At 59.5% G+C, this 130967-nt stretch overlaps 7 protein-coding genes across 34 annotated transcripts; 4 read left to right on the forward strand and 3 right to left on the reverse strand.

Moving 5' to 3' along the window:
* Positions 1 to 12644: 12644 nt before the first annotated feature.
* IL12RB1 (interleukin 12 receptor subunit beta 1) lies at positions 12645 to 29871 on the reverse strand. Its single transcript, XM_058563734.1, has 16 exons — positions 29714 to 29871; positions 28627 to 28689; positions 27602 to 27716; positions 26939 to 27108; positions 25563 to 25702; positions 23266 to 23299; positions 22668 to 22793; positions 21882 to 21964; positions 20558 to 20795; positions 18626 to 18793; positions 17800 to 17937; positions 17336 to 17491; positions 15958 to 16092; positions 14958 to 15063; positions 14572 to 14653; positions 12645 to 13829 (listed from the first exon to the last, which is right to left on the reverse strand). Exons 1-16 carry the CDS (start codon positions 29772 to 29774, stop codon positions 13479 to 13481), a joined length of 2166 nt encoding a protein of 721 aa, XP_058419717.1. The 5' UTR covers positions 29775 to 29871; the 3' UTR covers positions 12645 to 13478.
* Positions 29872 to 35678: 5807 nt separating this feature from the next.
* MAST3 (microtubule associated serine/threonine kinase 3) lies at positions 35679 to 71192 on the forward strand. 18 transcript variants are annotated; one of them, XR_009223132.1, is made up of 29 exons: positions 48591 to 48724; positions 49056 to 49115; positions 51212 to 51300; positions 51379 to 51451; positions 51623 to 51643; positions 52163 to 52241; positions 52651 to 52811; positions 52993 to 53068; positions 53355 to 53564; positions 53649 to 53750; positions 54036 to 54168; positions 55614 to 55675; positions 56080 to 56165; positions 56908 to 57116; positions 57740 to 57878; positions 60985 to 61117; positions 61279 to 61444; positions 61918 to 62019; positions 62703 to 62825; positions 63657 to 63766; positions 64591 to 64727; positions 65262 to 65506; positions 66034 to 66240; positions 66520 to 66746; positions 67129 to 67251; positions 67722 to 67858; positions 67960 to 68141; positions 69137 to 70588; positions 70701 to 71192. XR_009223132.1 is itself a non-coding variant. In XM_058563750.1 (29 exons), the coding sequence occupies exons 1-29, from the start codon at positions 48636 to 48638 to the stop codon at positions 70519 to 70521; spliced, it is 3909 nt and encodes a 1302-aa protein (XP_058419733.1). In that variant the 5' UTR covers positions 48591 to 48635; the 3' UTR covers positions 70522 to 71192. The 18 variants fall into 18 exon arrangements, 17 of the variants coding, with proteins under 17 accessions (XP_058419726.1, XP_058419728.1, XP_058419731.1 ...); XM_058563750.1 differs by having other exon boundaries at positions 69137 to 69552; positions 70510 to 71192; XM_058563751.1 differs by having other exon boundaries at positions 69137 to 69552.
* Positions 71193 to 72309: 1117 nt separating this feature from the next.
* PIK3R2 (phosphoinositide-3-kinase regulatory subunit 2) lies at positions 72310 to 84103 on the forward strand. Its single transcript, XM_058563753.1, has 17 exons — positions 72310 to 72388; positions 73553 to 73719; positions 74075 to 74818; positions 77868 to 77960; positions 78279 to 78329; positions 78400 to 78531; positions 78617 to 78824; positions 79297 to 79382; positions 79513 to 79621; positions 79709 to 79807; positions 79911 to 80091; positions 80185 to 80310; positions 81221 to 81363; positions 81586 to 81762; positions 82311 to 82382; positions 82551 to 82721; positions 83041 to 84103. The coding sequence occupies exons 3-17, from the start codon at positions 74497 to 74499 to the stop codon at positions 83624 to 83626; spliced, it is 2556 nt and encodes an 851-aa protein (XP_058419736.1). The 5' UTR covers positions 72310 to 72388; positions 73553 to 73719; positions 74075 to 74496; the 3' UTR covers positions 83627 to 84103.
* Positions 84104 to 86622: 2519 nt separating this feature from the next.
* Positions 86623 to 89843, forward strand: IFI30 (IFI30 lysosomal thiol reductase). 2 transcript variants are annotated; one of them, XM_058563755.1, is made up of 7 exons: positions 86623 to 86775; positions 87724 to 87906; positions 87983 to 88057; positions 88230 to 88322; positions 89125 to 89268; positions 89432 to 89485; positions 89562 to 89843. In XM_058563755.1, the coding sequence occupies exons 1-7, from the start codon at positions 86659 to 86661 to the stop codon at positions 89622 to 89624; spliced, it is 729 nt and encodes a 242-aa protein (XP_058419738.1). In that variant the 5' UTR covers positions 86623 to 86658; the 3' UTR covers positions 89625 to 89843. The 2 variants fall into 2 exon arrangements, with proteins under 2 accessions (XP_058419738.1, XP_058419737.1); XM_058563754.1 differs by having other exon boundaries at positions 86625 to 86775; positions 89116 to 89268.
* A 6393-nt stretch (positions 89844 to 96236) lies between these two features.
* Positions 96237 to 99648, forward strand: MPV17L2 (MPV17 mitochondrial inner membrane protein like 2). Of its 4 annotated transcripts, none has more exons than XM_058563757.1 (5): positions 96237 to 96861; positions 97543 to 97713; positions 98430 to 98506; positions 98620 to 98748; positions 99344 to 99648. In XM_058563757.1, exons 1-5 carry the CDS (start codon positions 96630 to 96632, stop codon positions 99521 to 99523), a joined length of 789 nt encoding a protein of 262 aa, XP_058419740.1. In that variant the 5' UTR covers positions 96237 to 96629; the 3' UTR covers positions 99524 to 99648. The 4 variants fall into 4 exon arrangements, with proteins under 4 accessions (XP_058419740.1, XP_058419741.1, XP_058419742.1 ...); XM_058563758.1 differs by lacking the exon at positions 99344 to 99648 and adding an exon at positions 99057 to 99247; XM_058563759.1 differs by lacking the exon at positions 99344 to 99648 and adding an exon at positions 99053 to 99207.
* A 5-nt stretch (positions 99649 to 99653) lies between these two features.
* Positions 99654 to 104974, reverse strand: RAB3A (RAB3A, member RAS oncogene family). Of its 2 annotated transcripts, XM_058563762.1 has the most exons (5): positions 104860 to 104974; positions 103501 to 103728; positions 102322 to 102440; positions 101325 to 101449; positions 99654 to 100467 (listed from the first exon to the last, which is right to left on the reverse strand). In XM_058563762.1, exons 2-5 carry the CDS (start codon positions 103726 to 103728, stop codon positions 100277 to 100279), a joined length of 663 nt encoding a protein of 220 aa, XP_058419745.1. In that variant the 5' UTR covers positions 104860 to 104974; the 3' UTR covers positions 99654 to 100276. The 2 variants fall into 2 exon arrangements, with proteins under 2 accessions (XP_058419745.1, XP_058419744.1); XM_058563761.1 differs by lacking the exon at positions 104860 to 104974 and having other exon boundaries at positions 103501 to 104590.
* Positions 104975 to 108303: 3329 nt separating this feature from the next.
* Positions 108304 to 119156, reverse strand: PDE4C (phosphodiesterase 4C). Of its 6 annotated transcripts, XM_058563764.1 has the most exons (15): positions 118983 to 119156; positions 116035 to 116226; positions 115438 to 115474; positions 115273 to 115346; positions 114979 to 115031; positions 114513 to 114625; positions 114341 to 114434; positions 113625 to 113788; positions 113328 to 113426; positions 112723 to 112887; positions 112535 to 112634; positions 111752 to 111906; positions 111129 to 111251; positions 110695 to 110877; positions 108304 to 110250 (listed from the first exon to the last, which is right to left on the reverse strand). In XM_058563764.1, the coding sequence occupies exons 1-15, from the start codon at positions 119126 to 119128 to the stop codon at positions 109885 to 109887; spliced, it is 2064 nt and encodes a 687-aa protein (XP_058419747.1). In that variant the 5' UTR covers positions 119129 to 119156; the 3' UTR covers positions 108304 to 109884. The 6 variants fall into 6 exon arrangements, with proteins under 6 accessions (XP_058419747.1, XP_058419746.1, XP_058419748.1 ...); XM_058563763.1 differs by having other exon boundaries at positions 114341 to 114625; XM_058563765.1 differs by lacking the exons at positions 114513 to 114625; positions 114979 to 115031 and having other exon boundaries at positions 114341 to 114468.
* Positions 119157 to 130967: the final 11811 nt, after the last annotated feature.

The raw sequence follows: 130967 nt of genomic DNA on the forward strand, positions 1-130967 counted from the left end.
GACCCCAAGCGGGAGGAGAAGGACAGGGCCACAGGCTGCTGTGTGGGGTCGGGAGGCAGCGAGAAGAGCTTCAGGACGCCCAGCGGGGAACTCCCGGGACTGAGAACCAGGGCTGGGCTGGGGGCAACAGCAACCACAGTAACAAACGCCGCTGGTGCCTACGCGGGCCCAGCCGGGCCTTGCCGGGAGAGACCCTTTCACAGCCACAGAGCCTCACCAGCCGCTTCCACAGGTATCCCCATCTTACAGAGAGGGAAACTGAGGCTCAGGAGGACGAAGCTGCCGGCTGAGAACTTGTGCTGAGCCCGGGATGCGGCGGGTTGTGGTCACCCCGGGCTGCTGCAACAAAATGCCACAGACTGGGCGGCTTCAACATCGGACGTGTGTTTCCCACAGTCCTGGGGGCTGCCGGCCGAGATCACGGCGCCGACGGACCCGCGTCCCATGAGGGGCCCCCGCCTGCTCTGCAGACGGCCGCCCTCCCGCTCTCTCCTCGGGCGGAGAGCAGAGCTGATGCCAGCTCTCAGCGTCTCTTCTTGTCAGGGCACCGACCCCCCATGGGGCTCCACCCTCACGACCTCATCGCCTCCCAAAGGCCCGCCGCCTAACACCGCACACCGGGGCTCAGGGCTTCCCATTTACGAATTTTGGGAGGACACAAGCATTTAGTATTGCGATACCCATCCTCACTTCTGAGGTGAGAGGATGGAGGCCAGCGCCCAGGGCCAGAACCCGGGCCAGTGGACCTGCGGGGCCGTTCGTCCCTGGTCTCAGTGGCACCGGCTGTGAAATGGGACTGTGGCCACTGCAGCGGCCGTGGGCAGACCCCAAAAGACTGTGGCGGCACGGGCTGAGTCTGTGACTCTCTAACTCACCGTATGCAGTCGGCAAAGACAGGCGTGCTCCTCCAGTCTTCACTCCTACTGTTTACCTGGGGTGGGGAGGGACTGGCTCAAAGGGCCCCATGGGCCTTTTTGGGTGATGGAAATAGTATCTCCAGATGGATGGTTCCAGAACTCTACGCATTTGTCAAACTCTTCCAACTGCACTCTGTCGTCTGCGAGCCGTACCTTCACCAGCTCAACCTTTAAAACAGTCACCAGATGTTTTATTTCAAGACTTGAAAAAAGGCAACGTAAGAGAAAAACCCAAACGTTTTATACAAAGTCTTCTGTTCGGGAAACTCCTGCAACTAGTGGCCGTTCCGGAAGGACGGGAAGTGACCCGTACCTTACTACAGAGTCTAGCTGTCCAGACAAGCCTGGGAACATTCTCGTTCTCACTTTAAAACGTTAACACATCTGTATCGTAAACGGGTGTCAATGTTAACACACTAAATACGAAGTGTTCGTGAAATATAGGTGAGCACACCATTATACAAACACAGAAAAAAGGGGAAAAGGCAGTCAATTTAGAAATGGAGCCGCCACAGCTGTCGCGGCGATGCATGCTGAGATGCTGCCTCAGTTTCCCCATCTGTGCAGTGGAGACGGGTGGGTGGGGGTGGTGCAGAAGGTGTCACCGGGTGGGATAAGCAAATCCTGGGGTGGACTGCATATCTTTTGTCTCCCAGCCGCCATTACCTGTTTGGCTGATGGAAGTCGCTGGACAGGACGGATGGCACATCTCGCCATGGTCTGAATGCCCTCAGGTTGCTGACCTCCAGGCCGGGAGGCGTCCCTGCATGGCCGGGGCCACCCCAACGAGGTGGCAGCACCATTCTGGCCACACCCCAGCGCACGGCTGCCCCTTGACAAGGTCTAGTCGTGGGGCTGCTTCTATTCTAGAACCATCTGGGGGGTGGTGAAGAGCCCAGGCCAGTGTCTTGAGATCCTGGAGTCACAGGGAAGTTGGACTCAGGGTGACCAGTGGGGGAGCTCGTGGCCTCAGAAGGATGCCTGGGGGGCCGCTTTGGGGACTCAGCAATGTGGCCCTGGGAGAGGAGGTTCACCGGATCAAGGCAGGGCCCAGCGTCTGCAACTTCGGCCTCATCTAAAAGTCCAGCCTGTCAACCATTCACTGGAGGTTCAACAGCTCATCCTCCTCAGACTGGAGGCCCTGGGGTAGATGCAGGGGTCGCACAGGGGACCAATCCACCCGTGAGAGGCTCAGACAGATGGCAGGAGACAGAGAGAGACAGGAGAAAGAGGGGGGAGAGACAGGGAGGGACACAGGGAGATACAGAGACACAGGGAGAGACAGAGAGACAGACACAGAGAGGGAAAGAGACAGAGAGAGAGACAGGACGAGAGACAGGAGGAGACAGAGAGAGCTCCTGGGCCGCTAATCTTACCCCCCAGGTCTGGCCCGTGGCCCTCGAACAGATGGGTGCCCCTCCTACATACACATGGGGAAACTGAGGCCCAGAGTTGCCAAGGCCCTGAGGCTGGGGAGGTGCAGGGACGACCCCGAAGCCTGGGGGTGAGGAATGAAAGGGACCCTAGTTCCCCATGGGTTTCAGGGGCAATTCTGGCTTTGGCACTGGGCTTGTCCTGTGAGAATCCCGTGACCCTGGGGTCAGCAGGATCCTAGCAAGGTCGAGGGGGGTGGGTGTGGTGGGAACGGAGTCAGGGCCGCCTGGGTCGTGTGAATCTGGGGCAGCCTGTGGGACACGGTGGGTTCTTGACTGCAGGGCATGTTTGAAATTTTCCATGACACAAAGCCTCTTAAAATGACCTCTGGGCTCCGGCCGGTCCCAGGCCTGATGTCCTGATGGAGGGAAATCTCAGCTCTTTCTGGAGATGCCGGAAGCGCCAGGGTGGGGGTGGCCCAAAAACTCCGGAGAAGGCCCCTGGCCTGAGACACAGGCGCCAGCGGTCTCGAGGGGTGGCTGGGAATTCTGCTCTTGGCATCCCCCTGCATTTGCGGGCACACGAGGGCACACCCCACACCTGCCGGCACCGAGGCCAGAATGACGGGCAGTGACCCCCGGGGGGCACTGGCAATACACCGAGGGCCCCCCTGTGGAGATGCTGGGGAAAGTGAGGGGGAGTGAGAGGTGACGGCCTGAGGTTTTAGGAGACTTGGGCTCATCCCAGTCCCTGAGACTGGGGCTCTGGGGCTGGCCTTATTACTGATATCCCTGTGCAAATGGCTGGAATCCAAATGACCAGATCTGGAGAAACCCATCATTGCACCAGGAGAAATCTCTGAAGGGTGGCCTCCACCAGGAGTGGGAACAGGAGGACAGACGGACTAGGAGCTTACAGTACACTTGCCCCACGTCCCAGAACAAGCAGGGATATCCAAAATCCTCAGCAAACAACCGTGTAGTGGAATCAGGAAGGCAGCGGGGAAGGAACGGCCTGGTGACACGGCAGATCAGCCGCACTGGGAGAGAGGACTGAATGAAGCAGACGGTGCTCTCAACCTTCAGGGAAACAGACACGGCTTGTGAAGAGATACTAAGGAAGCAGTGGGGACGGTGGATGTACTATATTCATGGACAGAGAGGCTGAGGCTCAAAAGACACTGATGCTCCCCTCTGAGGTTTTAGCACAATCCCAATCAAAGTCACCACAGAGTTTTTGTTCCCCGGCACTTGAGACGATAGTTAAAGTTTTACCTGGAGGAGCAGAGGGTTGCAAATAGCCAGGATCTTCTGCAGGAGAGCAGGGCGGTGCTTCCCGTCCCCCAGAGAGGCCCGTTACGAGCCTGTGATTGAGTCAGAGGCAGACGGACACAGGGAGAGACAGGTTGACCAATAGATTGGAATTAAATGCCCACAGACACCTGATGCAGCTCAGGAATTTTGCTCCAAGATGGAGAGAGTCTGTCCCAGGAACGAGAAAGAGAGACTATTCAATAAAGGATCTGGGAAGTGAGAGGCCATGTTGAAAACAATTAACTGGATCCCTACACCACACCATACACAAAACTCAACCACATGTGGGTGAAGGAGGTGTGTGCAGAAATAAAATAATGCCTGCAAGCCTTAGCAGAAGCTGTAGGAGACCTGGGGTAAGGAGAGACTTCTGGAACAAGAGCTAGCAGGCAAGTCCACGTAAGAAAAGATCCATCAGTCTGCACACATGAGGGTTAGGACACGGCATTCATCAGCAGGCACCGTGAAGAAAGCGAATGCACAAGCCACGGGCTGCGGAGGTGTCTGCGGTGCGCTCCACGGCAGGACTAGTACCGCACACACACAGAGAGCTCCAGCTCCTCACCGAGGGCAGGAGGAACTCAGGGGAGGCGATGTGAGGGCCGCAGACGTTCAGCATCAATCGGAGATCAGGAAGCTGCAGATCAAAACACCAACGAGGTGCCATTTGATTGGCCAAAGCTACATAGTCCAACAAGACCAAGGGTTTCCCAATGGAAGATTCATGAGAGACTCACACATGGCTGGGGAGGGTGAATGGTTCCAACACTTTGGAAAAACATCTGGAATTTCTGAGCAAGTCAGAGTCCACATCTCCCTGAAACGCCCAGAAGAGAAAGGCATGCTCCCGACTCCAGGCCACAGGGCCCGGGTGTGGGCGTTGCCCCCTCAGAGCTGGGGTACCTTTGGGGGGGGGGTCACGATCTGGGATACGAGGAAGAGGAGGAGTGTCCTGGGGCTGCTGTGAACCAGGGCACTTAAAACAACAGAAACTTCTCTCACAGTCAGGAGGCCAGGAGTCTGAGATCAGGGGTGGGCGGGGCTGGCTCCTCTGGAGGCTCTGAGGAGGAACCCGCCCCAGGCCTCTCCCAGCTTCTGCGGGACGCCGGCACCCCTTAGCATTCCTTGACTTACAGCAGCATCCCTCCAGCCTCTGCTTCCATGGTCACACGGTCTTCTCCTCTGTCTCAGATCTTCTTCTCCTTTCTCTCCTCTTATAAGGACGCCATCATTGGATTCAGGGCCCATCCTAATCCAGGAGGATCTCATCTCGAGAGCCTGACCTTAATTACATCTGCAAAGACCCTATTTCCTGGGGCCAGCCCCGTGGCACAGCGGTTAAGTTCGAGCGCTCCACTTGGGCAGCCCGGGGTTTGACGGTTTGGATCTGGGGCGCGGACCTACGCACCGCTCATCAAGCCACGCTGAGGCGGCATCCCACATAGAAGAGCTAGAAAGACCTACAACTAGGATACACAACTATGCACTGGGGCTTTGGGGTAAAAAAAGACCCTATTTCTAAATAAGGCCGAAGTCACAGGCTCCGAGTGGACACGCTGTCTGGAGGACACTGTTTAGCCCACCTCAGGAGACCCTCGGTCCTGAGATCATAAGGCCTGACACACGGAACAGCCGTCAGCCCGAGAGTCAAGGCCACATCCCTGATGCTGCAATTCCTGATCCCCCGTGTCCCCAGCTCCTGGCGAGGACCTGGCCCACCGGCAGACAGTGAGGCGTGAAAAATGGGCTCCAGACAGATCTCTCTGCCCCTGTTTCCTGGCCTGTAAAGCAGCGCTGATAATACCTGCCTGGGGGAGCTGAATCCTGGCCCCCAAAAGATATGTCAACCCAGAACCTTAGAATGTGACCTTAAGGGGTGACTGCAGATGTAATTAGTTACCATCTTGAGAAGATCATCGTGGGTGAGGGAAACCCCAAACCCAACAACAGGCGTTCTTACGAGAGACAGAAAGCAGAAGACGGCTGTGTGACGACAGAGGCAGAGCCCAGGGTGATGCTGTCACCAGCCAAGTGACAGCATCAACAGGCTAGCAGCCTTCTGGCAGCCCCCAGACGCCGGGAGAGAAGCCTGGGCTGGATCCTCCCTCAGAGCCTCCGGAAGGAGCCAAGCTGTCACCACTTTGATTTCCGACTTCTGCCCCCTGAACTGGGAGAGAAGAAATTTGCACTGTTTTAAGCACGAGGTCTGTGGTCATTTGTTACAGCAGCCCTGTGACACTCACACATTGCCTTATAGGACTGTTGGGATGAGTAATGAGCTGGTACACAGCCTGGTACACAGTAAGCACTCCATATATGCTCACGGGGAAAATAAAATATGCTAATCCAGCAAAGCGTGGAGTTGATTGAATGAGTGATGACAACTAAGTGGGATGAAGGCTCGGTGCAGCCCCTCCCCAGGACCTTGGCCACCCTCGGGCCCGGGCGCCCCCTCCTCCATGCTGGCAGGTCATCTGTTTCCTCTTACGCACGGATACCCGTCCCCAAGGCGGCAGCGAGCAAACCGGGGCTGCAGCAGGCGGCTGGAGCCGGACGCTATTTGCAAACAGAAACCCTGGCCTGTGGCTTTGGCCACCCGCTTGAGAAACCAGCCGCTGTTTCCTCCCAGTGAACGAGTCCCCAGGGAGGCCCCAGGGGGGAGCGCAGGGGGCCTGGAGGACACTGACGCCATTCCCAGGGGACCTGGGGGAGTGAGAGCACCTCTCTGTGCCTCAGTTTCCACATCTGCACCTGGTGGGGGAGGCAACTGCAGGGTCCCCGCTGCAGAGATTGGGTTCCGGGCTGCTGGGTGAGTGACTTCACCTCTCTGAGCCTCAGTTTCTCCATCTGTGAACCAGTGATGGGGTCCCATCTCTCCTTTGAGAGACATGAATCACATCCTAACACCCGCCTTGAGACCCTCCCAGGATGCCCCGTCGCTCTTAAGTGAAAACCAGCGCCCCTCTCTCTGGGGCCCCGAAGGCGCCAGGAGGCCCAGCTCTGCTGCCCACCCCACATCATCTCCCCACACCGCCTCCTCGCAAACAAACAAGCCCATCCCCAGCTCAGGGCCTCAGCCCCAGCCACCTCCTCCAGGATGCCCTCCATGGCTGCCTGATCTGGAAAGACCCTCCCTCTGCCACGACTGGCCCTGTGTCCCACTTTATTCATACTGTCCACCTCCCCCCCGCCCCTAGACCACGAGTCCCACAAGAGCAAGGATATGTCTCAACTGTCCCCAACCCCAGCCCAGGGCCTGGCACATAGCAGGCGCCTGGTGAGTGACTCTGACTATGACTGTGATTATCTGTGAGCACACTGATTCGACACTGCTGAGAACAAAATACAGACTCCGATGGCAGGAGAGGAAGAAGTGGCATGTGTGAGGGGAAGACAGTCCGAGACGGAGGCACAGCCTGTGCAAAGGCCCTGAGGCAGGAGAATGCCTGACTTGGAGAAGCTCTGAGGAGGCTGTTGTGGCCTGAACAGAGTAATGCGGGGAAGGAATTGGGAGCAGCAAGACCAGCAGGGCCTTGTGGCCAGAGGAGGACTTGGACTTTTACCCTGAGGGAAATGGGAGCCATAGAGGGTTCTGGAGAGAGGGAGGGAAGAGTCTACAGGAGATGAGAGCAGAAGCGAGGAGACCAGGAAGGCAGGGCCTGTGCTGGTCCCAGGGATCGAGGACGGGGCTGGACCAGTTGGTGAGAAGGGGGCGGATTCGGGAGCAATTTCGCTGGTGGACGTGGCAGGGGATGGATGAAGACAGTCAAGGATGCCTTTGATCCCATATCACAGGGGGAGAAACTGAGGCTCTGGGGGCAGAGAGATCTGCATAAAGGAGAGGCTGAAAGGGATGGGAGGGAAGTTAAGAGGTGGCCAGGGCGGTGGGCTTCCTCCTGACGCGCCCCCCATCCTCTGTCGCCCTCTTTGACTTTCTCTCTACAACTCCAGTGCTTGTCCGAGCTGGGCAGACACTCATCACTCACAGCCGACGGCGGCCTGAGCCGCTGCACACAGTCACCTCCTCCCCAGCAACCTGAGACGCGGCACCAGCCCTGTTTTACACACAGGGGAACTGAGGCTCAGAGAGGGCAAGCAGCCGTTCAGGTCGATGAGGGGCAGAGGTGGGATTCGACCCAGGACGTCAGGCTCCAGACCCTGTTCCGGAGACCGCACTCTGCCGGGGGACGCGTGTCACGAGACGTCCCACCCTGGATGGATTATTCGGTTCCCGGCTTCAGACGGGGCTGTGGCGGGAGCCCTGGCTGTGCTAGTTTGGGTTTGGATTTTCGGGCTTTCGTTTCTGCGGTTCTGGGACGCGTCTCACGCATCTGCTCGCTCATTCCCGGCCACCGTCAGGCGGAGCTGTGCCTCGGCCCCAGCTTGGGAGGGTCCAGGCCCAACAGATACGCCCAGTTCTGTAGTGGTGCGGCCGCGCCAGAGGGAGGCGCCCAGAGCTGGGGGTCCCCAGGCGTCTGGGAGGTGGGGGGCTTCCTGAGGAAGGGACCCTCAGCCTGAGAAGGCCAGTGGCTCCCTCCCTGCCCCTACCCACGATGCAGGCCAGAGAGGATGGAGACGCTGGGGGCTTCCTGACCCCGCCTCAGACCCCATCCTCCGGTCCCCATTCCTGGCTGGCTCCAGACAGCTGCCGATGCCGCTAGGACACGGGCCAGGCCACCCGCCAGACGGGCCACGGGGAAACCAGCTCCAGGAGGTGGGAGTGTCACCACCCAGCCCGTCTGGGTGGAACGGGCTGTGCTGGCTGTTTATGGGGCAGGCCCAGGCCCAGACTGGAGGGAAGCCTGAGGGCCCCAGAGCCCCCGTGGCTGGACCAGGGTGACCAGTGAAGCCACTGTGGCTGAAGGCTGTGGACGAGCCTCTTCACGATACAGGCCTCGGTCTCCCCACCTAAAACAGGCAGAGTGGGGGGGCCTGGAGTCTCTAGAGTGTGGGCGCTGAGCTGCTGGGCTTCAGGGTCAGAGAGGGCTTCTTAGGGGGTCTGCTCTTCAGGCAGCAGGTGAGGGCCCGGGGCAGCCTGGAGCCCGCTGAGGCCACAGCGGGGGCGGTGGGGGGAGATTAGATGGGGGGCTTGTGGGAGGCCCTGACAGAGACACTGGCCACACCTGGGCTGATCGGGCTGGTGCAGGGCAGGTCTGGGAGGTCCGGAGCGGAGTTGAGGGAGAGACAGGGACAGCCAGAGACAGAGACAGAGAGAGAGGGAGGAGGGCAGTGGGGGCAGACACAGTCCCCCACCTAGCACATCGTGGGATGCTGGGGTGCAAGACCAGCCCCCAGTCAGCTGGGCACGAGCCCTTCCCGCCACCCCCCAGAAGAGATCTCTGTATTCTTGAGCAAACCGTGACTCATCCTCGTGGAGGACGCTGTCAGCAGCGGCTCCTCCCCAGCCCCCTCCCTCCACCTGCCACAACCGCGAGGAGGGTTAACTACCCCCATTTCACCGGCAGGGAGGTCGAGGCTAGGAAACTGCACGGCTACCTGGAGACAGAGCCAGGACTTGGCCCGGGTCTGTGAGACGCTTGTCCACCGACTGTGTGACCCACGGCCCCCAACCCGAAACCGAGTGACCTCCCCAACCCCCCAGCCCGAAAGCACCTTGGAGACCTGCCCCTCCCCCCAGCCGGCCCCGAGGGTGTTTTTCTTCCCTTCTCCGGGGCGCAGGGTCTGGCAGAAACCGGCACGGAGAGCAGGCGGTGGCGGCCGGGCAGGGTCGGCCCGGGCGGGCGGGACGCGAGCCAGGAGGCGCTCCAGGCCGGGCGGGGAGAGGCCGGGCGCGACCTCCGCCGTGGCCCCAACACGGGGACCAGGCGGGTCCGGGACGCGCCCCCGAGTCTCGGTCACCCCGCCTGTGCGGCCGGGGGGCCGGCAACTCGGTGCGCTCGGCCCGGGGCCTCCGGTGGGGCAGAGCGGGCTGCACAGGCCCCACCCCCAAGCGGGGGCGGGGGTCCGGGGGGCCAGAGGGAGAGGCTGGGGGGCGGGAGGATGCGGAGCGGGGCTGCAGAGGGGGCCCCCAAGACGAGGAGAATTCTAAGACCTGACATAATGCACAGCAACCAAAAGAAAATACAGAAACAGGACTCCATCAAATTTAAAACTTCTTCCACAAAGGACACACAACTGAAAAGACAGCCCACAGAATGGGAGAAAATATTTGCAAATCCTGTATCTGACAAGGGACTCACAGGCAGCACAGATAAAGAACTCTTACAACCCTATAATGAAAAGATAAATAACCCAATGAGAAATGAGCAAAGGGCCGGATGGACAGTTCTCCAAGGAAGATACACACATGGCCGACACGCCCCTGCAAAGGTGCTCCGCGGCGGCATCAGTCATCAGGGAGACGCCCGTCGGCGCGCAGGCAGACCCCCTCTCAGCCCGGGACAGGGGGCTCGGGGAGGGGGAGACGGGCACCCTCGCCCCGGGCCGACGGCGCGCACAGCGCAGCCGCCGTGGAAACAGTCCGGCGGCTCCTCAGGAAGGTAAACAAAGAATGACCCCGTGACCAGCAACGCCACTCCTGGGGGAGACTGGAGATTTGAAAACAGGCGTTGACACCACAGCTTGAACACAATGTCCACAGCAGCACTGTTCACAGCGGCCAAAAGGCGGAAACAACCCACATGTACATCAGTGGATGAAGGATACACAAATAGGAATGCATCCACACAGCAGACAGCACTCAGCTCTGAACAGGAATGAAGCTCTGGTACACGCCACAACGTGGACGAACCTCGAAAATGTTATCCTGAGTTTCCCTCACAAAAGAACAGACACAAAAGGCCAAAGAGTGTATGATCCCATTTATATGACCCGTCCAGAAGAGGCAAATCCACAGAGACAGAAGCAGATTAGCGGGTGCCAGGGGCTGGGGGAGGCGGGGGGCCGGGGATGACGGAAATGTTCCAGAACTAGATAGAGGTGGTGGTTGCACAACATTGTGGATGTGCTAAAGGCCACTGAATTGTGCACTTTAAAAAGGTGAATTGTGTGGTATGTGAATATATCAAAAACAAAAAGAAGAGGAGGAGGGACAAAGGCGCACAGGTGGGAAGGGCCTCCCTGCCAGGGCTGGGCGTCCGCAGGGCGTGGAGAAGCCAGGCCAGGGCTGCTCTGCGTCTTTCCTGCAGCCCACGTCCCGGGAGGCCCCTGATACCCCAGCCCCATCCTGGCTCAAGGGCAGAGGCAGAGATAACATCTTTTTCTGACCAAACCCAGAGGCCACTGGACAGAGGGGGAGGTATCTGGGGAGGTAAACTGAGGCAGCCTCTCTACCTGACGGAGAGATGCTTCCCGACTCTTGCAGGAGCCATGGTGAAGAGGGGTCAGACCAGGAGAGGCCACCGTACCCATTTTACAGACCGGAACCCGAACGCCAGCAGGGCTGAGCCAAAGCAGGAAGGAGGAGCAAACAACTCATAGGTCAGGTCTCCACTCTCCTGCTCCAGGACACCCCCCTCCCCGCAGACTAAGAACAAAACCCAGAGGCCCCCAGATCCCCAGGCTTGACTCTACCCCCCTCACCCACTCCCCACCAACCACACCTGCCTCAGGGCCTTTGCTCTGCGGTTCTCGCCTCTCTTCAGTCTTGGCCCCAGCACCACCTCTTGAAGCCCTCCCTCACCCAGTTCTTCACACTTTCACCTGTCACTCTCCCAGGTTTATTATAACTCTCCGTGTGACGGTTAGATTAGCGTCTGCCGTCCCCACCCGACCAGGTGCCCCTTATGATGGGACTGATCCTGACCTGTGTGGGACAGGGCTTGGTATACAGTAGGCGCTCAACACTGACTTTCCAAATCAACAAAATGAACAAAGCTATGAAATGGAGTCTACCACAGTCCTGACTCCTGGAGCTGCTGGGAGGAGCTGAGGGAGCTACACTCAGAGGAGCCCCAGCATAGTGAGTACACAGCAGGTGCTCAATATCACTGGACCAGGGCTCTGCTAAGCAGGTTGCTCAATCCACTGAGGTAGGGACCCCACACCAGTGCTCTGAACTCCTTTCTATTTTACAGATGGGCTAGCAAAGGCCCTGAGAGGAACCCCTCTGGGTCGTTTCCTAGCAGCAGAAACAGAACTCATAGGGGCTTCAACAAAAACGGAACCTGATTTTTAAATAAATAAATAAAAATCCCCAGGGTGGTGGGCTTCAGGCATGGCTGGATCCAGGGACTAGGGATCCATTTCTCTGTGCTGCTGTCCTCCCTGCAGGCTTCTCCCCAGGCAGGCTCAGTCTTCCGCGAGTGGAAGCAGGGTGTCCATTTTCCCCATTCACTTCAGCAGGAGCTCCAGGCGGAGCTCAGGGAAGGTCTAACTCTTACTTGATCCAGATGGCTGTGCCTGGGGGTGAGTTTTCGGCCAACTCCAGGGGTCACCAGACTGAGTCCTGTGCTTCTGGGTGGGCCCAAGACAGCCTGCCTGCAAGCATTTCGCTCCGTGGAGGCTCCACTGTGACGGTGGGGGCAGAATCTGGAATTGAGGCGGGTAGCTCTGAGCCCCAGCGGGTCTGGTCATTCTGGTCTTTCCCGTGAGGCCGCTGGCCCAGCACCCCCTCCTGTCTGTCCCCCTGGCCCTGCCGTCGTCCAGGCCTCCTCCCCAGGCTGGAGCCCGGCCGGAAGGAACGAGGTGACCCGTCTCCAAGGGAGGGCAGGTCTGGTGGCGGCGAGGCGTGAGCACACGAGAGCAGCGGCGCACTCGGCCCTCCAGACGCACGCAGGGAAGCCGAGCCCCGAGGCCGGGGCGGGCCGCTCGCGCCCGGGGCCTCGCCTGCGCCGCCCGCGCCTAGAACCGGAAACGTCTGCGGGGCAAACTCGGTGGGAGGGGGAGGCGCCGCCGCCACCTGGCGGCCACGGGCGGGCCGGCGACGCGCCGCGGGCAGGGGGGGAGCGGACTCGGCGCGCACGCGGGGCACGGGTCCGGCTGCGCAGCGCCAGGCGGAGGACTGGGGGCGCAGCGACCCCGGGACCGCCCCCGCCGTCGGGCCAGCGCCGCTGCCCAGTCTCGCCTCCGCAGCCCCGAGGGGCCCACCCGTTCTGTCCCTCGCACCGCTGCTCCTGGCGGCGCCCCGAGGCGAGACGGATCAATGCGTGCAATGAAGGAATGGCCGCTCAGGCTCCGGCCAGGGGAAGGCCCCCACGGGAGGCTCGCTTAGTAAGCCTTAGACCCCCAACAGCTCGGCGAGGTCAACTTTATCACACCCCCCCTTTACAGGGGAGAAGCCTCCCCCCAAGTGCTCAGAGCACCCTCTCCTTTCCCGGCCTAGATCCGGGCCTAGACCCTGCGGTGCAGCCTGCAGCTCGGCGCCCAGACTCCCCCCACAGTGCTCCTGGGCCCGGAGCTCCAGTCCAGGGCCCTAGGGTCAGCCTGAGCCCCCTTTGGGCCCCCTCTAGTCTATTCCACCCCCAAACAGGCCAATGACAGCGCTTGTCCTTGCCCCATGGATGTTAGGCCTGGGCCTGGGCCCGGGTGTAGCAGCTTCCGTTTCATGGCGGTTTCTAGAGTTCCCACCACACGACATGTCACTATAGGTGCAGGACAGAATAGGTGGGGGGAGGAGGGGCAGTGGCACCAGAGCCTGGGGGTGAAAATGGGGTCCAGGTCCCTTGGCCCGGGTTTGACTCCTGTCCATGCTGTGTGGCTACAGGCTAGCCACTTGCCCTCTCTGAGCCTCCGTGGTCACATCTGTAAGACAGAACAGCTGTGACCTCTCAAAGTGGTTGTGGGGACTCAGGATGTCATGCGAGTGTCTGGATGGAACAGCTGGGTATCCAATAAGCACTCAATAACCAGCCGTCTGGATTGCAGTCAGAGGTCTTCCTGTCCGTAAGCTGAGGTGGAAGTTCCCGTTCCTCCCTCAGGCCTCCAGGCCCCCGTGCCCAGGGTCACGGAACCTGGGGCTCTGCATCAGATCCCCCAGGAGCAGCGGGAGTCCAGCCGCCAGGGCAGGGCTGCCCTCCAGGCCGTCCTCCCCTCCAGGCCCCAGGGCCCTGGCCTCCAGGTGTTCTGGCGCCTGTCTGCTGTCCTCCGAGGGCAGCGCTGTGTCCAGGGCCGGCTCAGGAACACTCCGAGGCAGCGTCATCTTCTCGAGGGGCTCGGGTATGTCCAGGTCAGTCCCCTCACCTTTGTCCCACGACACGTTCACCACCAGGACCTCTTTCGGGGACTCTTCCTCCGGAAAGTCTGCCAGGCTGATCCACTGCCAGGCCTGGAAAAGGAGAACGGGGCCGAGGCTGTGAGCAGGGCCCCAGTTCCCATCCACACAGGATGGGGTGGGCCAGGTCCTTGCTGGCTAAATTCTCTTAAGTCCTGAGAACAATTCGAGGATCAATTGGAAGGGTCCCCCATTTGTCTTTGGGAAATTGCCCCTCATCTTCTCATAGTTGATGTGAATGGGCAGGGCACTAGCCCCATCCCAGCTCTAGGATGGGAATGTGATCCTGGCCCCGCCAATCAGAGCACTCCAGCCCCCTGGTTCCAGGGACAGGCTTAGGGATGGGCATGTGACCCAAGCGGGGCCCATCAGTGATATCCTTGAGACTTTTGCTCCAGTTAATCGGGAAAATGGACACCCTGCTTCCACTGGGGGAAGGCTGAAACTGCCTGGAGAGAAGCCTGCAGGGAGGACAGCAGCACAGAGATGGATCCCTAGTCCCTGGATCCAGCCATGCGTGAAGCCCACCACCCTGGGATTTTTTTTTTTTTTAATCAGGTTCCCTTTTTGTTGAAGGCACTTTGAATTCTGTTTTCACTGCCAGGAAATGACCCATAGGAGTTCCTCTTGGGGCCTCTGCTTGCCCATCTGTAAAATAGGACAGGTGTATGGAGTCCCTGCCTCAGTGGGCTAGGGGAGAATAAAATGAGCTAATGCATGGCCATTACCCAGCAAAGCCCTGGCCCAGAGTATGGACCCAATAAACAGAACCTGGAATTAGAAAAGGAGCCCTTACCTGCTTCCCCTGGCTGCCAGGGAACTCAACAGCAGTGCTGGCACCAGGTGTGGGCAGGGGTGGGCACAGGTGCCGTACGGCCCTGGGGAAGAGGGAGGCTGGTCAGAGGGGCAGTGCTTCTGTGTGTTCTTACTTTTCAATTGTTCTGACTTATATTTTCATCTCTATTAGGTTATAAAGGGAGCGAGGATACAAATTGGGGGAAGGGGGTGCAGAAATTTGACAGACCCGAGTTCAACTGCCAGCTCTGCCCCACCGCTGGATGCCCTGAGCCTGACCACCTGGGCACAGTTTTACCGTCTGTGAAGTGGGCACGAACATCTAATTGGCGTGAGCGGTTACTGCGATCGGTATCATGGGTCCCGTTGGTGAGCGGTGGGAGTTACCTGTTCAGGCCGAGGTACCCCAGGACACCCAGGAGGAGGATGCTCACGAAGCTCCCCAGAGACGCCAGGAGGACAGACAGATCAGCCAGCTCAGAAACCTGAACTTCTGTGGGGGAGAGAAGCTTGGGTTGGGGGAGGGGCACCTGCCTCTCGCTGGAGGGGGAGCTGGGGGCCAGGCCCTCCGTCAGCTCGCTGCTGACCCTGGGCCCCTCTGTGTCTCCATTTCCTCGTCTGTGAAGTGGGAGACCTGGGACCCCCCTGCCCAGTGGCTGTGGGACAAAGGCCTGGCGCCAGGAGTGCTCGAGACACTGCAGCTCAGGCACCTGCGTGTTGGCCCTGGGCTTGTTCCTCTCCCACCCCGGCCAGGGCTGACCCATTAGTTCTCTTGGGATCAGACTTCACTGCAAGGACGACAGGCAGGGACGTTGACAGGGACAAGGGTCAGTTGGTCTTCAAATCTCTCACAGCTACACATCTCAAGACAACAGGGCCTGCATCCTCACCTTTGTGATGGGAGACACATTCGTTCATTCATTCACTCAAACAGTCTTCCTGCTCCTTCCCCCTCTGCAGGAGGGGGGCTGGGGGAGGCAGAGCGGGACAGACATCCCCACCCACTCCCAAGGCGTCAGGCTTGGGAGGCAAGTCAGTCAAAACTGGGGTGAGGGGTAGTGCCCAGAGGAAAGCACACGAGGCTTCCTGGAGGAGGAGGCTTCTGAGCCGAGTTTTGAAGGATGAACAGGAGTTTGACAAAGGGGAGAAGAAACAGTACAGGCATGGGGCCTGCATGGGCAAGGCCTCGGGAGTGTGAGAGAAGGTTCATGAAGGAAAGCTGCAGGAGACGAGGCTGGTGAAGGAGGTGGGAGCAGGTCGGGCTAGGACTTTCTCAATGGCTATGATGGGGAGCCACGAAGGAAGGAACAAGGGCAGGACGGGGCTGCTCGCAGATGCACATGGATGGGGCAGTGCATGCTGGGTAACTACCTTCTGCCCCACTCACCCATGCTGAAGTGCTGGGGTGCGCTCCAGGCCCCGCGCAGCGTCCCGGTGTCCGCCCGCACCTGCACGGTGTAGGCTGCACCAGCTCGCAGGCCGCCGACGGTGGCCTGGGTCTCCGTGGGCTTCACGGGCAGCTCTGCGGAGGGAGGCAGCGTGGGTCCCGGGACCCTCTTATTCCCCGCAGGCCGTGCTGGCCGCCCGGGGGTGGGGCGGAGCTCGGACATTTTGCTGAAGGCTCTTCCCTCAATGCAGCAGCTCTCCTCCGGCTTATTTGGGGGAATATTCTTCATCACCACATTCAGTGAATGGTGCTCGTTTTCTCAGTTCTGACCCCTCCTCCTCCCGTCCAGCCACTTCTGCCTTCTCTTCTCTGTGCTCACTCCAGGCGCCAGGCTCAGTGCCACCTCAGGGCCTTTGCACTGCTGGTCCCCCCCCCCCCCGGCTTGGTTCACCCCTTCCCCAGATCCCCGCAGGGTTTCCTCCCTTGCCTCCTCCCGTCTTCAGGGTTCAAGTCAGTGTGAACTGTGTCTGTGTTGCTCCCCGGGATCCTCAGCACACAGGAAGACCTCAGTGAGTGTGTGTGGAACTGGGTAACTTTCACAATAAAGCCCTCCATAAAAATCCTCTCAGATAAGAATACAGTTGTTGGCTGTCATCAAAAAGAAAAAATTCCTAGAACCCTAAACCCATACTCTTCGTCTCTATTCAAGAGGAATATTCCTTGAAAGAAATTTGGGGGAAACTGATAAATTTGGCTGAATGGTCATTTGGTGCTTTACTCTTCAGCAATTTGACTTTTGGCAAATGGGCTGCTTGCAGCTCTGCCTCCGCGGACGAGGCAGCGACCCCGCTGGGCATCCACGCAGGCTTGTGCGAGGCGCCGGGGTCTCCCCGCCTGGCTGGCAGCTGCAAGGCCGCTGACCGCAGCAGTGAAGCCCGGGTGTGGAATGGCAGCGGGCTCCAGCCCTGGCGAGACCCACCCAGTCCATTCTCGCCTCTTCCTCCCGGGGGCAGAAGGGGGCACAGTCTGAGCTCAGACCCAGGCTCGCCCAACCTTTGGGCAAGTGACTCTCTCTCCAGGCCTCAGTTTCCCCATCTTGGAATAGAGACCGTAGTCCCCACTCCACGGGGGTCTAGTTGTTGGTTCGCCTGAGGGGCTGCCATCCATGCGCCCGGCACATCGGGAGCCCAGGCCGATGCCCACCAGGCCCTCGTTGGGAGTCTGGAAGGAACAGTCAAGACCCTTGAGTCCAACTCTCTTGTCTTATGGGTGGGAAACCCAAGGCCCCGAGAGGGCAGTGAGGTGCCCAGGCTCACGCAGCATGGTGGCCCGCAGGCCTGGAGCCCTCCCTCCCCAGGGGCCCGCGCGCCCCACCTACCGGAGAGCCGGGTGCCGTCCTCGCCGCGGCAGCGCACAACGTACTCCTTCAGGACGCCTGGGCAGCTGCTCAGCAGCGACGGCGTCCAGGCCACAGCCACCGAGTCCCGGCTGAGCTGCGTCACCGACACGTGCTGCGGGCTCCCGGCGCCTGAGGCTGCAACCACAGCGCGGCCTCGGTCACTTCCTGCTCGCCCAGCCCGTGCCGCCCGGGGCCCAGGGAGCTCAGCTGCTCCGCTCCGGCGCCCTCACTGCCCCTCTCGGAGCCTCAGTCTCTCATCTATAAAGTGGGGCAGTGCCGCCCGCGGCGTCTCAGGAGCCCGCTGAGCTGACATGCGCATGTCCACTCTCTGACCAGGGCCTGATGCACAGTGGGTGCCTCTAAATGCTCTTTCCCTCCTCCTGACCCCCAAGGCAACTGCCCAGTCCTCTGGGGAGACCACCCTGCGGGTGTGGGCCGCTCACCATTGCCCCCAAAGTGGTAGGTGGACAAGACCGTGGACCACGAGGTGGGCTTCTCCGGGCGCACAGAGGCAAAGATGGTGATGCGGTAACACACCTTCTGCCCCATCGCCCCAGATGCTCGGCTCCAGCTGTGGGTTGCTGGAAGGATTATCAAGGTCATAAATTGATTGTGTTCCCACCTTTGCAGTGGCTGTGCTATCTGCCAGGAACTCTTAGAGCACTCCTACTCATGCTTCAAAGCCCTTGCACCCATGTCCCCTCCTCCAGGATCCCTTCCCTATGCCTCCCTCCAACCCGTCCCCATCCCCTCCAGCCCAGCCCTCACTCCATGGGGCCAGGGACGTCTGTATCCAGTTCTGTCTTCCTGGGCTGGGAGCTCCTCGAGGGCCAAGATGACGTGAGGCTTACTGGGGCCCCAGCGGGGCTCAGCGTAGGGACTGGGGGAGTGCGAGGCTCCCTGGGCCATATGCCCCCCTTCCCTCCAGAGGCCTCATTAATTTGCCACCAGCATCTTCTAGCTGCCACCTTCTCGGGTGTGGGAGAGTGTTTAACACACACCCTGGAACGTGAGACTCATAACCTGCCGGGGCGCAACCTGCCCAGGGCTGAGCCCTGATGCCCTAGGATCCCGGCAGGAGGCTCTAGGCCCGTGTGGGTGGGAGGGCCCGAGTCTTGGCCTGTCTCCACTTCTGTGTGACCTCGAACAAGTGGCAAGCCCTCTCTGGGCCTCAGATACCCCAGGTGTGTGGTCCCTGCAGGTCTGAACCGACCAGGAGCTCTAACGGAGGACGAAAAGGCAGAGGTGGGGCAAGCGACATGACAGTACCCATGCCAGCAGGGTCCCGGTCCTGGGGTCCAGTCAGGGTGCAGGTGGCGAGGCTCCCGTCCTGGCCCTGGGGCTGCCACTCGATGCAGTAGGTCGTGCCCTGGGCCCGCGCTGGCCAGTGCATGGTGGTCCCATTGGCTCCGGCGCTGATGCTCAGGGCCCCTGGTTCTGGGAGGAGACGGAGAGGCGCGTGAGGCCCCTGTCCTGCCCTCCCGCCAGGCTCTAACCGCACGGGGCGGGAGTGTCAGCGTCTGGCCCTGTCTCCTGACATGTTGGGGGGCTGCCGGGTTGGGAGCCACCGCAGAGGGGACAGCAGAGGCTGTAGGAATGAGCTGAGTCCTCCTCAGCCTGGCTGCAGGTCCCCTGCCAGGACGCCCACCATCAGTGCTCCTCGCACAGCCACTACTGCTCCCGCCAGCCTGGTGGGCGGCTCCTGCTCCAGGAGGTACCCCCCCTCCCCACCCAGCAGCGGGTGCAGGCGGCCCCGGCCTGACCAGAGCTCAGAGACCTCAAAACACACCCACTCAGCCGCCTGGGCTCCTCTCGCCCACTCCCTACAGCGAGGGCACCTGCAATAACCTCAGAGGGGTGGGTACTGCTTCCAGTTCTGGGGACAACCACTACCATTTATTGAGCACCGACTGTATGCGCCAGGCCAGTGCCAAGTGCTTGGCAGGCGCCACTTTGCTATGATCACCCCAATGATACAGAAACTGAGGCTGAGAGAGGGAGCGTCACTGCCCCAAGGTCACACAGCGAGGCCATGGCCCAGACCAGACCAGGGGCTGGCAGACTCGCTGCTCTGCCACCCTGGCAAGTGGCTTCACCTGTCTGAGCCTTGCTTGTCTCATCTCTGAAATGGGCATCATCGTAGCAGCCCTGCCCTCACAAGGATGCTGGGTGCTCAGCAGGGCTGGGACCAGGGTGAGGCGAGCGAGGCCCTCGTTAGGCATGAAGTTTAAGGAGGCTCCAAAGAACTCGGTCATCAAGATAAACACTGTTTCAAGGCAATATTTTAAAAAAATCAAAATGAATGCAAAAATATATGATGAGCACTATGTACAATCACCAAAAGGCGGAAACAGCCCAAGTGTCCATCAACGGATAAAGAGATAAACACAATGTGGTCCCTCCACACAGTGGACTATTACTCAGTCACAGCAAGGACTGAAGCCCTGACACGCTACAACACGGATGGACCTCGGAGACCTCACGCTGAGAGAGAGAAGCCAGACACAGGACAAATAGTGTGTGAGTCCATGTATATGAAACGTCCAGAACAGGCAAATCCACAGAGACAGAAAGTGGATTAGTGGTTGTTGAGTGCTGGGGGAGTGGGGATGGGGAGTGACTGCTCACGGAGAGGCGGTCTCCTTTTAGGGTGATGGAATGTTCTGGAACTAGACAGAGGTGATGGTTGCACAACATTGTGAATGCACTAAATGCCTTTGAATTGTACATTTTAAAATGGTTAATTTTACTATGTGAATTTCACTTCAATAAAATATATACATACGTATATATACATACATATATACATAAATATAAATCTTGATTTTTCCATTATATATAAAAAATGTATATATTTAATATATGAATATGTACATATAATGAACAAAATATCAAGGTTTGATGAGACTGACGCACTGTCTACTGCGCTAAGAAGGCACTTCAAGGTTTTAAATGAAGACAGGATCAAGCCTCTACTTGCACGACACTACCTCGCTCGCCACACCCTGATCCCGGCCCTGGTCCCAATAAAACTTTATTTACAAAAACAGGCGCTTCTGGGCTACAGTTTGCCAGTTAGAATTTGTTACAAGGTGGCGTTATAACGTTTGCGTCTCGGTCACCGCTCGGCCACACCCCTAACCTAGACGCGCCCTCGCTGCGGGTCCGGCTGCGGCCAGGGGAGGGGGGACGCGCAGGCACCTGTGCGGGCGTCGGCGGGGATGTGCCACGTCTGGTTGGGGCCGGGGCCGAAGCGGTTCCGGGAGACGACAGCCAGGTCGTAGGCGGCGCCCGAGAGCACGAGGGTGTCGCGCAGGCGGAGGGTCCTCGCGGCCTCGGCCTTGCAGGGGCAGGACAGCATGCGCAGGCGCACGCGGTAGCTCACGTCCGCGCCGGCGCCCGGCCGGCCGCAGCCCTCCGGGAGCGCGAGCGGGGGCGGCTGCGGGAGCGAGGGGCGGCGCGTGGGGACCTGAGCGCGCCCGCGAGCACGCGCCGCCGCCCCGCCCGCCGGAAGTCGACGGCGACCATAGACCTCAGGCCGGCGAGGCTGCTGGGAAGCCAGCGTGCACAGCCAGGGCACCTTGGTGTGAGGAAGGAAGCGTTTGGCAAAACCCAGTGAGAGCCAGGGAAAAAAAGGTTTTCACCTTTGCACCCAGTCACTCGAAGCCTGGAAACTTTTCCTAAGAAAAGGAATTCAGGGCCGGCCCCTGGCTTAGCGGTTGGGTGCGCGCTCCGCTGCTGGCGGCCCGTGTTCGGATCCCGGGCGCGCACTGACGCACCGCTTCTCCGGGGTGCTGAGCCCGCGTCCCACATACAGCAACTAGAAGGATGTGCAACTATGACATACAACTATCTACTGGGGCTTTGGGGTAAAAAAGGAGGAGGATTGGCAATAGATGTCAGCTCAGAGCTGGTCTTCCTCAGCAAAGAGAGGAGGATTAGCACGGATGTTAGCTCAGGGCTGATCTTCCTCACAAAAAAAAAAAAGAAAAGGAATTCAAACGAGAGGAAGGCCAGGAAGCGGAGGAGTGTCCCTGGAGCCTGCTGTGCCAGCCCACTGGGGGCCTGGCTGAGCCAAGGACGGTGAAGCCAGTGGGGGAAATATGTGGTGGTTTTGCCCCTGACTCAGGCAAGAGGCTTTTCCCACTGTGCCTCAGTTTCCTTCTCTGTAAAATGGGGGTTAGACAGCACTGAATTGGTTGTTTGGGGACTTCAAAGAAATCATCTCCCATCTAGACCAACACTGTTGCCTCCTTCCTGGCCTCCCAGCTTCCACCTGATCTCCCCACCATCTCTTCCCGGAAAGCGGCCAGAGGGAGCCTGTGAACGCCTGAGTCCAACCATATCCCTCCTCTGCTCACACACCCTCCATGGCTCCCCATTACCTTCAGAGTTACAGTCCGCCCAGTCCTTGCCACCTCCACATCTCATCTCCCTCAGTTTCCCATTTGCACATCCCCCTCCAGCCTCTTGTCTCCTTCTGCCTGTACTCAGGCCACCCCACAGCCCTGTGACACCCCATTACCTGCCCCTCCAGGGTCACCTGCCTCCTCCCATCACGGCCAAGCCTCTTCACCGAGAACCTCACCTCAGGCTGGGGAGTGGTTTCTGCAATGAGACATCAAGACAGTGACGCTGGGGGTGGTGCCCGGCCTCACAAGCTCCTGCAGGGCCCGACGGGGACCTGGCTGGGCCCTTCCCTTCTCTCCCAGGAGACACAGCATTACCCTGGGTTGTTACATAGTTTTCAAAATCTGAAAACTTGGAGATCCTCTCCTCAATGATGTGAATATACTTGATGCTATTGACCTGGACACTTAAAAATGGTTAAAATGGTACATAGTATGTTATGTGTTTTTTTGCCACAATTAAAAAAAATCTAAAAACATCTCTTGGAGTTGTTTCCCGGCAAATATGCACTTGGGAAGGGAGCCAGTCGCCTGTCCCTCCCTCCCTTCCTGCGGGGCCACGTCTGCACTCTGGAGCTGCCCAGGCTCCAGCCCCTGGGTCATTTGGGAAATACGTCTGCATGACACGGCCACTTCCACCTGTCGACACCTGGTGCAGCTCTAAGAGAACAAAGCCAACCACGAAAGCTGGAAGGAGACAGAGAGACTGAGACATGTTTTCTCTTTAGATTACGGATTGGCCACATTTTACAAACTGAAACTCACGCACTGCCCTGCCACCTTTCACTAATTTTCCCTAATGTCTTCCACTGCCTTATTTGTAACACTCGCCACCTGATTTCTATACCCACTGCCATATTGCTAATGCTGGCCCCTGTTTCTGTGGCTCCAGTTGCTCTCACCAGGGGGAACACACACAGGGCTGCTCCAGCTGCTCCAGGGACTTCCCGGGGCCTCTGGCCCGAGGCGCCGCCGCCGAAGCTGGAACTCCTGGGCTGCATCTTTCTCCAGGGGGCAGAGGCACGATTCTGGGGAGAAACAGGTCAAACATGAGGCTGAGGGGCTGTCCCACACCCGGGGGTGCCCAGGGCTTGGCACTGGTCACTTAGCCACTATGTACTTATTGAGTGCCAACTGTATACATGCATTTATTGAGTGCCAGCTGTGTACGTGCACTTATTGAGAGCCAACTGTGTGCCGGGCCCTGGGGACACAGCAGGAACAGGCCAGGCCTTGTCCTCTTGGGGCCCTGAGGATCACCCACTTCTTCACCTGTCAAGGGTTCAAGTCCCAGCAAGGCCACCTCTTGGGATGTGACCTTGGCCAACGGCTTCTCACCCCCAAGCCTTTGTTTCCTCACCTGTGAAATGGGCATAATCCAATACCGAACTACAGGGCGGAGCCACAAACATACAAAGAATTTAGTACTGGGCCTGGCACACAGTAGGTGCTCAATTAATGCTAACTTGCTGCAGCTGTTGTTACTATTCTTATTCTCACCGAAGCCAGCATCATCCTGAAGTCCGCAGTCGCCCTAGGATGAGACCACATTTATATATTGTTTACATTTTGGTGTTGAAAAATCTTAGCTCTTTTGAAATTTTAAATAATGATTCTACCAAATGCAATGTGGGACCTCAGATGAGATCCAGGAACAGAAAGAGGACATTCTTGAAAAACTGGTGGCAGCCACATAACCTCTGGGGTTCAGTTCATAGCAGTGTCCCCATGTTCACCTCAGCCGTGACAATCACACGGGGGCTGGTAAGGCGTGAACAGGAGGGAAGCTTCTACGGGAGTTCTCTGTACTTCTTTGTAACTTTCCTGAAAATCTAAGATTATTCCAAAATTAAATGCTTATTTAAAAATTATTTTTGGAAGCAAAATTATTATTTTATAATTTCCTAAAAAATTATTTTAGGGGGCAAAACCTGTCTGTTGTGTTCAGGTCAAGAGAGCCGGGACCCAGCCTGCCCCAGGCTCCCGGGCGACCCTGAGAGGTCCTCCGACACCCCAAGCCTCAGTTTCCTCATCTGAGAAGGGGGCTGAGAGGGTCTGCTGCAGAGGGTGCTTAGGGGGCTGGAATAAAACGTAGATGCCCTTTCCGTCACGGGCCCCAGGCACCTGCCTCTTACTCATCTGCACCCATTCACCTGATGGGGAAACCGGCTCAGGGAGGAGCACGCTTGCAGGGAAGACGGGGCAGCTCCCTGCCCTCCCCAGTCTGGGGAGGAGGAGACTAGCCACAATTCAGAGGCTGGGGGCCTCCGGCTCCCTCAGACGGGGGCTTCCTGAGGACTAGGTCGGGCCGAGGTTTCTTGCAGGCCCCGGATTGCCCTGCCTGCGGGAACAGTAGGGGGACAGAGAGAGCTGAAGAATGAATGAAGGTACAAAGAAGACACACAGATGGCCAGCAGGTCATGAAAAGGTGCTCAGCATCCCTCCTCATCAGGGGAATGCAACTCACAACCACGATGAGGCACCACCTCACACCTGTCGGGCTGGCTGTCATCAAAAAGACAAGAGAGAACAGGTGTTGGTGAGGACGTGGAGAAGAGGGACACGTGTGCACTGTTGGCGGGAATGGAAATTGGTGCAGCCCTATGGAGAGCAGTATGGAGTTTCCTCAAAAAATTAAAAATAGAACACCCATATGATCCAGCAATTCTACTTCTGGGTATTTATCTGAAGGAAATGAAAACACTAACTCCAAAAGACATCTGCAGCCCCACGTTCACTGCAGCATTAGTCATAATACCCAAGACGCGGACACAGCCTCTGTCCACTGACATAAGTACGTGGAAAGAAATGTGAGAGAGAGATACAATGCGACATTCTCTGGCTATTAAAAAGAGGGGGATCTTGCCATCTGCAGCACCATGGATGGACCTGGAGGGCTGTGTGAAATAAGCCAGACAGAGAGGTATACTGGATGATCTCACTTTTAGGTGGAATCTCAAAAACAAAACAAAATTGAACTCGTAGATACAGAGAATAGACTGTTGGTCGCCTGAGGCGGAGGGTGGGGGTGGGGGATGGGTGAAGGGGGTCAAAAGGTACAAACTTCCACTTACAAATAAGTCGTGGGAATGTGAGGTACAGCACGGTGACTACGGTTAATAACACTGTATTGCATATTTGACAGTTGCTGAGAGAGTAGACCTTAAAAGTTCCCATCACAAGAAAAAAAAATCTGTAACTGTGTGTGGTGGCAGATGTTAACTAGACTTACTGTGGTGCGCATGTCACAATCTACACAAATATCACATCCCTATGTTGTCCACTTGAAACTAACATAATGTTATATGTCAGTTATACCTCAACAAACAGAAGGAAGGGCTGCAGGAAGAAAGGAAGGAGCGGGGGGAAGGACAGCGTCCTGGAAGAGGTGGCCCTTGAGCTGGACCCTGAAGGTGAGCCAGACTGGCATGTGCCCAGAGGGAGAGGGGGGCGCGCAGGTGGTGGTCACTGCGTGTGCAAAGGCAGGGAGGCTGGAAATCCAGGGCATGGCAGAGGAGGGCGGCCGTTCAGGAGGGGCAGAGGCATCACGAGGCAGGTGATGGGGTCTGGGGCCAGCTGAGGATGAGGCTGCCCTCCCGAGGGTGATGGGGAGCCGTGGCGGGCGTGTGGGCCAGCGCGGTCACGTGGTCAGATCTGAGTGTCGGAGACCCCCAAGGTTGCACATGGGCGAGAGTGGAGGCCGGGTGGGGGTGGCAGATGCAGAGATGGGGAGGGGGCGCTGGGTGTGCAGACGCCCAGGGAGAGGCCTGTGCGCCCCTGGCCGGGCGCGGACTCACCAGCTTCCACGGGCTGCCAGGCGCCCGCCGCCGGAACTGCACCTGGGCCCCCTCCTGGCGGGCTGGGGTCTCCCACTCCATGCGCAGCCAGCCGGCTGCCCCAGACACCCTGATGTCTCCTGGCGGAGGGTCGTATTTAACTGGAAGCAGAGGTGGGGTTGGAGAGGGAAGCTGGCATGTGTATGAATTGTTAGTCCCGAAAATTCCAGAAAATCCACCCCCCACCCCCCGCCCAGCCCAGGGTAACCAACTGAGTACCCCAAATGTGAATCAGGGACACCCTTGCAGGTCCCATTTAAGCCCGGGATTCTATGGGTCAAAGAGTCAACATTTATACACAGGATCCTCTTAGCGAAGATATCTTTAAAATATTAATACCCGCTGCTGGCGAGGTCGGGGTAAGACAGGCACTTTTGACAATTGCTGACGAGAGGGTAATTAATTGATTCTATTTTTCTGGAGGACTTTTAGGAAAATCTCACTAATTTTTCGACCCGCTTCAAGGAGCCTGACCCAAGAAGAGACAGCTCTCTCTCTCTGCATCTTGGGCATTTCACGCCGCAGAGGGAAGGGAGGTTCTACCTCAGGGCCTTTGCGCTTGCTGTGCTCTCTGCCCGGGACACCATCCCACCTTTCTCCCTGCTGGATCCTTCTCATCCTTCAGGGCTCGTGTTGAGCTGGGGGCCACCTTGGCCCCCCCGCAGGATCTCACTCTGTGTAACCATCGCACCCCATCCGTCACCCCACTGAGTCTGGGCTCCGTGAAGGCGGGGACAGGGCAGGTGTCAGGCTGAGGTGAGTGAGTCAAGGCTATACAAATCCAGGGTGGGATCTTGTCTGTCTTTAAAATGTTGATCTTTTGTTTCTCATGGAGTATTCTTTGCATTAATTTTGATTTTTCAAAATATTCCATTACAGTATTGTTTATATTGACTCCTGAGTTTCTAGCAGCCCCTTAAAATTTTATGCTCAAGTGAGTGCCTCGCTCACCTCACCCTAGTCCCAGCCCTGGGCTGCAACCTCCATTGGCCTCGCCACGTCCCCTGTGACTCAACATGGCACACAGTAGCCGCTCAACAACCATATGCTAGATGAATGTTTCGAGTCATGAAAAAATATATTAAAGACCCAACAGGATCCCTGCAGCATTATGGCCTTGGGAGAAACCAGAAGCAACCTATGTGTCCAGCAGTTGGGGATTTGTAAGGGGATCCTGAAAGACTGCCAAGTCACACAACAGTGTTTGGTGTGAAAACGGCTGGCATTACCAAGCCCCTTGCCAGGGCCCAGACTCCCCCCAGGTCTAGGCTTGAGGACCAGAGGCCTCTTGGGTGAGGAAGGGACAGCAGGGAGGAGGAGGAGGGCAGGGTGCTGACCTGAACTGTAAAGCTTCAGGGTAACCTCAGGCGACTTCTCCGTCCGGTTCGCGACCCGGGATTCCACCCAGAGTGTGACAGCGTAGAGCACAGATATGCCATCCTGCTCGGAGAACTGCAGCTTGGTGGCTGAGCCAGTGGCGAAGTAGCAGCAGCGCCCAGGCCTGAGGCTGCAGGCAGGATGGTGTTGGTGCTGAGTCTAGGGTCCTAGTGGACCCCAGAGTGTCTCAGTGGCCACAGCCGACAACACACATCACATCTCAGCATTCTTTTCTGCCCCTTTTATTCCCCCTCCCCAGCCTGGGAGTTCCTTGGGGATCAGCCTGGGACTGTGGGGTTTGGAGGAGCCCAGAATCTCCCAATATGGGGTGCCACAGAGGGAAGGAAGAAATGAATGGCTGGATGAATGGATGCACAGATGGATGAGTGAGTGAGAGGGGGAGGGTGGAGAGAGGACTAGAGGGACCCTAATCGCTGCCTATCTGGATGCCCACTCACACTGCCCCCTCCAACACAGAGCCCCAACCCTCCCTTCCCACACTAGAAACTGAGGCCCAGGAAGGAGCAAGGACGCTGCCAAGGTCCCACATCTGAGCACAGGCGCAGGGTCAGGAGCAGGGTGACAAGGCGGCTGCGGGCCTGGGCCTGGGGCGGGGTCCTCACCAGCACCTCAGGAAGTGGCTGACCCCGGCCGCGGGGCCCTCATACTGCCAGGAGCATTCGTAACCGGCGCTGGATATCCGGTAGCAGTTCAGGGCTCTGGGGCCCGAAGCCGAGCCTGGAGGAGATCCCAGAGGTTTGAGAACAGACCAGTGTGTGGGAGTCTCCATGCTGAAGCCCCCCCCCCCCCAGGATGAATCTTTGTGCCACCTATGTAATCCGGTGTCACCTCAGCCTAAATCTGCCGTGGCTCCCAGGCCCCACTGTGCCCTCCCCACCCATCTCCTGCCATCTCCCCTGCTCGCCCTGCTCCCGCCACACCAGCCTCCTCACCAGTCCTCAAACCTGGCTCACTCCAACCTCAGGACCTTTGCACGTGCTGTGCCCTCTGCCTGGAATGCACTTCCCCCAGATCTTGACATCCCAGTTTCTCCTTCAGCGTGACCTCCTCTACCACCAGCCAACCTGAAGCAGCCCCTCCGTCTCTGGCTCCCGCCCTGCTCTGGTTCCTCACAGTCACCATAGGCGGTATATGCACTTGTTTTCTCTTGTCTACCTGTTGGTCTACGCTGTGACCCCAGGAGGACAGCTGGGCTCACAGATGACTCCTTCATGCCCAGAACTGCCTGCATATAGTAGGTGCTCAGCAATTACTTATCGAGCAGAGGAGTAGATGAGGCACCTGCTCAGGGCAGACCCTCAGTGGGGTGCACGACAGCGTAAATGTTCCGGCAACACTTGCCTCAGGAGAGCTTCAGAATCTTTAACAGCTGCTTAGCCCTCATGCTGACCAATCTGAGCAGCCGTGGACACCAGCCCTGCGACCCCGCTAGGGAGGAGACAGGCACAGAGAGGTGGGGACTGCTCCAGGCCACCCCAGCTCGGTGAGGACAGGCTGCTCAGGCCGCCAGGCTGTCGGGTCGGGTCAGGGCTCTCAAGACCCCAGGTGGGGCTGAGGGAGGGGCTGCTAGGGATGAGCAGTCAGAGCCCAACACAACCCCCCCCCCACCATGAGGAACGCCCCAGACCTGAGTCTGCATCCGGATATGGCGGGTCCTGGAAACAGCACCCACTGCTACTGCAGGCTCCAGCTGCAAAGACAACAAGGAGAGAGTGACATTCTGGGCCCTCCCTGCGTGGAGGAGAGACTCGGCCTGGGGGCTGGCCAAGTGACCACCCACCTGCCCACCCACTTTCTCATCTATCCATCCACCCATCCACCCATCCACTCACCCACCCATCCAACCATCCATCCACCCATTCATCCATCCATCCATCCACCCACCCACCTGCCTACCACCTCTCCATCCATCATCCGTCTAACTATCCATCCAACTATCCACTCATCTACCTACCCACCCACCATTCATTCACTACCCATCATTCCATCCATCCATCCATCCATCTATCACCCATCCACCCACCTACCATCCCATCCATTCATCCACCCTTATCTACCTCTCAGGCTACTCCTCCAAAGCAATCCGGGGTCCCCTGCCCCCTCTGTCACTGGTCTCCAGCCCTGCCTGATCCAGTGAAGCCTTACAGTGTGGCCAGCCTGCTCTGAGCCCTCTTCCTGCATTCAGGGCATCAAGCTATCTGAAGAGTCAGCACCCTGCTCATCCCCAGTTTACAGAGAGGGAAACTGAAGCACAGAGAGACAAAGAAGTTGCCTGAGGTCACACAGCAGCAACAGCAAACCTGAGATTAGAGTCAAACCCAGCCATCCCAGGGGGCTGAGCCCCTTCCCATCTGATTCCACAGATGGAGAGAGAGTATATAGATATATATTATATATACTATATACATAATATACTGTTTTATATATATATCGATTATATATATACTTGCTCTTTATCCCTTCCTTAGCTATTTCTCATTGAACTCTGGGAGCTGGGAAGGAGTCAAAGATCCAGCGCATTCCACAGAAGACAAATCAAGACCGGAGAGGAGATGCCCAAGTCTGACCCCAGAAGCCTTCATCAGAGATCTTCCATTTGACAGAGGGAAAGACTGAGGCACAGAGATGCAGAACCAGTGCCGGGACAGGGGTCCACGGCCCTCCACACACACGTCCCCAGCAAGAAGAGCCGAGCACCAGGGTGGGGGACTCACCGCCTTGCCCGGGGAGCAGAAGGAGGAGGAGGGGGACCAGCCTGGCCACTGGCCGGCCCATTGGGTCCACTCGAAGGCCGGCGGCCACGGATGAGCTTCTGCGCCGCCACTGAGGCCCCAGCCGCCCTGTCCTCACCCCGGAACACGTTAAAGCTGAGCAAGAAAGAAGACTAAAAAGATCAAAAAAAGAAAAAAGTTAGGTGTCATGGCCCCTCCCAGCCCAAGTCAAAGTGAAAGAGAAACCCAGGAAGTCAGCTCGGTGGTGGCCTCATCCTGGCCGCAAACTCACCCACGGGGTAAGTCGGACCTGGGCCCCAGGTCTGGAGGTCTGCTCTGCTGGCCTCAGACCCCAGCTGGCCACCGGGTGCCAGCCCCATGGGTGGCCTGTGGCTCTGTGCCCTGGGCCGGACGTCGGCCCCGTCTGGCCGACTTCTGAGCCTCAGGAGCTGAGTGGTCGCCCGTGCCCTTGGACGGCTGTGTTCTCTCTCCCGACACGTCGTTCTGCGGCGCTCTTGTACGCTGGGCCCTCAAAGTGCCTGCCTCCCCGGTTCCCACACTCCAGCCTCAGGACACCCTGGGTCTCGGCTCATGAAGTCTCCTCACCTCCTGTGGACTCAGCCGAGTCTCTTCCCTGTGTCTGCTTCGCGGCCCCGGGGACTCTCATGTCTGACCCTATCTCCCCGCCGTCAACAAAGGCCCCAAGTGTCCATGGAGGGGAGCTGACTCACGCTACAAAGTGGACGCACCTCAAAACCTCACGCTGAGCGAGAGAAGCCAGACACAGGAGCCCACGTGTTGTGTGAATCAATGTATGTGAAATGGCCACAAGAGGCAAATCCACGGAGACAGAAAGGAGATTAGTGGTCCCCAGGGGCTGAGGGAGGGGGTGAGGAGTGACCACTCATGGGGACAGGGTCTCCTTTTGGGGTGATGGGAATGTTCTGGAACTATTTAGAGGTGGTGGTTGCACAACATTATGAATGTGCTAGATGCCACTGAATTGTACATTAAAATGGTTGATTTTACGTTATGTGATGTTTACCTAAAAAAATGTTCACGGAGCCCAGGGGAACTGAGGAGCAGGATGAAGGTCAGGGGAGAGCATCTGGGTAAACTGAGGCCCAGGGGCGCAGGGAGGAGGCCCCTCCTCCGAGGACCCTGGTTCCGAGGGGCAGCTGGCTGGCCAGTGTCAGGCGCACAGCAGGCCATGAGGTCAGAGCCACGGGAACAAAGAGGCAGTGTCCCAGGCCTGGCACAGTGGAGACAGGGCCCCCGTGACCCCACACAGAACAGCCTTCACCGGCGCCAAGGCCCAGGCCAGGGGGTGGAGTGAGTTTCGGGACTGATGGGTGAGGCCTGGGGGAGGGGCAGAGACAGAGATTGAGTGAAACATAAAGAAGGACGGAAGAGCTAGTTGGGCAAACTCATGGCCCCACTCCACAATCTTGAGACCCCCTACCCCAGGAGACACCATCACGTGCCCCATTTCACAGACGGAGAAACTGAGCCCAGAGGCGCCCAGACCACTCAAGGCCCCGGCTGAAGGCGAAGAGGTAGATTCAAACCCTGAGACAGAGCCCCCAGCAGGGCTGAGCTCTGCACTCTGGGGAGTGGGGCCCGTGCCCCAGGGCTGCCTCCAACCTCCAATCCCCACCAAGGTTGGCCCTCCCGGCCTCGGCTACCCCATCCGCAAAATGGGCTGTGGCGAGGATAAAGGAGGGCTCCTAGGATTAGCTCTTGTTTCTGGGACCCCCAGTGGCTTCTGCTCTTGTCACACCTCTTTCCCATCCTGCCAGCACCAGACCAGCCACTGGAGAAACATCGAGGGAGGGAGGGAGGTAAGGTGACACAGATGCCCCCAGCACCTCAGGGTCGGGGCTGGGTGTAGGGAGGGGCAGATGCAGGGGCTGTTCTGAGGGGGAGCAGGGGGCTGGCCAGAGAAGGGGGCTCTCGAGCCGGGTTTATAGATTTCAAGGGTGTTCCTGGCAGAGGGCACAGTGGAGGCAAAAGTTCGCCGGACACGCTTTAGGGACACCGAGAGAAGCATGGCGAGTCTGGGGCTCCATGGGAGAGAGGACCGTGCTGAGGCAGCCGGGGCCTCGAGTGCTGGGCTGTAGGGGCAGCCAGGGCGGTGGTAGGAGCAGGACCCCAGCCACACGCGAGGTGGCGTTGCTACCCTTATTGAGGTCACGGTCTAAGGCTCACACCAAGGTTCACCACAGCCCACCTTCCCCGTGCTGAGTCCTCGAACACCCACCTTTCTTGGCCTGCCTGCTGCCTACTCCACGAAGCCCTAGGGGCCCTTATTGGCCCCTCCCAGCTGCCCCAGAAGCACAGCTGGGAGATGCCCCCGGGGCTGCCCCACTTTCAGCCGCCCCAAAACCTGGAGGGAGGGGGAAGCAGGAAGGATTGGGAACCACAAGGGGAACCACATAACTTCCTCACCCCCTTGGCTTCTGCCTTTTTGGGGTCGGGGGGGAGAGTGACCTTCAGCCCAAGGAGGGCTGAACTTCCCTCCATGTGGTCAAGAGACCCGATGCCCCTGAGGGGCATCTAAGGAGGATATTGAAGGATGAATAGGAGTTTGCAAGGGGGCCAGCCGGGGGCGTAGTGGTTAAGTTCGTATGTTCTGCTTCGGCAGCCCGGGGTTCGCAGGTTTGGATCCTGGGTGAGGACCTACACACTGCTCATCAAGCCATGCTGTGGCAGCATCCCACATACAAAGTAGAGGAAGATGGGCACAGATGTCAGCTCAGTGACAATCTTCCTCAGCAAAAAGAGGAAGATTGGCAACAGATGTTAGCTCAGGGCCCATCATCCTCACAAAAAAAAAAAAAAAAGAAAGAAAAAGAAACAATGCAAATCTATTGGTTCATTTAATGAACACATTATAGGCATCATTCACCAATAAGAACATTTTTTATTAACTCAAGCAGGACTTTCTGATACCTCAGAGGGTCATCTGAGGCTGTTTTAAAGGATATGTGGGTTACCAAGAAAAAAACTCATTCCTGCATTCAACCATCACACTCCCTGATGCCCCTCACTGAGACATTGGAGGAGGGTTTTGATGAATGTATAGGAGTTCACAAGAAAAAAACTATTTGTTCATTCAATAAATGTTCTCCGATGCCTCTCAAAGAGAATTTGAAGTGGATTTTGAAGGACAGGTGTTCACCATGGAAAAATTGCATTCATTCAGTCTGTCAGTCAGTTAGTCAATAATTGCTCCCTGTTGCCTATTGAAGAGGACATTTGGGAAGGAGTTCTGTGCAGGAGTTCCCCAAATGGAGCACAGACATTTAGACCTCTCTGTGGCTCCCCTGCAGCAGCTCCCCGTTTGCCCAGCCCAACCCCCTCTGGTACAGGGAACCGCTCTTTCCCCAGGATTCCAGACAAAGTCCCAGGGAAGACACTGATTAGTTGAGCTTGAGTCCACCTTGAACCAATCACAGTGGCTGAGGTGGAGGAAAGAGTCTAGGTCACACGTCCATCCCAGCCTGAACTACAGGAGAACTTTTAGGCAGAACTAGCCAGAGACAGAACAGTTGGCCATTATAGGGCATGAGCTTCCCATCACCTGGGGTATGCAAGCTACAACCTGAAGTCCATTTCATGTAGGGTTGCCAGACAAAACACAGGATGTCCAGTTAAATTAGAATCCCAGATAAACAACATATAACTTTTTAGCACAATTATGTCCCAAGTATTATGTGGGACATATTCTAAAAAAATTATTCATTGTTCATCTGAAATTAAATTTAACTGGATCGCTGTCTTAGTTTGGTAGGGCTGTCTTAATTAAGTAGGGTAGACTAAGTGGCTTCAACAACAGAAATCTCTTCCTTACAGTTCTGGAAGCCAGAAGTCCAAGATCAAGGAGTCAGCAGGTTTGGGTTCTTCTGGGGTCTCTCTCCTTGGCTCGTGGCTGGCATCTTCCCTCTGTCTTCACCGGGTCTTCTCTTGTGCATGTCTGTGTCCTAATCACCTCTTCCTGGAAAGACACCAGTCCGACTGGATTAGGATCCACCCATATGGCCTCATTTTACTTTACTTCTTTAAGGCCCTATCTCCAAATACAGTCCCATTCTGAGGTACTGGGGGTGAGGATTTCCACATATGAATTTTGGGAGAACACAATTCAGCCCATAACAGCGGCTGCTTTGAAAAACAGTCTGATCGTTTTTGAAAAAGTTAAAACACAAAGTTACCATAAGACCAAGGAATTCCACTCCTAGGCATGTACCCAAGAGAAGTGAAAGCGTGTGTCCGTGCAAAAACTTACACACGAATGTTCACAGCAGCACTACTCACAATAGCCAAAAAACGGAAAACTCAAATGTCCATCTACAGATGAATGAGAAAACAAAACGTGGTCTATCCATGCAATGGCATATTAGTCAGCCGTAAAAAGGAAGCTCTGACACACGCTACCACAAGAACGAACCTTGAAAACCTCATGCTGAGTGAGAGAAGCCAGACACAAAGGGCCACATGCTGTATGATTCCATCTATGTGAAACGTCCAGAACAGGCAGACCCACAGAGACAGAAAGCACACTGGAGGTTGCCAGGGGCCCAGGGAGGGAGAATGAAAAGTGACTGCTCATCGGTACAGGGTTTCTTTTGGAGGTGATGAAAATGTCCTGGAGCCAGCCTTGATGGCCTAGTGGTTCAAGTTCGGCGTGCTCCGCTTCGGTGGCCCAGGTCCCGTTCCCTGTCTCGGAACCACACCACTCGTCTGTCAGTAGCCACGCTGTGGCAGCGGCTCACATAGAAGAACTAGAAGGACTTACAACTAAAAAACATAGAACTATGGACTGGGGCTTTGGGAAGAAAAAAAAAGAGAAGAAGATTGGCAACAGATGTTAGCTCAGGGTGAATCTTTCCCAGCAAAAAAAAAAAAAAAAGTGTTCTGGAATTAGATAGTGGTGATGATTGCACAACTCTGTGAATATGCTTAAAACCCACTGAACTGTACACTTTAAAAAGGTGAATTTTATGGTATGTGAATTATATGTCAATTTAAAAACGTGTATGAGGAAAACAAGCTTTGCTGGGGAGTTCTGTATTTTTATGGGCTCAGTCTGGCCACTGTCACCTGATGGGATCCTACAGCACCTCACAGGCAACCGGCCAGCGACCCTCCCGAGGGGCCCCTCCAGCCTAATGACATACTCTAATGCCCAGGTCGAACAGTGGAGTAGCAGAGGGACCCTGCAGCTGCAGAGACAGTGGGAGGCCCAGGGAAAGAGAGAACATGGGTGCCATCTTGGGACTTTGGGCTTTTCCCAGCCTCAGTTTCCCTTCTGCAAAGTGGGGCTGAACAATTATCATCAGATCGCTGTGAAAGGTGGTCCTGATGAGGCACTTAGCCAGGCACCCAGTTGGCACTCAGCAAAGGCAGCCATCCTCAAAACCGAAACTGGCAACTACAGTGGCCACCTATTCTTGTAAATAAAGCTTTATTGGGACTAGGGCCAGGATTAGGGTGAGGCAGGGTCATGCAACAGCAGAGTCTGAGCTTGTCTTTATTTAAAATTTTGATGTCTAGTTCATCATGCATTTTTGCATTATTTTTGATTTTTTAAACTATTGTATTAAAATATTGTATATCTTGATCACTGATTTTTTTGTGGGCCCTCTTAAATTTTGCTCCGAAGTGAGTGCCCTGTTGTGTGCCCTGGGCACGTTGATTAACTCCTCTGAGCCTCAGTTTCCTCATCTGCAAAATGGGGATGATAATACTCCCTTCCTTCTAGGAGGATTCCTTGAAAATTGTTTACTTCTAGGCTGGAGGGCGGGGCCTGGAAGGGCGGGGCTGGCTCTCCCGATGGGGGCGGGCTCTTCCCAGCCGGCTCCCCATGAGGGGCGGGGTCAGGCCGCGTCAGCTGACCGGATTAGCCAATGGCATGGGGGGCGGAGCCTGGCAGGCTGGGGCGGGGCCTGGGGCGGGCCGGCGGCACGGACCAACGGGCCATGGACGAGCCGAGCCTCCTGCGGCGCCGCGGGCTTCAGGTGAGGCCCCTGTGGGGGCGTGCGAAGGGCATGGCCGGCTGGGCCCGGGCCGGGGCCGGGGCTTCGGCGGGCGGGGGGAAACTGAGGCCGGGGGCGGGGCGCGCCCTGGCTGCTCCCTCTGTCCACCCGCTTCTCAAAGTGCTTTTTGCCTGGTGGGAACGGCGTATGCCCTATTCGACACACGGGGAAACTGAGGCTTCAAGCGCTAGCACGGGAGGAAGGGGCTGGGGGTTTCGCCGTTCCCCACCGGCTGCTCTAATAATAATATGAGCAACGGCAACCTTTGAGCGCTCACCATATGTTCCTCGTTGTGTTAATCCTATTACTAGTGGTAGATTGATATTATTGTGTTAATACCTGCCGCATGCCTTCGCTGAGCCACGCGCCCCTGCATCAGTTCCCCCCGAAGGCGAGCGGGGGAGGTCGGGGCTGTCCAGGCGTCCATTTGTCAGATAAGGAAACTGAGGCTCCAGGCTGGGAAAGTCACAAACCCGAGATCGCCCCACAGGGATTCGATCTGGCGCCCTTAACCAGCTCTCTGGCGCACAAGCCAGTGCCAAGGGGCTGTGTGGCCTGGGCGCGGGGGGCAACGGGAGGCACACTTGCTTCTCTGGACCTCAGTTTCCCCATGTGCCATGACCTGGGTTTGTGTTCGGGAGGCTGCGTCACCAGGAGGTGAGAACATGGGTGTCAGGGCTAGCAGAGGACGACGTTCGAACCCACGCGGAGGCCCTGTCACCTCCTTTGACCTCTCTGGGCCTCAGTTTCCCCATCTGTAAAATGGGAATTCACAAGATCTAGCGTTCCCTCTGGGGCTTAGACCACACTCCTAAGAAGCCAGCAGGTTGCAAGTGGGGAACCTGGGATTCATCATTTACCCAACAAACATTTACTGAGTTCCTGCTGTGTGCCTTGCTCTGGAGAGGCAGCGGGGGTTCACCCTCTGGAGCCGTCCTCCTGGATCTACCAGCCTGCTGGGGGAGACGACGCCTGAGCAGCCGTGATCCTGCGGAGTGGTCGGCTGCGATGAGGGACGCTCGGGCACACCCAAAGAGGGCACAGCTGGAGAGGGCGCACCTGGAGAGGGCGCCAGAACCAGGCGTTGCTGGGTGGCCTTAGGGCAGAGGAGGCAGCCGCGGGTGGCGATGCAGGGGGTGGGTATGGGGAAATGAAAGAAGCTGAGGGAAGCTAAAACCTAGAAGGGACGGGCAAGCGGTGGGGGGCGGCGCTGGGACTGGCGAGGGAGTGGGAGGGCGCGCCTTGAACCGGGGTTGCGGTACTGCGAACTCACCGAAGGGGATGGGGAGTTCCGTGGGGGGGGGGGGTCGGGAAAGGTGCGGGCAGCGTTGCAGAGCAGAAGGGGAGGGAATGAGGCCAGAGGCGGGGGTGCTGGGCGTAGAGGAGGGGGTGGGGCAGGACTGGTGAGCAGAGGGGTGTTGTGGGGGACAGGCCCCGCCTCGAGCCCCAGTTAGCCTCGAGCCCCGCCCGCGGCCTCTTAAAATAGAGAAACCGCCTTCGGGTAGGTAAATGGGGGCGCTGCTGACGTCAGTAAGTGGGGGCCTGTTCCATGGGCAGGAGGCGCCCATTCCCTGATGAGAGGTCCCACGTTACAAAGGGGGAAACTGAGGCTCAGAGAAGTGTAGCCACTGTCCAGGTGTTCACAGCATGTAGGTGACAGAGTAGGTATTTGAACCCAGGCAGATCCGGCTCCCCCTCCAGACCAACCCTGCACTAGCAGGCCTCCATCCAGGAAGGCTGACGGACGAGGAGGGATCGCTCAGATGGGTGAGGGCATTCTGGGCGGAGGGCGCAGCACGCGCAGAGGCCCAGAGGCGTGCAACCATATGTGCTGCATGGGGAAACTAGAAGCCACTTCTTAGCGCTAGAGCCGGGGGTGTGAGAGGGGACCATCTGCTTCCAGAGCTTCCAGCGCTGATTTTGAAGAGGTTAGATTTTCTCCCTAGGATAACTGGGAGCTATGGAAGGTGTGGGAGCAGGGGAGGACATGCCCAGATCTGAGGGCTTTGAAAGACTCCTCGAGAGCCAAAGGGGAGGGGGCTCAGAAAGGGAGGCCAGAAGCCAGGAGGCACCTGGAGTAAAGGACCAAGTAGGAGATAATGAGAATGATAAAAAATAAATAACCATAGACGTATAAATAATGGCTCACAGTAACGGACACCTACAAATATAAGCACTGTACATGCATTTAATTCTAACAGCTCGAGAGGTCAGGGCATTTATTAGCCTCATTTTTCAGAGGGGGAAATTGAGGCTCAGAGAGGGAAGGTAACAGCCAGGAAGTCAGAGAGCTGGAATTCTAACCAGTCTGGCGCCTGAGGTCGCCGAGATGTTGAGGGCCTCGGTTTGGGGCATCAGCCGCACACTCCCTTAACTGGAGCCAGGTTGATGGGCCTGGAGCGCGCTGAGCCAATCAGGTGGCAGCCTGCTGGGCAGAGCCAATCAGATATCCTGGAGGCTGATCCTTCCCAAGAGGCAAAGAGTCAATTCATAATAGCTTGAAGAAGCTAGGGGACTCAAGTCAGGTGCTCATTGGCCAGTCCAGACAAAAGCGGGGGTATCCTGGCCAATCTGATCGTGGCAATGTTGGGCCTGGCACTGGCTGCGTGCTGGGAGGTCGTACACAGGACCTGGCCTGGCCCACGGGCCACCAGTTTGTGCTGGCTGTAGGTCAGGAGAGGAGGAGGTGGCTGGTCCTTCCTGGTTTGGGTTAAGCTCAGTCTTCTGTGTAGTATTTGCAGGCGCCACTTAATGTGAGCAGTTATTACTATGGCTACTATTATTATTATTTTATCATTATTTTCATCATCTCCCACTTTCATCATTCCCACAAACGACAGAATTTTAAAACACCGGATCCCAAACAGAGCATCCGGAGGCAGAGAAGGTGGCCAGAGCCTGTGTCTGGACTTTGCCTCCACTGCTGCTCTGGAAGCTCCCTGGAAGGTCCATTCCGCATCCTCGTGGCCCAGTTCCATTTATTCTCCTCCTCCAGGAAGCCCTCCGGCTGGCGTGAGGTGGACCCTGCTGACTTCTCTCTCCCTTCGCTCCAGGGGCCAACTTCCCATGGGGCTTAGTGCCCAACGGGGCGAGTCCCACCTCCAACCTACTGTTTCCCATGAGCCTGCTGGCCCAGCCTGACGCCCCTCTCCAGGAAGCCTCTTGGCTCCCACCCACTCCAGCCCCTACTCTCCCTTTGGGTCACCCCTAATGTCTCCGGTATGGGGGTGTCCATCGTCCTGCTCTGTCTCTTCCAGACTGGGGGTTCCTCTGGTGGAGCTGAGGCTTCTGGCCGGGGGGCAGCGTCGCCCAGCCAGCCCAGCACACAGGAGGATGGCGTAAATATTATCTTTAAAGGGCGGCTCCAGGGGCTCGGGGCCCGCACCTGCCTTCGTCGAGCGCGGAGCTCCTTCCTGGGGAGCAGCCGGCGGAGGGGGCCTGAGGGCGGCAGCAGATGGCGCAGGGCCCGGAGCGTCCGGGGGCGGCACCGGGCGAGTTCCGCGGAGTCTTGGCCGGGGCTGCCGGCCTTCCCTCAGCCCTCACGCCGCTTCATATCTTCTTGGATTTTGGAAGTGAATTCACAGCTGCGGTTAAATGGGCGGTTCTTACTAACTTCACAAGGCGTTCTCGTGGCTGCGGTTTACCGCAGCCTCCCGCAGCGCCAGGCCGTGAGCTCGGTGCTTGATTCCCTCCAGGACGCTATGTAACTGGGCTGTTTTCCAAATGAGGAGACTGAGGCACAGAGGGATGAAGTCGCTTGGCGGGGTTCACCCAGCCCAGATGGGAGGGAGCCGCTCCGGGAACCCAGGGCTGTCGGGGCTGTGGAAGAGAATGGCCGGGCTGGGGGAAGAGGGGTGTGTGCAGCTGGCACCCTGGGCTCAGACCGCGGCTCCTCACTGTTTCACGGGTAGTGGGGGTGGGGGAAGCTGGCATAAGGCCTCATAACAATTGCAGGAGGCAGGAGACCCTTCTAAGCGGTCTATGACCACTTGCTCTGAATGGTAGTGAGCTCTCCGTCCCCAGCGGTATTCAAGCAGACAGGGAGATCTCAGGGTGGCAGGTCAGCCTTCTCCCACCTTGAATGGCTCGGTTTTCTGAGCTCAGGGTATCTGGGGTCAGGCCTCGGGGCGACGCGCTACCCCCGCACACCCTCCTCTTCCCCTACTGGGAGACCCTGCCAACCTCTTCCAGCCGCGTCGTCCTGCGCCCAGCAGCTTCCAATTGGCTCCACTTGGCTGCGTGGGCCGATGGCGTCACTGGTTGCCATAGCGAACGCCCAGCTTTGGATGTGGGCAGCACGGAGCCCACCGAGGTAAAAATAGTCGTGTGTCCTAGACGCGACCGCCTCGGTGCGTGAGTGCGTGTGTGTGGGGGGCGGGGCAGAGACCGGGATTCCTGGCCCTACCTCCGCCAAAAGATGTGGGCCTCCCTCAGTTTCCCCGCCTGTAAACCGGCCCCTGCTCCCGGTGCGTAGTAGACGGCTCAGTAAACGTGAATAAAATTTACCAGGTATTATGATCGTCTGTGTAGGCGCTTGCTGAGTTCAACAGTAATACAAAAACAACACACAACAATAACAATATTAACGGCTGCTCGTTATTACCCCGGAACCCTCCTTATGTTATCTCCAAGTTACGGATGGGGAAACCGAGGCACAGGGAGTCCCAGTCACTTGCTCAAGTTTCCACGGCCAGGAAGGGACAGATAATAGATCTGGACTGGGGTCTGAGTGTCCCCAGATTCTAAACTTGTGCTACACAGCCTTTTGAGAATTTAGAAACCCTCTTGAGCAAGCCACATTTGAGAGTGGACTCTGGGGTCACAGTGGACCCCAAGCACAGGGCTTTCTGCCCTGTTTATAGTGAGGCACCCAGAGTTCGTGCAGCAGCTTGCTGAGTTCTAGAAGAGCCTTCAATAGGGAGTTGCCAGTCAGGGCCCCCATACCCCACCTGTGCCCAGGATGCAGACTTGCATGGGTTCTGCAGAGGGTGAGAGGGGAATGGTTTTCAGATCTGGGAGGGAGCAGGGTAAGGATGACTCAGGAATCTCCCTTTCCTCAACAGATTATTAGTATTTAACCCCATTGACACTTCTTCACAAATATAACTAATTTGTTATTTTAAATAATGAAGTTATTTTTAATGCAATTCGAGTATGAGCTGGGCAGGGAGATAGCTTGGGAGTCCAGGGGAACTTCCAGGAGGAAGGGATGCTTGAGCTGAGACTGGAGGGATGAGCTGCAATTAACTAGCACTAGAGATGAGGGAAGGTGGTCCTGGCAGAGGACACAGCTGGTGCAAAGGCCCTGAGGCAGGGCTGAGCCCAGTGTGTGGGGCAAGCAGAAAGGAGGCATGGACTTGGAACAGGGTGAGCAAGAGGCCCACTAGGGGGCAGGGCAGGTGGGTGGAGGGCTAGGGATGTGAAGGGCTTGTCTCCTTGGGAATGACCTCTGTTTTCCTCTCATTTCAGAAGGAGCTGAGCCTGCCACGCCGGGGACGTGGGTGAGTTCACCTGGGGCTGGTGGGCGTGGTGGGGCCCAGTGGTCCTGGTGATAGGTGTTCCAGCAGCAGCCTCCTAATTGTGATTCATTTAAGAATTACAACAAAGCTTCTCACCTCGATGCTGCCCCTGGCCTTTGCAAAGCGTTTCCCAGGTGCCTCCCTTGGCCCTCACTGCAGGCTGGGCGGCCCGTGCCAGCTTGCAAATAAGGATGTTGAGGTGCCGAGCAGTTGCATCACAGGGCACCCAGCCCGGAAGGGGCACTTGTCTGGAACCCAGAGTCCAGACTCTAGAATTCCAGCCAAGTGTCCTGGAACCAGCTTGCATGCCTCCCATGATGGGGAGCTCACTCTCTTTCAGGGACCGTGGGTAGAAAATCATATCCTTCAGTGTCACATTAGCATTCCTGTAGGTTGACATTTTTGTATCCCAAAAGCTCAAAGAACATTTTGTTCAAAGCCTTCATCACTTACAGATGGGGCAAGCAAAGCCCCAGAGGGGAGGGTTCAGCTCTCGCTGGCAGTCTGGAGGCATGTGAGTGCTGACACCCCCTCTTTGGGGGCTGTGGTTGCCTGAGTTGGGGTGGGAATTCTCTTGTCCCTCAGTGAAATCGCTCACTCACTTTTTTTTTGAGCGCCTACTGTGTGCCAGGCTCTCTTCCTGGCACAGAGGACATGGAGAAAAGCCTGTCAGTGCAGGCCCTTGCCCATGGAGCTCACCGCTCTCTTGGGGGCAGTGATGGTGAAGTGATGCTCTGCAGGGGAGAAGTTAGAAAGACAGACAGAGGGGGCTAGGAGGCGTTTTTAGCCCTGGAGATGTGGGGCCTCATGGAGGAGGTGACATTTGAGATCTGGAAGAGGAGGAAGAGGCCAGGGGAAAGCGCGCGGCGCGGGGTGGGGGGGGGGGGGGCACGGGACGACACAACACGACATACGGCATTTTAGGCAGAGGGAACAGCATGGGCAAAGGTCTTGAGGTGCAAACCTGCTTGGCCTTGGAAGAACAGCATGGAGACGGGTAACTGGAGTGAAACGAGCACAGGGGAGTGGAGGGAGAGAAGGGGGAGGTCCTGGGGGTTGGATGCGAGTTTGAAATCCGATGGTGGGGGTGGGTCAGAGTGGCCCCCAAGCCCAGACCATCGGCTCTAGTTGGACTGGGGATAGTGCAGCTGGTGGGCAGAAGCCTGAGGGCCCCGGTAGGGGCGGGGGGCTCGGACACTGCCTAGAGGGCCGGCGCTGTCTGCGGCCTTTGCCCAGGCTGGGGCGGGGTGGTGGACGGAGAATCAAATCAGTCCAACCGGGGAGGGCAAAGTCCCAGGCGGGAAGGAGACAAACACTCCCTGAGGGTTGTCTGCTTACTGTCCCCTGCGGTGTGCCTGCCTGGGTCCACCCAGGGTTTCAAGGAAGCCATCGCCAGACACAGGCAGCCCCGGGCCTTGTGGGGGGCGGGGCTCGGGACGCCCCGGGTCGAGGCGCAGGAACGGCATCGTGGAGGAGGCGCTGGGGGGGCTGAGCGGCTGGGAGGGAGGGGCGGCCTTCCTGGCAGAGGAGCCGGTGCAGCAAAGGCCTGGAGGCGTGGCCGGGGTACCAAGGCCCGGGGTGCCGCGACCCGCCGCGGGCGGTGATGGGGCGGGGCGCGCTCGGATCCGGGGTCCCAGAGACCCCCCCGGGGCGGGGCCGGGCCATGGCGCAAGGACTCTGGCTGGCCGGGGGACAGGGTCCGCCCTTCCTTTCCGCGGCGCAGCGTGGGGCTCGCGACCCAGCGACCCAGGAGCGTGGGCGTCCCTCCCCGCGGGGGGATGGCACCCCATCTCCCGCCTCCGGCCACCCGACCCCTCCTGCGGGCTGGGCCTGCGCGCAGGTGCGGGGCTCTGAGCCCCGCCCCGAGGCGGAGAGAGCCCGCCCCCCGCGCCCCCGGCGGCCGAGACCCCGCGCCGCGCCCGCCAGGCGTGCTGGCCCGTGTCGGCGTTTGTGCGTCGGCCCGATCGCGCCACGATCGGGGCTTGGGGGCCTGAGAGGAGGCGTCAGTACTCGGCCGCATAGACGCGGCCCCGGCCGCGGCATGAAGTCCCGCAGGGACAAGCTGCACATCCCGGCGCTGACCCTCGAGTGAGTGCTTGGCCACGGATGGGGGCGTGGGGAGGAAGAGGGGCAGGCCCACTGCCACCCTACTCCCGCGTCTCTGTTGCAGCCGCCCAGAGTCGCACCGCCGCCTCCAGGGAGCCTTCTCGGGTCGTCGATCAGGCCCCGCCCTCGATGCGTGCGCGAGACCCAGAATCCTGGGCCCTGGGCCTTCTTCCTGAGGGAGCCGCAGCCCTGGTTGGGTCTCCGGACTCGGCCACGCGCAGGGGCCGCTGCCGGGTTCACCGTCCTCCGCCTCTTTCTTTGCAGTCTGTCCCCGAGCAGCCAGAGCCCGTCCTTGCTGAGCCCCAGCAGCCCCGGCAGCCCCGGCAGCCCCTCGCTGGGCCTGCACCCTTGGAGGTGAGTGACAGCGCCCTGGCACCCCAGAGCTTCGGGAGGCCGCGCAGACCCAGCTCCCTCCCCAAGGTACTGTGTGGACTGGTGAGGTTGCCTCTCCGTGCCTCAGTTTACCCCTCCGTAAAATGGCGCTGCTATCCACAGTAGGGCCATAATAGGAAAATTCCACTTTCAGCCATAACAGCAGATCACCCATCTGATGGCTCGCCAAGGCGGGGCCAGAACTTGAGCGGTAGCCCAAGGACTTCCCGAGCCAGGTGCTGGGTTCCCAGCCTGCTCAGGGCTCCCCTGCTGATGGCCTGCCCTCCCTACACCCAGCTCAGCTAGCCGGAAGGCTCCTCCCTCTGACTCAGCACCCCCCCACACAAGGCTGAGTCTGCCCTGGGAGCCCCATGACCAGGCACACTGCAGGGAGAAAAGACCCAGCTAGACTGAGTGCCAGCTGTGTACCCAGTGCCTTCTCTTCCCTCTGAAACACTGGAGGGGGTGCACTCCCTGACCCCAGTTCCCAGCTGAGGAAACTAAGGCTCAGAGAGGAGATGCCCTTTGTGGTTCAGTACGTCTGGAGGCCAAGCATCAGGGCCAGCTTGGCCGCCAGAGTCTGTTGAGGGTTTGAGCCACCCTCTGTGACTGGCAGGTCACTGGAGGGAATATTCTGGGCTCCTTGCACAGCTTGAGCAAAAGTTCAGGGAGGAGACAGATGCACGTGTCAGTGATGTCTAGAATTTGATGGCCCATCAGTCATTTACACCTTAGTATGAATGAGCTGCTCAGACTCTTCCCACAGGCCTTTAATGGGGAAAAGAGAGAACAATTTGAAGCCCACACTGGGTGCTGGGCAACAGGCAGTTACCTTCATCAGGTAGGCACCTACTATGTGCCAGGTGCTAGGGGCATAGCAATAACAAGATGAACATGGGCTCTCAGTCAGCTCTCGGGAAGTGGGCAATGAACCGGTGAGTGGACAAACGAGGAACATTCAACAGGGATCTCTTTGGGGAGGTGATGTTTGAGCCAAGGCCTGGGCAGAGCTAGGGGAAGAGGCACCGGGCAGTGGGAACTGCATGTGCAAAGGTCCTGAGGCAGGACTGAGATTTTTAAAGTCTCTGTGGCTGCCTTGGGGGAAGAAAGGTCTTCTAGGGACAGGGGACAGGAGTGGAGGTGGCAGAGGCAGGAAGATGAGTAGGGCGACATCGGGGTAGGAGATGGTGGGTCCTGGACCAGGTTGTGGTGTCCAATAGGAGGCAGGGCCTGCTGTTGCCCCCATTTAGCAGAGGAGGAAACTGAGGCTTAAGACCACAGTGTGTTGTCTAGGGGCACCTGGGAAAGAGTGTCAGGCCAGATCTGATTCTAGGTCCTTGGCTTCAACCCCAAGAGAGAACAGGCTGAGGGGAGGGACCTGTGGAGAGCAGCTGAGCCAGTTCTACCAGTAAGAAATGGAGGCCGAGTGTTCAGGGCTCTAGCAGAGGCCAGTGGGCTGCCTCACTTGCCACCAGGGGGCAGCAGATCCACATCACCTTGGGCCAGGCAAGGAAAGGGGCCCCTGCCTCCTCTGGTCCAAGCCCCCGAGGAATAAGCCTACATTTGTCCCCCAGCCTCCAAAGCCCCATGGGTCTGGCCCCCTGGGTCCGGCCCTTGAAACCCCCCTACCTCCTCCCCATCCGTGTCCCTATTGCTCACCTTGTTCTAGCCATGTTCTTCCTGGGCTGCCGGAATGCAAGCTGATCCAGCCTCAGGGCCTTTGCACTTGCTGTCCCCTCTGCCCGGAGCTCCACTGCCTCCTTTCTTCGTTTGTCAAGTCTCCATCAAGCCCTCAGATGGGCAGCCTTCCCTGACCACCACGCCCCAGACCCCAGTGACATCCATTACACCCGTCCAGTTCCCTCATCTGGACCCTGTCCAGGGTGTGAGTTCCATGTTTTCTTGTGTGATTATTGGGTTGTTTTTCTCGCCCAGAGGTTTCTCACCCCTTGATGGCCAGACCTGGATCTGTCCCAGTCATCCTGTATCCGCATGTGGGGCCTGGTGTGCAGCAGGTGCCCAGTTAATGCTTGTGGCATGGAGAAATGGGCAGCAGCTGGGAGGGCTCCGCCAGTGGTGGTGGGAGTTGAAGAAGGCCCTGAGCTGGGCCCCCGTGGACAGGGGAGCGACCAAGAGGCTGTTCCTGGTGGGAACAGCATTGTCGGAGGAGTGTTGCCTCTGGGGCCTTGCACGCCAGGGATAGGAAGGATTTGGATTTTCTGCCGAGGGCACTGGGAGCCATACAGGGTATGGGGCTGGGAGGGGCATGGGCAGCGCTTGGGCAGGTGGGAAGGGCCAGGGTGGTCAAAGACGGGGTCGGGGGTGGGGGTCTGTATGCCCCCTTGGGGCTCCGCTGTTGACGCAGTCACCAGCACAAGCAGAGCGAGGCAAAGTCCGAGTCACAGACAGCGTGAGGACCCGAATCTGGGCAAGGGGTCACCCGGCACTGCGGCTTTGCTGTGAAAGCGGTGAGGAACCGTGGAGGGTGCGAGCAGGGGAGGGGCGTGGCCTGGTGGGCAGGGGGCTGGGCTCAGCTGGCCTGTCCCGGGAGGCCTTTGCTGTGGCCACAGGCCCTCTGGATTGTCAGCTGCGGCCCTGTTGTGCAGAGGAGGAGCTGAAGCCAGCGGGGCGTGGGAGAAGCTGCCGCTGGGCGTGCCAGCACAGCGGGCGTAGTGGGGGGCGTGTGGGCGGTGCAGGGGCAGCCACGGTGGGATGCGGGGCAGCTCCTTTGCCAACTGTGTGAAGGAGTGTCCCCCGCACACCTGGAGGGGGGCTCGTGGGCACAGCCTGCAAGCAAATGGTGACACAAGATGTGGTGTCATCCCCACTTGGGTCCCCAGACCTGTAGGACCTCGAATTCCCCTCCTCCACAGTAGGCTCTGTCCCCTGCATGTGGCTCAGGCTGAACACCTGAGGGTGGTAGGTGACCATTCCCATCCTCATGTCCACATCTGACCCCCCAGCAGGGCCTGTCCCTTGGCCTCAAAACAGGTCCAGAATCCACCCACTTTTCTCCACAGCCACACCCTGGTCCAGGCCTCAGTGTCTCCCTCCCAGACCCTGTTACAGCCTCTCACTAGCCTCCCGCCACCTCCACTCCTGCCCCTGACAGCTCTTGTTCCCCATGGCAGACATGGGGGTGGTTTACAGACATAGGTCACACAGACCAGGTCACACCCCTCCCCTGCTCCCATGTCCTCCATGGCTCCCCATTGCTCCTACAGGAACACTGCACTTCTCCCGCAACCCACGGGGCCTGCATGCGTAGCCCTCCTGGCATCTGCCCTTCAGTCCTGCCTCAGGGCCTTTGCACGAGCTATGCCTGGGACACTCCTCCGTGGCTGGCTCCTTTTCCTTCTCAGTGTCTTGGCTGGCTGCAGTGTCACCTCCTCAGAGAGGCCTCTGGGCTGAAGTTGTCCTCTGCCAGTGTTACCGTGTTCTTTTCCTCCCTCAACTTCAGTGTTTGAAATTAACTTGTTCATTTACTTGTTTTCTGTTTACTCTCTGCCTCCCCCACCATACCGGGGGCCCTGAGGGCAGGGATTATTGGTGACCTGGTTCCCGCTGTGTCCCCAGGGTTCAGCACAAGGGCAGGCACACAGTAGGGGCTCAATCAGCATTTATTGAGTGAATGAATGGCCAGATGTGGGTGTTTGAGCCCCGGTCTGGGGGACCTGGAGAGCATTCCTGGGGAGATACCCAGTAGGTGTCTGGGCCACAGGGCGTGGCACCTGAGAGTGACACTGGGCATGGAGGGGACAGGGTGGGGAATCTGAGAGAGGCTTAAGAAGCAAAATCGGTGGCAAGAGGGACGGGGGCAGGGGCAGGGCTACACAGTGGGCAGCAGCACCCACTCGGTGCCTCAGTCGCCTCTTCTCAGATGCGGGGCCGGGGTCCAGCATCAGTCCTGGGCCTGTTCCCAAAGTGTCACGGGGCTTGTGAAGGGGCTGGGGCTGTCGTGAGACGAGGAAGCATTAATTCACTGCCCACCGTGTGAGACTTTGCTCCTTCGCAGTGAACACTACCGTGCCCCAGCCCTGTCCCAGGTGCTTTCTGTGCCTCTGTTCTATTCCATTTTCATGAAGGGTCACGTGTACGTAGAGAAACAGAGGCCCGGAGTTCAGCCTGATGCGAACACTCACTCACCGTTTACAGGCACTGTTGGAGGCGCCGGTCAGCCCCGTTCTCTTCCCATTTACAGTTAAGAAGACTGAGGCTTGAGAAGTGAAATCAGGCGTCTGCTTCCTGACTGTAGCCAGGCTGATGGCCTTCTCCATCACACAGACAGGCGTGCCAGTCCAGTGCTGGGAGATGCTGGGACCCCGAGGACCCCCAGCCGAGGGAAGACAGAACCGGACAGACACTAGAGAGAGCTTCCTGGAGGAGGGGACGCTGGATTTTGCCAGGCAGGAAGGGCATTCTAAGGAGTGGAGCCAGCGTGGGTGCGGTAGCGGGAGCCAGGCCGGGCCGCTGCGTGGGTCTCGAGTGCCGCACTCAGGAGGGGTCAGCCCCGGGGAGAGAGGGGCGTCATCGGATTTACATTTGGAGGGATGGGACCCAAGTCCCGACATCCTGGTGCCGCCGACGCCCCGCCCCTCCGCCGCGGCCCTGACGACGCCCCGCCCCTCCGCCCGCGGCCCTGACGACGCCCCGCCCACTGGCCGCCACGCGGGTAGGCGGCCTCGCTTCCGCGTTGCTCGCCAGGCCCCGCCCCCGCCAGGCCCCGCCCCCGTGCTCGCCTGGGCGGGGTTCCCGGCTGCGCTCCGGGGCGCGCGCTTCTTCCTGGCCCCCCACCCCGGCCCCGCGGCGCGCCCCCCGGCCCGCTCCGCCGCGCAGGTTCCCCGCGCTTCCCGGGCCTCGGGCGGCGGCGGTGGCACAAAGAGAAGCAGCATGTCCGACCCCAGCTACTGGACGGCGGTGGCGGCGCCCGGCCACCGGAGCCGCCTGGCCAAGGGCGCGCTGCTGCAGCGCTCCAAGAGGTAGGGGGCCCGCGCGGGCAAAGGCGCGGCGCCCGGCCGAGCAGACACGAGTTGCCAGAAGTGCGTCCCGGCGGCGTGGCAAGGGCTACTGTGTGCGGCGTAGGAGGAAGGGGGAGCACGCTTTGGGGATCGGGGGATCCCCTGGGGTCTCAGGCACCCTCCTTTTGCCTCTCCTTACCCGGACTGGGGTGTCTGTCCGCCGGGGTCGCAGCTGCGGTGGTGACAGAGGCAGGGGGAGTTGGGACTGAGTCAGGATTCGAACCCGGGTCTCTGGGGCTAGACAGACCTGGGGAGGAGCTTCGTGGAAAAACTGAGGCTGTTCTGTCCCTAGGGCCCAGTCAGCGGAAACGTTGGTTCAGAAGCAAATATTTGCTGCAGGAGGCTGTTGCAGGTGGGGTGTCAGGAGTGCACATCATGGTGTTTCCCAGTCCCGGAGCAAAGACTCTTGGAGTCTCAGTTTCCCCTTTTGAAAAGCAGAGAGGCTAAGTGAGGGCTGTGGGCTCTACTGGACCTGGGTTCAGATTCTAGCTCAGCCACTGCCCGGCTGTGTCACCTCAGGCAGTTCCTTAACCTCTCTGTGCTTGGGTATCTCATCCGTGCTGGACTGGCGCATTCTGAGAGGGGAGCACAGGCAAAGGCTGGTCGTGGGACCAGCCGCGGAAGAACCTTGAATGCCAAGTCCAGGGCTTAGACTCTTCTCCCAGATCCTGGGGAGCCACAGAGGCCTTATGGGCACCTCAGGGATTGGGTGCAGGCAGCTGGCCTCAGGACTCTGTTTTGTGTCATATTCTCATTCTCTGTTGTACCACACTGGTGGTTATTGAATGGGTAGGCAGCTTCTCAGGATCCTGGGCCTTCTCCAGGGAGGGCTGAGCAAATAGTCAGCGCTCATGAGATACTTAGGAAGTGAACAGATGATGCCCAGTCTCATTTCAGACCGCAGATTTGGCTGTTTTCAAGAAAGCCCCTCCTGAAAGCAGGAGAGAGGTGGCCAAATGTTTTTCCCAGATTCGGTTGGAAGTGAAAACTGATGTAGTGGGTGCGGCCTGGGCGAGAGGAGCCAGGTGAGGGCTGGGAGAGGATGTAGGACTGAGGACTGGTGGGTGGGGGTGGGGGGTGGAGTTGGCAGGAAGTTTTGCAGGAACCTGTGGGTTTCACTTTTGCTTCTGCGCCTCAGACTAGAGGACAGTGCCTGTGGCTGGTGACATCTGTGGCCTCAGTTTCCCAGGCTGGGAAGTGGGTGCAGCTGGTCTCCTACCTCCTGGCTTGTTGGGATGGGCAAATGGTGGTGGTTTAATTCTCTGAGGAGGCACTGCCTGCGCTCCCGCCGTGCACGCCAGGGCCCGTGAGCGTGGTTGGGAGAAAAATGATGATATCTGTACCTGCGGTAATCGCCCAGGCCTGAGGCTGAGCACTGTGTGTGGGCTTCATCGGTTCTTCCCAGCACTTTGCAACAGCCAGACTGTTGGAGAGGCAGCCACGCATGGAACCATGGACAGGTCCTCCCTGCCCGCCTTCCTTGTTGCCCTGGTCATTTGCTGACTGTGCTCTCCCCTGCCGTGGCCTGCACTGTGCCTTCTGCCTGGGACACTGTTCCTGGCCCTTCGAGGCCCGAGGTGTCATCCCGCATGCCCTGTGCAGGCAGCTCGCCCGCGGCTGAGCTGCGTTGGTGGCTGGGGCATGTGGGCTGCTGCACTTGTCGAGCACACAGAGCGGTTGCTGGGCGACTGCTGGGGGGGCGGGTGGAGGGGGGATTGTGTCGCTCCTGACTTCCTCTGCCAGGGCAGGGGCTGGGGCTAGGGTGCGGGTGGGAGAGGCTGGGCAAGGGTGGGAGTGGCCTGGGCCGGGGGTCTGGCAGCCAGAAGAGCTGGGATGGAGGGAGGAAAATGTGTGGGCAGGAGTTTGGAACAGGAAGGACAGGACTCAACTGTGAAGGATGTTGACTTTAGAGCTTTTAAGGGTGAGACTGGCATTTTAGGGGGATCTTGGGGAGGTAGGTTGCCGAGAGATTCGGTCAGTGGCCCTGGGAGAGAGGGCATGGAATGGAGTGGGGGCCTGCCCCACCCCCGCAGTGGGCTCGAGGGTCCTCTCCATCCTCTGCATCACTTGCCAGTGCTCCGGGCAGCGGCCCTGAGTGGGCAGAGGTGTGAGGGTGGAACGGAGAACACAGCAGCCTGAGAAGGTGGGCGGGGGCTGCTGGCTGAGTGCAGTGTCCACCAGGAGGCCGAAGCACTTCGTGCCACCACTGATGGTCACAACGAGAGCAGTAGTCTTAATGATAGATAACATTTGTCAAATTTGACACCCCGCTGGGCCTTGAAGCCTGGGCTGAGGGCTGTGGGGGAGTCCAGTGGGGAGCAGAGTGGGAGGAGTCGTAGCCCACCGCCCGTCTGCCCCAAAGCCGTGCATGTGCTGCGGCCTGGGCACGCGGTCCTCTGCGCCCGGGGCCTGGGCCGGCGCCTGACCTTGTCCCCCCCTCGCCCACAGCTGCCGCAGCGGGAACCGCAAGAGCCTGGTGGTGGGAACGCCTTCACCGACCCTTTCCCGGCCCCTGTCACCTCTGTCGGTCCCCACTGGTGAGCGCCAAGGCAGGCGGGTGGGCACGGCGTCCTGTCTCCACTCCCGCTGACCCGGCTTCCCTGCCTCTTCCTCAGCAGGCAGCAGCCCCCTGGATAGTCCCCGGACCTTCTCAGCTGCGTCTGCCGTCAGCTTCCCCTTTGCCCGGAGGTGAGTGGGCCCTGGCTGTGGGAGATGGCATCGGCAGCACTGGTGAGGGGCCAGGCATGTGCTTGGTGGCTGGACCTGCCTCCTCATTCGCCTTCTCCCCTCCCCGGCCCCTGCCCTGCGGTGGTCTCTCCCTCTGGCTTCCGCCTCTGGCACACGCATGGCCTTCCGCAGCCACGTCCCGCACACGGACAGGTAATTTCTACGAGTCCCTGGGAGGAGGAGGGCGGCGCGGCTGGTCCAAGAATCTTTAATTCACTAAAAATCATTAATTCACTTAAGAGCTGGTGGAGGACCTGTTGTGTGCCAGGCATTTAAATGTCACTTATTCATTCAACAACATCTTTTGAGCGCTTGCTGTGTGCCGTGCCCTATGCTGGGGGCCTAGGAATGGGAGGCTGGACTTTGGCCCTCAGGGAGTCCTCTCTGGTGGGGGCAGCCAGCATGTACTTTAGCAGCTGCAGCTCAGAGAGATCACAGCTTTGATGGGGGATGCCCTGCAGCTGGACTCAGGGAGGACTTCCCGGAGGAGGCGTCTGAAGGATGAGGAGAAAACATGTAGTGGACTTGCTCACCCAGAATCCCTGTCCTTGGCTTTATAGAAGGTCTTTCGTCCAACGGGGCCACAATCAGCCCACCCCAGTGTCCACCCTCGGTCCTCACACACCGCAGGGGCTATGCCTTCTTTCCAACCCTTCTGGTTCTTCTCTCTAGGGCTGACGGCAGAAGATGGTCCCTCGCATCCCTCCCGTCTTCTGGCTATGGAACCAACACGCCCAGCTCCACCGTCTCGGTACCCACAGTCCCAAGTTGGCGGGCAGAAAGGCGGGTGCGAGGTGGTGGGGGGGGGTGTCTGGTTTTTTTCAAGGTGTCTGATAGTCGTCCAGTTAACAAACATCCCCATTCTGGGCAATGTGGGGTCCCTGAGAGGACCTAGCCTAGTCCCCAAGGAGCCCCTAGTCTGGGGTATACAGATATCTCCAGCCTGTGGGATCAGGGCCTGACGAGAGGGGGTCTGCCAAGGGAGCAGGCAGGGAGGGCTTCCTGGAGGAGGGGGCATCAGAGCTGGGGTTTTGAGGGCTGCATAGGAGCCAGGCAGGAGAGTGCTACTGTCTGATGACCAGCAGGCAGCCTGGGCCTTGAAGGGTAATGCTGGAGTCCTGGCTATGGCGCTGACCATGGCCCTGATACCCTCCTGCTAGTCGAGCTCATCCTCCCGGGAACGCCTCCACCAGCTTCCTTTCCAACCGACACCAGACGAACTGTGTTTCCTGTCCAAGCATTTCCGCAGCTCAGAGAGCATGGCTGACGAGGAGGGCGGCCACCGCTCACCCCGCCTTCGCCCCCGCTCCCGCAGCCTCAGGTGGGCCTCGACTTCTGGCCCCAGCCCCAGCCCCTCCCTGGGTTGTCTTTGGGACCTCCACCTCTGTCCCTGACCCGGCCCGAGGCTGGCCTCTGGCCCTTGGTCCTCAGCCCTGGCCCAGCCCCCTCCGCTGGGCTGGGTTTCAGGTCCCATGTCACAAGATGACCACCCCCACCCCCAGCCCGGGACGCACGACGGGGACCTTCGACAACGAGATCGTCATGATGAATCACGTGTACCGGGAGAGATTCCCCAAGGTGGGCGGCGCCCGGCGCTGGGCTGGCCCAACTCCCCTCCACGTTGCTGTCGCTCTCTGTCCTCTTGGCTGTGTCCCTCCTCCGTCGTTCTGTCCACTTCTGTCTGTCTCTGTCTCAAGCCCCCTGGTCTGCGCATGTTGCTCTCCCCCCGGATTGTCCAACCCCACGGGCCCCATCATCATCTCCCCTCTCCCTCCCCAGCTGTCTCTCCCGTCCTCCTCTGCGCATGTCGCTCCCCAGCCCTGTCCAGTGACCAGGTCGTCGCATCCTCTCTCACCCCGCCCAGGCCACGGCGCAGATGGAGGGCCGCCTGCGGGACTTCCTTGCTGCCTTCTCGCCCGGCGCCCGGCTGGCACTGGCTGACGGCGTCCTGGGCTTCATCCACCACCAGATCATCGAGCTGGCCCGCGACTGCCTGGCCAAGTCAGGCGAGGCGCTTGTCACCTCTCGCTACTTCCTGGAGATGCAGGAGAAGCTGGAGAGGCTGCTGCAGGATGTGCGTGGGTACTCGGGCGGGGCCCCGGGCGGGACCGGGCAGGACCACAGGCCTGCGGGTGACACGCCACCCACCTGCCCCCAGGCCCACGAGCGCTCGGACAGCGAGGAGGTCGGCTTCATCGTCCAGCTGGTCCGGAAGCTGCTGATCATCATCTCGCGGCCAGCCAGGCTCCTGGAGTGCCTGGTGCGTGTTTTCACGTGTGGCCGGGTGCAGGGTCCTGGCAGAGCTGAGGTTGGGTCCCAGATGGTCCTCCTGGGATAGAAGAGACAGTTCCCATTGCGTAGGATTTTGAGAGGGACACGGCGTGTCGCCAGGCTGGGGTGGGCTTTCTGGAGAGGGGGCCAAGAGCTGAGACCTAGGGGACAAGTTGAAGCCCCTGGTGAGGGTGCTCCAGGCAGAGGGAATGGCATGTGCAAAGGCCCTGAGGTGGGACCAAGGCCTGACTGACCAACCCCTCTGCAACCCCAGGAGTTTGATCCTGAGGAGTTTTACCACCTGCTGGAGGCTGCTGAAGGCCAGGCCCGCGAGGACCAGGGCATCAAGACCGACCTGCCGCGGTACATCATTGGGCAGCTGGGCCTGGCAAAGGACCCCCTCGAGGGTAAGCTGGGGTAGGGCGGGAGGTGAAAAGAGGAAACCGAAGAGGGGCTGGGGTGGAGCCGGGATCCCAACCCAGGCCCATGCCACTCCAGAGCCACCATACTGTCCTTCGTTTCTCTGCGGCCCTGCTCTCAGCCACCTGGGGGCCCGCTGTGGGGCGAGTGCCAGGGATTCTGGGGTCAGGTGGCCGTGAGTCAGACGCCCTGACCTGCCAGGGCCTTGGAGCCTCGTGTCCTCAAATACCAAGTCGAGGTGGGCCAGGACACCAAGGGCCCGCCGTTAGCACTGGCCTCCATGTGGTCCTGCACGTTCGCAGAGCACTGTCCCCATTTCACGTGACCGTGGCCCAGGGGGGACTCGGAGTGGGCCAGGGCAGCCCGTGGGCGCGGCCAGTCTGGTCAGGAGCTTGCCACACAGCCGGGACAGGGGCACTGAGCTGGAGCTTGAGGGCACTGGGCCGGTCCGGGGAAGCTCTGGGAGGAGGTGGTGTGCACACTGGGGCCTGGAGGATGGGGGGACAAGGTGCAGATCTGGGGGACGGGGACAGCAGAGGCCTGAGGCAAGGCCGCAGGCGGGGGTGTGGCTAGAGCTGGCAGGGAGGGCTCCAGGGCCCAGCCACGCTGCCAGTGTCCGTCGGGCGTCATTGCTGTGTTGACCCGGGGACCGGGCTGCAGCTGCCCCCATTTAAAGCTGGAGGGACTGAGGCTCTGGGTGGATGAGGTTGAGCAGGGTTCAGACCCAGCCATGCTGAGACCGGACCACTTGTGGACTAGCCATGTGGCCGCCACCATCCTCCTGTCTGTTCAGTGAAGATAGTGCAGGTGGCACTGTGGGTGGCCCGGGTATTAGTGGAGGCGGGAGGTGGCCAGACAGGTGGCAGCTGAGACCGTGGGGGCAGACCCTCTGCCTGGCACCCTGGGGGCCACTGAGGGTGGAGGGGACCCTCAGTCCTGAGACTCCACCCCTCCACTCCAGCCCTGCTCTGTGACCACAAGACACTGTCTTCATTGCCACCATCACGGCTTATGTTCACTGGCCACTCACTTGGGGCCACCCCTCTGTCAAGCTCTGGGGCCGGAAAATAAGGGGGCTTCTCCGGGCTGTGCCCTGAGCTGAGGAGGATGTTAGGAGCCGAGACCCAGAGGGCCTGCGTCACAGCCCATGTTCACAGGCCCAGGGCTCAGAGCCAGGATGACGGCTGAGCATTCTGGAGCCTGGGCTTCCCACTAGCCCTACTAGAATGTTCCTCAGTTGTTGCTCGGTCCAGCCTCCTGGGTTTGGCAGAGACCTGGACACAATAGGGACTCAATGACAGTGTCATGGGAGCTGGTCAAGGGAGCACTGCGTCCCCAGCCCAGGATGGGCCCTGGAGGCCTCTGGAAATCTCTGGGTGATGGCGGGGCAGGGCATGGAGGTTCCATTCAAGGCTCCTCCCACATCTTGCAGAAATGGTGCCTCTGAGTCACCTCGATGATGGAGGACAGCCACCAGCCCCCGAGTGCCCGGAGGTAAGTCGCCGAGCTTTGGTGCCTCCACCTGTCTTGTTCTTTTCAGTGTAGACCAGGTGGCCATGGGAGGGGCTGGGTTTGCTGAGGTTTTGCATATAGTAGGTGCTTAACAAATGCCTGTGACTTTGGGGAGAAGGTGGGGGCAAGTGAGACTGCCCTGCTGTGGAGGTTGGGCAGGGCAGGGCTGGAGGGGGCGCTGGAAAGGGGAGTTTTGGAGGATGTGTAGGAGTTTTGTGGAAGGAAGATGCAGCTTGCGCAAAAACTCAGAAACTCAGAAGATGAGTTTGAGAAGTTTAGAGGGAGGAAGAAGCATCGGGCGCCAGGAGCAGTGGTTGGGACTAGGGGTCAGGAGGAGCCGGACCCGCTCTTGGTGGCGCAGGCTCCCGAGCCTCCTTGCCGTGCAGAGCCGTGCCCTGGTCGGCGCCTCACGGAGGAAGCCGTGCGAGAGCGACTTCGAGACCATCAAACTCATTAGCAACGGGGCCTATGGGTGAGTCCTGGGGTCCCCACAGACCCATTTCTCAGGTGCCCATGGGGATGGCTGAGTCCCCGGCAGCCCCTGAGTGTGCAGACAGGGAAAATGAGGCCTGCAGAGGGAAGTGGGCTTCTCTGGGATCCAGGCCCTTACCTGCTGCAGGCAGAGGGGGCTCTCGGGATGTGTAGGCTGAAGATGACCACACGGTGGCAGTAGTGGGCAGCGAGCAGTATTTGAGCTCCACTTTGACAGGTTTGCGTGGGGGTGGGAGAGAGGAGTCCCTCAGGGCATAAGACCAGCCAGAGGGGCCTGGAGAGGGGGCTCATGAGTTCCAGGCACTCAGCGGCGGGGGCGAGGCTGTGGGTCAGGGGGTCTGGGGCCCAGGACTTACCTTGTCTATGGCTGGGAGATGTTCGGCGCAGTCTCACCGGCTGTGCAGAGGCGGCAGGCTCCAAAGGGCTGAGAATCTGCTTATTTGGGCTGTCTTTAAAGCAATTTGAGTTTGGTGCCAGTGGGCTTTGAGCTAACTGGTCCCAGTCTGCAGTGAGGAACTAAACAACTTAGGGGCCATCTTTGGCTCATTTGATTGACACCAGGGAGGGCGGCTTAAACCCGTGGCGGGCTGCTTTGGGAGAAGGTGTCCCAGGTGTGGGGTGCAGCACAGGCAAAGACCAGGCGGGGCGGGTTCTGGGCCCAGGTTAGGTCCCAGTGCCTGCTGGGGCCTGGATCTCAGGCCTCAGCAAACCCGGCCCCCCAGGGCTGTCTACCTGGTGCGGCACCGGGAGACCCGGCAGCGCTTCGCCATCAAGAAGATCAACAAGCAAAACCTGATGCTGCGCAACCAGATCCAGCAGGTCTTCGTGGAGCGCGACATCCTCACCTTCGCTGAGAACCCCTTTGTGGTCAGCATGTTCTGCTCCTTCGAGACCCGGCGCCACCTGTGCATGGTCATGGAGTATGTGGAAGGTGCGGTCACGGGGGCTCACGTGCCTCCAGCGACGGGAGCTCACCCCCGACTGGGGAGAAAGTCCCTCCTTTGACCAAGCTGGGGACTGCTCTGTCCTCCATGGGGCCCCAGCTTGCCGTGGGGGACCCACAGTCTGTGGTGGGGGGCCCAGCCTTGGGAGGTTGGGGCTTGGGGAGCCCAAAGAGGAGGGTAAGGGTGGTACCCTGGGGGGTAGGGGAAGGGTGGCCATCCTAGATAGGGGGACTGGTGGGCAGAGGCTGGAAGCTGGAAGTCAGAGCAGGGACGGGAGGGAGATTGGGCCGGGGAGGCCAGGGTGGTTGGTGGCCCGGTAAGGAGTCACAGGATGGGGTTTGCAGCTCAGGAGAGAGCCCAGCCTTCGGGTCAGGGCAGAGAGGTGCCGTTACAGAGGTGCTGCCAGGCAAGGAGAGGGAGCGTGCACTTAGAATGCACCAGCTGTGTACAGGGGAAGGGCTGCATTTACAGAGCTGCTGCCTTGCCCGGTTCCCCACCCCAACTCAGGACAGACTGGGGACACTTTGCAGCAGGTGGGGGAGGGTGCGAAGGCATTGGGCACGGCTGCAGAGCGCGCCCGCGGCCTCTCTGAGCGTCTTCGCCTCTGCAGGCGGCGACTGTGCCACGCTCCTGAAGAACATGGGCCCGCTGCCCGTGGACATGGCCCGCATGTACTTCGCCGAGACAGTGCTGGCGCTCGAGTACCTGCACAACTATGGCATCGTGCACCGGGACCTCAAGCCTGATAAGTGAGCCCGCGTGAGGCTTCCGCGGGGAGGTGGGGGGTGGGCCTAGAGGGGAGGTGGGGCCAGGGTGCTGCAGGGGCGGGGCTTGGACAGCGCAGGGGCGGGCCCAGGGGTGGGGGCGGGGCCGGGCTGCGCAGGAGCCCCGCCTGTCTGCATTCAGCTGACGTGGGTGGGGCCGCTGCTGGCAGGAAGGCAGGGAACATGCGCGTGTTGAGCACTTGGTGTGTACAGAGGAGTGTGGGTACTTAATACGCATCTCCTGTGTGCAGGGGAAGGACAGTGCACTTCTGAAGGTGGTGCCAGGCAAAGAGAAAGAATGTGCGCTTACGATGCACAAACTGCTCGGGGAAGGGGACTGCACCCTCACAGAGCTGCTGCCACCCGAGGGCAGAGAGCATGCTCTTCTGAGGCCCCAGCTGTATGCGGGACCTTGTATGTGAAGAAAGGGATTGCATGTCTTGAACATCTGCTGTGTATTAGTGTGGGCAAGAAAGAGAGAGAACGTGTTTATTGAAAGCCTTGGGATGTTTATTTTATTCTAGCATCTGGTAAGCACCTACTGCATGCCAAATCCTCTGTGGGTGACTGGGAGACACAAGTGTAACTGTGAATAATTTCTTAATGGTTTGTAACCCCTACATAATAGTCAAAGCACTGTATCCTGCATTTATTGAGCACCCTGCTGTGTACAGAGGAAAGGGCTGCCCGTATATTGAGTGTCCCCTGGATACGAGGCAAGAACCACACGTTTCTCAGATACTTGCAGTGTGGAAGTGTAAACATAGGCATTAAGAGCTCTGCATGTTTTCAGGGCATCTTGTAGTTTGGGAGTAGCTTAAAAAAACAAAGCAAATGTGTATTTGGCACCTGCTGTATACCTGAGCCTGTGCTGGCACTCTGAGGAGCCCACATGAGATTATGACTAACTCTTGGCACACTGATGATTCTCTGGGGTTTAGAAAGCATATTTTTTAGCTGGCATGTATTTATTAGGCACCAGCTGTGTATAAGGTGATCAGAGCAACAGTTACGAGGCAATGACTGTGTGCCAGACCCAGAACACATCAGCAGTCTTTTGATAAAGTTTTTATTTTGAGGTCAGCATGCACTGAGCTCCTACTGTGTGCCAGGTGCAGGGCAGGTATCTCCCCCCTTCCTCAGATGGAGATACTTGCCATGTGGAGGTATAAACATGAGCATTGATAGCCCTGCAGGTTTCCAGAGCACCTTGTAGTTTGCAAGGGGTTTAGAAAACAAGCAAGTGTGTATTTGGTGCCTGCTGTATACCTGGGCCTGTGCTTGACACTCTAAGGATTGTGCCCATCAAGCCTCTGTGGGATCATCCTGGGGTGGGGTGGGTCCTCCCAGTGTCTTGGGTCAAACCCCAAGGCAAGACCTGCCTCTCCCAAGCTCAGGACCCTCATCTGCAAGACGGGGCAGGAAGCTGGCCAGCCCCGAAGGTGAGGGAGGGAGAGGCGCACACAGTAGGTGCTCGAGAAAAGTAGTTTTTCCTTTTCACTTTGGAAAATTTCAAATACACCAGAAGTTGAGAGAAGGTGCGTTAGTTTGCTAGGGCAGCATAACCCAGTACCGTAGACCAGGTGGCTTATATGGCTCTGGAGGCCAGAGGGCCAAGGTCAAGGTGTCAGCAGGGCTGCGCTCCCTCAGGGTGCCCGGGAAGGGCCTCCTCCAGGCCCCTCGTGGCTTCTGGTCGTTCCTTGGCTGTGGCCGTGTCATCTGATCCTTGCACGGCCTTCCCCCTGTGCACATCTGTGTCCAGATCTCCCCTTTCTATGAGGACACCAGCCACGTTGGCTCAGGGCCCCCACCCCGTCTGACCTCAGCTAATTACACGGGCAGTGACCCTGTCTCCAGTAAGGTCACATTCGTAGTTCCTGGGGTTTAGGACTACAGCGTGTGAATTTGGGGTACACAGTTCAGCCCTGAACAGAAGAGTGCAGTGCCCCACGCCCATGCTCGGATTCCACAGCCGCCAATGTGGCTGAGCCACAGCTCGGCCAGTCCTGTTTCCTCCGTGTCCCCTTGGTCCCCCCCCACCCCAAATTGATGATTTGAAGTAAATCCCAGGCATTGTATCATTTCATTTGTAAGAAGGAAAACATTTTTGGATAGCAGATATAGTCATTGTTCAAGAAATGACCGTTTTTTATGTGGGGGCATGCCGTAGGAACTCAAAACCCTTGGCTGTCTTGACATCCGAGGCCCCAGGCCTGCCGCAGAGCCCAGATGTTCAAGGTTCTGGCCGCATCTGGGAGCTGCACCGAAGGTTTCTGTCTGCAGCTGGTGTACACAGCGGTTGTTGAAGAAATACCCCTTATTTTTAAAAAACAGTAAATGCACATAACAGGTGCACAGAATTATTTCTTTATAGAGTCGAGGTACACAGTAGGTGCCAAATAAATGGCTCGTCAGACAACTTGGATGTACACAGTGAGTTCTCTAGAACTTTATTTTTCAGTGGCAGATGTACCCATCCATCAGGTGCCTGAAAACGTGACTTGATAAAGACGGTGTGGATGATTCTGTCGCTTAACAAGACGTTTATATGCTGGAGCTCGTGGGAGACGGAACAGCGGCGTCCATGGTGGGCGTGCAAGTTTAAAAACGGCGCACTCCTGAGGGGCATAGGACTATTTCTGTACACAGCAGGTGTTCGAGACATGTTTATTTTTCAACAAGGGAGGTAAACAGTAGGTGTTTGCAAAGTGTTTAGTTTGTCAAAACAATGGACGTGTGTGTAAAAATCTACTGTAGATCCCCCAGCAGGTGTTCAGGAGATGTTTTAACACACAATAGGGAGATGCTGTGATTCCAGGAAATTTATTTTTGCACAGCGGAGTATACAATAGGTGCTCACTAGCAACACCAGACGCACCCAGTAGGCGCACCGAGATGTTTGCCAAATTCGCAGTACTGCCCAAGACCGGCTGGTCGTTTCTGGGACGCGGCTGTGCACAGGAGGCGCTCTCTGATGCGCTTGGCGTCCGCCCTGGCGGGGCCTGCGGCCTCGGGTGGAGCCAGGCTCTGGGGCGGTGGGAGTGGCCGGCGCTGCGGGCCGGCGCTGAGCGCACCACCCGCCTGCCCGCAGCCTGCTCATTACCTCGCTCGGCCACATCAAGCTGACTGACTTCGGCTTGTCCAAGATCGGGCTCATGAGCATGGCCACCAACCTTTACGAGGGCCACATCGAGAAGGACACTCGGGAGTTTGTGGACAAGCAGGTGTGTGGACGGGCGGGGTGCGGGCCGCCCCCCTCTGTCTGCAGCCCGAGCCCCGGGACACGGGGAGACTGCAGCAGAGGGGGAGGATGGACTGCCCCCGCCGCTCGCGCCCCTCGTCCTGGCTGGGAGCTGGCCTCAGTTTCCCTCTTCCACCTGCCCAGGTGTGCGGGACGCCTGAGTACATCGCCCCCGAGGTAATCTTCCGCCAGGGCTACGGGAAGCCGGTGGACTGGTGGGCCATGGGCGTCGTCCTCTACGAGTTCCTGGTGGGCTGCGTGCCTTTCTTCGGAGATACCCCCGAGGAACTCTTTGGCCAGGTGGCCAGTGGTGCGTTCCCCCTCCTAGCCCCAGGTCCGAGTCTCGACCCCACTGGGCTCTGGGCAGCCATCCCCCTATCTGTGTGGATTGGGCACCTGCGATGTGCCGGGCCCCGGCTGGGCACCAGGGACACGGGCAAGGGCAGGACAGACAGCAGGGAACATAAGTAAGCAAATTATAGAAGAATCAGAGGCCAGAAATGCCAGGGAGGAACAGGAGCAGGAAGTGGGCAGGGGCCGGGCAGGGGTGTATTGAACAGTGAGTCACGGAGGCCTCGCTGAAGCCACGTGTGACCAAAGACCTGAGGGAGCGAGAGGGAGCCATGGAGATAGAAGAGGGGAAGGTGCTCCGGGCAGAGCGAAGGCTGTGAGGTAGGACCAGGCCTGGTGTGTTGATGGCTTGGAGCACAGTGAGTGAGCGGAGGTGGCGGGAGGTGCTATGAAGGGCTGTCCCCAACCCGTCACTCCCTCCCCTTGTTTTAGATGAGATCATGTGGCCAGAGGGGGATGAGGCCCTTCCAGCTGATGCCCAGGACCTTATCACCAGGCTGCTCCGACAGAGCCCACTGGACCGTCTGGGCACTGGTATGTAGGTGTAGGTGTGGGTGGGGCCCAGGTTGGGGGGATGGGGGCTGAGGTAAACTAAAGTTCTACCTGGGAGGCTGCTTGGAGGAGGGGGACTTGGAGCTGGGGTTTTGAAGGATGCATAGGAGTTCACCAGGAACTAGCACAAGATCTTGAAGACATAGCAGGTAGCTGAGTCTGGTACAGACAGGGGCCACTGAGGCTGAGTGAGTATATGAGCCTGCAAGGATAGTAGGGGCTGTGTCCTAACATCCTCAAAGGCCCAACCCAGTAGATCCTACTGTCCCAGTTTTCCTAGCCACCTAGAGAGTGGTTAAGGGACCGTTTGAAACTCACACAGCCACCTGTCATTCAGCCACTGTGGGTCTTGTTCATAATGAAGCTTCACCACAGGAGGGGACTGTGCAGGCTGAGGTTGGGGACCAGGACCCCCTCACACTGTCGCCTCTGCTCCCTGGAGTCGAGACACGTGGGAAAGACGGGAAGGAAGCCCTCCCGAGGCTCTGGTTTTCTCGGGGTGGTGGGGCCGCAGGATCCAGCAGGGGCAGAGCAGGGCCGGGGTCGAGCCCCAGCGCAGCTCCTCTCCAGGCCCCTAAAGGGCATTGGCCGGGTGTTGGCTCACATTGGCCGGGGGGGGGACAGGGGCAGCAGGGGGGCCATGTGCTCAGCGGGCATGTCCGCAGGTGGCACCCACGAGGTGAAGCAGCACCCCTTCTTCTGGACGCTCGACTGGGCGGGGCTTCTGCGACACAAGGCCGAGTTCGTGCCGCAGCTCGAAGCCGAGGACGACACCAGCTACTTTGACAGTGCGTGGGGGTCCAGGGCGGGCTCTGCTGTCTCACAGCGCCCTGGGGCGGGGAGGGGCTCTGCCGGCGCCTCCTGCCAAGCCTTGCGCCGCGCCTGGGCCTGGAGCTTCCGCCTGCCCGAGCTTCCTGCGCACCTGGGGCGTGTCTGCGGCAGCCCCCTCAGGCCTGTCGGGATTTCCCGTGTGTCTGGGTTCATGAGGCCACAGCACTCCCTTGGGTTATCCAAGGGGAAAACCAAGGCACTGAGTGTGGCAGGCCCTTGCCTGGGGTCCCCCGGCAGCTGCAGCCTTCTGAGTGTCTGTCCCCGACCAGGCATGGAGCCCTGTCTGTCACACAGGACAAGGGGCCTGGCACTGTGGGTGGGCTCAGACAAGTCTCCCTCTCCCATTTTGGGGCTCCAGCCAAACATAGAATAAATGCCTTTGGTTTCCAGCACCACCTCCAGAATTTGTTATATGATCTTGGGCATGTCAGAGGTCCTCTCTGAGCATCTGTTTCCTCTTCTGTAAATTGAGAAACAAACTTTATATTCGAGGTGCACAGTTTTACCTAATTCTGAGTGACCTATCTCAAGGGTAAGGAAGCTGAGGCTCAGAGATGAGAATTCCCACCCATGGTGCCACAGCTTTTGGGGACACAGCTTGGATTTGTTTGCCGATACTCTGCTATCCAAGCCTCCTGTGGTCCCTAAACACACCAGGCATGGTTTCACCTCAATGCCTTTGCCCTGACAGTGTCTCCCCGCCTGGGACGCCCTCCCCACGTCACCCCACAGCCCTCGTGGCTACCTCCTGGCATCAGGTGGGCTGTACACGCCCTTCCCTCCCACAGCGCGCTCGGAGCGTTACTGCCACCTGGGCTCGGAGGACGACGAGACCAACGACGAGGAGTCGTCTGCAGAGATCCCTCAGTTCTCGTCCTGCTCCCACCGGTTCAGCAAGGTGGGCCTGGCCCTAGACGTGGCTAGCGCTCAGGAAACACTGCGAGGTGTTTGGGTTTTGGCCATTTTAAAATGTGTGATTCAGTGGCATGTAGCACATTCACAATGTGCAACCGTTACCTCCATCTAGTTCTGGAACATTCCATCACCCCAAAAGGAGACCCCAGCCCCATGAGCAGTCACTTCCCCTCCCCCTCCCCCAGCCCCTGACGACATTCATCTGCTCCCTGTATCTGGGTTTGCCTGTTTTGGGCATTTCATATAAGTGGGATCACACACCGTGTGGCCCTTTGTGCCTGGCTTCTCTCGCTCAGCACAATGTTTCCGAGGTTCGTCCACGTTGTGGCGTGAGAGCTTCCTCCCTTTCTATGGCCGAATGCTATTCTGTCGTGTGGCTGGACCACGTTGTGTTTATCCTTCATCAGTTGACGGGCGTCTGGGCTGTGTCCACTTGTGGGTGGGTGTGGCCAGTGCTGCTGTGCTGGGTGTCATTCCATAGCCTCATAGGCTTAATTTAAGTTTCTTCCTTTGTTTATAATTTGATTAAAACCCTGCGGCACTGCTTGTGGGCCTGGGCCCCAGGCAGGATGTCCTGGTCGTTGGCTGTGGCCCTCTTGGTGGCCGGGCCCCTCTGAGCCTCAGTGTCTTCCTCTGCGCGGTGGGCTCACCGTCTGCCGTCTTTCGGGCTGTGCTGAGCAGAGATGTGAGGAAGCATCTCCCAGGGAAGCATCAGGCACGAAGGAATCGCTTAGCTAAGCCGGCTCCTCCCCATGAGCATGGCTGCCTGCTCCGTTGTTGTTACTGTTATTTTGTACTGCTTCCCAGGTCTACAGCAGTTCTGAGTTCCTAGCCGCCCAGCCCACCCCAACCTTCACCGAACGGAGCTTCAGTGAGGACCGGGAGGAAGGCTGGGAGCGCAGCAGTGAGGGGGAGTACGGCCGCCGGCTAAGCACCGATGTCCGGTAGGTGGGCTGGAGAGTATAAGCAGATCCAGCTTCCAAGCCTGCTGGGAGATGGAGCCACAAAATCTGACATTGGAAGGAGCTTCCCAGTGGCCCAGTGGAAAAGGGTCAAACATATTGGCCAGCTTGTCAGACCCCTGCCAGCCTGGCCCTATCATCACTCGCTTTGACTTTGCGTTCTTAAGCATGCCGAATGTAAAGCAGCTGTGCACCGTCTCACTGCTAGGCTTTTGCATGCACTGTTCCCAATGCCCAGAATACCCTTTGCTAACAAACTCCTGTTTATCCTTCAAAGTCCAGACCGAACAGAAATAATCAATGTCTGCTAGAGGATGGGCATTGGAAACTAGGTTTTAAAAGATGAATAGTTCTCCAGGCAGACGCAGAGGACGGAGCAGGCAGGGAGAACTCACCCTGTATTCACAAATTGCCTCTGACTGTAGGCTGAGAGTGAAGACGTGGCCACTAGGAGTGACTGGGTATCCTGGGGTGAGGGCGCCTGGGAGGTGTGACTCCTCCTCTTCCCTGCTGCAGGCTGAGGTCCTGGACGTCCTCCGGGTCCTCCTGCCACTCATCCCTGTCCCAGCATGAGCGGGGCCCCAGCCCGTCTCTCCTGAGCACCATCAGCCTGGACACTATGCCCAAGTTTGCCTTCTCGTCAGAGGATGAGGGGGCCGGCCCAGCCTCTGTGGGCCCCAAGAAGCCCATCTTCGTTCTGGGGGAGCCTGACCCGCCCCTGGCAGCCACCCCGGTGACACCCAAGCCCTCAAGCCTTTCTGGTAGGTGGGGTCCAGGGTGGGAGGGCTAGTGTTGTGGAAAGTTTCCTAGGGGAGGGACTATTTGAGATGGGTTTTGAAGGATGAGCAGGAGTTCTCCAGAGAGAACACTCACTTGTCTAACAAAGGCTTTAAGATAGGAGAGGCCAGGGCTCCAGTGAGGCTTCAGGCCTTAGGTTGGTCCCCAAGGAGCTGTCAGTCTAGGGGTGATACCACCAGCTTCATTGGGTTGGGATGGGACTGGAGAGAGAGATGGGCTGGGGAGCTCCAGGAGAGGGAGCTAGGGGTCTGAGTAGGGTGGGGGGAAGGCTTCCTGGGGGAGGGGCCTTGAAGAGTGGAGCTTTCCAGGGCAAGCAGTCAGGAAGGGTGTGCAGGAAGGGGAAACTGCCTGAGCGATGGCCAGGAGGCTGGACTGTGTGCCTGCCGATCAGGGAGGAGGGGGCTTTGCCCCCTGAGGGCAGAGGAGCCCCGTGATGCGATGGGGGGCAGGCTGGCCCCTAACCTGTGAGGGGTCCCTCACCCCCCCCCAGCTGACACAGCTGCCCTCAGCCACGCGCGCCTACGAAGCAACAGCACTGGCGCCCGGCACTCCACACCGCGGGCCCTGGATGCCGCCCGGGGCCGCCGCCTGGGGGGCCCGAGAGACCCAGCCCCAGAGAAGAGCAGGGCTGCCCCCGGTGGGGGCCGCGTGCCCAAGTCGGCCTCGGTGTCTGCCCTGTCGCTCATCATCACGGCAGGTAGCGCCCCGGCCCAGCCTGGTCTTTGCTGGTCTTCCACGTCCCTTTAACCGGGGCGGGGGGGCTGGAGGGGCTCCTTCCGGGTGATGTCGGGCTGAGCCCTGGAGAGGGGAAGGAGCTGGACACAGGCCGGGCTGTGGCTGGCATCCCGGGTAGAGGGCACTGTGTGTGCAAAGGCCGGCGGGGGTGCGGGCTTGGGGCGTCGGAGCGCAGCGGCCAGAGCGTCAGTGTGGCGGGTGGGAAGGCGCCCTGACTGCTCCCCGATCCTCGTCCCTGCAGATGACGGCAGCGGCGGCCCCCTCAGGAGCCCCCTGTCCCCACGCTCGCTCTCCTCGAACCCCTCGTCCCGAGACTCCTCTCCAAGCCGAGACCCGTCCCCCGTGTGTGGCAGCCTGCGGCCCCCCGTCGTCATCCACAGCTCGGGCAAGAAGTACGGCTTCAGCCTGCGGGCCATCCGCGTCTACATGGGCGACAGCGACGTCTACACGGTGCACCACGTCGTCTGGGTGAGTGGCCTCGGGGTGGTTGGCACCGCCAGAACTGGTGTGAGGCCGGCTCCGCCTTGGCAGGGCGCTGGCTTCTCTTCTGGAGCCGAATTTCCTGGTCTTGGGAGGCGAGTGCGCGCTCCCGCGCGTGAGGCTTTGGGGCCCGGGGGGCGCCGGTGCCCTTGGGTCTTTGCATCCCTGTCAGTTATAGGAGGGGGTGGGGCGAGAGGGACAGGGACCCTGGTGGGCACACGGTGGCTGTGTTGCCTCCTCTCCCCTGCCCAGGGACCGTCCCCTCCCCACTGGTCAGTCTCTGAATAGCCCCCAAGGTCAGGGAAACTGAGGCAGCGTGGGAGGCAGCAGCTGGCTGGGAGCCCACCGCTGACCCCCCCCACCCCCCCAGAGCGTGGAGGAGGGCAGCCCGGCCCAGGAGGCAGGCCTGCGAGCTGGAGACCTCATCACCCACATCAACGGGGAGTCGGTCCTGGGGCTGGTGCACATGGACGTTGTCGAGCTGCTACTGAAGGTCAGACCCCGGGGCCCCCACCGTCCATCCTCGGGGCTCCTGCGGAGGGCGTGCATCCTTCTTCAGCCCCTACACCATTCTCAGAGCCCCTCCTCCAGGAAGCCTTCCCTGCCCACTGGGGACCCCCACTCCTGTCCTCCCCCTGCCTCCGACCCTGTGGGCTCGGGGTATCTGAGCCATCTGTGCCTCCTTCAGACCTGGGGTGCTTGAGGGCTGAGGCCTGGGGATGGGACAGTGGGCACAGGCCGGGAGGAGGCCCTGGTTGGGCAGCTCCGGGGACTGGTGGGTGGGAGGGTGGGCGGGTGGCTCGCTGGCTGGACGGACAGCCGGTGGATGTGTGTCTTTGGCCCAGTGAGTGACGGACCCTTAGGGGACAAGTGGGCAGATGGGGTCTGGGCGCTGACGGGCGGGTGGGCGGGGTCTCAGTGGATGGGAGGCCCACAGGCAGCCCCTCGCCCTCCCTCCTGCAGAGCAGCCACAAGGTCTCCCTCCGCACCACGGCCCTGGAGGACACCTCCATCCAGGTGGGCCCCGCCCGGAAGGGCGTGGCCAAGGCCCGCATGGCGCGCAGGAGCAAGCGGAGCCGCCGGCGGGAGACCCAGGACCGGTGAGCCGCGAGCGGCACGGGGGCTCTGAGGGGGTCCGCAGCACGCCCCAGTGCCCAGGCGCTGCAGCCGGTTCTGAGGCATCCGGGTTTCTCGCCGCCAGGCGGAAGTCGCTCTTCAAGAAGATCTCAAAACAGTCGTCTGTGCTGCACACCAGCCGCAGCTTCTCCTCCGGTCTCCACCACTCCCTGTCGTCCAGCGAGAGCCTCCCGGGCTCGCCCACCCACAGCCTCTCCCCCAGCCCGACCACACCCTGCCGCAGCCCAGCTCCCGAGCCCCCGGCAGGTGGGTGCACCAGGGGCCACCCTGGGAGGAAGGGCCCTCGGGGACATGGTGGTTCTGTGAGCCAGCGAGCAGAGTGTAGATGATGGAATGACATGAGATAGGACACCTGGAGTCTAAGAGGTGGCCTGCAGTGCCAGGTGTGGAGGTAGGGAAAGGTGTGCCCGGTGGAGGGAACATCATGAGCTAAGGAGTCTAGACAGGAGGAGTGTGGAAGCAGCGGGGAGGGCTGGGGCCGGGGCCTTGGGCAATGGGTCAGGCTGAAGAGCTGGGCTTAAGTTGGGGGCAGTGGGGAGCCATGGAGGATATGTGAGCAGAGCAAGGAAGGACTCTCTGGAGCAGGAGAGGATGGTGACTTGGCCCAGCCCCGAGGGCTTCCAGTCTGAGACACAGCCAGACAGATAGCCCCAGCCCTACTGAATTAGCGTCAGGCTAGAGGGAGGGACAGGCTGGGGCAATCCAGAGGGGAGGCCGGGAAGGCCTCCTGGAGAAGGGCCGCAGAGCCACTCCTCCAGGAAGCCCACTCTGCCCCTGGGGACTCCTAGCTCCCTCTGGCCCACTCTGACCTCATGGGGCTGGGGTATCTGTGCCATCTTTGCCTTCCTCGGACCAGGTATCCTCTGGGGCTGAGGCCTAGGGGTGGGGAGGTAGGCACAGGCAAGGAGGCAGGACCCTTGTTGGACAGCTCCTAGGACCAGTGGGTGGACTGCTCATTGGATGGACGGACCGTGGACAGGTGTCTTTGGCCCAGTGAGTGGTGGGTCATCAGGTGAGAAGTGGGTGAATGGAAGCTAGGACCTTGATGGATGAGTAGGAGTTCACCAGATCTAAGCCAAGGCAATACCCTGTGCAAACAGCGGATGCAGAAGAACCAGGCACGGTGGGTGGCCGCAGGGAACAACGCAGGCTTTGGCAGGTGGGCTCGGTCCCAGCGCCTATCTCTAGTCAGGGCATGTTGAGGCCAGTGGCCCTGACCCTCACCTGTCTGTCACCCACAGACACCGCCTCCCCGCCCAGTGCATCCCCAAGCTCCAGCAGCCCTGCCTCTCCGGCTGCCACTGGCCACACCCGCCCCAGCTCCCTGCATGGCCTGGCCGCCAAGCTCGGGCCACCCCGCCCCAAGACTGGCCGCCGCAAGTCCACCAGCAGTATCCCACCCTCCCCGCTGGCCTGCCCACCTGGACCCGCGCCCCCGCCCCGCTCACCCTCGCCACTGCCGGGTCACCCTTCTGCGCCCACCCGGTCTCCACGGTTGCGCCGCGGCCAGTCTGCTGACAAGCTGAGTGCGGGCGAGCGGCTGGAAGGGGAGCCAGGGCGCCGCAGCCGCGGGCCGGACTCGGAGCTGGTGGTCATGCGGCGGCTGCACCTGTCCGAGCGCCGAGACTCCTTCAAGAAGCAAGAGGCCGTGCAGGAGGTGAGCTTCGACGAGCCACCAGAGGAGACCGCTGGGCCAGCCGCCTCGGTGCCGCAGATCGCTGTAGAGGGCGCCGAGGCCGTGCTGGGAGCCCTTGGACCCACCGGGGAGGACTAAGCCCTCCCACCTGGCCCCCCCCCCAGCCTGGCAGTCGTGCGTTTTTTGTGCAATGTCTTTTCTGTAAAGTGACACCAGGTTGAGCCACCAGCCTCTGACACCTGGCCGGTGAGAGGCCATCTCTGTCCCCACTGGAGGGGACAGCGCCTCCCTTTGTTCTGGTGCCAACCGGGCGGTTGGTGAAGGAGTGGGGGACGGGGTTGTCCTTGTAAATAGCAGCAAATCCCTGCGACTAATTTATTACTTTTTATAAGCGAGAGCCAGACAGAGCTGCTGCGTGAAGGCGGCCGCCTGGGTCCTGCCCCTGCACCTGGGACCCCGTGTGCAGACCCTGCCCCCTGGGCTGAGAAGGAAGCACTTTGAACAAGTCATGTGTATTCGTGTGTTCTGGTTTTTCTGTACTTTTTACAGTTGTTTGTGTTACTTGATCCCATCCCTGACCCAAGACCCACTGATTTGAGTGGATGTAGCCCAGCTCACTTGTCCTGGCTCAGTTTGGATATGACTTGGAGCATCTGTAAACAGTTCCCCTCCACCGTAAAATAGTAATCCCGATGATGGGCTGGATTCTGAAGGCTACTTCCCACCGTCATAGCCTCCATCCCTAGGCCAGTCTTGCTAGAGTCTGCCTCAAGTCCTGCAGGCTTCAGCCTGGAGGAGGCGGTGTGGGAACTAGGGCTTTGATGGATGAGTAGGAGTTCACCAGATGTAGGCAGAGGGGTCACCCACTCCACAGGGGAACACTGATGCCCCAGGAGGCACAGGCCTTGAAGGACACTAGCAGGGCCGGGGAAGAAGGTGCACCTTGGACAAGATTTCGTGTGTCCGATGCACACCCAGGTGAGCCCTTGACCATGATGTGTCCGAAACGCCCCCAGGAGTTTCCGTCGTTTTGGAGCCTCCCTGGGATGAAATTCGAGTAAGAAAACCCAGCTGGGGGCAGGGGGGCCCGAGCTTGAATCCTGGCTTCACTGTGTGGCTCTGGGGAAATAGCGTCCCCACTTTGTGCCTCAGTTTCCTTGTGTTTCCAGAACTAATCCCAGTGAGTGCTTGTGAAGAGCTCCTGTGTGCCAAGCGCTTCTGCTCACGGCTGCTGCCCCACCAGCCTGGAGACAGCAGGAGCTGTCTCCATCCCCGCCTACAGACAGACAACAGAGGCCTGGCAAGGGCAGAGACATGTCCCACGGTCACCTGGCAAGAGTCGTGCAGCCAGGCCCGTCATGGGCATTGTCGTCAGGGGAGCGGGATGGAGAGTCTGCTGTCAGGCGGAGCTGACTCCAGCCCCAGCTATCTCCCCGTGATGCTGGGTGGCCACTGGGCATCTCAGAGCCTCCACCTCTCCATTTGGAGGTGGCTGGCAAGATCGCCGTGCCCCACGTGGGAGGGCACCTTCCAGGCACTGCAGACCTCCTGGAGACCCGTGCCCAGCACTGCCCGGTGTTGGAGCTAGACCAAGGCTGTGCATGACTTGCTCCCTCCTTCCACCCTAGAGCTGACAGTGAATAAAAGCCCACATTTACAAAGAGGAGGTGCATGTCTGGATTTGTGAAGGGCTAAGAGAGGGATAAAGGAAGAGTGTGGTGGGGGCAGGGTGACAACAGACACTTGGCTCAAAGTCTTTTGAGGTGGGTTTTGAAGGCTGCATAGGAGTTCACCATCGTTATTCTTCCTGCTGCCCTCTCCCTGTGAGTACCCGTCACGGACTCTGCCATCAAAGCCTCATCCAGACACCCGCCTGGGGCCCTGAGCTGTGTTAATAACATAAATAAACCATCTTTGTGTCGCTTCTATACTGGTCTTTGCTTGGGCTGTGCCCTGAAACGCCCTCCACTCGATCCCACCAGAACCCAGCCCAGCCCGAGCGCGTTCGGTAACGTCCGGAGCTCTCGGCAGTGTCACAAAGCTTTGGCCATGCCCCCCGGCTTCCGAGTGTCTCCGGCTATTTCCGGAACTAATCGCCTGCATCTGGGCTCCCGTTTGGGGTGTTTTCTCGTGTTCGTTCAGCTGTTTCCGGACGCTCTGGGCTGCCATGGAAACGCTGTCAACCCCAAGCTCGTTCTCGGACTTCAGCTTATTCGGCTGTTCCCTGAAAAGCTCAGCTTTCTGTGGCGAGCCCTTTCCCCACTCCGCCGCCTCCTGTTCCCTAAGCTCGGGGTCGCCTCACCCACCCTCTGGACCTGTCCATGCTTCGGCAATTTCCCGAAGCTGGTGGTTACCTCTGGGTCTAAATTCCCAGGGCCTCATTTGAGATCGAGCACACTCGGTTCTTTCCAGAAGCCCTTCGCGGTCTCGGGGCTCAGCCTCTGTTCTGCCAGTCCTGCCGGAGCACGCTCGGCCATTTCAGAAATCACTCCGGTGTCTCCTAGACCAGCCGAGCCCAGCCTCGGATCGCTCGTCTGACCCGATTGCGCTCGGCTATTTCCGGAAATCATCGGCTATCTCGGGGCACCCTCTACCCTCCAGTCCCGCGGGAGTACGTTCGGCTCTTTCCGGAATCAGTCGGGCGTCCCCCAGGCTCCGCCTCTGCCTCGCTTCCCCGCGCGGCCCGAATACGCTCGACCTTTTCCGCCGGGGGCGGGCCCGGCCGTTCGGAACCGCGGCGGCGGCGGCGGCGGAGGCGGGGATCCCGCGGCTGCGGCGACGGCGGCCGCGGTGGAGCCACGGGTCGTGCTCCGCTCGGCGTGACGGCGGCCGCGGCGGCGGTAGCGGCCGCGACCAGGTGAGTCCAGGCCGGCCAGGGTGGCCGGCGGGGCTGGGGTGTGCTCCAGCGGGGGGCGCCCGGGCAGAGTGGGGCCCGGGTGGAAGCCAGAACGCGAGCGCGGGGCGGTAGGGGGCCCGCGGGGACTGGGGCCGCGGGAGCGGGAGGCCTCTGGCTCGACCTGCAGCGGTGCAGCCTGCCCCGGACGGTGGGCGCGGATCGGGGGCCCCGGGCAGAGATGGGGGGCTGGAGCCGCGGCCCCGAGTGGAGGGAGGCCCTGCCGGGAGCGGGGTGTCAAGCACTGAGGGGCGCCCAGGCATTGTGTGGAGGAGAGTGGGGTGCAGGAGGGTCGGGGGTCGACTCCACTTCCGGGCCCCGGGCCGGGCTGCCGGGTCCACGCAGGCCTGCGTGCGAGTCCCAGCACGCGTGAGCGCGCAGGCCCTGCGTCCCCGCGCCGAGCCCCCAGCCAGGCCTGGCCCCTCCGCCCGCCTCTTGGATTCGGCGAGCGCTGGTGCCCCGGCGCGCACACCAGGGCATGTGCAAACGTGTGCAGATGCCGGGGCGCGGAGGCGGGCAGGCAAGCGGATCCGGGCGTTTTCCTGGACGTCCCCTCTCTGGGCCTCCGTTTCCCCACCTGTAGAATGGGGTACGGGGGCCAGGGAGCGGGTAAGTTGGGGCGCCCCGGAATGTGGAGCCTTTGCTCCCTACTCGGGGCTCCCTGCGGTCGGGGGATAGCCCCGACCCTCTCCCTGGCACTCGAGGCCGGCTTTTTTAAAGCCACCCTGAGCTCTTGCAAGCAGCCTTCCGCTGTCAAGCCTTTGCGTGTGCGGTTACCTCTGGCCAGTGCCCCCTCCTGTCCCCTGTGAGGACCCGCCCTCTGGGAAAGCACCTCCCCCACCCCCGACCTCTCAGGAGAGCTGAGCCTGCAGGGCCCAGGCTGGGAACGCGTCCGTGCGGGCTCCGTCTCCCCAGCTGGGGGCTCCCTGAGAGTGATCGTTGCCCCGCATCCAGCGGCCGCCCCCTTGGCAGCCGAAGTGCCCTCCTCCCATCCACCCTCTCCTGGCTCCGTGTCTACCCTGGAGCTAAGGCCTCCTCGGCCTCCCACCGACCCCCTCATGTTTTGAACACCTACTGTGGGCCCTGCGCTGAGCCGGCCGTGACCCCCTGTCCACTCCTCCCCTGCAGAGACCAGAGAGCCGTTTGCTTGGACGGGCCTCTGGGCGTTTGGCTGTGCAGGAACCACTGCTGGACCTCCTTTGTGCCCCTGCTGCCTCCTCCTGTGCTCTGCTGGCGCGCCCTCATCGGCGCTCCCACAGCACCCTGAGTGTCCCTGTCGCGCCTGCCCGCTCTGGGTATGACTCTCTGGCCATGTGGCCGCTGCCTCCTCTCATCCGTCCTGGGCCCTGAGGTTAGGATCTGGGTTTTTGAGGCCTGGCTTCCTAGCCCACTGAGTGGTCCAACAAAGACCTCCCTGCTCGGAGCCTCAGTCTCCCCATGGCTGACGCGGGCAGTGAGCAGCTCTGCCCCCACACCCTGAGCGAGGGCTCTTTTCGAACCCCTTGGCAGTTGGGGGGAGGCCAGAGAGGGGCAGGGACTGGCCGAGGTTACCCGGTGAGTCAGGGGATGCCCGCCCGGGGTTGGGCCCATCTCTGAGTTGGGGGTGGGAGGAGCCCAACCTTGCTGAGGCTGCCCTTTGGTCTCCCCTAGGTCGGCGTCCCGGCAGAGCATGGTGACAGCCTGTGTCCTCGGCCCCCTCGTCTGGCGCAGCCGGAAGAGCCGCCAGCCTCGGGAGCCGATGGCCCCTCATGGGAGGGAGTGAGCAGCCTGGCCCGGCCCTACAGACTGAGGGGGGACGCAGCAGCTGAGTGACCTGAGACCGCGCTGCCGACCCCCTCCCACCAGTTGACGAATGGTGGGCGGAGCAACGAGTGACCCTTGTCAGGGTCGTGGAATAATGGTGGGAAGCAAGGCGTGAGTGTCCCCCATGGTCACCTGTTAACTTCTTGGTGGAAATAGAGGTCTGAGCACCCCAAGCCAGCCCAGTGGACCCTCCCGGCCCCTGCCCTGCTGATGGGGCCACTGGGGCCCTGAGCAGCCGCCTGACCATCCCCACCACACCCTGCCCAGCCATGGCTGGCGCTGAAGGCTTCCAATACCGTGCACTCTACCGGTTCCGCCGGGAGCGGCCGGAGGACCTAGAGCTGCTGCCGGGCGACGTCCTGGTGGTGAGCCGGGCAGCCTTGCAGGCACTGGGCGTGGCTGAGGGCAGCGAGCGCTGCCCGCAGAGTGTGGGCTGGATGCCTGGCCTCAACGAGCGCACGCGGCAGCGTGGTGACTTCCCCGGCACCTACGTCGAGTTCCTGGGACCCGTGGCCCTGGCCCGACCTGGCCCTCGCCCCCGAGGCCCCCGGCCACTGCCCGCCAGGCCCCGAGATTGGCCCCCTGAGCCAGGTGAGCAGGAGGTAGGGGCCCTGGTGGGGGTGCGGGTGGAGGGGTCCCCTCGGACCCTCAATTTCCTCTTCTTTCCAGTGAGGCAGTGGTGCCTCTTCCAGGGGAAGAGGAATAACGACATTTGGTCGGTCGACAAGTGTTGACTGCACTGCTGTCAAGGGCTGGGCACAGGTCACAGGGACACTGGGAACACAGCAGTGGACACAAAGCCTGGCCCTGCCCTCATGGGGTTTCTGGGTCAAGAAGTGACAAGAATGTGACTAGGTGACAACAAATGCTGTGAGGAAGAAGCCTCTCGTGGGGAGAGCTGGAAGTGAAGGGCTCCAGGCAGCGGGCACAGCAAGGGCAAAGGCCAGGAGGTGGGAATGTCATGGCAGGGTCCAGGAACAGCCAGCAGGCAGAGCGAGCAAGAAGGGGCTGCCAACAGGGACGGAGCCTCAGAGACTTCATGCGAGTCGCTTTGAAGACAATACTCCTCCCTGGTAGGATTCAGAGGCTCAATTTAGCTTCATCCTGTGGTTTGCCGACAGGGTCCCTTGAGGAACCCCCTTTGTTGCCCCGATTTTACCCGGTTTCCAAACTGAAGGGAGCCACAAGGCCGAAAGAGGGTGGGATGCTCAGTCGAGGCCACGCAGCACAGTGGGGGGTGAGGACCCCACATCCCGCCCCACAGATGCTCGGCCAGCCCCACTGCCGGGGTGTGCAGGGAGTGGAGAACGGAGGACACCAAGCACGTGCTGAAGCCGCTGGGCAGGGAAACCGAGGCGCAGGGTGTGGGGAGGGGCTGCTGAGTGCTGAGCACCCTGTGTGGTCTGCTCCAGCCCCCCAGCAGCCCGTGAGGCCCCATGTACAGACGGGAGGCCACAGTGCACAGTGCCACTCACGTGGGTCACTCACCCATTAAGGCCAAGGACCTGGAGGCACCGTGGCCACGACCGATGGCCTGCCTGGTTTTGTGCTAGAGGGACACTGATGCCCAAGGGTCAGGCCCGAGTCCCACGGCCTGGGGTGGACGGGGGTGCTGAGGCGGCGTGGCACTGGCTTGGGCCTTCCTTGCAGCATCTGGCGTCTCCAGGGCCCGGCCTGCGTCCTGCCTCGGCCTGGAGGAGGCCCCATCCGGGCTCCCAGCCAGAATCTGCCTCTCCCCCTGGTAACAGCCGCCTCCCTCCTCTGCCTGGCCTGGGTCCAGCCACCACACGTCCCCACTCAGGGCAGCCGCCCGGCCCTGCTCTCCAAATCTTCCAGAGCTCTGTGCCGTCGGTTGGGGCCGGCCGTCTCCAGGCCTCAGTTTCCTCATCTGGAAACGGGGAGGACAGGTCTTGCGCCTTCAGGCCCGGCCCCTCTGGGACGCTGAGACCACCGGACACGCTGGGCTGCCCGCGACGCCTCCATTCAGCCCCTCGCAGGGAGCTGGTGCAGACGCAGTGTGGCCCGGGCCTCCTCGTGGCTGTGCACCCTGGGGGCGGTCGCCCCCTCTCTGAGCTTTAGTTCCTCGTCTGTAAAACGGGGGCCGCCTGTTCTGATGCGACCGCCCTCCCTGTTTTGCAAACTGGTCACAGGCAATCTCAGAGTTGAGTTCCAGAACCACGGCCACCGCCCCCCCCACCCCGCCAGGCCTTCACCCACCTCCTCTCCCCTTGTTCTTTGACTTCTTTTTTTGGCGTTTTCGACGCAGCTGGGCCTTTTTCCAGCTTACCGTGCCACCTGGCCCATCACTCAGGGAGGCCCCGCAGGCCCCGGCTTGCCCCTGCCATGTGCCAGGGCGTCCCTGCCGAGGGCCAGAGCGCATCAGATGGTGGCCACACCGGCAGAGCCTGAACACAAAGGGCCTGTGGAGGGAGACAAAGGGCCAGGGGCTGGGCCCCCGGAGGTCCTGGCGCCCGCCGGGAGCAGTTTCTGCTTTTTAAAAACGCGGAAAATAATTTTTTGTGTGTGTGAGGAAGATCAGCCCTGAGCTTACATCCATGCTAATCCTCTTTTTTTTTTTGCTGAGGAAGACCAGCTCTGAGCTAACATCTATTGCCAATCCTCCTCCTTTTTTTCCCCCAAAGCCCCAGTAGATAGTTGTATGTCATAGTTGCACATCCTTCTAGTTGCTGTATGTGGGACGCGGCCTCAGCATGGCCGGAGAAGCGGTGCGTCGGTGCGCGCCTGTGATCCGAACCCGGGCTGCCAGTAGCGGAGTGCGCGCACTTAACCGCTAAGCCACTGGGCCGGCCTGGGAAAATAATTTTTTAAAAGCAAAATGACTTAGAAAATGGAGAAAGGACCTTGGAATAAGGTGTTCTGACCCAGACAGGGATATTTTCTATTTGTTCTTTGAACCACTTGGTTGTTCCCACTAAGAGGGGAGAAATGACACCATCAGCCATTTTCTCAGATAAGGAAACTGAGGCATCAAGAGGGCGAGTCCTGTGCCCGAGGTTGCATGCGAGCAGTGGCGGAGCCGGAAACCTGCCGTGTGGTGTCCCGGGGCTGCTGTGAGAACCCCCACAAACCGGCGCTTCACAAGACAGGAGCTGCTGCTCTCGTGCTCCCGAGGCTCGAGGGAGGAGCCTGCCTGGCTTCTTCCAGTGTCTGGGGCCCCAGGTGTTCCTTGGCTTGTGGCCGCGTCACCCCAGTCCCTGCCTCTGTTTTCGCATGGCCTTCTCTTATCGAGACACCAGTTGGCGGACTGGCGGCCCTGAATCCATGATCTCATCTCAAAATCCTTACCTAATTTATAGCTGCAAGGACCCCATTTCTAAATAAGGTTACTCTCACAGGTACCAGGGATTAGAATGTGGACATATTATTTGGAGGGACATTACTGTATCTGGTCTCTGAAGCTTTGTGAACTGGTATCTTAACCCAGAAAGTTGTTTCCCACCAGCTCAGCCGTCCCAGCCCCACCAGCAGGACCTCTGGCTTCCCCAGGGTGCTGGTCCACGTGCCAGGCACTTGCCTGAGCCGGGCCCTGCCCGGAGCCTCCGGAGCTGAGATGCAGCAGGCAGAGAGAGGGGCTGGTTTCCACCCAGGGGCCCACCAACATGCTGTCCCCTCTTGCCAGGCCTCACACTCCCCGACCTGCCCGAGCAGTTCTCGCCGCCTGATGCGGCGCCCCCCATCCTGGTGAAGCTCGTGGAAGCCATTGAGCAGACAGGTGAGTCTCGGCCTGGCTGCAGCCTCTGGATTCTGCTTGCTTACCTCCGGTGATGGGCGACTCCTCCCGGCACAGGGCTGCGGGGCTCACTCTGCCCGGGAGGAGGCCGAGCCTGCATGCCCTGGGCCTCCACGTTGAAGTGGGGGAAGGAGTGACCCCCAGGGGGCTGGGAATGTGGACCCCGACCCCACCACTGCATGCGCCGTGCCCTCTGCTCTCGTCTCTGGGAGGCTGAGAGATGAGAATCTCATCACCCCAGGCCCCCACGCGGTCGGCGCAGCATTTGAGAGCCGGTCTCGCCACCCTTCCCTTCCCCAGGGCTAGACGGCGAGTCCCTCTACAGGCCGGAGCCGCCCGCCCCGCGCGCAGGTGAGGGGAGCTTCCCGGGCGGGGGGCAGGCGGCGCCGGCCGGCTCACGCGCGTGTCCCCCGCACCGCAGACTGGTCCCTGAGCGACGTGGAGCAGTGGGACGCGGCCGCCCTGTCAGACGGCGTCAAGGGCTTCCTGCTGGCGCTGCCCGCGCCCCTCGTGACGCCCGAGGCGGCGGCCGAGGCGCACCGGGCCCTGCGGGGTGAGCGGCGCGGGGGTCCCGGCTGGGGCGGGGCGGGGCGGGCGGACGGGGTGCCGGCTCACCCCGCCCGGCCGTGTGTCCGCAGAGGCTGCGGGGCCCGTGGGGCCGGCGCTGGAGCCGCCGACGCTGCCGCTGCACCGCGCGCTCACGCTGCGCTTCCTGCTCCAGCACCTGGGCCGCCTGGCCCGGCGCGCCCCCTACCCCGGCCCCGCCGTGCGCGCCCTGGGCGCCGCCTTCGGGCCGCTGCTGCTGCGCGCGCCGCCGCCCTCGCCGCCAGGGGGCGCGCCCGACGGGTGAGCCGGCCGCGCGGGGGCGGGGCCTCGGCCGAGGGGTGGGGGCGTGGCTTAGGTGGAGGACGGGCCGCAGGCTGGGCCAGGGCGGGCTGGGGACCGGGCGGAGGACTGTGGACAGGGCGGCAAAGACAACTGGCCGGGGACCCGGGCTCCAGGAAGACCCCAGTAGGGCTTGGGACGCTGGGTGAGGGGCCCCAGACCAGAGGGGAGGCCCGTGGGTGGTGTCTGCTCCTTGGCTTCTGCTTCCCCCACTCTAGATGCTGTACTCCTCTTCGTTTGTTGTATGAGCATTTATTGAGCGCTTACTGCATACACACAAATAAGAGTTGGCCTCCCACGGCTGCCTGCGACATCTGCTCTTCTTCCCTGCACTTGCTTTCACGTTTGCCTGCCCCGCCAGGCGTGCCAGCACGTGCACAACTGCGGGCATACCAGGCCCTACTCAGTGCTCACACACTCACCTGCCCCCTAGGACTGAGGCTGGCCCGGACTTCCCAGGGCTGCTGGTGGAGAAATTACTTCAGGAACATCTGGAGGAGCAGGAGGTAGCACCCCCAGGTGACCCCCCCTTGTATTATTTCTTACTGTTGGGGGCCATGAATGCCCGTATCAGCAGGCTCGGTTGCAGTGGGAGCTGGTCACAGTATACAGTCGGTGCTCAATGCGCGTCTGTTTTCCTGTCCCCCAGCACTGCCGCCTAAACCCCCCAAGGCAAAGCCGGCCCCTACAGGCCTGGCCAATGGGGGGAGCCCGCCCTCCCTGCAGGACGCTGAGTGGTACTGGGGCGACATCTCCAGGTAGGGCTGTGGGGTGGGGCCGCGTGGTAGGCAGTGCCTGAAGGACGGTCTCAGGGTGGGTGGCCCCAATCCTGGGTGTCCCCACAGGGAGGAGGTGAACGAGAAACTCCGGGACACGCCTGACGGCACCTTTTTGGTCCGAGACGCCTCCAGCAAGATCCAGGGGGAGTACACGCTGACCCTCAGGTGGGGCTGTCCCTCCAGGGCTGACTGCGGGGAGGGTCCCGAGGTCGGAGGGCCGCGTGCGCCATCCGGGCACTGACCGCCCCCCCCCCTCCGCCGCCCCTAGGAAGGGCGGGAACAACAAGCTGATCAAAGTCTTCCACCGCGACGGGCACTACGGCTTCTCGGAGCCGCTGACCTTCTGCTCCGTGGTGGACCTCATCACCCACTACCGCCACGAGTCGCTGGCCCAGTACAACGCCAAGCTGGACACGCGGCTGCTCTACCCCGTGTCCAAATACCAGCAGGTCCGCTCCGGGGGCAGCCGGGGAGGGCAGCGCCTGGCCGGCCCGGGCCTCGGACTCCCAGGCAGCCCTCTGACGGCACCGGTGTGTCCCCAGGACCAGGTTGTCAAGGAGGACAGCGTGGAGGCGGTGGGCGCCCAGCTCAGGGTCTACCACCAGCAGTACCAGGACAAGAGCCGCGAGTACGACCAGCTCTACGAGGAGTACACGCGCACCTCCCAGGTACCGCGAGACCCGGGCTCCGCCCTCGACACAGAGCGGGAGACGCGCGGGGTGTAGAGACAACCGCGCAGAGGGCGCCCACGCCCTCCCAGGAGCCATCAGGCTGGGCTGTGGGAGGTGGCTCAGTGAAGCCTCTGCGTCTCTCTGTGCCTCAGTTTCCCCATCTGTAAACTGGAACCATGGGTCTTAATTACCTGTTTACCCCTTTCAGCCTGGGTGTTACTCAAAGTGATGATCACCCGACGGAGGATCGGCAGGGGCAGAGGGTCCTGGGAGCGTGGGAAAGAGTAGCCTGCTGGAAACAGGGAAGGGGGAGGTGTTACCACTCAAGGACGGGGGTTAATAAGTTTCTTTTGCAAGTTGAGGTGCAACTTATTCAGATGGAACGTCCTGCCTCGGGCAGGGGATTTCTCAGTCTCCCCCCTTTACTGATGGGTCAGCCCGGGCTGTGAATGGACAAGACGCCTGTCTGGGGTCAGTTAGGAACATTGTGACCTTGGAAATGACTTAGGCCCCTGAGCTTCAGTTTCCCCATTAATAGTTCTGACTTTGTAGGAGGCTATTGGTAGGGTCTGTGAGATGATGCATGGAAAGTGCTCAGTGCATCTGCCCTGAGAAGGAGCCCCATGAACTGTAGCAACTAGATTTATCGTAAATTCTCAGCAGTGCTAACAGATTCAGGTGTTTGTAAGGTGCCCAAAGGAGGATCTAAAGGAAGAGTGGGTTTGGGCAGTGGGGCTTTGAGGGCTGAATAGGAGTTCATTTGGTGCAGCAGGAGCTTCCTCAAGCTGGTGGAGGGAACAGCTTGAGTTGAGCAAAGTCTCCATATCAGAGTTGGGATCTGCCTTCACCCCTCATGAGAGACTAGTGGGGAATCCCAGGATGTGCTAAGATTCACCCCCTCCTCCAGGAATTGCAGATGAAGCGCACAGCAATTGAAGCTTTCAATGAGACCATTAAGATCTTTGAAGAGCAGGGCCAGACGCAAGAGAAGTGCAGCAAGGAGTATCTGGAGCGCTTCCGGCGTGAGGGCAATGAGAAAGAGATGCAAAGGTGAGTCTGGCTCCTCTGTGCTGCCCTACCTGGACCTGGCACAGTACAAATGGGAAAAAAGGAAACAGAGGGGGCAGCCTGGGTTCCAGGCAGAGGAAGGGTCAGTTGAAATGGGCTTTGAAGGATGAATAGGAGTTTACCAGAAAGAACTCAGGGAAACAGCATGTGCAAGGGCCTAGAGTTTGAGAGCCATCTGAGGCCTCTGAGCTGCTCCTCCCACAGGATCCTGCTGAACTCAGAGCGGCTCAAGTCCCGCATCGCTGAGATCCACGAGAGCCGCACGAAGCTGGAGCAGGAGCTGCGGGCACAGGCCGCAGACAACCGGGAGATCGACAAACGCATGAACAGCCTCAAGCCAGACCTCATGCAGCTGCGCAAGATCCGAGACCAGTACCTCGTGTGAGTGTCCGGCTCTGCGCTCGCTCGCGGCCCGTCTCCAGCCCTGAGCCCCTCGGCCGCCCTTGAGGAGGGCACCTGCCCCTTTGGGGCAGGCCCCTCCTGGCTCCTCGGAAGGGCTCCCGCGGGGCCGGGTCCCCCCACGAATGCCGACTGCAGCCCCCGCGCGCTGACCCTGCGGACCCACCCGGGCCCTCCCGTGGCCGGCGCTGTGCCGAGCGCGGCACGCGGTAGCTCGCGCTGTTCTCCCGGAGGCCCTGTGAGGTTCCCCCCGTTACTCGGGGAAACGCGGTAAGGCCTTGCGTGGAGGGCGCTTTCCCGGGCTCAGTCAGTGTTACTGAACAGAATAAACGGGGTTCCCTGGCAGAGCCTGACCCCTTGTGGCAACTGGGGGTGTCGCACCCCGAGCCTGCATTCCTACGTCAGCCCCGGCCTCCAGCCAGGCTGCACTGGCTGACGGTGGGTTCGGGCTCCGGCTGGCCCTGCCTGTGCTGCAGCCTCCCATCCCCGATCAGTGGGGTGGCACGAGCCCACCTTTCCTCTCCCTGCAGGTGGCTCACCCAGAAAGGTGCCCGGCAGAAGAAAATCAACGAGTGGTTGGGGATCAAAAATGAGACTGAGGAGTGAGTGACCACCTGGAGGGGGCAGGGAGGGCTTCCCAGAGGAGGAGCCATTTTTGGTGGGTTTTGCAGAATGAGTAGGAGTTCACCAGGGAGGGAGCGCTGTCCAGGCAGGGGAGCCTCGGAGGCTGGCAAGTCAGTGACTAGGGCCCCTTCCTGCCTCCCCCACAGCCAGTATGCACTCATGGACGACGAGGATGACCTCCCCCACCACGAGGAACGCACGTGGTATGTGGGCAAGATCAACCGCACGCAGGCTGAAGAAATGCTGAGTGGCAAGCGGGATGGTACTTTCCTCATCCGAGAGAGCAGCCAGCGGGGCTGCTACGCCTGCTCTGTGGTGTGAGTGCCTGGGTGGTGGGGGCACTGGAGGGCTGAGGGGTTCGCTGTTCCTTCCGAGAGCTCTCACTGAGCGCCTACTGTGTGCTAGGCCTTGGGAAGAAGACCCCTACGGCTGCCACGGGGCCAAGGGGTTGTCAGGGGCAGGGGAGGAAGCCAGGACAGTGTGCAGGCCGGAGGCGGTGGGGTCTGGACCGGGTCAGAATTCAGGAAATGGAGAAAGGCGACTCCCGAGCGTGAGCGCGCAACGGGTACCTGACGGAGGGAGCCGCTGGGCTCTCCCAGCGGGGCCACCTAACCGGCCGCTGGCCCGCGCCCGCAGGGTGGACGGCGACACCAAGCACTGCGTCATCTACCGCACGGCCACGGGCTTCGGCTTCGCGGAGCCCTACAACCTGTACGGCTCTCTGCGGGAGCTGGTGCTGCACTACCAGCACACGTCGCTGCTGCAGCACAACGACGCGCTGGCCGTCACGCTCGCCCACCCCGTGCGCGCGCCCCGCGCCCGCGCCCGCGCCCGCCGGCCGCTGAGCGGAGACGCCCGGCCGGCCGGCCTCTCCGCCCTCGTCTGCACCCTCCGCCTGTCTCCGCGGCTGCCTGTCTCTCCATCCCTCTCACCGAGTCTCCCTGTCTCTCCCCGTCACTCTTTCTGTCCCCGTCTCTCTGTCCTTCTGTCTCCTTTTTTCTCCCTGTCTCTCTCGGTCTCTGTTCCTGCCTCCCCCACCTCAGACCCCCTCCCCCGCCTCAGACCCCCTCCCCCACGGACACTGCCCTCCCCGGGGTTCTGGCCACTCCCGACCCCGGGGTCCTGGAAGCCCCTGAAGCCCCACCTCGCTGCACCTGCCATGTTTACAGAAGCCCCTGGGCTGCACGGCCCCAGCCTGGGCACCCCGATTTTTAAGCCATAGACCTGGGGTCAGGGCAGGAAGGAACTTCGCTCGGCCGCTTCCCAGAACCCCGGCTGTGACATTTGGGGCTGGGCGGGACCCGCCCCACAGACCCCAACTTCCCCTCCAGACCCTGAAGTGAAACCTGCCCCCGGGTTATCCCCACAATGGGGCTGCTGCCAAGAAGTCCCCCCCCCAAAAGAAAATAATTAAAAATAAACCTGTGAGCCAGCCCCATGGGGCCCCAGGCCCTCCGGGCTCGGCTGCCGGCACCCTGGGGTGCTGGGCGCAGCACTGCCTGCTGAGGCGAGGCCTCCTGATCATGTTGGTTCTGATTTTACTTGTCCCTGACTGTAAAGCCCCCTTTTCTCTCCTCTTTTGGGACGAGAGCCCTGGTTTTCTACACAGCCCGCGGCCCCCGCCTGCCTGCCCGGCTGGGCGGTGGCGGGTTTTGTATGGTACGTTGATACTGATCCCAACATAAAACCTTGAACACGAGGCGTGGTTCTCTTGTCAGCAGTGGGGCTTTTCCGCAGCCGCTGTGCACCGGGGTCCTATTTCCCGAGTCACGACGTGCTGGGCGCCTATGAGGGCTGACACCCCGCTCCAGCTTAGCTGCTCATGTCCAGAGCAGTTGAGAGACCGGCCCCGGGTCACACAGCAGAGAGGCTCAGCCCTGAGCTGTGCCCTATACAGTGGCCTGCTGGGGGGACCCAGGCCCCGGCCCAGCTCCTCGCTGCTCCAGGCTGGCCTCCCCAGGTCTGAGTCCCGGCTCTCAGCCACCAGCCAGGCCCTCAGGAAAGCCATCCCCCTTATGATGTGCAGTTTCCTTGTTGCCACGTGGAGTCAATAGTCAAGAGCCCCTCCCATGCTACCCAGAGGGGTCTCCCGTGTCCTTGATGCCCTCAGTGCCAGCCCCCCCCCCGCTGCCCCTCCGCTGATGCCCTCTCTCCACACCTGGCCCTGACACTCACCACTAGGTCCCAGGGGACACTGCGCTGGGTCCTCACGGAATCTTTGACCTGGATTCCTATTCACCATCCCCCCACAAAGGTCCCTGTCCCTTGGCCCTCCCCCAGGGCTGGGAACCTTCTGTCCTCACCCCTCCCCCCCACAGCACCTGTCAGGGCCCTCCATGCCTGGGGCCACCCAGGGTGAATGACCTAGCGAAGCGGCCATCTGACCCATTTCTGACCCTCCCTTGGCCTCAGAGTCCCCAAGCCTTCCCAGGCACTGGGAGCGGGGCCCCACTGGGTGCCCAATCAGGGGGCATCCCATAAATAATTCCAGCCCAGATGTGCCTCCTGTAGTCGTCACCCACTGCCTGGGCAGTCATAGGATAAAGGACTCCTTCTTGGTCCCAGGACCCCAGCCAGGCTGAGACTGGGGACAGAAGATAGCCCACACAGCATCTGGCCAGTGCCTGCACCAACCACCAGCTGTGTTTCCTTGGGAACGCTGCCTCCTTTCTCTGATCCTCAGTTTCCTCTTACCAAGTGGGGTCAGTACCCCAACTGGATGTGTCTGAGGGTTCCCTGATCAAATGGGCGGGGTTGCGGTTACGAATACGTCCAGTGGGGCTGGTGCTTCGGAACCACTGGAGAAGTTGGAGCAATTACATTTGTTGGTGTTCCTTCTGGCCTGCCCAGCACAGGGCAAGCACACTTGACTCCCTAGAGCCATGTTGTGTGGTCTCACCGAGGCTTCACGAAGGAAATGGGTTTTGTGAAGGGTCCAAAGGGGCAAGATGGGGGGATCATCCAGCCACGGGACTCAGGGAAAGCCCGGCTCCCCAACCTGCTGCTGTCAATGTGCACATGCAGACTGGGGCTCCCCCAGAGCTGGGGGTACGGCTGCAGAGCTGGGGCTCGGCTGTGTTCCAGGCTGGTGTGGGCGTTTCCTCCTGCAGGCTGCTGTCCCGTGTCGCGCCCCGCATCTGAGGCCCTGCAAAGTCAGTGCTGGGTTATCCCCAACACCCAGGCCTCCCTCCAGGCTCCCCTCTGGGCGGCCTCCACTGCTGTCCGCGTCAACACCTTCCCAAGCGCCCAGGCCCAGCTGTGGCCCAACCCAGCCTGGGGCAGCTCTCCCTCTGCCCCTGAGCCCTCCACGGTGGCTTTATTCCCCAAACCTCCCCATTCCCCCGTCCTAGGGGAGCTGAAGCTCCGTCACCCGAGGTGCCCGGCACAGTCCTGGGCAAAGCGACTCAGGCCGCGCTGACTCCCCCCCGGTGTGGGCCCCGGGCGGCCATCCCCCGATGTACATCATACAGGCTTCAGGTCACTACTGCTCTACCCCTGGCTCCTCTCCCCTGCAGAGCTCACTGAGGGCCGGGATGCCCCCCACAAAGCCTGGCACAGTGGAAACAAGGAAGGCCAGCTCTCCTGGCCCTGCAGCGGCGGGTGGGGTGGGGGAGCCTGGAGAAGTGAGGCTCCCGTCCCTGCGCTGGCTTCTGCTTTCCGGCCCAGCTGCAGCCAAGCCTGAGTCAGCCGGGTGGGACGCCCTGGTGGGTCTGCGGCATCGGGGCTGGGGGCCTAAGAGGGGAGTTGGGAGTGAGGGGGGATCCCAGGCTGCAGGGGCGGGGCGGGGCGGGGCGCTGCCCAGCCCCTGCCCTGCTCCCAGGCAGGGGATCCCCCATTAGAGCGCAAGGTGGGGAGGCAGGGTCCCCCGGCTAGGGAGGGGGCTGGGTCACCCTGGCCACCCCCAGAGGGATCCGTGGGCGCCTGGAGACCCTCCCATCTCTCTGCCCTGTGTCTCTGAAGCCCCCACCTCACCTCTACTCGGGGTGCTCTCGCCCCAGCGGCACATGGCCAAACGTGGCCGTCTGCGGGCGGGGTGGGGCCTGGAGATTGGGGGCCCAGCACCTGGCGGGGGGGGGGGGGGCGGGGGGAGACCAGAGACAGAGGTGGAAACACCTAGAGACGCAGCCCCGGCCCGAGGGGCGTGGGCACGGGGGGGGGGGGGCGGGTCCCGCCTGGGGGCTGGGCCACCGCCCGGTTAAAGGCAGCTCCTTCCCCGAGCGCTGCTCTCGCCGCCGAACCTTCGTCCCCGCCGAGATGGCCTTGTCGCCGCTCCTGTCGCTCCTACCGCTGCTGCTGCTGCTGCTGGAAGTCCCCGGGGCGGCGCGGGCGTCCCCGCGGGAAGCGCTCCCCGAGGGGGCGGCCGCCTGCAAGGTAGGGCCGGCGGGGCCGGGCCGGCTCCCCGACCCCCGGACTTAGCGAGCGGGACCGGGTCCGCAGCGGACGCCGCCCGCCCGGTGCCGAAAGCCCCTCTCCGCCGCCGGGCGCCGGGGCCTCGCAGAGTGTTTTCGCTCCCCCATCTCGCGTTGAGACGGTCAGCTGTCCCCCACCCTAGCCCAGCCCGTCCCGCCCGAGGGTGCATTGAGCACCTTCTGTGTACATCGGGGGCGGGAGTCGGGGGCTCCTCCTGTGGGCCGGGGGGCCCAGATCAGCTTGCCCACAGCCCCGGCGTTGGTCAGGCGCTGCTCACTGGGTGGCTTCCGGCCGGGGGGCTCGCGTGCGTCTGTGCGGAGCGCAGATGCCCGGGAGGCTGGGCCACTTGCTCGGGCCCCGCAGACTCGGCCGCCCGCCCTTCCTCAGCTGAAGCCGGAAGTCAGCACGTATTAGGCGCCGCCTCTGCAGTAGGCTCGGGACGGGTTCCCGCCGGCCGGTGAGAGCAAGAATAACTAAGGCGGCAGCGCGGGTGTAGGGCCTTGCTCAGCTCAGGGCCAAGGCTCTGGGGATGAAGTGGCAACAACTGAGCATGCATTAGTCGCCTGTGGTATGCACTTCTGAGAAGGCAGGATTGAGGGCCGCGCCCAGAGATGTACATGCCTTGAGTCCTTACTGCATGCAGTGCCCCTAGGTGAGGAATTTCACCTAAGCTGGAGGAAAGCAAGAGCTGTGCATACATTAAGTGCCTACTGTTTGCAAATCTTGTCACGTCCTTTTGCAGACAAACTGAGATTTAAGAAGATTTAGGGACACAATAAAGCCTTAGAGTCAGGATCCACTTGGCAAGGTCTGGAAAGAGTGCAAGATGAAGCAGCTACTGTTTGCGGCTCCCTTTTTGCAGAGCCCACGCAGGGCTGCACTTCCTTCACGCGCCTTCCTCCCGCACAGGCTGGTGGCCTGTGCCTGCAGACGCCCCTTAGGAGGGCCGCCGCGCCGCCTGTCAACGTGAGTCTCTACTACGAGGCGCTGTGCCCCGGCTGCCGGGCCTTCCTGATCCGAGAGCTCTTCCCGACGTGGCTGATGGTCCTGGAGATCCTCAACGTCACGCTGGTGCCGTATGGAAACGCCCAGGTGTGTGGGCCTGGGGGAGCCAGGGGCATGACCAGGAGGGCGCCGGGGATGCCAGCGCTCACCCGCAGCCTTGCAGGAACGAAACGTCAGCGGCAAGTGGGAGTTCACGTGCCAGCATGGCCCGGAGGAGTGCAAGCTGAACAAGGTGGAGGTGAGCGCCCAGGGCCCCAGGCGGGAGACCCCGGGGAAGGCTGCGTGCTGCCCGCACCTCCATTTCATCACAGGTGCTTCACCACTTCCTTAGGGGACGCCTGGGAGTTTCCCAGAGTGATCTTGGGGTGCGCTAAGCCCCCTCACATCCTTCCCACCCCTGACCCCCCCAGGCCTGCTTGTGGGACCAGCTGGAGAGGGATGCGGCTTTCCTGACCATTGTCTGCATCGAGGAAATGGATGACATGCAGGCAAATCTGAAGCCGGTGAGCGGTACCCCTCATTTGCCCTGGGTTGGGGGACCCTGGCCTTTCCTGCACCCGGACACACCCCGTTAAGTCCAGGCCCCAACTGCCACTTTCTGTGTAGCCTCAGGAAGACGGCCTCCTCTCTGGAAGCCTCCGTCTCTGAATTGAGGGAACAAAGATCTTATGGGGGCGTGGGTAGATCAGACAGGGCTTCCTGGAGGAGGTGCCTCTGGGCTGGTCTTCGATGAACAGGAATGTGCAGGGACACATGCTGAGCCTCCTCTGAGGTGTGGGGATGAGGGGACAGGCCCGCCTACTTCCCTGGAGGAGTAGGAAAATGAGCTTGCAGAGGACTGACTCGTGCCCTGATTGTTTACTCATTTATCAAACATCTGGGCCGCCCAAGAGACCTGAGCCGCCCTGAGCCCCCCCAGACCTGCAGTCACAGTGGTGCTGGAGGAGTGCTGAGGAGGAGGAAGCATTCGGGAGATGCTGGGGAAGGAGGAGGAAGGGTTTTTCTGGCAGAGGGAACAGCGTGTACAGAAGCTCTGAGGACAGTGAGCCAGTGTGTAGGTCAGGGGCTGCAGGTGAGCTCTTACGGGAGGAAAGAGCAGCCTGAGCCCCGCTTCCCGGGCCGCATGTATCAAGTTAGACACTGCTATCTTTGGGCGTTGTCGTGCTGACCTAGACCCAACTGTCCCCTGCCACGGGTGAGGAAGCGGAAGCTTGGCGTGGGGGTATGGGGGGGACCGTTGGGGAGATAAGAGGGAGGAAGCTGGGGCAACAGCCCCGCTCACCGCCCCCCACCCAGTGCCTGCAGATCTATGCCCCGAAGGTGTCCCCAGACGCCATCATGGAGTGCGCGATGGGGGACCGTGGCTCGCAGCTCCTGCACATCAACGCGCAGCTCACAGACGCCCTGCAGCCGCCCCACGAGTACGTGCCCTGGGTCGTCGTCAACGGGGTAAGAACTCTCCTATGGCCACCCCGGGCCGGGACCGGGTGACGGATGCCCATGTGGAGGAGGGCGGCAGGACCAGACTAGGGGCTGCTGGCCGCCCCTGCCGGCTGGGCGAGTGTTGGGTTGGCAGGTGGGGCTGTGTGACCTCCCATCTTGCTTTGTGCAGAAACCCGTGAAAGATGAGAGCCAGCTCCTGTACCTCGTCTGCCAGTTGTACCAGGTGAGTGGGACGGGGGTTGGGGTGCTGCTGGCGGGGCAGTCTCCTCCCGGGCCCAGCTCACCACCGTCTCCTCCAGGGCGAGAAGCCAGCCGTCTGCAGGCTCAAGGCCAGCTCCCACAGGGAGGTCTGCTTCAAGTGACGCCTCACGGGGGGAGCCGACGGAGGGGGAGCTCGGTCCTGCCTCCCCTCACCTCTCTGGTACTCGACTCTCACCAGCCACTGCTCAGCATCCAGCTGACACCTACACATTCCGTGAAGCCCAGAGTCAAGTTCCACCCCAAGAGCAAGAATCTTGCCCCGCTGGGAATGGTGCTACGTTGAAACTAGCTTAATAAACACTTCTGGATGTTGTGATTCATTTGATAAGTCAGCAAATTTCTCTCTTCTGGACCTGCGCAAATGCTGGGACCCGTGAGAGCCCCCTGTTCAGAGATGCAGAGCCAGGCAGACATCTCTAGTCCTGTGGTGTCAGCGATGGGCCAGAGGGAGAGACCACGTCTGGAGGAGCCCAGAGTGGGAGTGAAGGCTCTGCATAGGGAAGAAGGGCATTGGGGCTGAGGTTTTGAAGGGTGACTAGGAGTTCGTTAGGCAGGAACTACATTCAATAATTCAGCAAACATCCCTTGCCACCCCCTTTTGCTAACCACACACTGGGTGAAAATGGGCTGAGCCAGAGGATGGGAACTGGGGCCAGGCAAGACCAGAGGATGGGGCAGAGACCTTGTCTGGGGAGTTTTGAAGAATGTGTTCAGTGGGGGGGGGGGGGGGGAATTGTGGTGTTCCGGGAAAGGGGAACAGAGTGTGCAAAGGCCAGCCAGGAGCAAAATCTGGAGCTAGAATGCCAGGCTGAGGCATCTGAGAACAACAGGGTGTGTTATAGGATAATTTTCAAGGAGGAAAACTCATATGATTCTCACACTGATGTGAAATGAATATGTGTTAACGATTGTATTTAATTCATGATTAGTGAGGGAAACTGGTCAGATGTTCAGAGGAGAATCCAAAGATCAGGCAGATTTGTAGATCAGGAATATTGAAATGATCATGCAAATAGAGGCACAACTGACTTTCTCACAAAAGCGGGTGCAGTTGTTCCTTTTTTTACCCCCAGCTTTATTTTTTTTTGAAGTTTAATAATAGATTTTATTTAACCTGCTATATATCTGGTACATTATCATTTCAACATGTGATTGATATGAGAAATCTCAGTGAGACCGTGTATGTTCTTTTTGCACACTAAGTCTTCACTGGTGTGTACTTGACGCGACAGCACGTCTCAGCTCAGATGAACCACGTCCAAGTGCTCAGCAGTCACAAGGGTTACTGACGACAGTTGGAGGAGAGGAAAAGTTATTTTCCGTCTACCCTGCTAGGCTCTGTGGCTGAGACCCCCTGACGGGTAAATGACAAGCAATCGGATACATTGGAGTGTGTGAGGAAGCCATTCGGCTGAAAACTAATTCGGCCTGACCTTGTTTTTCTGAAAGGGCCTGACGTGGCCTGCGGAGCATGCGTTGCACATCTGCTTTAGGCATTTACTGTGTCCCAAAGACAAGACGGATGTCCTTAAGGATAGGGATGTGGCTTCCCCCATATTGGCATTTCCTTAAGGATCAGCATGTCCTCCTGGGAACTAAGGACCAGTCACTGACCTGCTGGGCTCCCCTTGTGACCACTGACCTGCTGACCGCCAGCCCGCTGTGCCTGCTAAGCATCTCGTGACAGCAGTAAAGGGACATTCCTATCATATGTGACACATGCTCTTTGTTCTGAGACGGTAAGTAACCACCCTGTACACCCCACTTCTTGGGTTCCCTCTACTTCCTTCAGTCCTCAGATCTGGCCATAATAAAGTCACCTCAATTTTGATTTATAGATTGATTATGGATTATTTGTGTCGATACCCCTGTAATGCAAGACAGATTAACGAGAAAAACAGAGTTTAAGAACATGTACCTCCTGTATACATGTGAGATACCCAGGAAAACTGAGTAAAATGCCCCAAAATGGCCTAAGCCACCACCTTAAACACCATCTTCAGCAAAAGACAAAAGAAAGATGTTGGGGGGTCCGCCAGCTTTATTGAGGTGTAATTGACGAAACTGCACATATTGAAGGTGTGCAATGTGATGATCAGATATAGTCACTTTGTGACCTGAGGACCACCATGCAGGGACCAGTCCGCGGTTCTGGTGCTGTGCTGGCATCTCTACTCCACAGCGAGTGTGTGCCAACAGAGATCTTAAAGGTTTTATTTTTAAATTTTAGCCATAATGCAGGTATAAGAATACAACACTCATTAGTTAAGAAAAAAAATAGTCGGATCCATCTGACAGATGGAACAAGTTACTAATATTTGCAAAGAAGACTTTTAGGATTTTTCACTTGCCAGTTTGTTTCCAAATAGCCCTCTGAGTACATAGTTCCATTTTAGCTTAGGAGAGAAGGCCTTGAAAATAGTTCCTGAAGGTCCAGGCTCTGACTATCAGCCTTCAGTTAGGCCAATTTCTGACCATAGAGTTCCTTTTAAAACAAAAAAATCGTTTCAAATATCTTATTGTCAGGTTTCAGCGTGGACAAACAGTTGATTTTCCTGGCAGTATTGAACTCCTTTCTTTTCTTTTTTTAACCGAAAGTATATCTATTCCGAGTGATTCAAAACCAAAACCAATTCAGCCTTTTATGACTTAACATGGATGCAAGAGGTGTCCTCAAAGAGAGTGAAAAGACGCAGCCCTCTCAGGACCCGGAGCCACGCCCAAAGAAAGCCAAAAGAAGGAAAGACTCAGACGATGCCCCCAAGAGCTGCCAACAGTAGTCAATAGGCCCCCGGCCATAAATGGGGTGCAGCCCACATTTCCGTCTGGCCATCTACATATTCTCGGGGCTCCTAACCTGACAGGTGGTCACCTGCGCGTCTGTGCGCCCCAGCAGACAGAAAGCCAAGCCAAGCACTCAGCACACAAAAGGAGACAAACAGGAAAGCAGGAGCGGTCGCTGGGACGGAAGGATCCACAATGGGTACCTAAGACCAGACTCACAGGAGCTACAATCCAAAGAACTAATCCTTACAAATGCTTTTCTCTTGCCAATCTGAACCCAGAAAGAAAATGAAAAGGAGAAATTTTTACCATCCTCTCTCAACTGGGCAATGCAGACAGAGATCTGGGAGCCTGACAAGGCAGGAGTTTTTACCTTCTGCCGGCGTAGTCAGGTCCCGGGGTCTCTCAGCTCCAGACGCCGCAGCCAGCAGTGTTTCAGCCAGTGCGAGCCCACCCTCGTCACCAGAAACAGGGGGAGGTGAAAGGTTCCTCCACCTTCCTAGGGTCTCCAGATGAGATTCACACAAGGCAGGCTGACAGGAGAAAAGCATACAAACTCTATTTACATGTACAGGAGAGCTCCCACAAGAAAAATGGAGACCCAAATTAGTGATTAGGCCTAAGTGCTTATTTACTAGGTTGAACAAAGAGTGCTAACTGTGGAAAAGTAATTAAAATATATGGGGAGACCGAAGTAAGATAAGGGTTATTCTAGGGAGGTCTGTACAGATTTCTCTCCGCCTCGACTCCTCATCTTTGGTGCTAAGAGTATTTCTCCCTCCTGGTGCAGGGAGGGCATCTTTCCCATGCGAATTTTATCTCCCACTTTCAGGAAGAAAACGGAAGGTCAGCGTGCTCCTTTGCATCTTGCTGTTTTTCAAGTGCCTTGACCTCAAAATCAACCTGCCAGAGCAGTGTCAACTTAAAAGCAAATTTGCCTGTTATTTCCTCTCAAAATGAGTTTATTCAGGAACAGCTAAGAGAAACGCAATGCTGGACTCTCCCACTATGGCAAACCATAGGCAAACTCCGAAAAGAAAGAAGGGGAGCTGCTTTTATAGAGAAACACGGGAGTAGGGCGGGGCTGTTCTAAATGAAAATCCATTGGGGGGAAGTAGCAGTTCAGAGCTGCAGCGTTTCTCATTGGCTGAGCTGTGATGCTTCTCATTGGCTGAGCTGCAGCATTTCTCATTGGCTGGGCTGTTGCCAGGTGGGGACAGAAATCTTCCTTCAGTAGTAAAGCAGCTTTACTTCCTGTCAGGAATACAAAGGTCCATCTCTTCCTGTTTGGTGTAATTGGCTGTGTGTGATAGGGTGTGAGACCTCCCCAAACAAGCAAGCCTTCTGGCCTCCGATTTAGTTAAGGTTTCTTTTATTAATTTTCACAGCGGCATATTTTGGGGTGGCACGTCTTAAACTCCTTCAACAGAAATGCACAAAATCACAGGTCCGGATATCAAAAGCTGTTCTTCCTGGTGGTCAATAAATTCTTTTTTTTAATTTCTTATTGAAGTACAGTTGACATTCAATATTATATTAGTTTCAGGTGTACAACATAGTGATTCAACATTATTTACATTACGAAATAATCATCATGGAAAGTCTAGTTACCATCTGTCAGTATGCAAAGCTATTACAATATTATTGACTATATTCTCTATGCTGTACATTACATCCCTGTGACTTATTTGTTTTATAACTGGAATTTTGTACCTCTTAATCCCCTTCACCTATTTCACCCATCCCCCTACCCCCAGGTGGGCACTAAATTCTTAATTGATCCTTCATTGTCTCTGAGCCAGCAACCAGTAACCCATCAACAGAGATTGCCAAATGGTCCGACTATAAAGCCAAATGCCCAATCCCTGATGCCACCAATGCTGGTGACATTATCCATCATAAAATTGATACCAGCTCAACACAAGGTTGACATGAGGGAAGCCATGTCGTAGAAAACAAGCCCTATTGTAAGTTTGAATGACCTCTGACACACTAACCCAGCTGGATCTGCACCCTCCAGGAGATCTAACTGCTCTGTGGATTTTATGACCCCTGCTTGTGCATGTACCTTCCAGCTGTGATAAGATGATAACTTTGTTCTTTTGAGTTCCTTAGGAATGTGATGACCCCCAGAAAGAGAGTCTATCTGGTGTGGCCACTCCCAGTCTGTAACACCGGAGGCTCAACATTCCTAACCCCCTCCCCGGTAACCCACTGGCCTATATAACTGCTTCAAGATTCTGTGCCCCCTTAAGATGTTCTTTAGGACACTACTCCTCCCATCTTCCAATTTGCTAGCTTATCACTTAATAAAATGCCTTTCCCTGCCACCATCTTGCCTCTTGACGATTTGCTTTTGTCTTGCCGTGAGTAGATCTTGCCCTTTGTGCAGTAACAAAAGCATCAAAAACAAGGCACAAGTTTACAGAGAGAAAACAAAAATGAGAAAAACAGAGAACCAGTAAAATTCTCTTACCCCTTTGGAGTTGCCAGGGCTTTGGCCACCATGAAATGCACTTGTCTGTTGACAAAGTTTACCTGACTCTGTCTCGTGAATTATAATTTAACTTGCTCCCCTTTTAACCATTTTGAAGCTTTTCCACCCAGATGAAGCAGAGTCTGGAGCCTGGAACCCCAGGCTGAGGTGCTGGACAGCAATAGGAAATGCGGAAGGATAATTTTCCAAACAAAGGTCCAATCATAACCCTCATACACATGTAAACATGAGCAAGCGTTAAAGATCATCGTTAACTCTTTCACGAGGAGAACTGGCCAGGTGTTAAAACCATTTCAAAGGAGACCCAAACAGCAGACAAATCAGGAATGCTAAAATGAACGTACAGAGGGCCAGCCAGGGGGAGTAGTGGTTAAGTCCACGTGCTCCGCTTCAGTGGCCAGGGCTTCGCAGGTTTGCATGCTGGGCACAGACCTGCGCCACTCATCAAGCCATGGTGTGGCGGCATCCCACATACCAAATAGAGGAAGATTAGCTCAGGGCCAATCCTCCTCAAGCAAAAAGAGGAGGATTGGCAACAGGTGTTAGCTCAGAGCCACTCTTCCTCAAAAAAAAGAATGTGCAAATTAAGGCAAAAATAATCGGGGGGGGGGGGGGTGTCCCTCCCTCTGGCAGAATTCACTTGCATGTCTACAGCCAAAAATTATTTTTTGTTATCAGTTGTAACTAGAGAGTTTATAAAACATATCCCATAGAATCAGAATTAGAAAACCCTAAAACTCTAAATTAGTAATACAGGGCAATTTTTTTTTTGTAAAGGACTATATAGTAAATAGTTTAGTTTTTGCAGGTCATACAGTCTTTGTTGCAGCTACTCATTGCAGTGAGGGAGTAGACAACACGGAAACAAATGGGCATGGCTGTGTTCCAGCAAAGGTTTATTTATGCCTACTGATATTTGAATTTCACACAATTTTCACGTCACAGAATATTATTCTTATTTCCACCACCACCACCCCGCCCCCCGACCTTTTAAAATATGTAAGAAACATGCTTAGGTCATGAGACTCACAAAAACAGGCAGTGACAGGATTTGGGCCACGGGCCATAGTTTGCGATACCGTGCTCCTGTAGGTAATGCACAGATTTCCGTTGAAATTCACATTTTCTCCTCCAGGAACTCAGGAGGTAAAATGAAGATATAATTGTTCCTGCAGCAGCACAAAGTTGCTGTGAAATGACTTAATGCACATAATGTGCCCGGAACAGTGTCTAACGTTTTAATAATTATTATTATTCTGGAACTGAGGTCTCACACCCAGCTAAAGTCAGGACCAAGGTCAACGTCGAAACCACCCTCCAAGTGGGCTGCGCGCGCAGCAGAACTGGAGCCCCGCCCCCACCCTCGTAAGTCTTCGCCGGACCGGACTTCCGCTCGGGCAGCTGTCATGGCTACAGGCCAGACAGACAATTCCGGGAGGATCTGGAAATCTGGAGGCCAGCTCGAGAGAGCGCGGTAACTGTCGAGACTGGCCATCTCAACACGGGGCGGACGAGAGCCAGTGATTTGCCGGCGGAACGTGGTCTGCGATTGGCCAGCGCCGTCCGGGATTGGCGGCTAAGAAAGCGGACGGTTGCCCGTAGGCCGGCGTGGAGAGGGCGGGGCCCCCAGGGCTGCGCGTCGACGGGCGGCGCGTAAGGCGCGGCGTGCGGCCTCGTTCGGCGACGGGCCCGGGGATGGGATGCCGGTCTTTTATTGGCGAATTCCGCTCGGGGCGGGCCAAGTGGAACGCCGAGCGGTCAGCGATTGGCCGGCGCGGCTGGCGGCGGGCATGCAGACCGCGAAGACAGCGTGCGATTGGCCGGCATGGGCGGGGCGGCCGGCGCCCTGGTTCCTGCGCCCCGGCGGGCGATGGCGGCCGGCGGCTGGCGCTGGCTGCGTGGCCTTTGGGCCGCGGGGCAGCCCCTGTTCCAAGGCCGTGCGCTGCTCGTCACCAACACGCTGGGCTGCGGCGCTCTCATGGCAGCCGGGGACGGCGCGCGCCAGTCCTGGGAGATCCGCGCCCGGCCCGGCCAGAAGTTCGACCCCCGGCGCTCAGGTGAGGAGACCGGCGCTGCTGGCCTTTGACGCCAGAGAACCCTTAACCCTGACCTCAGATTCGGAGACCTCAGCCGGGCCCGCCAACCGTGACCCCTGACCCGTGGCCTCAGTTCCCGGCAGGACCCTTGACCTCCACGTGCACCCTAGAGCGTGGTAGCCCCTCCCCGGGTCTCAGTCCCCTCCCAGTCGGGTGTCTCCATCCCACCCCTACCTCCCACCCCGTCTCGGTCCCCTCCCGCTCAGGGGTCTCCATCCCACCCCACCTCACTCTGTCTCGGTCCCCTCCGCTCAGGGGTCTCCAACCCTCCCATTCCACCCTCTTCCACCCCCACTCGGGGGTCTCCATCCCACCCAACCACCCCCCGGGTCCGCTTCCCTGGGCCCCCTCGTCCGCTCCCCTGGCTTCCCGGTTGTCAAGGGCGCAGCGCCCTGGACAGCGCCCTGGACCGGCCAGCCTGGGGTCGCGTGCTTGCCTCACACTTCCCTACCCGCTGTGCCTCAGTTTCCTCCTTTGGGTAGGGGTCATGGTAGAACCCCCCCCCGCAGGGTGGTGAGGGAAGGAGGTAAGAAGATCTGAGAGGAGCCCCTGGCGGGGTCAGGCTTACCCAGGTCTGAGCCAGGGAGGGAGTGGATTGGGAGTTTGCCCGCCTGACGCCCCTGACTCTTCGGGCGCCCTCAGCGAGCATGTTTGCGGTGGGCTGCAGCATGGGCCCCTTCCTGCACTACTGGTACCTCTGGCTGGACCGCCTGCTCCCCGCGTCCGGCCTCCGCGGCCTCTCCAACGTCCTCAGGAAGGTCCTCGTGGACCAGCTGGTGGCCTCTCCCCTGCTGGGCGTCTGGTACTTCTTGGGTAAGGAGCCCTGTGCGCTTGGGCTTGGCCCCTCGTAGGTCAGGAGGGGCAGAGCCAGCTTTGTGTTAAGAGTGTTGAGGTGCACTTCAGATGTGTCTCCTGTGTGGGTGGCCCTGGACTGGGCGCCAGGTCACAGTGGTGACCGGATAGACCCGGTGGGGGCGGGCGTGAGTGGCAGAATCACAGACAATGGTGGAAAGTGTAGAAGGGGCGAGGACAGTGTCTCATGTGGCTGTCTTGGGCAGTGGTTGGGAGGGCTTCCCAAAGAAGAGGACACTCAGCCGAGACTTGAAGAAGGAGCCAGCAGGCGGGAGGAACAGCCCATGGAAAGGCCCTAAGGCTGAAGGAAGAGTTGCTGGGGCCAGGACGATTGCTGGGTTTGATGGGGCGCAGTGAGCCCGGCGCTTGGCTCGTTCCCCACCCCCAGGCTCGGTTCTGCATGGATGAAGGGCAGGTAGTGAAGCAGCCTAGCCTCGGGAAGGGTGTCGCCTTCCTTTGGAGCACCTGTTTAGAACCTCTCTCCCTTACTGGGACCACTTGTTCTGTGTTGTGTCCCCACACCGGCCACCCTGCTGGGCCGCCTTTCCCCCATCAAGGCTTCTGAGCATCCTGGTTCCTCGGCCTGGGACACTCCGTCCTTCAGAGGTCCTGTCCCGCCGCGCCGTCATCGGGACTCCGCAGCCTCTGACATCCTCATTTCTTGGTTTCCTTCCCAGGCCTTGGCTGCCTGGAGGGCCAGACCCTGGATGAGAGCTGCCAGGAGCTGCGGGACAAGTTCTGGGAATTCTACAAGGTGGGCGTGCCCGCAGGCCACACCCGCGCGCTAGCCCCGCCCCCCGCAACCACTGGCCACGCCCAGGTCCCTCCAGGCCCCCGCCCCTCACCGCACTCCGCCCCGCCCCGCAGGCCGACTGGTGCGTGTGGCCCGCTGCGCAGCTGGTGAACTTCCTCTTCGTGCCCGCCCCGTTCCGAGTCACCTACATCAACGGCCTGACGCTGGGCTGGGACACATACCTCTCCTACCTGAAGTACCGGGTGAGCGCGGTGGGCGGCCCAGGCCCCCAGGGGACTCCTCAGGGGCCACACGTGTGAGCCGCAGAGGGCAGTACAACCATCCTCCAGGGTGAGGGCCTCCTGTGCCCATGACACCCGCACCCCACGGTGGGCAGACAGGGAGCTGACGGCCAAGAGGGTTCAGACTGAGCCTAGCTCTGCTGTGATGTGACCTTGGGTCCCTGTCACCTCTGTCCAGGGAGGCTGACGCCAGCCCCGGGACAGATGGAGGAGGGCTGGGTGAGGAGGGGCCTAATGGGGTGTTTGACCACACCCTCTTGTGCAGACAGACCCCGGGCCCCCGGGCGCCCCCAGGCTGCGGGGCCCTGGGCACCATGCAGGCTGAGCTGCCCCACTCCCCGACCGGATGCCAGACAGGGCAAGACTGACCCCCAGCTGACCATCCGCCTGGGCAGGAAGGGGACCGGGCCCCACAGCAGGCCAAGTCAGGGTCCTGGGCTGAGTCCAGCCTCACCCCAATCCCTGGGCCCCTGGCTGGGTTGCCCACTACCCGGCCTCAGTTTCCCCATCTGGAACACAACCATGAAGATGGAGTCATCTCCACCCTTCTCACCAGGAGCCTCAGCGACCAGTGACGGAGATGTCCCATGCTCAGCATGGGGCCCCAGCCAGTCCCAAGCCCCAACCCCTCAATACTGCTATGGGCTCCCCCACGCCCTGGGTCCCAGGTGGGGAAATGACCTGTCCCCTCTCAGCAGAGCCTGCCTGGAGTCGCTCGCAGGCTCTGGGGCCATAGGCAGGGCCAGGCAGCCTCCAGTCTCCTCCTCTGTCACGGACTGTGGAGATTCTATTAAATTCTCTCTGTAACTGAAAACCTTGTGGGTGACCAAAGCCAGCGCTGGGCCGGCGCTCATAGAGACACGGCGTCGTCCATTCGCTTTATTGGGTGTGTGTAGTGTTGTCATGACATCTCCTGGGGGGGCAGGGGGTCACATTTGACACTCATGACATCAGAAGAGGTCTGGTGGGGGGGTCCCAGGGTGGTGAGTACCCACACAGCAGCGCCCCCTCCAAAAAAAGGTGAGACTGGGGACCAGGAGCCAGGCAGGCGGTTGCCTAGCTTTGACCCACCCGCGGTCCACGATGAGATGCCCACAGCGGCCTCCGCCTACTGGGTCACAGCCAAGGGGCTGGCAGGCCTGGCCACCTCCCATCACCCAATCAGCCTGCCCTGGGGTGTCATCTGCCCCCCTCTTCAAAACCTATAACTCTTGATGGGGGTGAATTAAAAAAAACGTGGGGTCTCGAGAGGAGAGTGAGCGGTGAGTTCACAGGGCCACGACACACCACGGCAGAGTGGGGACAGGGGTGTATGTACAGGGTGGGGCATGGGTGGGTGGGGCGCCCGAGCCCCTGGGGGACATCTCCAATAAATAAATAAATAGCTACGATAATAAATAAGGTGACGGGCCACGCTGGGGCAGGGGTCTCAAACCGCCGTCGGTGGGGGCCGGGTCAGACCCCGGGAGGGTGGGGCGCAGGGCAGGTCTCAGCAGGCGCAGTCCTGGTGTGGGGGTGCCTGCTGGTCCGTGAGCTGGGGGCCCTGCTTGGTGCCGGTGACCGCGGGGTCGGCCGTGTCCAACGACTCGGACATCTTCTCGCAGATGACGTCCACCAGGCGCTCAAAGGTCTGCTTGACATTAATGTTGTCCTTGGCACTTGCCTCAAAGAACTCGAACCCTGCGGTCACGGACAGGAAGGGTGAGGGCCCTGGTACTCCCACTCGCAGAGAGCTCTGAGGCCAGGGAACAACCGGAGATTCCCAGTGCCGACTGCACGATGAAGGCACTGACAAGTCCCATGAGGAAGCAACATTGGACTGGGTCAGCCCTGTATTTCCTGCACTTCTTTCTCTACCTAAAACTGTGCCCTTTTCATTGTCTTCAGGGCTCTGGCAAGACCCACTTCCCTGCTCCCACCCTCCATCCTAGCCCCATGCATTGGCCCTGGCAGCACCTACACTCACATCCAGCCGTGCCCTCCCTTGCTCACACACACTCCATGGTTCCCTATTGCCCTCAGCACGTGGTTCAGGCCACATTTCCTCCAAGTGATCCCTCGCATTCCAGCCGTGTAAAATTATTTGCCAAAACACACAGGATGTTTCCTACCTCTGGCCTTTGCCTAAGCTGTTTCCTCTGCCTGAAAGACCACCCTTTCTTCAAGCACCAGATGCAGTGCCCCACCTGCCCCAGGAAGTCATATCTACAGCAGGCAGAGCCTGGCTCTCCCAGCCCAAGTCCCTCCCTCTACCCCACAAGACTGGAGGCCTCTCGGGGGCCCAGCAACTCCCAGCACGAGGCTAGGCCGTGAAGGTGTCAGAATGAATCAGTAACTTCTGCATAGTGAACTCCTACAAAGCCACCCAGATCTACCTCAGATGGCTCCTGGATCAAGGCCAGTTTGCAGGAAGTGAATTGTCTAGATTCGAACCCAGGCCCTGTCCTGGCTTTGCTGTGGGGCGGGGGGTGTCCCCTCCCTGCAGGGCCTGTCTCCCTTTTCTAGCCTGTAGGTGTCCAGCCCTGCTGGGCACTCACCCAGGTGGTCAGCCAGCTGCCGGCCGCGTTCTGATGACACCACCCGCTCGTCCTCCATGTCACACTTGTTCCCCACCAGCAGCACCTGGGCATTGTCCCACGAGTAGGTCTTGATCTGGGTTGACCTGGGGTGACGTGAGGGTTAGGCCTTGGAGGGTCCCAGCTCCACCCTCCTGCCTCATCTGCCCCTCGCTCAGCCCTCCAGCCCCACCTCCCCGCGACCCCGACCGTGGCTGGCGCCGCGCCTCCTTGCAGCCTTTGGCCGGAGCACTCTGCTCTCTCCTGGTGTCTGCTCGAGCGGGCCCCTGGTTGCGGAAATCCCTCTTTAACAGCCTCTCCCACCCTTCCCAGACCCCTGCCCCCCGGAGAGAGGAATTTTTCCCTCCTCCGCAAATTCACAAATTTTCCTAAAATTTACCATTACTGCTGGACAACAAATATAACTGTTTATATCCTCTGGCCTGTGCAAACCATCCTTATGTTTTCTGTCCACCCCCCATATTTTTTTTCCTATATGTTTACAGTTTCATTTTCTACCTGAAATCCTTTCTTCTCATTATTTTGAGCTGGTGCCACCCTGTTTTAATAAGTATAGATTGACAGCAGGGCTGGGACACCCAATATTGTCATTTACATTCCTGCCAGGGGGGCTGGGGCTCCCTCATCTTGGCCTGTGCCCCGGGCTGTGCACCAAGCCTGGCTTAGAAGATGGTCTGCGGGGTCCGCCCGGTGGCGCAAGCAGTTAAGTGCGCGCTCCACTGCAGCGGCCCGGGGTTCGCCGGTTTGGATCCCGGGCGTGTACCGACGCACCGCTTGGCAAGCCATGCTGTGGCAGCGTCCCATAAAAAGTGGAGGAAGATGGTCATGCTAGCCCAGGGCCAGTCTTCCTCAGCCAAAAAGGAGGAGGATTGGCAGATGTTAGCTCAGGGCTGATCTTCCTCACAAAAAAAAAAAAAGAAGAAGAAGATGGTCTGAGCGGGGATGGGGGTGTGCTCACCAGTCCTGCACGGCATTGAAAGACTCCTCGTTGGTGATGTCGTACATGAGGATGAAGCCCATGGCGCCCCGGTAGTACGCTGTGGTGATGGTCCGGTACCGCTCTTGCCCTGCTGTGTCCTGGGGAAGAAGAGCAGGAGGTCAGAGAGGACCCACATGTAAGCTCCTCAGAGTAGAAATGAGCTCTGAGATCGTCCAGTCCAGCCCCCGAGAGGGCCAGAGAGGAGCAGGGGCTCGCCCAGAGGCACAGTGGGTCAGGGAAGGTGAGCAGCCCTTGCGCCAAGAACGTGGTGCTCCATCATCCTACAGAGTCTGTTACCTGCAGAATCGTTCCCACATTCATTCAACGCACATACACTGGGCGCTGACCAGTGCCACACTCGGCACTGGGCACTGAGGACACAGCTGATAACAAAATGGACGGAAATCCCTGCCCTTGTGGAACCGACATCCCAGTGCAGGAAAGACAGCAAACACGTGCAAAGGAAGAAAACAGATCCATCTTTGGAGAGTGGTAAGGGCTGCGGAGGAAGATAGAGCTGAGCGAGGATGGGCAGTGTGGGCTGGGGCACGGCTGAAAATCCCGGCGGAAGTAAGGAAGGGCTGTGTGGGCCTGGGGGAAGACTGTCCAGGTGGAGGGCACGGCCTGTCACAGGCCCTGAAGCTGGGCTGTGCCAGCATGTTTGAGGGACGGTGAGGAGCTGAGGAGAGGCAGGGAGCAGATGGGGGAGGGGCAGGGACAGCCCAGGCGGGCCTGCTGGGCCAGGGGAGGGCTGCGGGCAGAGAAGGGATGGTTCTGACGGGATTTAATGGGCTCCCTCAGGCCAGGGGACCCTGGGGATGAGGCTGGGAGCCAAGCTTCAGTAAAACTTCACACAGGCTCACATGAAAGAACTTGAAGATGGGGAAACTGAGGCACCAGGCCAAGTGATGCTCCCAAGGAAGGGTAGGAAAGGACGAAGGATTTGCTCCTGCCCTACCCCTGGAGAGCACCAATTAGGCGCCGATGGGAGAACAGATGCACTCTCTTCTATGTCTCTAGCCCGTGGTACACAGTAAGTGCCTAATAAATGCCTAGCACGTGGATGGATGAATGCAGACAGGAAAGAGATAAGTCAAGCTGGGGCCGCTTTTCCGGGGAGCCAGACTGACGGAGCCAGGAACCCCCGGCCGGACCCACCCAGATTTGCAGCTTGATCCTCTTGTCGTTGCGGTAGATGGTCTTGACCTTGAAGTCGATGCCCACTGTGCTGACGAAGGCGGGGGTGAAGGAGTCGTCCGCGTAGCGGAAGAGGAAAGACGTCTTGCCCACGCTGCTGTTGCCGATGATGAGGATCTTGAACATGTAGTCGAAGTTCTGGTCCGAGGACTCCTTCTGCCCGTAGCGCGAGTCTGTGGCGGACGCCATCTGGGGGTGCGGGGGCGTAGGCGGGCGTGAGGGGTCTCCCTCCATCCCCAACCGCCCAGGCCCAGGCACAGGACGGAGAGAACCCCAGAGCTCCAGAGAGCCCATCAGGAGCCCCAGGACCTACGGTGGGACCCACCGCAGAGGGCGGGCGTGCAGTGACCTTGAAAGGCGAGAGGTTTCAGGGGAGGAGCTCAGAGCGACGGGGATGGGGACACCCCTGCAGCCCCCTCCAGCAGACCTGAGCCCAGGTCGGGCTGTAACCCTAAACCCTACCGCGCAGAGACGGGTGACTGCGGCCGGCCCCGCCCCCCATCAATCATACATGTTCCTCAGAACACAGCCACGCGGGCACACGTGCACACTCGTGTACAGTCCCGCGGGGACGCGCGTCAGCAGCCCTCCTTCCCCCAGACTCCCAGGCTGGGAGAGCTCCGGCTGAAGAGGCTGCATCACGTGATAGGGGCGGGGTGTGCACACGTCAGGGCACACACTCACCCGTACATGCGAGTGCACATATGAGCGTCGGACACACTCGGTGCACAGGACAGAGACGCAGGCACCTGTCTGCATACCTAAATGCATACACAAATGTGCAAACCCACCGTGCGCACGGCGCCCTCCACCCATGCAGGCGTGTAGACGTTACCCACACGGGCACGCATCCTCGTGCACGTAGGCACCCGGCCGTGCACGCACACGCACAGTCCACGCGTCTCCCTCCACACGCGTGCAGCACGCACACACTTGGGTCGGACCCCCACGGGGTCACACGAGCATGCCCTGGCACACAAACAAGGGTACACACAGACCCGCCGGCACAGGCGGACGCGCACACGCGTGTGCACACCACGCGCACGCGCACGCACAGAGCCTCCCGCGCGCACAGCTTCCCGCAAGGCATTCGCCTCCCCTCCCCCTCCGCCGCAGAGCCGGGGGTGGGGGGGTGGGAGTGGTGAGGATCCGGCAGGTAGGGGAAGCCGGGGCCCTACCTCTCCCAGACCCGCGACCGCCGCATCCTTCCCCGCCATTTAACCCTCGCCAACCTCTTCCCCCACCCCCGCCAGCCCATCAGTCAAATGAAGGTTATGTAGGTGCTCGAAGCGAAGCGAACCGGGCCGCCCGGGAGCTCACCTTGCCCTGCACCGATGCAGTGGCGACCCCAGCGGCGGCGACTTTTTGTTAGCGGCGGTGACGGGGCCCCGTGCTCTGATGTGGGGCTGCGCGGCGGCGGCGGCGGCGGCTCAGGCCCCTGCAGTCCGCGGTGACGTCCTGCAAAGAGCGGGGCGGGGCCTCACATGCAGATGTTGCCGTGACGCCATCCTGAGGCGGAGCCGCGCATAGCGATGTGGCCCACTGACGCGCTCAGATCCGGGGGGCGGGGCTCCCGCGCAGATGGACATGCAAATGGGGCGGGGCCCAGCGTGCGCACCCAGTAGCGGGCGGGGGCGGTGCAGGCGGGGAGGATCGCCTGCCGGCTCCGCCTCTCTTTCGTGTTACGGAGGCGTGGCTGTGCGGCGCCTTCTCACTGGCTTAAGTGCTTGAGCGACGGACTGAATAGCCAATAGAGGTCGTCACTCTCTTCCCCTGTCCAATGGTGGCTTCTGAGTGGTTGAAGAGCCGAGAGGTTGAGGCCTTGGCCGAGCGTGGGTCTTCAGGGGACGTTCCACTTCCCCGCCCCCGCCCACCTCCGGTCAGGGACTGCAGCGGCCGCCGTCCGGGCTTAGGTGCTGTGACTTCTCGTTAAAAGCCCCCTACTTCCAATTTCAAAAGAGAGGAACAGAGGTCCGACAGATGCTCCATGTCCGCTATTATGGGGTTCAAATAAGTACGAAAGAACAAAAAGAGTAAATAGGGGTCAAGAGAGACCCGTCCAATTTCTGAGATGTAAATCCCGCAAAGAGAGCCCGGCTGGTAGCTGCTCCACCCTGTTTCTCAGACAAAAAAGGAGAAAGAGGAAATAGGAGTCCAGAGAGCCACCCCTCCTCATCAGTTCCCAGAAAAAAGGAAGGGGCTGGCGGGCGCTCCGGGAACCCCTCCCCTCCGTGCACCCCATTTTCCAGAGAAAAATTCAAAGAAAAGGCGGAAGGAGGGCAGAAAAGGGTCTGTCCCCTAAAGCCCCAGAGCCTGCGGTTACAGGAAGTGTCCGAGCGAGGTTCAAAGACCCAACAATAAAGACGCGGGATGGGACGTGCTGTACCCACCCCAGATCCTGAGTCCAAAGGCGAGGACGGAGAGACCCCTCCTCCATCCTGGGGAAACAAGACTCAGAGATGGAGATTTTGGGGACTGAGTTGCTCCATCGTTTATTCCCCCAAGTCTTAAAGGGGTAAAGTTAGAATTGAGGGGGGCTCGGGAGAGTGAGACCCGGGCCCCCATCCTAGGTCCCTGCCCCCCGACTCCTGTCCCCAGACCCGGCGGGGGGGGGTGCGGCCCCAGGAGAATGCTGACCCCCCCCCATTCCTCCCCAGCAGGCAGGGATGGAGCGGGGGGCGGGGGCGGGGCTCGTCCTGGTTATAGAAGGCTCTCCAGCTGCGGAGGCGCCGGGAGACCAGAATAGCTTCTCGCCTCGAGGCCGCCCCCGCCCCCAGCGCCCTGGAAGCGCAGGGACGTCGCTCCCGCTCCGCTTGCATTTGGGAAATCTATTTTTTCTAAGGCTAACGTTGTCCCTCTCCCCCACTTGGACTATCGAAGTACCACGAACCCACCGCAAAGAATTGGGAAAATGACATAAAAAATAGATGAAAGTAAATCCACCACAGTCTCCCCCCACGCAGAGACCGGCAGTGGAGTCCCCGCTCTGGGTGGGGCCCCAAGCGCGGCTGGTCCGCCCCGGCCGCGGCCCCTTGGCGGTGAGGTCGTGCGAGGCCGCTCAGCTCCCCGACCGCCCTAACGCAGGTTTCCTCGGGCTTTGTACGTGGATGGCGCTCGGAAGTCCCTACTCGTTTTTTCTCGTGGGGAGAAAGCCCACAACAACATGCACCAGCTTCTGCACAGACGACTTTGTATTTTAAAACAAAAATAACGGAAGGCCTATGTTGTTAAGAATCAGCATTCGGCTCTGGAATTAGGGATGGTTGAGCGCCAGGGTGGGGGTGGGGGAGACAGGACTGTGGATTTGTGGGGGTGGGTCTCCTGCGTGGCAGGGGAAAGAGCCAGTGGGAGAAGGGCCTCAAACTCTCCCAAATCTCACCCCACTCTGAGTAAAGTCCAGACTCCTCCTGGAATCCCAGGTCCCACCAGCTACCTCCACGTCTTATCTTTCTCCTCCAGTCAGACACGCCCTCCTCTGGCTCTAGGTGCAATCCTGCCTCAGGGCCTTGGCACCTGCTGTTTCCTCTGCCTGGAGCACTGTTCCCTCAGCCCACCCCATGTCTGGTTCTCTCATCCCCTTGAGGTCTCTGATCAACACCCACCTCCTTCCAGAGATTCCAGTTTTGCCCTGTCACCTCCTGTCACATCCCCATGAGAAGTGATCATGTTGACTTATTTATCCATTAGGCATCTGTGAGCTCTGAGAGGCAGGGATTGTGTCCCCAGCACCTAGACCTGTGGACACAGTCAGTGCCCTGTGATGGCATGACATGAATGAATGAATGATTGGAGGGAGGGTGACTTTGGCCAGGGAGATTAGGGAGGACCTCTCCGAAGACGCGACATTTAAGCAGAAACCTGAGGGAGGAGGAGAAGGAGCTGGCCACAGGGAGAGGTAGGGGAACAACATTCCAGACAGAGCAGCACGTGCAAAGGTCCTGAGGCCGGAACTCACTAAAGAAGCTTGAAGGACAGCCCCTCTCCAGTTCTGGGAGGGAGGTAGGACAGGCAACATTTTCTCCTTTAACAGAAGGCAAACCAAGGTCCTGAGAGTCACGCTAGGAGTTCACCAGGGCTGAAAGTTCTAGGGGCCCTGAAGACCTTCTCCCACCCTCCTCTTTGGGTCTAGGATGGGCCACAAAGGCAAGGACTGTGCCCCTTGGGAAGGGCCCCAAGCAGAAGAAAATTGGGGACCTGGAGCATGGGCCTCGATTTCCACATCTGTGAAATGGGAGAAGAAAGAGGCAGAGTTGATCTGACTTTGAGCAGGTGGCTCAGTGCCTGGCTCAGGACACACTCTCCTCAAATGTCACCCTCTGCAATTATGTGGTCCTCACGAAGAGCCCATTTCACCCGGGGAAAGGACAAAGCCTCAGGGAGGTGAAGCAACTTGCTGAAGCTGTCGAAGTCCATCTCTGGGGGACACTGAAGATGGCATGGTGGACCTGGCCCAGGCCTCTGGGGATCACGGTGGAGGGGCCAGGGAGGGCTTCCTGGAGGAAGAGACACTGGGATGAGGCCCAAAGGGTGAGGATGAGGGGGAGAAGTAGTCCAGGTGATGGGCACAGCATGTGCAAAGGCCCTGGGGCAGGGCCGTGCTTGGGGTGTGGAAAGCCATTGTGGGTGGAGTGTGCTCAGTACTGGGGAGAGGGAGGGATGGCCTGTGGCCCAAATTGAAGGGGAAGGTATGAATGTTCTCATGAACGGGTGGAGAAAGAACTAGAGGGAAATCAGATGAAATACTGAAGGCAGATGATCTATGGGTAAAGTTATAGCATAATTTAATTTTTTTCTGTATATATTTCCATTATTTCCAAATTCTCTACAGTGAACAAGTATTACTTGTAAGTAAAGGGGGAGGGAGAAAAAATTATAAATAAAAATCCCCTAAATCTCTGCCTTTTAAAAGTCTGGAAGGAAAGGTACCAAGTTCCCGACCCAGATGACCTTTAATTCCCCCTCTGTGGCATCTGCCCGTTAGCTGTGATGGTGACTGGAATTGTCGGTGGAATTATTGAGGGAGGAAGCCGGGAGCCGCTGCAAAGCCTGTGGCATGTATATATTTTCACACTCGGGGAGGGAGGCGCGGGGGGGATACTGAGGCTTGCAGAGGCCGGAATCGAACCCGAGACTTGAGCACCGAGCCGCCTCATCTGCTCGCCGAGAGGCCGCCCCTGCCCCAGGAAGAGCTCGACCAAACCAGGCGCAGTGGGGCTGCCGCTGGCGCACGTCCAGCGCCCAGCTGTGGGCCTAGAGCGGGCAATAGAATTGCTCTGCGCCTCAGTTTCCCCATCCGCGAAATGGACACGGTAATAATTTTGTGTAATAAGGTTCATTTAACCCCAGAAAATGTTCAATGCCCCAACTTTCTAAGGTATTTCAGGGAGGTCACAGACACCACCCCTCAACCAAAGTTTACCCAAGGACTAGGATAGGCCATAGACGGGCAACTGAGGCCCATAACGGGCGATGACTGGCAAGAAGGGTCAGAGGCCTCCTTTCCCCTAGGGAGAGTCCGGGGCAGTCTCAGAATGAGGAAGGCAGAGACCTGCGGGGGCGGGGAGGGGTGTGCAGTGGTATTCTGTGCTTTTGTTGCTGTTCTACAAGAAAGAGAAGGTGGGGGACCCCACAGGGGGTTCTGAGGCTAGAGAGAACAGGGAGCATGTGCACCTGGAAACCCCACCAAAGAAGAAACAACAACAACTTAAAGCCACAGGTGGTGCAAACAGTGACAGGCTACATCAGCCTTCAGAGACGTCCTGACAGTCCTCTCTGCCGGGCCCACCCCCGCCCTAGGGAGCGGCTGGGTCTGGACGGAGCTTTGGTGCTGAAAATTCCCCCACTCAAGGCCCCGCTCTCTCGGAGCGAGCCGCCTGGCTGACGGAGGGAGGCGCCTGTGGGGCATCTCCTTGAGGCTGACTCTCCACCCCTGGGCAGGGCTACCCCCGAGGCAAGCAGCAGGCACAGGCCTGGCACATATCAGACCCAATAAATACCTGACAGAGAATGAAAGAATGAAAGAATAAAGTGATGGATGTGGCTCAAGAGTGAGCACTGGAGAAGGTGGGCAGAGGGCCTGGCAGACACCCCCTTTCCACACCAGGGGTGGAAGTTCAGGAGGGAGAGCCCAAGGGCTCTGGAAGAGGCTACCCCTAGCCCAGCCCCTTGGAGAGCTTTCTCAGCAGAGCTTTGGGGGAAGAGTGGACCCCAGCCAGGTGCCTCCAATTCGACCTTGAGATGTGCCTATAACTAAAAGTTTGGTTGTCACTCTCAGTGGGTGGGGAAGGCAAGGCAGGGGCCATCTGGGACCTCTTCCTGGAAAGTTCACCCACCCACCAGGAGCCATTAGGTGCCACATGGCTCAGCCATCACGTTGCCCTCACGTTCCACACAGGGCTTGCCCACGGACCCCTGGTTGTCCAGGAGCAGGGCCCCAGGGTCCAGGCTGGCCTCAGGGGACAGGGACTCAGTGTCAGGTGACTCCGAGGCCTCCTCCTCTACCTCTCCTGCCTCCTCCAGAGGCAGCTCAAACTGGAATCTGTTGGGGCCAGCTGGCTCGGGGCTGGCAGGGTCCACGGGGCTTCGGGGGACCTTGCTCTGGTACCACTCGCGGTTGTCCTCCAGTGTGTCCAGCAGGTCCTGGGCATCTGGGTGCACCAGGTCGGCCCATGTCTCCCATAGCGGGTGGGCAATGTAGTCAATGAAGCCCACCTGTGGGGAAGTGCGGGTGTGGGAGACGTGGCTGTGCTGTGAGTCACCAGGGAACCTAGACCCAGTCCCACCGCAGTTGTTCCCTCTGCCTGGAATGCCATTTCCTAGCTCCTCCTCATCCTTCAAAACCCTCTTCAAACAACCTCTCCTCTAGGAAGCTTCCCCAGACCCTTTGGGGCTCACTCAACCCCTGGGTCTCTCCCTCCAGCCCAGTCCTGACTCCTCAGGGCTGGACGGATGTGTCCTCCCCCGCCCCCAGAATGGACATTTCCAAACCCCGAGAGGACAGATCCCTCTCCTGCAGCCCAGGGAGAAGGCGGCCCAGGCCTGACCCGGCGCAGCCCAGCGCAGACTGCACCCTTGGGCCGCACCCCGCCCCGGCCCAGCCGGCCACTCCTGTCCCGCCCCACCCCCTGCCCACCCGCTGGGCCGGCGCTCTCGGACCTGGGACTTCTCGACCGAGGCCGTGTGCTTGTCGCACATGGGGCTGACGTCCAGGCCCGACTGGCGCTCGCGGTCGCCCTGCTGGAAGAACTCGGCCATGACGCGCTCCGTCCACCGGCGGTACAGGGGCAGCGGCTTGGTGGGGTTGCTGAGGTCGGCACAGTGCACCAGGTTCTGCAGGACCTGGGGAGACCGGGCTCGGGAGGGTGCAGGCCGGGCCACCCCTCGGCCCGGTGCCCCCCCGAGGCTGGCGCAGCGGACACAGTCATCATATGAGTGGGGAAACCGAGGCCCGGGAGCAGAAGGAATGGCTGAGACACAGGCCTGTGACTCCCGGTGCCTCCGTTTCTTCAAGTTTGGCACACAGTCGGTGCCTCATAAATGCAGCTAAATGAGAGCCAGAGAAACCGAGGCCAGCCTGCCTGGCTGCACACCTGGATGCGGTCGGAGTAGTTGTCGAGCAGCAGGACCCCGAGGCTTGTCACCTTCTTGGTCTCCACCATGGTCTTGAGGTCGGCCAAGAGGCTCATGTGTTTGGACATGTCAGTGGCCAGCACCTGGGGGCAGGCGAGGGTGGGTGCCGGTGAGGACGGGGCCTGCCCCACCCCGCCCCACACTCCCTGCCCAGATGCCACACCCACGAGATCGCTCAGCCTGCCCTCCAGCCCCAGTGTCCCCTGTGAAATGGGGGATGCAGTGAGACTCGGTGCAAACCCAGCTCCCAAGAGCGGCTGAGCCAACAGTTCCTTCCCCTCGGGGGCTGGGCTTGGCCATGCACCCACATTGGGGACAGGGCATGGGGAGGGAGGCTGAGCCTGGGGGCTGAGGGGAGATGTGCCTGCGGGCAGCGGTGAGCCTGTGCAAAGGCCCTGGGGCTGAAGCCCAGACCCTCGGCGGCCCCACCATCTGCCTGGAAACGGCAGCCAGACCCGAGCACCCCACCCAGGCCCCACTTTACAGACCAGGAGGCTCAGGCTCGGAGTGGGCACACGTCTGATTTGGACTGAACCCCCAGCCAGGCCAAGATCGCCTGCCACATCCATCGTCGTGGCCTCACCATATCGATGACCATCCTGCGCAGACTCAGCCGCTGTTTGGCGCTGAGGTTCTGGAAGATGTCACAGTTCTCTGCCTGCAGCAGCTTGAAGCCCACGGCCAGGTGGTGGTTCTCCAGCACGGAGGCGTCGTTGTACATGAGCGCCAGCTCTGAGTCTGTGTAGGAGGCGGATGGCCTCAAGACATGCCCGCCCAACCCACTACACCCAAAGGCAGGTTTTGTGGGTTCCTGGCAAACTCCTACTCATGCACTGAAGCCCCAGTGCGAATGCCCCCTCCTCCACAAAACCCTCTAGGACCCTGTCTCCCTCCCTGGCCCTGCCCTGACTCTGCAGGGCTGGGAGCATCTGTGCTCAGCTCTGCCTCCTTGAGACTAGGGGCTCCTTGGGGACTTGGCATGGCAGGAGACAGTGCATACTGAAGGCTGGTTGAATGAACGACTGAGTTCGTCGTCTTAGACTCTGGGATCCTCGAGTGAGAGGGCTCCACTCTCATCCTCAGCTCTTCAGGGATGGAATACGAGGTGCCCAATAATTGCTTGTTGACTGAGTTTCTCAGACTCCTCAAAGGACCCTGAACTTTAAAATCTTGATAGGCCCAGATTAGCTCTGCCACATGTTATTCTCTCATTTACTGAGCACCTACTGTGTACCTGAACCTGCTCTGAGCACCTAGGGAAGTGTTGTCTCAGCCATTTCACAAAGTGGGAAGCCAGGCTCAGGGCAGGAACGGGCGGCCGGAGATCACATGATTGACAGGTGGAGGCAGGGCCCCCTCGACTCACTGGTGTTAATGAGAAACTGGTTGGAGACCCCGGGATGGTCCACGTCATGGATGGCGCTCGCGAAGATGGCAGCCAGGACTTCCAGGTCTGTGAAAACGGCCTGAGCGGGCGGAGGGCATGAGAGATGGGGGGCGGGGGCTCTGTGCTCCCTGCATCCCCCCTAGCTGTCCAAGGTCGCAGGGCAGTACCTCAAGGGCGGGTGTGGCCAGCAGCACGTGTGTGGACTGGGCCACGTCAGCGGCGTGGAGACTGTTGTGGTAGGCCACGTCGGCGTGGTAGTGGCCCTCCAGCGTCAGCAGGTAGGTGACGAGCATGTCCGCTGGGATCTGAAATGTCTTGAGCAGGTCCCGTTCCTGGGCCATCGCAGGCCCAGTCAGGGCCTTGACCTCTGGGCAGCAGTACACACTGCTCCCGGGCCTTCTCTCCTTCTGAACTCCTATCCATCCCTCAAATGCCCACTTTTCAAAGACGCCCTCCTCTGCTCTCCCTCTGAACTCCCTTGGGCTCTATCCTTCCTGTCTGGTCCATCCCTGATCCCACAGAGCTGGAGGTGTCTTTGTCCAGCTGTGTCCTCCAAGACTGGGTCTCTTCAGGGCCAGGCCCAGGGCTGAGGCTTGTTGAAAATGAACTTCTCAACCTAGTGAACTCCTATTCATCCTCCAATACCCTGCTCAAATTATCCCATTTAGGAGTGTCAGGGAGGATTTGAAGAATGAGTGTCCCCTGAGGTCTTGGACTAGGAAGATGTGAAGGAAACCCCAGGGGTATTGGAAGCCAAGGCCAGGGGATGTACCTGAAAGATGCTGAATATAATGGCTGTGAGGGGCCGGTTTCCGCTTAGCTCTGCCACCTTGAACACATCAAGCCCCCACTTGTTGGTGCCTTCCAGTTCCTAAAACGTGAAGAACCAGAGCTTAACTCCAGTCCAGCCCCCCAAGACTCCGGACCCTCGACCCCCCGACCAGGCCCCAGGTCCTACATTGAGCCCCACCTGCCCAGTATTCAAATGGGCAAAGCGAGGCCCAAGACAGGGCCCCCAAACAGACCCAGGCGTCCAACCCGGGTCTCGGCAGTCCAGCTGGGGACCCACCTTGGCCAGCTGCCCCTCCTGGTCAGTCTGGACCCCAAAGCGTGGGATGGTGGCTGCAGAAAGGCTGGCACTATGGGGGAGCCCACGCAGGCCACTGATCTGGGACATGGGCCTCGGGGGATCCGTGGGGGTCACCCTGGGCAACTCCACCTCAGTCTGCTGGTCTGTAGGTGGGGCAGAACAGGGCTCAGAGAGGCCGATTCACTGGCTGGGGTCATCCTGCCTGGCCTCAGGTCCCGGACCCTGCCAAGCCTCAGGATCAATCTACATATTTCTTTTTTACCCGGATCAAAGTAAGTTTGAAGTAGTTGTCTCCAAGTCCCTCTCTGGCCTATAGCTACCCCTCTCCTCTGTTCATGGCTGATCTCAGTGACCCCTTCTGCTGGACATCGCCCTTCGGCAACTGAGTCTCAGTATTTACCCCCAAACAGCCAAATGTCCTTTCCATCTCCCAAGCTGGAGACCTAGCTGTCTGGTTCCCACCGTCTCCTCCTTGGCAAACTTCTACTCCTACTTCAAAACCCTAGCTTTAATGTCTCCCTCCTCCTGAAAGTTCCTCCTGTTCCTCCCTCTGGTCTAGCCCTGACCCATAGGGTTGGGAGTGTCCCTGTCTGGTTCTGTCTTCCTCAGATTGAGGTCTGGAATAGAAGTCTTCCTTAATCTTCTTTCTCCCTACCTCTATAATGCAGCCCAAGCAGTGAGCCCCCACAGCTCACCCAGGAAGGTTTGGGATATGTACTGGGACACCTGGTTCCCAGAGCGGCTGGTTTCCGACAAGTGGGTCAGCTCTCTGCACAGCATCCGCTTGAACTGCAGGGGAAGGCGAGGACAGTGACGTGGGGCCCTGCGGGCAGAGGCAAGTGCTCTCGGCGCTCTGGCCCTCCTCACCTTGTTGGAGGCCATCTCCCCCACCGAGTGCCGCGTCTGCAGTGTCTCCAGCTGATCCAGACACCAGTCCAGCTCATCCAGGGTTTCCAAAGCCAGCTTCTGCCCAGTGTCCTCTGGGGGCCGAGCTGGTCAGGGGCCTGCCCCACCCCCACTCAGGGATCCTGCATTCCTCATGCCTCCATCTCTGCATCTGGACCCTGGAGCCCTTCCCAGTAGGGCCACTGGGGACCCCAGGATCTGAGCTGATCTGTCCCCAAGTGGCTGTGTGACCATGGACAGGTCTCTGCCCCTCTCTGGGCCTCAGCCTCCCCATCTGTAATATGGGCTTGGCAGACTCCATCCTCGAGGGTGTTTTGGGAGGTTACAATTAGCACAGCCTAAGGACTCATGGGCCGGAGAGGTCACCATGGAGAAGAAGTTCACAGCTGTCCCGCAGGGGGTCAGGGGGTAGGAGCAGGCGCATTACCTGTAGGTGGGGGGTGCTGACTGCCAGACGGCGGGTTCCCGACGGATGTCTGCCTGCGGTACCGCCGGCTCAGAGGTGGCCTGCCTCGCGCATATGGCCCCGCCCCCATCTAGCCTGCCGCGTTGCAGCCGCACCCTTTCTGGCCGGGCCCCGCCCCGCCCCCACGCCCAGTTTGCGGCCCCGCCCCCTCCACCCGGCCCCGCGCTTCTCTTCCCCAGGCCCCGCCCCGGCGCCGGCACTCGTCGGCCCCGCCTCTCTCCGCCGGGCCCCGCCCCCGCCCCGCCCTCTGCGTACTTGGCGACTGAGCGGCCTTGCAGGTGGGCAAGGGCCGCAACGTTGTTTCGAACCGTACGCAGACTGGCGAGGACCTGTCGGGAAGGGGGTCGGCAGCGTTGGAAAGGAAGGGTCGGCTCCGCCTGCTTGGCTTACGGGAGGAGGGGGGAGGGAATGGGCACCTACCTGGGCAAAGGGCGTCACAATCATGTCTTCTCCGTGTCTGCGGGGAGACGGGACATCAGGAAGGGCGGCCAGGAGGATCCCTCCCGCGCCTTCCCTTCTTCCAGCTTTCCCCCACACCATGCCCTCAGCTCAGCGCCTCCTCCCCTCATGACCTCCTCCTCGTCCCTGGGCTCGCCTCACCCGACCCTCCTCTGAAAGCCTCCACAGCTCCTCTGACCAATTGCTCACTTTATCGCATCTTACAAATGGGCAACCTGAATCCCAGGGGCAGCAGGGGTCTTAGTAGAGGCAGGGCGGAACTTACTGTATTTCCCTTTTTATTATGGCTACCAGGAAGCTCAAATCAAGGTGTTTGTTCAGTTGCTGCTAATTGTTAATGTTTCTGGATTGCCACCCAATCCCAGCCCAAAGCCAAGCACAGACGATCACCAGATATCATTCTTGGCATGCTCGACTGAATATGTGAGCTGTATGGCAAACTCCTACTTAAACTTCAAAGCCCAGCACAAATGGCCACTTGAAGGAGGTGTGCTAAATGGAGGAATAATGGAAGGAGGAAGTGATAAGGAGGTGTCATCCCACCAGCCTCAGGCTCACAGGTCGCTAGCCACGGAGGAGTTCCAGGACGTGGCCTTGGGCGAGAGTTCGTAGTCACTGTCTGAGCGGTACAGGAAGGATTCCCGCCTCTGGCTGTGCTGGGCTGGGACCTGGACGACCCGGCCAAGGCCAGGCCCGGCCTGAGGGTCCAGGGCGCTTCTTCCGCACGAGAGCCCATTTTCCAGGTCAAAGCTGAAGGCAGAGGAGGCGTGGTCAGAGCCGAGGGTGGTGGCCGGCACCTAATCTGTCACGTCCTCCTTGGGGAGGGCGTGGGGGGCTGGGCAGCAGTAGCCTACAGTTTGTCCACCTGCCCCGCAGTCACACCCCTACTCGGGGACCCCGTGCCCCTCACGTCTCTGTCTCCGCTTCTGGGACTAATCCGGACTCCAGGATGTGAGTTTCAGACCTGTCCCCAAGTGGCTGTGTGACCATGGGCAGGTCTCAGCCCTGCTCTGGACACCAACCACGCTGTCTCTGACATGGGAGTGGTACACTCCTTCCCCGAGGGCGCTTTTAGGTGTTAGCCCAGCCCCTGAGGACGCGACTGCGCTCCCATGTACAAGGGAGGGAACGGGTCCAGGTTGCATGGTAAGATCACGGGGACTGGAAACGACTTCCTGGGCCCTCCTCTCTGGAGGGGGCCTGGGTCCCGCCTCGGTCGGGTACACTCCAGGGTTCCTTTCACCCGGGGAGGCCCCGCCCCCAGCCAGCTTCGGCCACGGCCTGGATCATCTGGCCCCACCCTCAGCTCACCGGGCTCCGCCCCAACCTTGTAGACCACGCCCCCCACTCGCCCGGCCCCGCCCACAGTTGCCCACTCCCTTGCTTCATTTTCGGCCTGACAGCTCTGCCTGTTGTCTTCCGCCTCCGAGCCTTGCACAGGCTGTGCCCTCTGCCCGGAGCACCGTCATCCACACAACGCCCCCGTTCCGGGCAATCCCCAATCCCCGCTCTCAGCCCTGTCTCTCCCTCCGGCCACCCTGACTGGGAAAGGGGCATCTACACCCCTCCTCTTGGAGTCAGAGGTCAGAGAAATAGTGGGAGGGGGCGTGGGGCAAGAACAGAGGGGCAGGAGGGGGAGCTGGCAACAGGGAGGGGGGCTACCTGTGGGTCACGGGCTTTTGAGAAAAAGGCAGGCAGGAGAGGCGGAGACAGGGAGACATTGGGGGCCGCCCAGGACTCGGGGCTCCTGGCCAAGCGCCAGTGTCCACCTGGTCCCGCGCCAGGTCACCCCATCCCAGTCCACCGGCCAGGATCGGCGCCTGCCGGAAGACTCCGAGCAGGGCATTCGGCCCAGACCGGGCTGGGGGTGGGGGATTCGGCAGGATTCGGTCCGGCTGGGTCAGGTACGGCCGGGTTTGACTAAGTTCGGTCCGATCACACAGGGTTGGGCCTGGTCCAGAAGAGTTCGTTCGGGTGAGTTTGGTATGGTTCGGCTACGTCAGATCGCGCTCGGACAGGTTCGGATGTATTCGGGTGTGTTCGGCTATGTCCGTCTGCGCTAGGTTTTTCAAAAGTCCGACTGGCGCTCGGGCCGAGTCGGGCATATTCGGCTTACTCCGGCCTCACTCGGGTGCATTCGGACGTGTTCGGCTATGTTCGGGTTCGGCGGCTCCAGAAGCTCCCTGCCACCCTTGCGTCCCAGCTCCCGCTTCGTGACGTCACCCCAAGGGGCGGAGCTTCTTAACCCTTCCCTGCCCGGGTGTGGGCGCGGTGGCTGACAGAGAGAGGCTCTTAGGGGCGCGCTAGCGGCAGCGATACCCCAAACCTGCCCTCCGAGGGGGAGGCCCGGGCGTGGCGACCCCCAACCCTCCCTCGCCTCTCGCCAGAGGTTCTGGGAGGCACACCTGTGGATAAACAAGAAAACTGAGGCCGGGAGAGGCCACAGGGTGCTGGGTTCGAATCCAAGGATCGAGTGCAGAGGATTCAGGGCTGGGCTGGGGTTTTCTCGCCGCGGGGGAAGCTGTTTTTCTTCTTGCTCTGAACTTAGCCGGGAGCGGCGGGGTCAGGCCGCGGTTCCATGACGCGGGCGGCGCGGGGCGAGGTCGCCCGGACTGTGGAACCGCCCGTCTGTCCATAGGTTGAGGCACGCGGGCCTCGGAGGGACCCGCCCTCCTCCTGGGCTCCCTCAGGGACCACGTTCACGACTGCTCTCCCCCTCCCTACACCCCGCCAGCTGTCACTGGCCCTGTGACCTTGGAGAAGGGAACCTCCAGTCTGAGCTGCCAGGTGCCAAATCATCAAGCGGGTGCGAATGCGGCACGAACCAAGCGCGCCCCGCCTCCGACCCCAGCCTCGCCCGCGCGGCACGAGGTCCCCGCCTCCTGAAGGGCCGGGATTCGAGCCCACAGCGCTGGCCTGAGTCCCTGGAGGACGCAACCGAGTGGGGCCGCGCAGAGCCGGGGCGCGGTCAGCGCGGGTCCGCTCTCAGCCCGGCACACGCAACTCGCCCTTTACACTGCGAACACCCTGCCCCGAAGGACCTATCAACGCAGGTCTCCCTCCGTGGACACGAGGCCTCAGCGTGAGGCCCCGCGCCGTCTCGTTGCGGGCGCCCGGACAGATGCAGGGAGAGACCAGGGGGAGGAGAGAGCCTCCCGCCTCCCCTCTCCGCCGGGACGCTCGGCCCGCCTGACCTGGCCGGCCGGGGTCAGGAGGAGACGTGAGCCTCAGCCTGTCCCGGAGAGGGACAGACGGCTGGTCCCCTAGGCACGTGTCCAGGCAGCGGACGGAGGGAGACAGATAGATGGAGAAAGAGAGAGACAGAGTCACCAACTCCGAGAGACAGAGATGGGGCAGGGGGAGAGAGATACAGAGTGAGTGAGGGAGAAGCAGAGCGCCCATGCCGTGACCCCGGCCCGGCCCGGCCCGCTGTCCCCGATTCTGCCCTTCCCACCTCCAGCCCGGCGGTCCCGGGGCCCCCCGCCAGGCCCTCCGTCTCGCCTCACCACAGCGGATGGGCCACGGTGAAGCGCCGCTGCAGGCGGATGCTCTGGTTCACCAGGAGCTTCCTGAAGAGCCCGGGGGAGCCGCGCGGGGAGCCCCGGGGGGAGCTGGGCCCAGGGGCTGGGGCGGGCGCCGGGGGCCCCTGCATCGCCAAGACCGGATGGAGGCTGGACCGAGCGCGGGCTGCGCGGGACCTTTTCTGGACAGCCGCGGGGGCGGGGCCCGGCGGGGAGGGGGCAGAGGGCGCAGCCGCCCCGCCCAGCGGCTGGACCGCTCCGGGACGCCCCCAGCGGGACAAAAGGGGAAACCGAGGCACGGAGCTGGACGCGACTCTCTGCTCCCTCTCTTTGGGGGCGGCCCCATGGGGCCCAGAACCCGGATCTTAACACACTTCCCTCTGCCAACATGCCCTGCATTAGGGCAGCTTGCTGGGCTGTTAACTTGGCTGAAGAGTGAGATGCGGAAGTCAGAAAGGGAAGTGCCCTCTACGATGAGGGTGTCACCGAGCTCGGAGAGTGCCCGGATAGCCTGCCCGGATCCCACACAGTGTTTCCAGTCTCCCTCTGCCCATTTTCTAGATGGAGAAACTGAGGCCTGGAGCCACGAAGGGGCTGCCCAGAAACTACACACCCTTCATCCTTTGCCAGGTGGGGAAACTGAGGCCTGGAGAGAGGCGGGAACAGGCAAAGGCTTCATTGCAGGGCAGCGGGGCTCGAACCCAGCTCCCCTCTCCCAATCCCCCTGCTCAAGTCCCCGCATGGCCCCACTGGCTCTGACACTCCCCAGGCCCCATTTCTGGATCCTTTCCCCTCTCCTGCTGTCTCCATCAGACAAACATCCGCACTCCACTCCCGCCAGGCTTTCCGCTCTGTGGAGCCTCAGCTGCCTCCCCCTGCCCCAGTTAGGACCCTGCAGGGCCACCTCTGGTGTCTGCGGGGTTTCAGGGGTCTGTACCAAGTGCTCTACCCTCGGAATGCTGGGGTCAGGGCGGCCCTGCCTCGTTCTACTGAAAAGGAAGCCAAGTCTCAGAGCGTGTCAACCCAGAACACCCAGTCACAGGCGGAGGCAACAAGGCCCAGGGAGGCTGCTTGTGCCCTTGCTGGGAGAGGACATCCCCCTGCCTGGGCCTTGCTCGGGGGACTGCACAAGTTCTGGGGTCCCCAGACAAAGCACAAGTTCTGGGGTCCCCAGACAAATGACACTCACATTTCTGGCACTCCTGGGGGAACATGCAGTTCCAGGCCGTCAGGCTTCAATGGGGGAGCCCTAGTGGGGGAGGAGACCCTGCCTCTCTCTTGGCCTCCTGACCACACGATTGTCTCCACTGTACAGATGAGAAAATGGGGCACAGAGAGGGGTCCCAGAAGGATGGAGAGGCTCAGGGATCTTGCTGGGAACCCCCTCCTGCCCCCGTGGCCCTGCAACCGGACGCCTGGTGGGAACCAGACTCGCTGTCCCTAAGACGAAAATACCATCTGTAGCTGCTGTGGCTGGACCTAATTATAGCCAGTCCCCAGGGCATAGAGGCCGCCAGGCGCGGCCTGGCAGAGACGCTGGGGCCAGGGTCCCAGGAGCCTGGACGCTACCACAGTCGCGTGGGAGGGGCTTGTAACGGTCTCACGTCCCCGAGGAGGAACTGAGGCACAGAGATTCAGGAAGTGAAGGCCCAGACATGAAGTGGAAGGTTAAGACTAAACACATCGACACAAACTGAGGGCTTCTGACTCGCAGGGCACTGAGCCAAGGCAGCATGGAAAAGTCATTTGATTTTCGGAGCAACTTTATAAAGCCGAGACTACTACACTCATTTCACGGATGGGAAAACTGAGGCACAGAGAAGTATGTTCTTTTGCCCAAGGTCACAGAGCCACAAGTGGTAGTGCCGGGGTCACTCAACCTCAGCCACGGCCTCCCCAGCCTGTGCTCCCCTAGTGCTTAACTGGCGCTCTCCCTCTGCAGTCCCAGAGGCTACTCTGCCATTGATGTTTCATTAATAGATTCAACTTTAAATATTTTATTAACAGTTCTAACAGTAAAGTGTTACTAATAGCTTTCTGGATGGAGAAACTGAGCCACAGAGCTGAGACTCAGCATTTGAAGCCTGGCCTGCCCGACCCCGGGACGCCCCACACCCCACCGGGTGAGGGGGTGAGGTGGAAGAGGGGGTGGACACGAGGCCTCCATCCTGACTTTGTCCCTGCACACTGTGTGACCTGAGGAGGTGCCCAGGAATCCCTAGTGCCCTTAGCACATCACTGCCTCGATTTCCCTCCTTTGAGTATCCCCTCCCCAGGAAGGCACTTTTCTCCTCTGCCACTAGGTGGCCCCAGCAAGACAGGAGGTCGGTGCTGTTATGCCCATTTTACAGATGGGTAAACAGAGGTCTGGAGAGGACTTGCCCAAGTCCCTGTGGAGAGTCTAGACAGAGAGAGGAGGGTGGGGCTGAGTCATGTGTGTAGATGCTCACAGGGGTCAGATGTTACCTTCCTCTGCTCCAGACCCTCCCGTGGCTCCCCATTGCCCTCACATCTGAATCCACACCTCCCCAGAGATCCCGTGTGGCCTGACCCCTGCCAACCTCCCCCCCACCTCTTCTTGGATCACTCTGCTCCAGCCTCATGCCCCCTCCTTGCTGTTACTTGAAGGCTCATCCCAGGTAATGCCCTTCCCCTGCTGACTCTTCATCTTTTAGGTCACAGCTGGAGCATCACCCCCTCCAGGAAGCCCTCCCTGACCAGCCAGGTAAATGTTTTCAGAGCACTCTCCTCTCACTGGTACAATTTCACATTTACTGTCAGAATTATTTGATCTCCATCTGCCTTGCTCACCAGCCCCTTAAGGGCAAGACCTTGCTCCCAGCTGTGCCCTTAGTGCCTGGCACTCAGTAGGTGGTCAATAAATGCTGGTGAGATGAATAGAGAACCTCCGCTGCCACCTTCCAGCCACACTGATCTGTGTTCAGCTCCTCGTACACCTGATCCCCTTGAGTCTGAAGCTTTGCACATTCTGTTCCTTCTGCTTGGCATACCCTTCCCTGCACTTCCCCTGGCTAACTTCTCTTCATCCTTCAGGTTCATCCTTAGATGCTACCTCTTCTAAGCAGTGTTTTCTCACTCGCTACCCCTCCCTGCTGGGTCAGAAGCCTCCTCTGGGCTCCCACAGTGCCCTGATCTCTCCCCACACAACACTCTGTGCTGTGTCCACCTGGGATAAGTGTCTCCGCCATCAGCCTGTGAGCACCTGCTTGCCCATGGCTGTGTCCCCGGTACGGGGTCTGGCACACAGTGGGTGCTTAATACATGCTTGCTGAACAAGATGCTAGGACCCTCCCAGACCCATGTGATCTGCCCGGGGTGGTGAGGAGGAGAGCCGTGGCTGGGGGTTGTGCTCCAGCACAAGCTTATGACAAAGTGCCACAAGTACAGATCTGTTTGCATCTCACTGTTGACTCTGGGGCTCAGGGAAGCACTGCAGCTTGCCCGAAGCACACGGCAGGCAGATCGGCCTTGAACCCAGCTTCCCTGAGGGCTGACCCCTTCCCCTGTGTCAGCATATATGGACAGCACACGTGCACACACACCTGTGCTCACAGGAACTCAGTCCATCACTCCTGCCTTCCAGAGCCACGTGGGGTCTCCCCCCAGATGGGCCCAAACCAAGTCTCTGTTCTTTCTTGACGATGGAAAATCATGAGTCACCGGGAGAGGGGGCAGGAGGAGCTGAGGGCTGGGGGGTCAAGGAGCCTGCTGGGTCACCTGGGAACAGCTCCAACCCCTCCGGGCCGTGGGCCCATATGCCCCAGACACCTCCCAGGGCTGGAGGGCCAGGCTGGAGGCATTAGGCCAGGCTTGTTGATCAAGTAAGAAGCCAGTGGCCGCAGGAGGTCCTTGGACTAAGGTGGGAGAAAATCGAGATCCAGAGAGGAAAGCGACTCACCGAGGTTGTCCAGCCTGGCTTCACACCCAGGACTCTAGGTCTGGATGCTGTGGCTCCTCCTCCCATCCAAGGAGGGCCTGGGGCTCCTGGCCCCGCTCCTCCTGGCCCACTTTTGGAGACTGCCACCTCAGGCCCCTGTTTCTCTGTCTCATCACCCACCCACCCCCCACCCCCGCCGTTTATGTGAAACAAGATAAGCAGCTCCTCCCCTCTTCCCCACCCCACCCTTTCTCATGTGGAAGGAACACCCTATGCTCTGGCTCCCCAGAGGCTTCCCCTCCTCTGGCAGGGGCAGGGGGCAGGGCAGGGCGGTGGTGGTGTAAAGGCAGGACAGGCTGTAAAGGAGGCTCCTCCCCCAGCGCTGGGGACAGCCCTCCCTGGCCCTCTCATACACCCACCCCACAGTCCCCTCAGACGCTTGCCGTGGCCACAAACCCCACAAACACCTGAGGATACTCCAAGGGCTGGAAGACCCTCGGACACTCAACTGGGTCACAGCAAGGACAGTCATGCCCCGCCACACACCCACGGGCACCACAAGGAGAAACTCACAGGCAGGTATACAACTGGTGTACACACACCCAAACACATCCGGTCACTCACAGAGACACAGCCGGCTGTGGACACTCACACAACAGGTCAGAGCACACTGGGTTGCAACTACTGACTCACACACACACTCGGACGCAACCACACCTGTGCACACCCGGTCACACAGACCCATAAGCAGTCACGACACCCCCACCCTCCAGCTCCACCCCACGGAAAAACAGCTTCTTCCTCCAAAGCGCCAGCCTCGGCCAAACAGCAGGTACCCCCGCCCCCTGGAGAAGCAAGGACCCTCCCCCACTCCCGCCAGGCCCCGCGCGCGCCCCTCCCCCACGACGCGGGCGGGCCCTACCCCCGCCCACCTACCGCCCAGGGAAGGAGGTAGGCCAGGAGCGCTGCGTCTTCTCTAGCCCGGGCCGCGGGCTCCGGTCCGGCTTGCGGCCCGTGGACTTGTCCGGGTCTGAGTGGAAGCGCTGTTGGACGCGGATGGGGCGCCGGGGTTGCCGCCACAGGTGTTCTGGGGGTCTGGCTATGCCTTGGCGGCTGTGAGCGCGGCTCAGCTCGCTGCATGCCCCCGCTCTTTCTTGGACCCCCGGGGTCTCCATGCGCCTGAAGAGGGGAGCAGGGAGAGCAGAGGCGGGAGCCGTCCCCGGGAGCAAGGAGTGTCTGCACCGGTCGGGCAAGGGCCGCGGGTGGAGGCGACAGCGAGGAGCTGTCCGCGCCCGAGGTGCTGAGGCGGGAGAGGGTAGAAACGGGCTCAAGGTGGGGCTGACACCGAGGAGCTGTCCGCGCCCGAGGTGCTGAAGGAGAGCAGGGGACGAAGAACTTGGAGGTGGGGGTTGGAGAAAGGCTCTGGGGAGACCCCCAGCGCCGAGAATGATCTGCCGTCCTGTCTAGTGCTGAACGAAAGAGGATCAAGACATGGGCTGGGGTGGAGAAGATAGAAATTGTCCTCCCAGTTGCTGCCGAATGGAGAGCAGGGAGACGGGCTCAGGGAGACCCCCAGCGCCAAGGCGCTGTCTTCTCCTAGTGCTGAAAGGGAAGAAGGTAGTAGATCCAAGGGCTCCGGGTGGATGAGACAGCGAGGAGCTGTTCGTGACCTGGCAGTGCTGAAGGCAGAGCAACGAGACGGGGCCCGAAGGACCACCAGACCAGGGAGCCGTCCGCCCAGGGGGTGCTGAGAGCTGAGCAGCGGCGGGTCCCCAACCTTCCCCAGTGACTGTAGCAAGGAGTCTGGAAGCAGAGCCAAGGGCTCTGGTCTTCAGAGGTAGGCATGGATGGCGGTCTCTCCTCCAACCTCAGGAAGGTAGGCTTAGCAGTTCAGCCCCAGATGGGGTCTCTCTGGAGTCCTAAAACCCCCACCCACGCATGGCAGGGATCCAGGAAGGACAGAGAAATGGGGAGGGCTGTGGCAGGGTTCTCCCATGCCTGGGGTGGGCACACAGAAGCTGCCTCTCGTCGGGGCTGCCAAAACTGGGGGTGGGTAGAGAGGGGCACTCTTTTATAGCCACGCCAATGCCTAGACCCTCTGCGGAAATGGTGGGTTATCATTCACCCCATGAAGTCCTGGGCCCTACCTCACAGCCACGACTTCTGCCCTCAAATCCCAGGCCTGCCCCTCCCTTCCTCAGTTCTAGAAACTCAAGGCCCTGCCCACCAGGCATCCTAATCTCAAGGGTCATTTCCTGGAAAGTGGCAAAGGGAGGGTGCAAACATTTTCTATCATGGTTAACAGCAGTAGACATAGACAAGAGCAGGGCTGGGCGGGTGGGTGTGGGCTCCAGGCTGGGGCAGGGAGGCATTTGGGGCCACTTGGTGCAGCAGATTTGGGGGCGGCAGAAGCTCTGATCTTTTCAGAGGGCTCAGAAGGATATTTATCATGGAGACTGTCTACCTTCTACCCAAGTTGTGTCCCCAGGCTGGAGAAATGGACAATGTTTGGGCCATGGAGTCAGACAGACTGAGCTCGAGCCCCACTACTGCCACGTCTTGCTGGATGATGCAAAACAAATGACTCCTCTCTGTCCTTTACTCTGATGGCTCAGTCCCTGCCCTCCCTCTCAGCCCCCTGCCCTCCAAAACTGACAGCTGACTACAAGCTGAAGAGAGTTGAGGACAGTTGGCCCAGTGGTGGGGGTGTGGGCTCCGCCACTGGCCGGCTGTCATTTCCCCTCTGCAAGCCTGCTCTCTGTTCTTGAAAGTGGGGATAATGATGGTGCCCTCACCTCTTGGCATCATTGCAAGGATGAAAAGGGATGTCACATGTGAAGGGTTGAAGACCAGGAGCTGTCCACACCAGTCCTCCCTCTCTCTCACCCCCTGCTGGTGTCCACCAATGCCTGGTGTGTCTACTTCACAAATAACTTCTGAATCTGCTTACTTCTCCCTGGCCCATGGCTCCTCCCCAGAACTGCCCAAGCCTCCTCACTGGCTCCTGCTGCTTCCACCCCTGCCCGTGACAGTTCTCCCCACAGCAGCCAAAGGGAATTTTTTTAAATGCCAATCTGATCAACTCACTCTCTTGGAAACCCACCCATGGCTCCCCATTGCACTCCCATGAGTCTTGTGTGGCCCAGCCCCTGGTCACCTCCCCAGGTTCCCCTCTCACCCTCCACCCACATTGATCATTGATCTGTGTTCAGCTTCTCATACATCCAATTCTCTTGAGTCTGAGGCTTTGCATATTCTGTTCCTTCTAATTGGCATACCCTTCCCTGTGCTTTTCCTGGCTGACTTCTCTTCATCTTTCAGGCTAAGTTTAGATGCCACTTCTTCCAAGCAGTCTTTCTTCACCCCCTACCCCCTAAAGCCTCCACTGGGTTCCCACGGCACCCTGATCTCTCCCCATCACAGCACAGATCACTCTGTGGTGTCTCCAGCTGATATGAGTCTGTGTCCACCATCGGCCTGTGAGCACCTGCTTGCCCGTGGCTGTGTCCCCAGTACAGGGCCTGGCACACAGTAGATGTTTAATAAATGCTTTATGAACAAGTTAAAGAAAGTTTCAGCTAGAGGAGGTGCTCTCCCTCTCCTGGGACCAGCCCCCTCGATCCCGTCTGCCTCCTCACCTGCCTGGAGCCAGGCCATGGCTTTGCTTTGTCCCTCGAGCCTTGATGGTGAACACCGCACAGGTGCTGGGCTCAACCTCTCCAGGGTTCCCAAGGCGGCCGGACAGCAGTGGCAGCAGAGGAGTCCCTGAGAAGCATCCCCTGATGACACCACTGCCAAGGGGGTTGAAGGGGGCCAAGCCAGAGTCCACCAGCTCCCAGACCTGCTGGGGAGACAACAGCAAGACAAGAGTGAGTTCCCAGGCATGAGGCCTCTCTGGGGCCCTGGGGACCATGAGGCTCTGAGACGCTCTCACCAGATACCTGGACCGGCCCGGAGAGCTGTGTCTCAGTCCTACTTTCTCCTTGAGAAAATTTACCTCTCTGAGCCTCAATTTCCTCATCTATGAAATGAGGATGTGGATGTCATCTTGCAGGATACGAATAGTGCCTGGTCCACGGTAGGTACTGCAGAAATATTTATTAATCCATTAATACATGGTATATTCATTATAACATATTATATAATAAACACTGATGTTTGTTATAATAATATGCACTGGAATGGTATTCTATCATATTATTTATTAAAATATAAAAATAAAACGTGCAGCAAATAAAGAAGTGAATAATAAGGGCAGTACCAATAGCTGACCTTTCTCACACTCCCTCCACGTAAGTGCTGTTCTAAGCATCTCTCATGGATTAGCTCACAAGGGCACAGTGAGGCCATTTTATACCATTATCCTCATTTTACAAACAAGGAAATTGAGGCTCAGAGATTAAGTAACTTGCCCAAGGTTGCAGTTGGTAAGTAAATGGTGGGGCTGGGATTCTGGATTCTGAACTTCAGTGCTCATTTCTGTTTTTTCTTTCTTTTTTTTTTTTTTTGTGAGGAAGATCAGCCCTGTGCTAACATCTGCCAGTCCTCCTATTTTTTTGCTGAGGAAGACTGGCCCTGGGCTAACATCCGTGCCCATCTTCCCCCACTTTATATGGGACGCCGCCACAGCATGGCTTGCCAAGCGGTGCGTCGGTGCACACCCGGGATCTGAACTGGCGAACCCCGGGCCACCGCAGCGGAGTGCGCGCACTTAACCGCTTGTGCCACCGGGCCCGCCCCAGTGCTCATTTCTTGAAAGAAGGCCAGAAGAGGAGAAATTAAATGAGATGGTGTTTGCAAGCCTGCTCTGAGCAGACACTTGGGACATTTAAAGATCAAAGAGAATCGGGATGACTTGATGAGTCGGGAGTGTGAGCTCCGCAGCCCAGCTGATCTGGGTTCAAGCCACGCTGTGTGGTCTAGGGCAAGCAAGCCTCAGTTTCCCCATCTGTGAAGGTGAGGCGTGAAAACGGTACCAATTCCTTAGGGTTGTTGATAAAAAAGGAGGGGCCCACTGCACCAGGCCCAGGCTGGGTGCTGTCCGCGGTGCTGACCCCAGAACTTGGCCCCAAAAGTGGAACACACAGCCTGGGGGACGGGGGGCAAAGGAGCAAATGGGGAGGTGGGAGAAGCGGGGCTCGGAGGGGCGGCCCACTCTTCTCCTGCTCTGGCCCTGAGCCTCACAAATGAGTCTATGTCCACCATCAGACTAAATATTCGGGGGGCGGGGACTGAGGTCCAAGACCACAAGGCTAATCGGGGCCAGAGATGGGGACTGGGGTGGTGAGAAGAATGCACATCAGTTGAGCCCCTACTAAGTGCAGGGCACGCTGCATAGCTCGTTTCCTTCCTTATGAGGTGGGTCCTCTTATTCCCGTGTCATGAGGAGGATGTTAAAGCTTGGAATGGAAATCACCTGCGGGTGGTCACACAGCTAGGGATCACTCAGCTGCCCCCCTCTCAGCTCTTTGCACAGATCTGATCTTTATAGGACCCAGGATACCTGACTGTCCTCCCCGTTTGAGCAGGGCCGTTCCCAATCTCTCCCAGGGGCAGCTGAATTCTAGTGCAGAAATCTAAATGCTCTCCACTAGGCACCCCACGGGAGGGCTCCCGGCAGCGGGAGGATGGGCAGGGAAGGCAGAGAGTAGGGCATGTGGAGACAGTACCCCTCCCAGAGCAGAAGGTCCACTGAGATGTCACCTGCCCTTTTCTGCGTGGGGAAACTGAGCTCCAGGTGGGAAAACCATTTGTCCACGTTCATATTCACTCATTTATTCATTCAACAAATAGGAAAAGATAGTTCATATAGTGCCAGAAAGAAAATGAAACCAACTGTGTGAGAGCCTGGAGAGTTATGTGGGGAGCAATAATGTTGCTGAGGGTAGTTAGGGACCCTTATGAGGAGGCGGCCAGCAGAGAGCTAGGGAAACAGCATGTCAGACAGAGAGGACAGCATGTGCAAAGGCCTTGAGGTGGGAACAAGCTGGTGGGTTTGAGGAACAGCGGGGAGGCTAGAGCGGAGTGCAAGGAGGTGAGTTGGTGAAGAGTTAATGCGGGGCCTCAGGGGTGAAAGGAGGAGTTGGGAGTTGATTCCAGGAGTGGATTGAGAGCTTTCAAGGGACATGATTTGCTTTATGATTTTAAGAAGGCTCCTGTGCCTGCCTTGGGGAGCAGGGACTGTTGGGAGTAGGGCAAAGGCTGGGGCAGTGGCTGGATAGGACAGGGACCGGGGGGCCCATGGGTGAACTGGGGACACGTTTTGGAGGCTGAGAGATGGGCCATAGCTGTAGGGTATTCCAGGGGATTCAAGGGTAAGTAGTGATTATTGTGGGTGACTAGTCATTTCCCAGATAACTAGTAGTCACACGGTTACCTGGGTGGATGGAGCCACCACTACCCAGATGGGGAAGATTTTGGGGGGAAGCACCAAAATCTGGGCAAATTCGGATTTGGACTGAGCATCATGTGACCCTGGGGGTACCCGGGGAGGCAGCCCGATGTTTGGGTCTGGGCTTGGGGGGGCCTGGCTAGTTTGGGGGTGAAACAGACAAGACAGGCCCTGTGGGGAGCAGTCAACAGCTCCCGCAAGGGGTTGCACAAGGGGGGCTTCGGCAAACCCCGTCCCCAGACCCCAGCCCGGCTGCCATGCCCCCTCTGGAAGGGGCGTGGGGTAAGGATGGGGGCTCCACAGCTGCAGGCGGGGAGAGGAGTGGCCTCTCCCCTGCAGCGTTAATCAGCCTGCTACTCCACACTAATTGCTTTCCTCAGTGAGAGGCTGGGGCGGGGACAGAGGGCTGGCGGGGCCCTGGGTGGGGACGGGCTTGGAGGGAGCTCAGAAGCTCTCTTTTGATTTGTCTGTCTTTCCTGTCCCTGGCTGCGACTCCAAGTCCCACCTCTAAGACAAACCCTAAATCTGTCCACTGCCTGCTCCTAACCCTCCCGTGGCTCCCAGCACCCCTAGAATAAAACCCACACCCCTCACCGCAGCCCCTGAGGCCCCACGTGCCCAGGGCCCTGCCTGCTGCAGCCTCTCACCTCTCTCCATCCTCCCTCGCTCACCTGCCCCGGCCCCACTGGCCTCGTCCTCGCTGCTCCTTAAACCTGCCTCAGGGTCTTTGCATGAGCTGTGCCCTCGGCCGGGAACACCCTCCCCCAGCTCTCCCCATGGCTGGCTGCTTGTTTTCATCTGCTCGGATGTCACCTCCTCAGAGAAGCCCTTCCTGCCCAGCCTGGACAGCTGCACTCACACTCACTCATGCCCACATTTGATCCTTCTTGGTTTAATGTCTATCTCCCCACCCTGTGAGCCTAGGCAGGCGGGGCCTGTTGTTTCATCTCGGTGTGCTCGAGCCCAGCGCGGGCCCCACTGACTGTGGTAGGTGCTTGTGAACTGAGTGTTTGGGGGAGCACCAGGGGCCCCCACTTTACAGAGGAGGAAGGTGCAGCTCAGGGAGGGAGCCAGCTGCCCATGTTCCTGGGGCTGCCTAGCCAGTGCCTTCCCACACCCGTGCTAGGCAGGAGCGCCTGGGGGGCCTGGGCAGCGGCAGCAGCGGGGCTCAGCCCACCGCAGGGCTTCGGAGCCCAGACAAGGGCCCCAAGGGCCCAGGTTCACACCGCGCTTGGCCACTCACCTTGAGGGAGTGCCAGCCTCTCTGTGCCTCAGTTTCCTCATCTATCAGCTGAGGCCAGCCTCCTCCTCCCCCCCTGCAGATGGCTGGGGTGTGGACAAACGAGCTAAGACACTGACGCCTGTGAGACCTGCCTGTGGCAGGACCAGCTCACCCTGACTTCTCTCAGTCCACACAGTTTGAGCCCACTTTTTTACACAAGCAGTGTCCCAGAGAGGTTACCTGCCACTCAGGCATCAGTGACCCACCTAGGAGTCAAATCCAGCTCCTGCCAGCTTCCCTGCTCACTACTGTCTTTTTCTCCTGCCTCAGTTTCCCAGAATGGGGCCATTGGCCCTGCCCCGAAGGTGTGGCCTCAGGCCCTCCCTGCCCCACGCCCCCTTTCCTTCGGCAATCAAAACCTTGTGGCCAGGCCTGAGGGGTCCCTGGTGCCGCCCTGCC

This window comes from Diceros bicornis, chromosome 20 (assembly GCF_020826845.1).
Source record: "Diceros bicornis minor isolate mBicDic1 chromosome 20, mDicBic1.mat.cur, whole genome shotgun sequence".
Taxonomy (NCBI): domain Eukaryota; kingdom Metazoa; phylum Chordata; class Mammalia; order Perissodactyla; family Rhinocerotidae; genus Diceros; species Diceros bicornis.

What these genes read in the sequence shown, in the direction of transcription:
- MPV17L2 (XM_058563757.1), top strand. Translation starts at nt 96,630, where the DNA reads ATGGGCGGGGCGGCCGGCGCCCTGGTTCCTGCGCCCCGGCGGGCGATG. An exon ending in GTTCGACCCCCGGCGCTCAG is followed by an intron (nt 96,862 to 97,542) that starts GTGAGGAGACCG and finishes GGGCGCCCTCAG; the next exon opens with CGAGCATGTTTGCGGTGGGC. An exon ending in AGTTCTGGGAATTCTACAAG is followed by an intron (nt 98,507 to 98,619) that starts GTGGGCGTGCCC and finishes CCCGCCCCGCAG; the next exon opens with GCCGACTGGTGCGTGTGGCC.
- IL12RB1 (XM_058563734.1), bottom strand. Translation starts at nt 29,774, where the DNA reads ATGGGCCGGCCAGTGGCCAGGCTGGTCCCCCTCCTCCTCCTTCTGCTC. An exon ending in CTGGCAGCCCGTGGAAGCTG is followed by an intron (nt 23,300 to 25,562) that starts GTGAGTCCGCGC and finishes GTCTCATCCTAG; the next exon opens with GGCGACTGCGGACTTCAGGA. An exon ending in ACCCCAGCACTTCAGCATGG is followed by an intron (nt 15,064 to 15,957) that starts GTGAGTGGGGCA and finishes TCTCCCCCACAG; the next exon opens with AAGTTCAGGTTTCTGAGCTG.
- PIK3R2 (XM_058563753.1), top strand. Translation starts at nt 74,497, where the DNA reads ATGGCTGGCGCTGAAGGCTTCCAATACCGTGCACTCTACCGGTTCCGC. An exon ending in GGCGCACCGGGCCCTGCGGG is followed by an intron (nt 78,532 to 78,616) that starts GTGAGCGGCGCG and finishes GTGTGTCCGCAG; the next exon opens with AGGCTGCGGGGCCCGTGGGG. An exon ending in CCAGGGGGCGCGCCCGACGG is followed by an intron (nt 78,825 to 79,296) that starts GTGAGCCGGCCG and finishes CCTGCCCCCTAG; the next exon opens with GACTGAGGCTGGCCCGGACT.
- IFI30 (XM_058563754.1), top strand. Translation starts at nt 86,659, where the DNA reads ATGGCCTTGTCGCCGCTCCTGTCGCTCCTACCGCTGCTGCTGCTGCTG. An exon ending in AGGGGGCGGCCGCCTGCAAG is followed by an intron (nt 86,776 to 87,723) that starts GTAGGGCCGGCG and finishes CCTCCCGCACAG; the next exon opens with GCTGGTGGCCTGTGCCTGCA. An exon ending in TGCCGTATGGAAACGCCCAG is followed by an intron (nt 87,907 to 87,982) that starts GTGTGTGGGCCT and finishes GCAGCCTTGCAG; the next exon opens with GAACGAAACGTCAGCGGCAA.
- PDE4C (XM_058563763.1), bottom strand. Translation starts at nt 119,128, where the DNA reads ATGCAGGGGCCCCCGGCGCCCGCCCCAGCCCCTGGGCCCAGCTCCCCC. An exon ending in TTATATTCAGCATCTTTCAG is followed by an intron (nt 112,888 to 113,327) that starts GTACATCCCCTG and finishes GCGATGGCCCAG; the next exon opens with GAACGGGACCTGCTCAAGAC. An exon ending in TGGCCACACCCGCCCTTGAG is followed by an intron (nt 112,635 to 112,722) that starts GTACTGCCCTGC and finishes CCGCCCGCTCAG; the next exon opens with GCCGTTTTCACAGACCTGGA.
- MAST3 (XM_058563735.1), top strand. Translation starts at nt 48,636, where the DNA reads ATGTCCGACCCCAGCTACTGGACGGCGGTGGCGGCGCCCGGCCACCGG. An exon ending in TGGAGAGGCTGCTGCAGGAT is followed by an intron (nt 53,565 to 53,648) that starts GTGCGTGGGTAC and finishes ACCTGCCCCCAG; the next exon opens with GCCCACGAGCGCTCGGACAG. An exon ending in CGGCGGGAGACCCAGGACCG is followed by an intron (nt 67,859 to 67,959) that starts GTGAGCCGCGAG and finishes TCTCGCCGCCAG; the next exon opens with GCGGAAGTCGCTCTTCAAGA.
- RAB3A (XM_058563761.1), bottom strand. Translation starts at nt 103,833, where the DNA reads ATGGGCTCTCTGGAGCTCTGGGGTTCTCTCCGTCCTGTGCCTGGGCCT. An exon ending in GGATCAAGCTGCAAATCTGG is followed by an intron (nt 102,441 to 103,500) that starts GTGGGTCCGGCC and finishes CTTCTTCCCCAG; the next exon opens with GACACAGCAGGGCAAGAGCG. An exon ending in TTCAATGCCGTGCAGGACTG is followed by an intron (nt 101,450 to 102,321) that starts GTGAGCACACCC and finishes ACGTCACCCCAG; the next exon opens with GTCAACCCAGATCAAGACCT.